The sequence below is a fragment of the Malus domestica genome, chromosome 09, assembly GCF_042453785.1.
Source record: "Malus domestica chromosome 09, GDT2T_hap1".
NCBI lineage: Eukaryota > Viridiplantae > Streptophyta > Magnoliopsida > Rosales > Rosaceae > Malus > Malus domestica.
This window is the reverse complement of record NC_091669.1, coordinates 3,162,085-3,301,973: the sequence shown is the minus strand read 5'-3', so window position 1 is coordinate 3,301,973 and position 139,889 is coordinate 3,162,085. Positions and strand designations below refer to the sequence as shown.

Sequence of the window (139,889 nt, the reverse complement as noted above, 5' to 3'; positions counted from 1 at the left end):
CAACATTGGCAGTTTGAGAGCAGAAGGTGATAATGAATGGGACAGAACGTCCCTCGGGAAATCATTAGGTTTTTCAGATCATCGTTTCTTGTCTCAGCCTATAATTTCAGAGTCTAACTAGTAAATCCCATGAAGTTTGAAGAAGTTGTAAACAGTAAATCCCACAAAGAGTAATTACATGATGTGAATAGGTAAATCCCACGAAGGGTAGAATAACTTTTTAACGGTAAATCCCACGAAGAGTAAATCCATGAAGGGTAATCTTACATAGATGTTGATTTTCAGATGTTGAAATTGTGAAGGCCAATGCCATTGTTAAGAGTAGTTGTTTTTTGGTAAAATCCACAAAAGGCGATCCCGTGGTACTATAGTTAAGGCCAATGCCACACTATAGTTTGTTAATTTTCTATTTTAAAGGCTGATGCCAATGTTAAATGAAGTTGTTGACGGTAAATCCCACGAAGGGTAATCCCGTAAGAAATTGTTATAACCGGCATGATGGTGTGTTACAACTTTATAAGAGGTTGTTCTTTGATTAAAGCTCCTGCACAATGCAGAGGAAAATTAGACTTTTGGATGTGCTTCCTACTGAGCTTGCAAATTGAGTTTGGGGCAGATTGAGTTTGTTGCAGTGAGTCAGTGAATATATTTGGGGCAGATTGATGTTCACTACTGCTCTGCAGCTTGTATCTATCATAAAAGGTTCTTGTTGATATAACACTTATGCCTTTGCTCTGCAGCTATAACAAATTCTTTATTCAAAAAAGGTTTGAGATAATTTCCATTTTTGCAGAATCAAGGTTGTAGTTGGTTCAAGCTGTTCTGTTTTTCTGGTTTCATAGCAGTGATTGCAAATGTTCTTCCAATCTTAAACTGGGTTTCCCCAGTTGAGATTGAGGGGGAGTATTAAGGGTACAAATGTAATACAGTTAGTGATATAGTTAGTAAGGTTGTTAGGATTTCTCTTATAAAAAAAAAGTATGTAATCTTCATTTAGTCAGTTAATACAAATCTTATTTTCCTCTCTAAACTCTCTCTTTCTCTAGAATCTCTTTTGTTTCTCTCTATCATCTTCCTCTTCCTCTGTGCCAATTCTTCATCTTTTACAATGTAGTAAACAACTAGCATATGGGCACACACAAAGTGTGTGAGAAAATTTTTTATTTTTGTTTTTGAAATAGAAGGAGAGAGGAAGAGAGTGAAAGAGAAGGTGGGAGTGGGAAGTTTTTTTTTATTTTTTATTTATTTATTAATTAGAGATATGTTAGGAACTTAGAATTACATGTAGGTGAGGCTTTGAAAAAAAAAACAAAAAAATTTGGTTGTGTGAAATTACATTTCTACCCCATATTTCTTATTTATGTTCTGTTTTAATTAGAGGGTTAAACTGATAATTTCATAGGGTTTTGGTTAACAATGAGTGTTTTATTAATTAGTAGAGATTAAGTTGGTATTACTTTATTGTGGCTTATCGAGGTTTCCAGGGATCCTCACTGCCTGTTCGGTGGTCCCTACCAACCCCGCCCTACTACTGGACCACTTTCTAAGGCTCCCTTACCAAGACCCAGAGTGGGTGGAATATGTTAGAATCGTCTAGATGAACACACCCCCGGGTGAGATAGCATCGAAAATCCAATCTTTTATTAACCTCGAGTCAGCAAATCCTCAAATTTTGCCCCTATTTCTAATTCATTGGTGCAAATGTATTAGCCTCTATTTGTTCATAGTTTTGTAGTATGATTTATTTGATACATGCAGATGACTAAATGATCTTTGATTTGAATGACTTTTTGTAGGAACGATTTCGAAATAAATATTGAACAGTTCCGATTATGAAAATTCTACCATAGAGATACGTTATTCATAAATGGGAAAATGAGCTTATCCCTCCAAGGAGTAATTTAAAGGTAGTTCATTCTTGAGTAAACTTAGGTTATCATATTTTTGACAGGTAAAAGGCCAAGATTTTTTGTCGTACCGGCGCCAATAATGACATAAAAAGGGGCTAGGGATGAGTATTCCACAAAATGTATATCTTATCTGTAAATTGTACTGAACTATTGCTTATATGAGTATACGATAATACGAATACATATTTCAACTTTAAGAAAGTATTACTTAAAGTACTTAATTGCCCTAACCGTCATCACAAAGATTTTGCAACTGAGATCAGTTTGACTATATATTCATGATCAAAAGGGAAGAGAATATATAATGTCTTGTAATACTCTTTCTTTAGCTTGCCACTTCTCTCTTTGGTACTTGACTTGATCCAGCTAGCTACAAGAAATCATGAGACCTAGAGAGAGATATGCCTAGATAAATATTTTGTAGATTGATGGGGGCTTTTTATTTAAAATAAATAAATAAATAAATATATATATATATATATATATATATATATATATATATATATATATATATATATATGATTGTGCTTCGAGAAGTTGACGAAAAAAGAAGCCTTTTGCCTCTCACCAACCCAACCCAAATTTTTGATGCCCATAGGAAAAGCCCTAGTGTGATTGTGCCTTTTGGGTCCTTAGGATAAAAGCATCTTAGGCACCTAAGTAATCACGTATGTCCTTTTTATCACAGTATAACGTACTCACGTCAAGGGTGACAACAGCTCACTAATCAAGTTGATCAATAATACAAACTAAAATGGAAATTTTTAAACAAAAGTTGGTGTTGATTGATGCAAACTTGACCTAAAGTTCTTTCCCTCTGCAACTAAGTTTTGGTTCACAGCTGCTGGTATATGATGCACTTGTCAATTAACCTCCTCCATCCCAACGAAATTTCCATTTCAAAAGAGGAAGATGCCTCGTGAGCTTGGACCACAGAATACGTAGAGTTTTTGTCTATATTAACCAAATGTGATTTATTTGAATCTTTTACAGTTGTAATTTTTGAGTCACAAGTCTTTTACAGTTTTAGTGATTCCCTTTCTTTTCCCACTGAGCTCTACTTAGTCAATCTTAGGTTAATTTTTTTCTGTCTAATTCATTTGAGGATTCAGCATACCCTTTTTGGTTGAATTCAGGCATGCCTAAAGTATAAAAGTCTACCAAATGAAAAACTAGTTAGTATATATGGTAATAATCTCAACGTTTCCGATGAGCTAATATCGCCTAGTTCATGTCCTACATCATCCTACTCCGATGAGTTAATATCGCCTAATTCTTATTAATTTAGTATATCCTACATGGAATATGCATGCAATGTGCTGATGGCCTTAATCACTCAAGTAAGATTTGGGTGGTGCAAATATCTGACTCAGTGTCGTTGAAAGAAAGGGAAGTAATAGCTGGAATATATCGAATAGCAAGAACACGAATCTTTAATTATCTAAGGACCAGTACCTAATCTTTCATCTATATATATTTGGTCAGAAAAATTTATAATTAGGAATAGAACTTAGGGGCATGTCAAAATAGAAAATGTGGCCACTGAAACGACAATGAATTATAGATCCTATAACTTTCTTGTCAATTGTCATGATGGAAAATGATATTAAGTGGGAATCATTAAGTTGATGTGAAAATTTTTCTGCTTTTTTTGTTCATATATGAAAGAGAAAAATCGGGCTTATATATAATATTATGTACCCAAAAACAATCTCAATTCTAAATAAACCAATGTAGTCATTTCCCCCCAATTCTTGTTGTTTGCAATTGTCAAAAATCCATGGACAAATGCTATAGGAAATTGTTATTAATCCATGTACATATATTATTTCTTTATTCTTCCCTAGTAAATTTTCATGTATTTTAGGAAGTTTTAACGAAAAGTCCACGGTACTGTTCACTTTAACGAAAAACCACATTTTTACACTAAAAAGTCAAACCTGGTACTATTCATTTTACCCTTTATTTTGTCCTTATCATTAAAACTCAAAGTTTTCAAACCATTTTCATTAGTTTTCTTTTTATTTTATCGTTCCTGATTTGAAATTTGGACACTTAATTGTTGATGAACGCTCGAATAAAACACTTAGTATGTAGAAGAAAGTTGCAGGGAGTAACTTTTATAACTGGGCAGACCGTAAAATTTGGGAAGAAAAGCTGGAAAACTAGCAGCTATTGAGGACTTTAGGTTAAATAGAATAGAAAGTATGATTATGGGTAAACTATTAGAAAAAATAGAAGCTTCTTAGTAGGGAGTGGAGAGGAAAGACCTATTTTCTAGGGTAAACTGAGTACCCCATATTTTGCCTTTTAATGTGCTACAGACATTCGTTAAAAAAAAAATTAAAAAAAAAGTGCTATAGACATTCTGTTTCATTTTTTGCAACACTTCTCAAATTAGAGACCCTTGAGCTTGCAATCGATCACCCCCGCGTTTGGCCGGTGGTTTATCTTAAGTAGATGCATGTGAGTCTCATACTGAACATGAATTTATTTTTACAGATAAACATTTAGGTTTTACCTATTACTTTGTATCAATTCATTTGATACAGAATTAGTTGGTGCAGCCATTAGGTGTTTGATTAAGTTTCTGTTGTGCATATTGATCAGGGTTTTGATCATACTTTTTGTTAGTTTGTTTGGTTGTTACAAAATAACATAGGCCAATTTAGGGTACCCATTTCTCACACAATCTATGTTTAATAAGCAAACCTAAATCCAAAAGAACAAGCAAATTTAGAACTTATTACCTCTAAAGGCAATTTACAAAACCCAAAAAAAATCTCCTAATTTAATTAATTTTCAACATCACCTACGCGCTTGGGTAGTATTGGATAGGCTCACAAAAATCTACGGTCACAAACAAACAATTACGTTTCATCTATTACTTTGCAACAACTGACAAATTATATTGCTTCACAAAAATTATATAGCCATCAATCATGTCTTAGTGAAAACGATATGTCCTTAAGAGCCTTCGATTTCCCTTCCTTCGAGCCAGCATTTTCTAAGTACATAAACATAAAAAAACTACAAGTGCAATGTATTCTTGAGCATGCATGTGAAATTGTGGATGTCTCGTTTGAGTATCAAAACCCTACGACACTCTCATGTGGTAGCATTAAAGAGACAGCAAAAATAGCTTCCTGCGATCTGACTCTTGATAGCGCCTCGTGGCTGTGACTGTTTGCAACTTCTTAATTCGTCAATAATCTCTGAAATTTATTTCTTTATATTTCTTTTTTTTTTCCAGATTTTAATCACCCTTCTAGAAAACTCAGCGGCATATATTGGTTCCGTTTTTTCTTGGTGATTGACCAAAATTATCAATGAAGATTGTGGGACACAAACTCCATACATAAGTACTACTGATTTGCTGTATATATTCAATTTTCATGGCAGATAGCGACCAAGTCAATAGAACCTTAATAGGAAGTCACCTCATTAGCCGGTGATCATTTTCCATATACAACAGTACTTCACGGCACATAATAAGGAACTGCATGCATGCGTTTAGACGACTTTTCATAGAAACCATTAAATTGCTGAGATTTTTGGTCGCAAACATAATTTTTAGGGATTTCGCTAGAATCAATCACACACATAGATGTATCTTGTTGTTGATCTTTTGTGTGCCTGTTAGGATCTGGCGCATGAGTAACTAACCTTAACACCGTCCTAAACCTAGCACAATCTAATGTATATATACATATGCAGACATATACTCAGAACACATACACAAACACATGCAACAGTAAGTCATGTCTGAGAGGAGCACATGTTTCTGTGATGGAGCAGGTTAATTTTTCAAAGTGGGAAAGACTTGCAAAAAGCCAACCAATTAGGAATGGAGGGTCCAATATGTTTTATATGTATACAGAAAGAAATAGTATTATGATCAAATTAAAACTGCTTTAAGCTAGCTATGTGCCAGTTAGCTAGCTATAGCTAGAGACCGTTGCCAGATGGAAAATCCTTACAATAGTAGCCGTGGGGTAACCCTGGGGGCATAATGTCACAATTTAATTGGATGTGATGACATCAAATTAAAAATTGGGATCATATACTTGCTAGCTTAACTAGTACATGTTGCCTCTCATGATAGTGTCTTGAAAAATTTGGTCTTCCTTTCCCTATATTTTTGAGTTTGGGTGGACCATCTCACCGTCCGGCCACACTAACAAAAAATCATAACATCTTACATGTACTTATATATGTTGATTTCTTTCAAATATATGAGAGTCCCTACTTTATGAGTTTGGCCGGACGGATAAACATCTCCAGACTCGAGCATTTATCCACCTAAGCCCTACAAATCCATCACTTCATCACACCATGCTATTGCACGAAATTAAAGACGTCTAAGGGGGGCGTTATCAACTTTGGCTTTCATGTATTTGGTAGGCTAATAGTGTTACTTAAATCAGCTGTCCACTAGCATATCTGATAAATCAAATTAAGAAGCTAGAGAGGGCACGTATTTAGTAACTTCACTATCCAACTTGGACAGCTTGGTACGTTTTGTGTACGTATTTTGAATAGTGTTCATTAGGGACCAATTACCTGTGATTCTTACCCCAATCATCCCATAATTCCCATTTTACATGCATGCCTTTTTATTATGGGGTTGTTTTGCCTTTACAGTCTGGATTACTTACTTGGCCAGGGTTCAAAAAGTCTGGATATTCGCTTGCTTGGCCAGGGTTCAAAAACAACATGTAAAGACACGTAGTAGTGATGAACAACTAAGCTTTCACATGTTTTATATAGTTTTCTTGGCCGGCCATCAAACGCTTCACATGTTCGTTTTAAGGCCAATTTGCCCACTTCCAATGCAAGTTCGTCTACCTATTTGGTTGACAAAGTTTTCTGTATGATCGGTCACACAGTCGCAAATGATAATAGTTCACCTATTATAATAAGAATGGATGACGTGATTGATATTTATTTTTTGTTTAAATTTTACCCAATTAGTTTGTTATAATTGGTACAAAATATTGAAATAGCTTTAGCTTAAAACGCATGATTAAAGTTTCTTCCTAATGGTTGTTTTTGGACTGCAATGTTTAAGTAGACTAGTAATGCTAGGAGAAATTTTATGTAAAGCATTCAAATTTCCACAGGATGTAGCTAGACATAAAAACCCTCACTGATGATTCCACCTACTTCAATTATATTTTTTAATTAAGCAAGCTGCAAGATTGTTGACTTTACTTCGGTGTTTTAACATTCAATTTTGCTATCTGCATGGTTGACTTGGTTTCCATTGGCATACATAAATCTGTCATATCGTTTGTGGAGCCAAAAATATTCACAAGGCGACACGTGGATTTTGGGAATAAGAAGACAAAAATACCCTTGAGGTATAACGAGGATCCTACATGCGAGTAGCAAGCAATCATCCTCAACCAAGTCAAAAATGCTCCAGAAAAGGTAACCAATTCCAAATTATCTCATCCATCCACATTTTAGGTAGTTATTTCATAACCTACCAATTATCCTACATAAATTGAGATAATTGACAAATTAATGGGATTATTACTCATTAATTTGTCAATTAAATTAGCCATGACACCAAAAAAACACCGTAAAGGCCGGTTATCTCTCTCCCAAAAGAGGGGCCGGCCATCTCCTTTATTTTCCCACTTTGACTTACCTTTTTCACATCTGATTAGCTAATCTTTTTTATTGATTAGTTGATCATGCCATAAAAATCATATATTCATTCCTTTTTGTAATGTTAATTAACCAATTAATATATTTACCTAAATAATATATTAATTGTTAATTGAAAGTCATCCATTTAACCCCAAAACTCCCAAATGGCCGGCCATCCTACATATTTGCCCATTTCATCCCTCTAATTAGCTAATTAATTTGGCAATAATTCTATTTAGCCAAATTAATTAGTCAATTAACTACATAACTCCTAAAATTACAATCAATCGTGAACAAAACCCAAAAAACCCTAGCCACCTCCTATCCCTATAAATATACTCTCATTCTCACCAAAAAAGCCAATTCCAACACTTTGGCAAAAATCCCAAAATTCTCTAAACACTCTTTCTCTCTAAATTTTAACTTTGGCATCGGAGGTTCTTCGGCCAAAGCCCCCCCCCCCCAATTCATCGTGGGCGCATGAGGCTCTTGGCCTTAACCTAAGGTGTTAATTGTTTTGTAGGTGCAAAATTGTCCAAGATCAAGGAGGAAGAAATTTGCATCCACAAATTGGTGCTTTCATTGAGAGTTGAAATTCATACTCGTAGAAGACTCTCGCACAAAAAGGTTTTTTTTCTTTATTTTCTAGTCCATTTGAATATTTTTCATACGTTCTTATTATTAGAATTTTTTACTTGCAAAGGTTCTTTGATAAAACGTATAAGCAAAATATAATGGCTAGAAATTTAGAAAATTCCACAAGTGAAAATTATAATGTTCAAGAAATGGGATTGTGGAGATCCGTGAGGCTAAATGCGACAATAAGTGGAGCAGCACCACCACCATGAGTTTCCACCATGGGAACCACCACAGTGGCTACCTCGGTAGCCACCCGTGGCGAGGTCCTGGTGCCTTCACCACGGCTCGAGTCGTGTCATCCAAGGTTCATGGCACCAAGGCCACGGCCCAAGTCGTGTCCTCCAAGTTTGCACGGGCCCGGGCCCAAGCCTCGCATTCGCATGCATCACATACTAAGTAGCCTGCTCCCGCCAAGCAGCCCACTCCCGTGGCCCAGCATGCTCCTGCCAAGCAGCCTGCTCTCGTGACCCAGCCTGCTCCCGACGAGCAGCCCACTCTTGTCACCCAGCCTGCTCCCGACGAATAGCCCACTCCCGTGGCCCAGCCTGCTCCCGACGAGCAGCCCACTCCCGTGGTCCAGCCTGCTTCCGTCGAGCAGCCCACTCTCGTGGCCCAGCATGCTCCTGCCAAGCAGCCTGCTCTCATGACCCAGCCTGCTCCCGACAAGCAGCCCACTCCCGTGGCCCAGCCTACTTTCGTTGAGCAGTCCACTCCTGTGGCCCAACCTGCTCCTGCCGAGCAGCCTGCTTTCGTGACCCAGCCTGCTCCCGACGAGCAGTCCACTCCCATGGCCTAGCCAGCTCCAGTCGAGCAGCCCACTCTTACGGCCCATCCTGCTCTAGTGGCTTTCCAAGCAGCCCAAGTCGGCCCAAGACTATCTCAACCAATCGGACCTACCATCGAGCCGGGGGCATTCTCACCATATTTTTTCACGGATTTGACATTTCCCAACTCAAATCTCGCGCCCGGAGTTTACCACCCTTTCACTGCCCAAGGAGGCGCATTCCTTCTAAGCTCTTCCAATCCAAATGGTGAACAACACTTGTCTCGACAAGTCATAGAGTTGACGAGCACCCTTACACAACAGACAACCTTGGTGAATCAACTTTTGCAACGCATCGGGATCCAACGTGCCCCGGACGAGGTATCCCGAAGTATGACAAGGGCAGACGGACCTTTCCAGCAGCGTCCCGGCAAGCAGCCACTCGACCAGCCACGAGCCGAACGTTTGGGCAGTGTACATTCCCGTCTTAGCGCGCGGAGGAGCATGCACTCTCGACTAGGCCCACGGATGAACATACATTCATGGATGGGGTCATACTTCGATAGTCAACATGAGTAACCTTCCGGACAAATTGTCTATTCGCGACTAAGCCCACATGAGCATCATCCACCTCACATCAGAGTAGGCAACACGACGGACGGAGAGAAGCAGTCACTCAATCCAGCTCAAGTTCAACCAGCAGTCTGCGAAGAACTCGTTCGCCTGCTAGGAACGCACCACATGCACTGCATCCGCGGCATAGACGAGCCAAACACATGGAAGAGCAGCCTAGACCAGCAAGTTATGGCTAGGGGCAACCGAGAGCTCCACTACCCCAACAAAGGCAAATTCAGGAAGAAGTAGATAGACTCTTGACCAAGCGATTGCATGATTTCCAACGCAACGAGGTCACCGACGAGGCACTATGACGGAACATGACCAGCATAAGCAGATCACCCTTCACGGATGAGATCAGCATGTCATATTTCACATCTTTCAAAGGGGATGAAGACCCGGAGAGACACTTAAAGCGATACCAAAACGCAATGATCCTTTATCGAAACAACGATGATCTCATGTGCAAGATATTCGCCACCACTCTACAAGGCGAGGCGCAAGATTGGTTCTACACCCTGCCGCCATAATCCATCCGGAATTTCTACGAACTTTCTTTGGTTTTCACCAAAGAATATTCATCCTATCGCTCGATTAAAAAGAAGTCTGACCATTTGTTCGACGTCAAGAAGAACCCAAATGAGTCACTTCGTGACTATGTGAAGAGGTTCAAAGTAGAGAAGGTAAAAATAGTCGGATGCAACGACTCGATAGCTAGAGCAGCCTTCCAAAAAGAACTTCCAGCAGACCACCCGCTATTCGGAAAATTGATCATGAAAGAAGATCTAACTCTGGCAGACTCTTTTGCTTTGGCAAAGAAGCATGCACTTTGGGATGAGGCTCGCCAATGCACATTCAAGGACTTGAAAAAGTACCCGACATCACCTCCCTAGAAGCAGCGGAAGACTTATTCGCATGTTTGACGGTATCTAAAGTAACAATAAACTCTACCATCATGTGAGAAGAGCTAGGGGCCCGACTACCTGTATTCTACAGTTCAAAAACTCTCCTCAATGCTATTAAAAATTCAAAAGCTAACTTTGGCGATAATTGTTGTAACCTAAAAGCTTAAGTTTTACCTTCAAGCGCACGCAGTCATCATCATGACGCACTATTCCGCCGAATCCAAACCGGCGACAATAAAGGCGTAGACCCTGGCAGATGCAAAGTTTTCTGACGAACGCAACAACTCGGCCCAACGACGCCCCGAAGGCAACTGAACACACTTTAGCCACACCTGCTCCTTCAATGGAGATTTCTGGCGTTTGCATGTCGACGACGCATCCAACTACGAAGGCTCGTGAGCGCTGTGGTTCTTGCCACCCCAGACGTTTCAATGCTCAAGCAGGCGACCACTCTAAGCTTCAAAGCATCTAACAATGAAGCAAAGTACAAAACCCCAATAGCAGGCCTTCAAATGACAAAAGACTTGGTGGTAAAAAAGCTTTCAATTCATTCCGAAGTCCTAGCTAATCACCAGCCAGGCTACTAGGGGCAAAGGCATGATAATCGTAGCAACCGACTACTTCACCAATAAGAAAAGAAAATGGCCAGACGAACTCCAAGGATGTCTATGGGCATATCGCACAACCAAAAGACGAGCAACCGAAAGGAGATGGCCACAAGCTTAGATCTGGCAGAAGAGAGGCGCAAACAAACTATCACTCACATCGCAGCCTACCAGCATCAGCTCTTCTCCAGCTACAATAAAAGGGCCAAGAGCCGGCAGTTCCAGCCTGGAGAACTGGTCATAAGAAAAACCTTTATCACTGCCAGTAGAAAAGGCTTCAAAAATATGGATCCCATCTGGGAAAGTCCATACAAGATCAGCAGAGTATGTAGCAAGAACAATTACACCCTCGCCACCATAAAACGACAAAAAGATCGAAAAATAGTGGAACGCCTACAATCTGAAGAAGTACCATGTGTGACCTCTCGCTACATCAAAGTCCGAAGACTCAAGCAGCTCGACGGGCACTACCTCACCAGCCGAGGATTATCCAGTTGTTATGCAGTTCTTACCTTACATCTAAGTTCTCGTTTGTTTAACTCGTTTTTCAATGAGAAATTCAGAAGTAATCACGACTTGGCTTGGCTGTATGCTTACAACAACTGATCACTCCTGCACTTCAAAAGAAGACCGCGCCCTTCTTAGGGACTTACCGCAGGAATTGCGCCCCACGAGGGACCAACCATGCTCTCCAGTGCGAGAGGGTAAACTAATTGCTCTCCAATGCGAGAGGGTAAACCAATTCCCCGACACCCACATGGGTCAGCTCTCCAAGAACGAGAGGATAAACTTTACACTCCGAATATCCAGACGTGGATGAGCCGGGCTGCCCTAGTATAACTAGATGCATGATGGCTTGTGCCGAGATTCCTAGAAGTAGTCGCAATGGTCTTTTTCAAGGCTTAGCTAACTGAAGGATTTTGGGTCTCTTGGCCTAATCCGTGGGGAACTGGGTCCTAGAGATGGAGAGGGCACATTACGCAGTACATCCGATGGACGGCTGCCCTGGAATCCTAAAGCTGCTACCGAGTGCACTAAGGTAGCCTACGGATTCCGGAAGACTGCCTACGGCTTGCCCTTCGAGCAGTAAAGCCGCACTAGACTTTTACAACCACACATTCTTGTGAAAGGTTAAACAAGCTAGCACGCATATACGAAGTTTTATCCACTGCCGACATGCTACATAGTCGATAAGCTTCACATCTGCCAAGCGCGGAACAACCTACACCAAGTCCTAAAGTGTTGTGATACTTGCTAAGCAACCTATGGAATTGGAGAAACTCAAGGTTAACAGCCTAGTGGTTACGCAGACTTGTCTGCTTCTAAAAGTAAGGCATCCGGCTGCCAACCCAATGACTAACAACTTTGCAAAAGTTCTATACCAACACCTACGGCTGCATAGGCTATGCGAGCTTGTCTGCTTATAAAAAAGTAGCATGCTTACCACTGGTCTATCAAGTCTAAAGGTTAGGGCATGAACAAAAGAAGCAAAAATGAAGAAAAGCTAAGGAAAACATGTTTATAAACAACTAGCAAAGGCCGAAGGAGTTCAAGCAAAACAAGAGCTACAAGGAAAAAACAAAGAAAATCTTAAAGGCTACCTAGATGACTACACTTTAGCAGCCTGGACATCCCACGACTATTCAGTCGCCACACCTTCAGCAGCCGCGAAGCTCTTAGCAGCGGCATAATCCCCGACTGCTCCAGCCTGGGCACCAACTTCTCCAACTACTTCACCAATACCAACATGGACGCACTGCAGCTCATCCACTTCTTTCTTCAAACTTTCGTTGATCTTCAGTACACCTTGAAGTTCCAACACTTGGGGCTCAAGCTTATCGACGATTCTCTTGAAGTTGATCACTTGATTATAAACAGCAATCAACTTTTCATCCTTTGCATAAGCAGCGAAAGAAGTCTTTGGTTTTTTTCTCAGCCAGCATCTCTTGAGCAGACAAGGAAGATCCTTTTTTCCACCTTCACTTGCAGCAGGATCCACAACGGTGATTGGACGAGCCAATGCATCCGCCTTGATCCTATTCACCTCTTATTTTGTGAGCAGCCCACGTTTCTCCTGACGAAGAGAGTTAAAGTAGCCAACGTCATTCGTGGTACCCAGCAGGGGAGTTCAACCCAACATTCCAGCAGCTCATGAGGCCCGCAACCTCTTCATTTCTCTCAATCACCTACCTAGCTCGCGCCATGTCCAAAAGCTCAAAAAGATATGAGCCATGTGACTCGCCTAGCACTGCGCCACAGTGCCCGTGGCCTCAGCCATACAAGCTGCCCTTGGTTCTAGCCAAGTCGAGCAGCTTAAAGCAGTGGTCCCTGCCACAATACATCATCAGCCCATGCCGAGCCGACTCCTGGCCCATGCCAGCCAACGTGCCGCACCACCCCGACGGCTGCCCCGAGGTAGCACCATCCAAGAAGAAGACAAGGAAAATTAATTTTTTCTTACCTCAGTGCGGCACGGAGAAGAAGAAGAAATCAACGAAAGACGGTCCTTTGCACGGGCAAGATGTAGAAGATTGCTAGAGGAGGGGGAACAAATATCCTCTAACTTTCTCTCTCTTGTTGGGTAGAATAAATCGCTCTCCCAAGTTGATTTAATAACCCACTTAAGGTGGACTTAAATAGGCTTTGAGAGAAATTTATTTCCCTTTCTTAGAAGGATCTAATTTCCATTTAAAGAGAGAATTAACATCAAAATAGGAAGCAGTCTTAAGTTTCCTAAAGCAAGAAGATCTCTACACCTGCTGCCCTTTTCTGCGAACAGCCCAATAGGTGTGGGGGCATTTGTGGAGCCAAAAATATTCACAAGGCGACATGTGGATTTTGGGAAAAAGAAGACAAAAATACCCTTGAGGTATAACGAGGATCCTACATGCGAGTAGCAAGCAATCATCCTCAACCAAGTCAAAAATGCTCCAGAAAAGGTAACCAATTCCAAATTATCTCATCCATCCACATTTTAGGTAGTTATTTCATAACCTACCAATTATCCTACATAAATTGAGATAATTGACAAATTAATGGGATTATTACTCATTAATTTGTCAATTAAATTAGCCATAACACCAAAAAAACACCCTAAAGGCCGGTTATCTCTCTCCCAAAAGAGGGGCCGGCCATCTCCTTTATTTTCCCACTTTGACTTACCTTTTTCACATCTGATTAGCTAATCTTTTTGATTGATTAGTTGATCATGCCATAAAAATCATATATTCATTCCTTTTTGTAATGTTAATTAGCCAATTAATATATTTACCTAAATAATATATTAATTGTTAATTGAAAGTCATCCATTTAACCCCAAAACTCCCAAATGGCCGGCCATCCTAGTGGATCTCCCCATATTTGCCCATTTCATCCCACTAATTAGCTAATTAATTTGGCAATAATTCTATTTAGCCAAATTAATTAGTCAATTAACTACATAACTCCTAAAATTACCATCAATCATGAACAAAACCCAAAAAACCCTAGCCACCTCCTATCCCTATAAATATACTCTCATTCTCACCAAAAAAGCCAATTCCAACACTTTGGCAAAAATCCCAAAATTCTCTAAACACTCTTTCTCTCTAAATTCTAACTTTGGCATCGGAGGTTCTTCGGCCAAAGCCCCCCCCCATTCATCGTGGGCACATGAGGCTCTTGGCCTTAACCTAAGGTGTTAATTATTTTGTAGGTGCAAAATTGTCCAAGATCAAGGAGGAAGAAATTTGCATCCACATCGTTTACATTGCCACGAATAAGTGAAAGCCATCTGTGCACAATGAGTACCATTAATTGATGCTAATCTATTGAATGAAATGATGGTTACAAAGCACGAACGATCAGAATCAGCTTAAGCGCAAAGTGATTTTAGCACTCATCATTTATTGAAATGTTGATTCGGTCATATTTTAGGTGAAGCGAATGCAAATGTCCAAGAAACATTGAATCTGTATTTTGATTCAATTTATACAAGTATTTTAAAGTTTGAAGAAACAAGAACAAGAGCTAGCATGAAAGAACTCTTTATAATTACACAAGATAACAAGAATATAATATACATGTAGTGATCATGAAAAGAAACTAGGCAACAAAATGGTGTATGATAATTCAATTCAGAACAACATTCCAAGATCTTATAGAACAAAATCTTAAGCATGAAATGGGAAATATAATTATTATCTTCTGAGACATTTGACATAATAATAATATAAAATTTTTACACTTCCTTTTCTAGCAGTGAGGGGTTCTAACAATTTCCCCTTGCTAATCAAGGCACCGTGAAATTAATCAGTCCCAATAATACCTAGAACCAAATTAGAGTAAGCAAAAGACTAACAATTAATTAAGATATTACAATCTTTCCGGAAAAAACAAGCAAACTCCTCAGAAAAAGTTAGCATTTCCATGATCTGGTAGCATATCACTAAAGAAGTGGTCCTTCCCTAGAGCAGCAGGAGAAGCACTTTCATCAAACAGCCACTTCTCAAGAAAAGACAGCGGCAACTTATCGCTGATAAGATCCGGCTTGCTTTCGCCTTGGAATAAGCTGGCCTCCGGTGACATAGACGGAGACAAATAGGAATTTGAGGACTCAAAACCGAACAGAGACTCAAATGTATCAGATAGTTCAACATTGCCACTATTGGCAGTATTTGCCACAGATGTGGTTCCCTCACTAGATGAGTAATGCTGATAATCTGTTTTATTATTAGCCAAGTTGGTGAAGCTAGCTGATTTCTTTGGTGGGTTTTTCATCCAACCCTTCAACAATCTTGAAATGTTCTCAGTGCTTGAAGCATAAGTGGAACTGCTTGATTGATCTAGGGATGGTTTCTTCGGGCTCGAAATCGAAAACCCATCTGTGGGATTCAAATCTGAACTCAAAGTCAGTGGCTTTTCTGGGGAAAGGGCATCTCTGAGAGCTTGCCTGGCCATGTGGATGTCTGTTTGAAGCCTCCTCTCCCATTGTCCTCTGGATATTGGCTGTGAGGAAGAATTGCTGTTTAGTCCTTGATCTTTTGAGTGAAGGCCTTCAGTGCCTCCTCCTGCAGCTTGGAGCTTGCTCAGCTTCTTCCTCAAGTGTGTGTTCCAATAGTTTTTAATGTCATTGTCAGTTCTCTGTGGGAGGTATGAAGCTATTGCAGCCCATCTGTAATCACACATTCAATGGTGCCATTGATTAGATTTGCAGAAACCAAACCTACCCAAATTTATTAAAGACTGAATTCTTTTTCAGATTGAAAAAAAAAAAAAAAAAGGTTCTTTTACGATTTAGATGTAATGTAACACACATAGAAAATCTACAAATTTATATGGTGGATTTTATATTTAATATAATTACCTATTGCCCAATAGAGCTTGAAGGTGGATGATCATCTTCTCCTCTTGGTCAGTAAAGTTACCGCGTTTGATCCCTGGCCTGAGGTAATTAGTCCATCTAAGCCTGCAACTTTTACTGCATCTATGCAGCCCTGGATTTACCACAATAGAACAAAATACATATTAGTTGGATTCCCAAAGAAAAAAAATGTAACAAATTAAAGGTAAAATATCACAAATTAACATCCACTCTAATTAATCTCAAAATTAAACAAAACCCATGTTGCCATTCCAAGCAAAATCCAATATTTCACTCCAAAAACTGAAGAAAAAACAGAAGATAGAAAAGAAAGAAATTTTACCAGTATTGGTAGGAACGGCTCTCCAATTTCCAGGTCCACGTTCTTGAATGTAAGAGACTAAAATGATGTCTTCTTCAGGAGTCCAAGGTCCTTTCTTGACCCCTTCTTTGTCACAGCAAGGAGGCCTCCCCATAATATTTCACCTTCCTTTTCTCTGTTCTTTAATCAAATCACCACCACAGAATGTCTCCCAAGTTTCTTGCTATCCTCTCACTCACTTGAAACTATATGTTACCTTATTTCTTTCTTTCTTTCTTTCTTTCTTCGATACTAAAAAATGGAGGGTTTGGTCTCCATAAATAGACAAATGAAGCCTAGAGAGAGAGAGAGAGAGAGAGAGAGAGGGGTGGGAGGGTCTTAAGAGATAGGGGAAGACGCTGACCTAAAAGATATCAACAACAGAGCGGCAAGGGTAGCAAAAGAGTCAAATGGTGACAGCAAGAGCATTTACTCCAATGGCAGCAAGGCATTGCCAAAGTCAGCTATAGTGGCATCTCTCTCTCTCTCCCCCCTCGTCCTCCTCCTCTTCTTCTTCTTCTTTTTCTCCTGCCTCGCAAAACCGCGTGGCATTCAATGTGGCTCAACTGGGGAAAACCCCGCCTTTTAATGTGGTCTTAAACCCACCAGTTCATCTCTCATGAATTATGTGTTTCGCTTTCAGCAGACTCGGCACTAGTCCTAGTGAAAAGTAAAAAGTCAAAAACCCTACAAGCCCCCTTAGTAATTACTTGGAACCAAAGTCTTTAATGCTAGCTCTCTTATAAAAAATTTGTCTCCATACTCTCCTTTGGATTGGAAGTGCTTCACGAGGAAAGCACTAAATGTTTGTTCTATAATTCTGAAGTAATTTTAACTTTTGTTATCATGAAGTGCTTTTAGGTCTTCTTGTAGTTCCAAACATGTCCTTAAGTATACCATCCTCTTTCTTGTGCCATACATGTTTACGTTACCTTACTAATATGATAAAGATGTGACCATAACATGAATGATTTGGTAATATAACATATTATAATACGAATAGTTTAGTAACATTATGTGGCATACTACAATTATATATACTAAAACAACTCTCAAGGTGAAAGACGTTGGACTTATCTTGAATCATAACTAGTGTTTGTATATCGGGGTGTTGGATTTGTCTCATGTATAGACTTCGATTTTACTTGACATCATACTGAATTAAGAAAAATAAAATATGACCAATTTGATCACTGTTGAGTAGTCAAAATCCAAGAGGGTGACACATGGTGATTGATGAGTTTTGTTTTGTCGTGCATCATGCATGTCGGCTAATCGGTCTGGATAGCGAGATAGTGATCAAAGTCAATCATGTTAGCTACTCATGGAAATCACTTGTTATATGTATATTACAGGCTCGGTTAAAGGTGATTTTAAAATAATTGAAAGTGGTTTTGATGAAAATGTTTTTGAAATCATCAATAAAAATTAAAGTGGATCCTGAAAAAATATTTTAAACGCTTCGTGCAATCATCAAATATGATAATCACATTTATGTGACTAAATTATACCATGTTTGAAATGTATGTTTTCGTTTCATATATATAGTCCATCATTTATGTCACATCACAGATCGGCTCCGCCGTAACACAATATTGTCTGCTTTGGGCTCCGACTACGCCCTCACGGTTTTGTTTCTGGTAACTCACACGAGAACTTCCCAATGGATCACTTATCCTGGGAATGCTCTCGCCCGAACTCGCTTAACTTCGGAGTTCCGATAGAATCCGAAGCCAGTGAGCTTCCAAAATTTGCACGAAGCGTTTAAAATGTTTTTTCAAGATCCACTATTGCTTGCATATTTTAAACATTTTAAGGCTGTATATTTGATTTTTCTTCTCCAAAATTGCTTGTATCAAAGAAAAAATAAAATCAGTTCTCTTTCACCTTTTGGGTTCCGTATATATTTTCTAGACATTACATTAAATAATTCTTTAAAGAATTAACAGACACAATTAAACAGCAGAGTGTAAAAATCATTTTCCAAGCAAAAACCCTACAAATTTAATAATATAAATGAATTAGATGATTCTTACCTCATTTAGTAATTACCATTGCTATCTTGTGTAATTTCGATTCATGTGTTATTCTTACCCTTGGAAAGTGAATTGATTTAAGAGATGGTGGGAGTCTGGGACCTTGGGAGGCAGCCGCTTGTGGTGGACTCTTTAATTAGGCCTAATTATAATTATCTAAGCTTGGACCCATCATTTACATATCATCCTAAATTTACATATTCAAAAAATAAATGAGATCCTAAATTTACATCTTTCTTATTAGTGGAAACTTAAAAAGCCTGGCTTTGCACTAATTCAACCGGAAAATTAGTGGTCCTGCTGGTCCCTATTACCTTTAATTTAATACTAATTTTGAAAGAACGAAGGTATAATTAAGCTTGGTCGGGAGTCAAATTATCTCCATTAATATGAATAGATTTGAACATAATAATAAACTTTTATCTAAAACAAGGGCTGATTTGGACACCAAAAGCCAACCCTAGCTGTCTAGCAAATGAAGAAGGCATGCGTATGTTTAATTGTTCGTGAAAAAACATATAATATAAGATTTGGCACTTTTTCCCTAACAGAGTGACTACAATGGGTTTAAGCCGTACATCTTGCGGTGATGTCTTCACCAATTCAGCCGCGTACTCGGCTGGTGGCGATCTGTTTAGGATTTTTAGGTTTTTTTGTGTGGTCAATTTTGGACCTCTACAATTGGGCCTTAGTTTTTGGGCTCTTATGTAATTTTTTGCTTTAGGTATAGATAGGAACCTTTACTCATACATTATGTGCATATATGGCGTCTTGCCTGTACCGATCCTTTTTTTTTTTAGTTGTTTTATTTCTCACTTTTAGCTGCGAAATCTTTGTAATTTGTCATTTTGGACTTTGTTATAAAAATTCCCTTTGACCAAAAAAAATTTTAAAATGTCAATTTTAAATTGTGTCACCGATTCTGTCACACTGCAACTTCCATGTGGCCTTTAATATATGCAGAAGCAAAATTCCTTCTTCTTTCTCCTCCTGATTTGGCTCTATGCTAGCTATTTCTGATAATATATATATTCAGGTGATGAAATTGGAGAGCATGAATGTTTGTAATTTGTTTATGATACAATCAGTCAGGATCTTGAAGATCATTGTAGTTAAGAATTTATGTCCAATTTTTAATGGTTAGGTTACTTGCAATTTGAATTTACGTTTAAAAAATGTACATATGAAGTTTAAAGTGAACCAACCGAATGGCAGTTTTCCTTGGAACCAAAGGTCTGTTGAGATTTGCTATAGATCGAAGAACCGGGTTTACTTTTTTGTTCTTTAGTTTAGATTGATTATCCTCAATTTGACTTTATTTTAAAGACGAAAATAATCTTATTTAGTTTTTAATAAAATACAAGCGTGATAGCCTCCCACTAGACACTAAGTTCCAATCATCAAATATGATAATCACATTTATGTGACTAAATTATACCATGTTTGAAATGTATGTTTTCGTTTCATATATATAGTCCATCATTTATGTCACATCCCAGATCGGCTCCGCCGTAGCACAATATTGTCTGCTTTGGGCCCCGACCATGCCCTCACGGTTTTGTTTCTGGGAACTCACACAAAAACTTTCCAGTGGGTCATCTATCTTGGGAATGCACTCGCCCGAACTCGCTTAACTTCGGAGTTCCAATAGAACCCGAAGCCAGTGAGCTCCCAAAAGGCCTCGTGTTATATGGAGGTGAGCATGTACATATAAGGCACATCACCCCTCTCTGTTGGTCGATGTGTGATGTTACAATCCACCCTCCTTAGGGGCCCGACGTCCTCATCAGCACACTCGCACCACACGACAGAGTGGCTCTGATACCATTCTGTCACATCCCAGACCGTCTATGCCGTAGCACAATATTGTTCATTTTAGGACCCAACCATGTCCTCACGGTTTTGTTTCTGGGAACTCACAAGAGAATTTCCCAGTGGGTTACCCATCCTGAGAATGCTCTCGCCCGAACTCGCTTAACTTCGGAGTTCCAATGGAATCCGAAGTCAGTGAACTCCCAAAAAGCCTCGTGCTATATGGAGGTGGGCATGTACATATAAGGCATATCACCCCCTCTCTGTTGATTGATGTAGGATGTTACAATTTAAAAACTGGAACTCCTATAAATAAAAAATAATATAAACCTAGGTCAAGCACGAAAAAAATTATACAAGCCAAACTTAAAGAGAGTAATATTTGATTTGACGTGCCTCATTTACTACACTAGCTAGTGTGTTTCCCTTCTTCATTTGAATTTCATTTTCTCGTAATTTAGATCAAATATATTAGAGTATCGCTGGAATAAAACAAGAACAAATCGATTTTTTAGGCCCATATATATATATAGTGCATGCCCATCTCCCTTATTTTCGCTTGTTTTTTACCTGTATATTTATCTTTCTTCCGGCGGGCTACATATCCATACCAAAACAAATACATGGCCCTTATATGAAGGTGGTTTCTAGTAGTATACGTTGACTGAAACAAATACATGTCCATACTTTCTACTTTCTTTGATATAATGCCCATACTCTCCATGCTGATTCAAGTGTCCAAGTAGTGAGTACTGAGAAAAACCATGTGCATTATAGTTCCCCATAATTTACAAGCCACTTTAGTGGTGTATAACAAATGCAAAATTAATACATGTGAATTATTCTCACACGTACGCTGGTATTTAAAGATAAAGATGAGTATATATGATCTTTAATATCTTTATATATATGTGTGTGTGTGTGTGTGTGTGTGTGTGTGGATATATGTGAGAACTAAATCCAACCTTCAAGATGTGCATTGAACTTGTTATATTGTGGCCTCATCAACGTATTTCGTCGGTTTCATTGGACATGCATATTCATATGATCAGATCGAGTAGATAATTCCGTCGACTGAACGCTTTCCAATTCCAAAATATGGGAGTACTCCTGGTGGAGTAGTAATTTGCAAATTGATTAAAGTTTATGTACATGATCAACAATATTAATCGGAAAAGAGAACACGGTATCACCATTCAGAAGAGTAGCAATTCTCGAAGATGAAGACCTACCACATGCATAAGCATGGAAAAAAAAGAACATTATGATCACCTTCAGTAAGCCATTTGACTCAAACTCGGTCTTGCCAAAAAGCTTATTGCATACGTAGAGCATTAAGAACAGTCGTGTTAGCTACCAAAAATGTGAGAATTCCAATTTCAAAGACAACGATTAAGCACCTTAAACTTGTGCAACATAACAAACGTGCCCTTAGTTAGCAAAGGAATGAACCAAGAAGAAAAAAAAAACATCCATCATCGTGATCCCAATTGTAGGGTAGTGTTTCCTTAGGCCAAGAAATTAGTTTCAGTTACAATAACAAATAAATAAATAAATAAATCCCAATTGGATCCATCATCGTGATCCCAATCTAAACTGAGGTGAAATGAAAAAGGTTGGGCCTTAATGTTATTCTTAAAAATTTGTTGATTTTGGGCTGATAAAACCCAAGTCAGTAGGCTTCAAATATAACGAAGAAGAGATGTACAAAAGAAATATAACAAAGACCGTGCGGTTGGGTGATTTAGGGTTTAAGGTTTGTTTCTCATCTCTTCTTTTCTTCACGATGCAAAGATTGTAAAAGTTCTCCCTCACACACGATTTTTCACGAGTGAACTACTAGAATTTAATTAAATCGCATTTGCGTCCTTTGATCCGCGGGAGAACAAAACTTGCAACGGTTGATTCATACGGAATATCAAATGAGCATAGTCATCATGGGAAATGATTTTTGCAGATTCTTTTTTTTCACGTGTATTTCTCTCTTCATTTTAGACGTTGAATTGAACAAAAGAGAGTCTGTGAACGAAAGAAAAAAAGAGACTGTAGAAGGAAAAAAAATAAGTGTTTGAAAAATTATTTTTCATATGCATGTATAGTGATGCCATATTTGGTAACAATTACACCGTGTTAAATTTTGTATTTGGTTAGTTTCTAGTAGATTTTTCAAACGAATATTAAACTCTTACCCTCTTGTTAAGTTCAAACTTCTTAATTTGGGATTGGAAAAATGATTCTTTTCCATATATAGTTTGATCACAGATATGACAATCTTTTAATGGCATTCACTCATATTTGCCCATAAGGCTGGTAGAGCCACCTTGCGTAGCCACTGTTCTTCCAGTATTTGAGTTGTTCTTGAAACACAAAGGCAATGTGTTTGATGAAATATGTCGTAGAATTTTTCTTCTTGGAAACTTGCCTCTTTACGTGCCCCTTGGTACAACACATTCCTATCTCCGTCACTGTATATCCACGAATACGCATACAACACTAGATCTAGCGGTGTTGTGCCGTATATATTGTTCTGTGAGAAATCGATCTAGAAGAAGGATTATTTTGACTAAGGGGTGGCTTAATTGTTTTTTCTCACCGAGCGTAGTTAGGGTCGTTGTCCTCTTCTCTTCTAGAAAACGTCCCTCAACATCTTCTTATGTGTCTCCATCATCTCATGCTGCTGATGACTGACGAAGATGAGGAATTAAAAAGAATTTTCTGCAATCGGCAGGTAAGAAAATATGACCCTTAGGAAAACTATAATATTGGGTATATATATCGAAGTGGATCCGTGATACCATTTTTTAACACATGTTTTTGTGGAGCATACTCCGTAATGTATTTTAATGATCCAATTCCAAACCGTCTATCTTTTAGAACATCATTCATAGATCATCATTGTAAAAAATTAAACAAATCCAAAACCATTAAGTTGTATTGGAGAATATGAACATATATGATTCTACAAAGAAACTTTTAATCCTTAATCCAATGGTCATATGGTTGTAAAGATAAGTGATTTTTGGCCGGCATGATCTTCCAGAAAAGATCTAAAAGATACATAATTCTAATTGTTAAAATACATTACAAAATAAGTTTCATAAAATCGTGTCAAGCAAAATATATAAACAAATGCTGCCACGGATCCGTCTCATACTTGTATAAGTTAAATTCGTTATTTGACTTGTGTATGCATGTCCCTATATAATAACATTCATACTATGTGAAGACTCAATATTGTAGTGCGTGTGACACGAATTCCACTGGGCATGCATAGGTTATGCATATATAGCCCCACACGTTATTAGGCAAATATTGTCTTCATTTGTACCTATCGAGGTCGGCATAAAAAGATAAGCAAACATTCTAATTTCAACTTCGACCACCAGTGGAAGCATATCTGAATTTGTCTCTTACTTGATTTACACATATTATATTTATAAAATAAAGATAATCGGTTCTCCGTACACATAATGATGGAAAATAGAGAAATTAATCACACGATTTAGAATGTAGCAATGTACATTTATAAGCTGTGGCTTGCTGACACGAAGTTAGAGATAATCAAGGGCATAATTATCGAAGGTAAGTTATTTTTCAAGATAAATATGAAGCATTGATATTGTAATAATAAAATTTTGTAAAGTACTATAGATTTTGAAATGATTAAATTGATATCCATATAATCGCAAGAATTATGTGAAGAATACTCTGTTATCGATTTTTGAGTAATTATAATTTATTAAGAATTTTATTTACTCTTATTTGAATTTGTTTAAGTTTCATAATTTATGGAATATTGAATTCATAAATGCAAGAGTTACAATGATGCTAAGAACTTTGATTAAAATATTTAAACAAACACGATTTTAGCCTAACAATATGAGCTGACCAGGAATCGAAACCAAAATGATTCTTAATTCACCTTTACAATTAAGAACAAAAGAGAAAATGCACAGAAATAAAACGGGGTTTGAAAAGACCAAAATGCCCTTTAATTCATTTGAGATTAAGGATAAGAAAAAAAAAATCCATAAGAAGTTAAAAACTTAAGCTTTCAATCTCAAGCAGTTCCTCCTCTTTTTTCTGATTTCTCTCTCCCAAAGTTCTTAGCAAAAAAACAGAGACCCCTCAACCGATCGATGTTATGTATAAATCTTCTTGCAAAAAAAACAGTCCATCAGTAAACCAATAACATAACGGTCACCTCAGAACTCCGAGGCTCTCTCTAAGCAACCCCCCATAAGATTAGTTCAACTTCAACCCCAAGTCGCTGACATGTTCTTTTCTCACCTCCCCTAAACTTTTGCTTCCAAATCCCCCTTAAATCTCAGCAGTTAGGTCAGATTTCCACCTTCGGGAATCCCGTTTCATTAAACCCCTTCGAGCACTTGCATGAATCTTCCTGCTCTCTTCAGGTGGGAAGTCCATTCCTCCCTGAAAAATTCAACGTGGTAATCAGAGCCTGCGTGAAACTCCTCTGTATTTTTGCTTCAAACTGAGATAAAGCGATTGATTTATGGGTTTCTTCACTGATGGGTGCCTTAATCATTTCTTTGCTAAATACCCACTTTGATTGGGAGAATATGGGTGCTTCTGGTGGGGAGTTTTACTCAAAGATGGCTCTTTTTCCTAGACTTTTCACCCTCTCCGTCTCTTCCCTTTTGCTTGCTTTGTTAAGATTTTTCAGCAAGTTCTTCCTCAAAGTCAGGTATTCAAATTCCCACTTGGGTTTTGTAATTCTGATGTTTTAAGATGAATTCTCAGCTGGGTTTTGTAATTCAGATACTTTTTTTATTGATTCAGTAACTTATTTTTGTGTTTCTTTTTGTTGCAGTTTTGGTAATGGCGAGCGTTCTGGGATGAACAATTCTTGTCGTTCTCCTAACCCTCTTTCTGAAGAAACCAACCAAATGGTATTGAATAATAATCTTGTTGAGACAGAAGCTCTACCCGGAAAAGTGGATTGTTGTTCTGCTAGCCTTGTTTCTGAAGAAACCAATCAAATGGTATCGAATAATCCGGTTGAGCCAGAAGCTCTGCCGGAGAGAGCTGATTCCGAGATTTCGAAGAGCGACGGAGATTCGGAGCTGGGTGATGCTGATGGTGCGGAGGCCTCGAAGCCAAGTTTCGTGTTTAAATTCGAGTACCAGACTAGAGAAATATTAAGCAGAAGCAATAAAGAGTATGAGTTTCTGGCTGACAAGTTGAACCTATTCAAAGAAGAAGGACCAGAATTCACAAGCAGCAGCAGCAGCAGAAAATACGAATTCAAAGCCGAAGAGAATGTTAGTTGCTTCGTGGAAGAAGCTAAAGTTGCAACCTTTACTGTCGAAGAAGGAGGTGATCATGAAGAAATTGCTCATGAATTTTCAGGCGGGGAATGCGAGGAAGATGAAGAGTCTGATAAGAAATCGGCGATGGAAGATGCTCGTTCGGACGAAGAGCTAATGGGGAGCCTCGAAAGCGATTCTGATTGTGAGGAAGTTGATTCTCATGAAGTTAATTTCTTGTCAGAGAAGGACTTTGGCTCCCCAAGTTTGGGGTTTTTGTCAGCAGAAGATTTTGGGGAAAGGGATGAACTTCCAAATTTCGATATGGGGTACGAGTCTGATTGTTTCGAGGAAGAAGATGACGATATAAACGAACAAATTCGAGAACTCCAAGAGTTGCCCAGCAGCTCGAATCCGGTAGGGTTGAGTAGAAAGGACGAAAAGCCAATTGAGGGTTCCGAAAATGCTGAAAAACCCGATGTTCGTAATTCGGTAACCAATGATTCTGAGGATTCAAACACATTGGAAACATTGTGGGAACACCAGGAATTGATGGAACAGTTGAAAATGGAGCTCAAGAAAGTCAGAGCTACCGGTTTGCCTACCATTCTCGAAGAATCCGAGTCTCCGAATATGGATGATTTGAAACCATGGAAGATTGATGAAAAAGCCCATCAAGGTGATAGAATGGGAGAGCTTCAGACGTTCCACAGAATTTACAGAGAGCGTATGCGAAAATTCGACATTTTAAATTACCAGAAGTTATATGCAATAGGTCAGTTTTTTCATCAAGTTCGATTAATTTCTTCTCAGTTTCAAATCATTTTGTTCGTTTTTTCTTCCCAAATTCTTTTCTTCTTAATCTCTATCTGTTCTAATCCATTCGATTCATCGGTATGATTAATTTAACCTAATTAGGACCCACTTACATCCCAACCATCAAGAGTGATTATTACATGACCTAATTAAATTAGAACACACACCTTTCCTGGTTCTCCACTGTGTAAGCACTTTTCAAAAAAAGCACTTTTGCATATGTAGGTATTTAAATATTGTCCAAAAGCTCATTACATACTCAGTGGCTGTGCAGATAGTACCTAGAGCCATCCCATTACCCTTAGTTTATGTTTATTAGCACCTTCTGAGCATGCTGATCTTTAAGCTCCACCAGTCTAATTATGGAAGTGCTTTTGTGCTCCACCATTTTGTTTGTTGGTTTCTCCTTTGCAGACAAGCTGCAGAAATTCATGTATATGAAAAGTTAATCTGTAATATTAAATTAAATTGACTTTAATTCACATGATCTCGTTTTCTTATGTGTTTTATGAAAATCCAAATGTGTAGGTTTCTTGCAGTCCAAGGATCCACTTCAGTCGTTTCCGAGCTCCTCCAAATCCTCAGCTCCGGCAATCCCATCCTTTCTCTCACAGAACTTTTGGAGATGCAAACCGAAAAACGATTCAGATTCCGACCCAATGGTGAAGTTTATTAGAGAATTGCATAGTGATTTAGAAGTGGTTTATGTGGGGCAGCTGTGCCTTTCTTGGGAGATCCTTCAATGGCAGTATGAGAAGGCCCTCAACCTATGGGATTCCGCTCCGTATGGAATGGGTTCGTACAATGTGGTTGCCGGCGAGTTCCAACAGTTTCAAGTTCACTTGGTTAGATTTGTAGAGAACGAATGTTTTCAAGGGCCTAGGGTTGAAAATTACGTCAAGAATCGATGCGTCATGCGCCATCTTCTTCAAGTTCCGGCGATTAGAGGTGAGAGAGAGTTTTAGGTTAAATGTTGTGGTTGCTTAGGGATGTTGAAGGTTTGATTTATAGAGACTAATACAAATGTATGGCATTGCAGGGGACAATTTAAAGGAGAGGAAGAAAGCAAGAAGAAAGGGCAAAGACGGTGGTGCAATTACAAGTGACATTCTAGTAGAGATACTCGAAGAATCAATACGGACAATTTGGCGATTCATTCGAGCTGATAAATATGCTAATTGTACGCTTGCACATCGAAGGAGAAGACAAGAAGAAGAGCTTGAAGAATCGGATCTAAAGCTTTTCACGGAGATCCAAACAGATCTTCACAAGGTAGGTTTCTTATCAGATAGTCTAACATACGAGTTTTCATGTTTCGGTTTGATCTAACGATCGAATTAACTTTTTTTTTCTTCCATGGAATGCAGAAAAACATGAAGCTAAAAGAGAGACTGAGGAGTGGGAACTGCATCCTAAAGAGATTCAAAAAGCATGAGGATGAAGGCACAGATCACCTCTACTTCTTCTCCCAAGTTGACATGAAATTGGTAGCTAGGGTTTTGAACATGTCGAATATAACAACAGAGCAACTAGTGTGGTGTCACAGCAAGTTGAGCAAGATAAATTTTGTGAACCGAAAGCTTCGTGTAGATCCTTCCATCTTGCTATTTCCATGCTAGCAACAGTAGCAGTCACATTTTTGTCTAACCAAAGTAAATATTAGGCTTCAAACTGCACATTATTGTTCATATTTTCTTGGCCAAGCGATATTCTAATTCACATTAATTTATGAGAAAAAGATGATGAACTTAATAACAAAGGTGGGAACAAATTGACCTGACTAACTGATTCATCTCATATCTTATTATTGTTCATATTTGATTGTTTGAAAAATATATGCCTAATTAGATTATTAGTCCTCGTGGTAATATGAAAGCTGGCCCTTGTGGTAAAGTCCTTTAGGATTTAGGTCCAAAACTAAAAATTTCATCAACTTTTGACCAAAAAAAAAAAAATTCATTCAACTCTTTGTTAATTGTTATCACGTGAACCATACATGCGATGCTAACTTTTATTTTTAATCTCACATGCTAACAATTAATTGAGAGTTCAAGTTTATTTCAAATACCCAAATTGACGGAACTTTCAAATTTGGATATAATTTCTAACAGACTTCATCACAACAATCCTTTTTTTTTTTTTTTTTTTTTTTGTAAGCTAGTTTTTTTTTTTTTTGTAAGCTAGATGCTATTTTCTGATTACGACGGTGGTAGTGTGAAGTCTGTGGGCAGCAGACTAAACATATATCTTGAGGCAAAAGATGAGGTCCCCACGCGTTTGCGTTCTTAAGGTGCAAGAATTATCATCTACTGGGTCAAATTTTCAATTTTCAACGATGCTATAATTAACTTAACCTATAAACTTTTATGGGGAAATTTGTAATGGTGGTTGTAAGGTGGATAGGTAGTTGAAATTTTGGTGAGTAATTAAGCAAGGTTTTAAGAATTTTAGATGGCGTTTTACTGCATTGATAGAAAGTAATAATGTTTGTGCACTCTAGTGCTGGTTCGATTCTTACTGATTTCTTTTTTTTAATATTTAACAATTTAACCCGTTAACACTATTGTTTAGGTAGCAGGAACTTTGTTTTATTTATTTTTATCATAGTGAGATTTTTTTTTTCAACTATACAAGGAGAAAATTTTTGATGTGCCGTAACACGGATCAGTACACCAAGTGTAATAATATAATTAGTTATTTTTTTTTTTAAATATTCAATAAATTGTGTTATTACACTTCATATTGAATCGTGTTTTCAACACAATGAAATTAAAGCATAGAGGGGGAGTTAAACTTGGTCTCTCTTCCAACATTATGGATAACAAATTCTACTAGACCGATACATAATTGATCAGCCACACAGAAACTCGAATTTAAGTCCAAAACTTATAATCGTACCTTTAAATGAGAGAGAAGGTAGATAAGGTAAAGAGATGAAGCACCCAATGGTGAGAGAAATTTTCAGTTGTAATGGGAATATGAATGGTAGATCACGTGTTTTTATGCAAATGGTGAAAAATTTTAATTTTTAAATTATTAAATTTTTAACACACATAACCCACAATTTATATAAAAACATATAATGTATCACCTCGTATAACGATCACACTGAAAAATCTTTCCAATGTGGAACCAAATTTTGAAAAGCATGATCGGTTTGGTTTGGTCCAAACTAAACAGACTCACTTGGTTTCGTATTCTACCGAAATTATAAATTAGTAATAAAACCGGACCGAGCGACAGAGGCCGGTCCAGTCCAGCCGGTTTGTTGAAATTTTTGTTGATTTTGCTAATTGCTAGGTTGAGGCCCGTCCCTTCCTAATTTGGACCCGGCCCATATTTAACTTAATCCTCACCGTCGAATACTAATAATCTCGCCTCAGCCGTTAGATCTAGGGTTTCTCACCCTTCGAAAACCATATTTAAAAACTCTCTCATCTTCAAAGTGCGGCCCTCTTGTTGCACTCCATCGCAGTTACAGAGAGAGAGGGGCAGCCGAGCTAAACCAGCACTCCAAAAATGGTGCAGCGGCTCACGTACCGGAAGCGACACAGCTACGCCACCAAGTCCAACCAGCACCGCATCGTCAAAACCCCCGGTAAGATATTTTTTTACCGATTGCATTCCCAATTCGCTTCTGAAACATGATCGAGTTTTCAATTAGGGTTTTGCTGGTTTTGTTTATGATGTCGTTTGATTGCTTTTGGCTGAGTTGATTTTGTGCGTTTTGAATGCTAGGTGGGAAATTGATCTATCAGACCACCAAGAAGAGAGCCAGCGGCCCCAAATGCCCTGTTACTGGCAAGAGAATCCAAGGGGTATGCATATTCTTTCTTTTGATTGTTTATTATCTGTATATGCGATTGTATATGTGTGTGTGTGTGTGTATTTGTTTGACTGAGCAATTAGGTTAGTATTATGATGTGAATGCAAGAATGTGTGTGATTGTAATTGGTTGATGAATGATTGGTTGGGGTTTATGAATTTGCGGCAGACTAGGCAGTAGTTTCCGAAATTCGAATATGAACTCTAAGGTCTAAATGCACGGTTTCATAGTAGGACTTATACCGGGTTCATAAACAAAACTTCACATCTTTTGAATCCAAGCATACTATTAGATTTGTGACGGGGGATTTGATCAGTCCCCAACTTGGAGCAGGTAACCGATGCTTGTATATTCCAAGTGTTATAACGTCGCATATAGACTTGTCAATGTTGATGGTCCTCCCAGCTCTTGTTGGGAGCTCCTCCGTTGACGGTGGTGTCATATCCTATCTTCCCGTGGAGCAGTGTCACTGCCATTACCACTTCGGAAGATAGCCATGCACTGACATTTTCAATTTCCAATATTTTGATTTTTGCTTTCTTTAAAGTTCCAACGCGTAACGAGAATCATTGGAGTTTTGACAAATTGATTGTATATTTGTTTGTTTGTTAGTTTGTATCAACCTACTTTATATGATATTTGGGAATTCTTATGTGCGTCCATGTGCAATTGAATTCCTTTATATTTGTCATTGTAATTATCTCTGATAATAATTTTGGTTTCCTTGCAGATTCCTCACTTGAGACCGGCTGAGTACAAGAGGTCTAGACTATCTAGGAACCGCAGGACTGTGAACCGTGCCTATGGTGGTGTATTGTCTGGAGGTGCTGTTAAGGAGAGGTAATTTAGTGCCAAACATTCTGATTTCAGAATGCGCTGGTTTTGTAGTATTTCTTTGGTAGTAGATTAGTAATTAAGGCATTGCGTTGAGTTTTTGTTGTTTGATATTATGCAGGATCATTCGAGCTTTCTTGGTGGAAGAGCAGAAAATTGTGAAGAAGGTTTTGAAGATCCAAAAGGCCAAGGAAAGGCAGGCGGAGAAAGGAGCTAGGAGCTAAACGAGGCGAGAATCGATAGTCTTTTGATCGAAGTACAAGAAATGGTTGAGCGAGATTTTGTCGTTAGGTTTTGTTGATCGATGAATTTGGATCGTAGATTGGAATGCTTTTATTGTTATGTGCTACTCGGTTACTCGGTTAATTTCGTTTCAATGACAAACCAGTTGCCTGTTTCGTATGTGATAATCTTGTTCGCTGATCGTCATCGTCTCTTGAAAGCTCCAGCTTTTCGATTTTGTTGTTTATTTTGCGCATGATAATTTTGTAAGTGTAATTAAAAGGATGGAAGCAATCACATGGAAAGATTCATAGAACCGAAGGGAAGGAAATGAGTGGCAAACAAGCAACTCTTCCCAATGTACAAATTGTGGTTCTTCGGTTGAAGTTTTAAAAGAAAAATGGTTTTGTAGAGATTGAATGGTGGCTAACTGATATAACTCACATATTTAACGGCTAATAGCTCATTCACGCTCATCTTCTTTCTACCAAGTTCAAATTTTAAACTCTTTATTTGTAAAAAGCTATTCATATTTTAATGAAGTCAATATATCATTTCACCGCGCAAAAAGTTATCCAAAATCGTTCATTTTATTTACATTTACATATTATTTCTAGAAAAATTTATCTAATTAAGAAATTATTCAACTATCTATACATGCCGAGTTAATTAGCGATTATGATAAATAAAATAAACAGTTTCAAATATGAATCAATTCATTTGATCCGACAGCAAAAAATTAAGAGGAATGTGCGAGAAGTTAAAATGGGTGTGTAAATAGCGGTGTCCTATATTTGGTAGTCTCTCCTTGGCCCTTACTGACTAGGATTCTCTCATCTCCTCATTTCATCCCTTTCATCCCCTCCTCTCACATTCTCTATTTTGTCTTTCTCAATCTATAAAAAATTAATATAAGATGTTGACGTGGATTAACCAACCGTTCAAATAGGAGGAGAAGAAAGGGGAGGAAAAAAAAAAAAAAAAAAGGGGAGAGAATGCTACTCACCTTTGGGATCGGAGGGTAGAATGGTAATCGTACCATGCAGTGGTGAACAGTGAGAAGAACTGAGAAGTGAGAAGAGAGGCCACAACCCAACCAACTCTACTCACCTTTGGAATAGGAGGAAAAAAAAAAAAAAAAAAAAAAAAAAAAAGGGAGAGAATGCTACTCACCTTTGGGATTGGAGGGTAGAATGGTAATCGTACCATGCAGTGGTGAACAGTGAGAAGAACTGAGAAGTGAGAAGAGAGGCCACAACCCAACCAACTCTTATCTCCCTCAGCCTCTCTCAAAACTACCATTTTTCAGAGACACGCAGAAAGCTTTCGTCTTTGTCATCTCTTTCCCCATTCATAAATCTATCTGCAGAATCCAAGTCATAACATTATCAACCAGTAAACCAATAAAATGCAAGCGTTAGCATGCAGTTCTTCTCCTCTGCAGTCCTACTCGTTGGGCTTGCGCACCTCCAAGAACCGCCTAATCAGCCGCCGGCAGCTCTGCTGCGACGGCATTTCCTCTGCCTGTTCTCACACTCAACCCAACCGCACTCACTCCCCGGACGACGCCGTTTCTCCCTTGTCCATTTCCACCCAAAGGTCCCCTTTCTTTCTGAGTAGCATTTTACTGACCTGAGCTTTTCTGTTCACTGCATTGTGGTAATTCTTGTGATTTGTGTTGATGGGTGTTCATAGAATTGAAAAAGTTTCGATTTTTACTCTGTATCATGTAATTTCAATTTCTGGGTTTTTGCTATTTGGGTGGAATTCTGATTTTTTTTGTTTGTTTGTTCTTTTGACCATTTAGGAGTGTTCAAAAACTGAGCAAGGATTTTGATCCGTTGGTAGACGAGGGTACGAATTTCACAACGAGGCGGGCGTTGTTTGCGAGTATTTTCATGTATTCGCTTTGTGATCCTTCAAGGTACTTGTCAGGTTCGCAAGTTTTCAGCTTTAGCCTTCGTTTTTTAATTTGGATGATATTGTTATGCCTGTCAAAAGTGCCCCGTGAGGTGTTTAGTTTGCAAAAAGTTTAAGAAGGTAGCTAATAATAGGAATTGTGGACTACGTATTATGCTTGTCAAGTTTCGCATTGGCAATGTAGGCGAAAGCTGTGTCCCGGAGGACTGTTATGAAACTCTGTCTAGTCCATAGATATGAGTAGTTCAAAAATAAATGTTAAACAACGTGGTACTCCTTTTGTTTCGTCTATAATGGCTCTATTTGATAGCTTATTTCAAAGAATTTGGTATGGTATTTTTTACAGCTTGTGTATTTGTTTCATGCCAACTACTCCATTCTGATGATGCAATTTACTTTGGATTTACAGCTCTAGCTTTAGGGGATTCCTCAGTAACAATTGAAGAAGTAACTCCTCCGGTTTTCACTTCCGGGCCTCTCTTCCCCACTGAGGTCCATATTTTTCTTTATTTTGTATACCTTTATAAGAGGAATCATTCTTTTATAAGTTTCATGCTCCATTCTTCTGAATTCTGATATTTTTGGCTGAATTGTTGATGTGTCTGATTGACAGGAAAGAATTGTCGAACTCTTTGAGAAGAACACATACTGTGTTGTTAACATTTTTGATGTGACATTGCGTCCTCAACTTAATATAACTGGTGTGGTTGAGGTGCGTGGCTATTATGCTTCATCTTTGATAACTCTTTAGCTTCTAAAAGTAGAATTTCCACTATGTTCACTCTTCCTTTGAATTTTTTTTTGGCTAATCGCATGTGGCATGCTCCCGAATATTCAGCAGGTCCCAGAAGGAAATGGTTCAGGAGTAGTTTGGGATGGGCAAGGTCACATTGTAACAAATTATCATGGTAGGATCTTGAAGAATTACCTGATAATAATCATAATATAAAAGAATATTGTTGTAGGTCTCAAAACGGTAAATGAATACATCATCCATGATTTTGCTTCTTACTGATGTTATTTATAGTGTTAACCAGAAGATATTGCTTATTACAATGAAGCCAAAATTTTCATTTCGAAAAATACTTCCAATTCATGGGCTTGAAATAACAAAAATGTCAAAAAGATGGAATGGATTGCTAGTAAAGTATACAAATGGAGGGACTTAAATTAAATTTAACAATTGTTTCTTTTATTTACAGTAATTGGTAATGCCCTCTCTAGAAATCCAGGTCTTGGGGAGGTCGTTGCACGAGTTAACATTCTAGCATTGGAAGGGTGAGATTTCAGCGCATTCCTAGATAAACTTTTAAACGGTAGCCTTAATGCTGAAATTCATATTTCTCATTTGGTTGAATTTTTTGTAAAAGGTTGCAAAAGAATTTTGAGGGTAAGCTAATTGGTGCTGACCGTGCAAAAGATCTTGCTGTCTTGAAGGTATTTTCTGTTTTTGCAAAGGATCATTTCATGGTCACTTTCAAATTGCAATGTCTTAGCACAAGTAGCTAGGTACTGATTTATCTAAATTTTAGGTAGAAGCATCCGAAGATCTGTTGAAGCCAATCTCTGTTGGGCAATCATCTTCTCTAAGAGTTGGGCAGCAGTGTTTAGCAATTGGAAATCCATTTGGTTTTGATCACACCCTCACTGTTGGAGTAATTAGCGGACTGAATCGAGACATTTTCAGTCAAGCTGGAGTCACAATTAGTGGCGGGATCCAAACAGATGCAGCAATCAATCCTGGGAACAGGTTGGTGATTTCATTTTAACATAAAAATCGTAGTTAAGAAGCTCTCAGTTTCCCAAAGTGTTACTGTGAAAATCGATCTTTTAATCAGTTAGAAATAATTTTATCTTTTGAACTTGTTCTGACCTGCTCCTTGTTCTTACTATGGCAGTGGAGGTCCCCTGTTAGATTCCAAAGGAAATTTAATTGGGATCAATACCGCAATATTTACTCAGACAGGTTAGTAATATCATTGTAAAGTCCACCACAGAACTCTAATATATTTTCAAAGTTGAAATTTGAGAAAATAAATACGGAAGTTGCATACTGATTGCCTCAAAATTTAAATGGTTTGGCAGGGACATCAGCCGGTGTTGGGTTTGCCATCCCATCTTCAACTGTACTCAAAATCGTGCCTCAGTTGATTCAATATGGAAAGGTAAGTATAGTCGCCAAGTATTTTTAAAGTTTGAACTGACTGGCACCAACCCCTCGGTTTTATTATATAATGTTCTTGGTGGTTCTTCACTGGTTCATCCATTGTAGGTTGTTCGAGCTGGTTTGAATGTCGAGATTGCTCCAGAGCTAGTTGCAAATCAACTCAATGTTCGATATGGAGCTCTCGTTCTACAGGTATACCTGTAGATTTTAGGTTGCATTGCATATCAGTTAATATCTCTGTCCGTCGTATTCACATCCATCCATGGACAGTTCATTTCCTGATTGTTCGATTCACCTTATAATGCTGCAGGTCCCTAAAAATAGTGTTGCAGCAAAGGCTGGCCTGCTTCCCACCACAAGGGGGTTTGCAGGGAATATAGTGCTTGGGGATATCATCGTTGCAGTTGACGACAAACCCGTGAGCTGTCCCTTACTCAAATCTTACCATCTTTCCTCTCCATGCATAACATGCTTCTGTTCAATTTACAAAATCAGTAAACTGTATCCAATGACTCCTCCTTGGACGTAATGCAAGAGCTTGCATCGACGCTGTTTTCTCTTGTTTTCCATTTCGTAAAGATTGAAAATTAAAAATAGACAACCATAGCTCGACAATCTAAGCCTTTATACTCGCGAGATCTACCGAAACTAATTTATTTATTGATGTTATGTTATGTTATGTTATGTTATAATAGGTTAAAAGCAAAGCAGAGTTCAACAGAGTATTTGATGAGTATAATGTGGGGGATCAAGTAATTTTAAAGATCCAGAGGAGCAGTGAAAAATTGGAGGTTCCTATAACATTAGAGGAAAAGAGTTCATGACTTGGTGTGCTGATAATTTTTACTTGCTAGTCAGCCAAGCATTTTCTTCAGTTGTAAAACGAAAGACGACCCCATGCCAATAAGGCTCCCGCTCTGCTAGGATGGGGGGAACGTCTGTTGTAAGCATTTTCTTCAGCTGTATCTTAGTAATATTAATTTTGCCCCATTATTTGATGTAAAATGAAGAATTACTGTATATAATTAATGTAACCACAGTAATTAGTAAGTTACTCATACAAGGGAAAATGGGCTTTTACTATGGCCCAAATATGCTGTTTTGTGTTGATCCAAGAAACCCACGAACCCTTTTTCGGTCAAGTCCAGTAGTCCATTTATGTGTGAATAGATGTGAAAACACAATTTTCGTTAATCCGACAAAATATAATTTAAATTAGTAACAATAATTTATTTTTTTGCTTAATATAATGCTAATAACTTGATATAATATGTCCCCAAAACCCATCAATATGAGAAGGACTTGCATAGTAGGAGTACATCGTTATTATGGTGTCTCGTGATAATAATACAATGACATGTGTAAGTTTCTTGTTGTTTGGTATTATATCATTGACGTTATACATTAAATTTGCAGTGTACTTGTATCAGGAAAATTGTTCTTCGTCAATATTACTTTTTTTTTATTAGTTCTACACGTCACCATACTAGGTTGTGATCTATCAACTTATTCCTGCACGCAATTTTAATTTAATTGATCTGAGACAAAATTAGTTAATTTAGTTGATGTTAAGATAAATCCCAAACATTATTTTTATCCCATGTATCAAATTTAGTATTAAGACTAGGTTTGTCATTGTGTTGTGTTTTTCCATTTTGCTTCCAATATTCTAACACCATGTCAGACTCTTACATATCCCAATCAAATTGACATCATCATTTTCCAATAATAAGTTCAAGTTTGTGTTTCTTTTATAGGATAAGTTATAACAAGTAAAATTATGCCGATTTTCTCACATCTTTATTGTGTATGACGTCTTTTCTTTAAAAATAAGACATTTTGAAAAAATTTACTTTTACTTAATCTTCTTCCACTTCAGCTTCAGATATTGACATGATTGATAAGGTTAACGTATAAACCATCAGTTAGAGCTTAGACTCTAGGTTATAGCCTCAATTTTTTTTTTAATACATCAATATTTTTACACTAAGGGAAGGGGGGTTCGGTTAAGCCACACAATGGACAACCTAATTTGATATCGAATTCGCCATCTACGAGATTCAAACCTAAGACATTTCACTTCCAAGTAAAAAGAAATACCACCAGACCGTAGTACTGAATCACAGGTTATAGCCTCGAATTGGTTAATCGGCTTTAATCTCATCAAATTTTGGACTCTAGAGGGCTTGTTAAATCTTAAATAATCAATGAGATCAAGTTGAAGAAAATTAAGTAAAAACGAAATTTCTGTAATCATTATTTTAAAAAAGAGAAAGACGTCATGCAAATACAACTTCAATCTAAAATCCTCGATCCAAGGAATGACTTTAAGAATTTGATAGAGTAATAATTTGATGGTGACTACTGCATGTAAGGAGCCCTTTTACAAGTCTCTCAAATTAATGATAAGGTCTGTACAGGAACTTAGCAACAAAACTGTATTCTTAGGTTATTTTATGTCATAAATATTGAAGGAATGATGCTTTCAAAGAGGTTTATCTTAATTAGGAGTTATTCTAAAACATATTAATTATAATGATTAAACTTATATGTGATTGAGAACGTTGATAATGACGGGATAAATCTTTAAGTTGCTGTTCTCATTTGTTCGTGTACAGTTGATATTATTGACTCCTATCCTAGAAAACCAATTGAAAAGTTAACCCTAGTTTTTATTGGGTAAGGATAGGAACAAGTTGAAAAGTAAGTAGTAGGAGTAAAATGCCGATCAAGCTCAAATATTTAGGAGTCATCAATTTTTTCAGCCCTTAAAAAACACAAAGATTTTCTTGTATTCAAGAAAATTGCTAGACTTGAGCTTTAGTGGTGGAGTCAGGATTTTAGTCTAGAGGGTGCCCAAAAGTCTCAATCCAAAACGTTGTCCTGATCTTACAAAAATTACTCTGTCATGTGTCGAGCAATCGACCACCGTCATTTGGGTCTGCTATCGTGTCATCATCATCGTCCAATGACCCTCAAGCCTCTCGGACTTTCTTCCTTTCTCTTCAAAGATGACAAGCAACATATTGTTTGGACTCCATAGGAGTCGCCAAACTTAAATCAAACCCGATGAACGAAATTAAAGTAAAAATGTCAGATTAAGAAACTGAACCTTGAAAATCAATAACATAACAATAAACTTTTCTGCGTGAAAAAAAATGTCAGGATGGGTCTAGGACCATATATCCTAGTTCCTTTATGACCCCGCCTGTGCTTGAGCTACTCAATCCCATAAGTCAATAAGATATCTATGCTCATTAGTGGGTTCAGTTGTTAAATATTAGGAGTGAAGGGATCAGTGGAGGTAGAATGCGCACTAGGATGCATAATCATTATTACTTTCAGCCACTGCGGTAAAGCACCATCTACATCTATGCTCCTTTTTATTGATGAGTAATTTGTACAAGCACGCATGGCTAAAATTTACATTACAACTTAACTTCTTTGTTCACAATGAGCTGTCGAATCATCTATTATTTTCTGTCTCAACCTTTCTTTTCTTAGACGCAGGATATTAATTATCACGGATATTTTTACAGCAGGGTCATTCACCTGTGAGCTATGCACTGTAATGAGTAAGTTATAAGTATCAAACTTATAAATACGCATTGTTAACCTTGCATTTATATCAGTCCAACCTGAGATGTCCTCAAATTAAGTGGAAATAACTACATGTGAACCAAACAAGGGTTTATATTTGGTGCCCTTGGTCAATATAGGTTTGCTTGAAAATTGAAAATGGTGTATGGGTTGAAGTGTTGCTTAAAAATTTTAGTATTTTACACAGAATGTAAAGCATTTTCCTAACATATAATATATATATATATATATATATATATATATATATATATATATATATAATGGACCATGGAATTTGAAGTGGTAAAGGAAAACTGTATTATAATTAGCTACAAAAACCATGCATTATAGTCAATAACATTGATCTAAGTTTTGTCTGATAGGGAACATAGTTGCATTAATTAGAGAGTTGATGTTTGCAAAGAAAGAGGTTAGTAAACTTGGATTGGAAGAGTTTGATCCAAATTTCAACTTAGGTTGCACGCATGGGTTCCAAATCCAAGGTCAAGCAACAGACAACAAGGGTTGCAAACGAGGATCTATATCTGGGGAATTTCACTATATTTGAGTCTCCAATTGCCACATATATACATAATTGACCTAAAAGGATCTTCACCAATTAATTAATTCATTAATGCTTCATGGCTTGCTATTTATGTAGCAGACATGGTTAGCAAACTTCAGCAACCGACAATTAGTTTAAATTTAACTCTGGTGATCTTAGCATCTCAATTTTAGCTTGATTACTTGTCCAGAGACAAGATTAATGCCAGTAGCTCTTGTTGAAAATATAGTGGTTGACATGTGAAGTTCACACCGTCATGCGTTGGTACTAATTGATGTTTTATGGTTCATCACCGATTTTGACTATAATTGGTGAATGACATGTACGTACGTGGATTGATAATACAACGTAGAATAGAAAGATCAAAACAAAGCCAAGCGATCTCAATTCTTTGGAAGAAATGCAGCTTCTCAAAACGAGTGTCTGGGAAGTACCAAAAGGATTTTTCTTTTTGGCCAGTGAGGTTACCAAAAAATTTGGAAATTAGGAAGTTTGGATTCCCATGTTCGTGAAATCAAGGGGATTGACCTATGCCTTCTCATTTCTTAATTAAGTAATGCATTGAGAAAACTCAGGCGGATTCATTGTTTCATAGTGTATGGATTTCAAACCAAACAGAAAAGTTCTCAATATTATGCTGTACATATATCCTTTTTATTTTTTAAAATTCAACAGTCAAAACATAATAAAGGAATTAAATAAAATTTACAGGCAGTTATACGTTTGGATGACATGTTAATATATTTTTATATTGACATGTTATCTACTATTAATGTTGATCCGACATTATATTGACAATCTGTTGTGTCCAAAAGAAGAATTGTTAATTTTGGATAACACGCTAGTACGTTTTCATATTGACATGTTATCTACTATTACCGTTGATACAACATTATATTGACAATCTGTTGTGCCCCTAGAAGCTGTAATTTAGCAACAAAGTAGTTTGATTCAAGAATCCACTTGATATTATTCAGGATCTTCTCATTCAAGATTTTATGCAACTTTCATTTGATGTCACTAATATATCACCTTTTTTTTTAAATAAAATAAAAGTATTATATTACTATACTTCATTAATTTTGGAAGACGAAAAATATCTGTGAATAGTTATTTATTTATGTAGAATCAATAGAAGAGCAGATAAACTCTCCGAATATGATTCCAATATTGAGCAGTACCTACCAGACATGATTTTTTCACCCGTTTGCTTTTTGTTTTGATTGTATTGTGTTTGCATCTTGCATGCATGTAACTTAAAAGGTCAGATGACATCACTGGTCAAACCCTAACCCTAGTAGTTGAACTGCCCTTTGTGGAACAGTTTGGTGAACAGTCTGAATTTACCCTAAATGGAGAACTGCCCCTTGCCTAATAACCTTGTCATCACCGCAGCACATCAGCTACAGTATTCTTGTAATTTCTGGATTTCCTGGTATTCCAGTAGAAGTATATCGTTTTACCAATTTACCATGCATCGTCTCAGTGTGTAATTAAAGATTAGTTCCGGTGTTTTATTTTGCATGGTGGCTTTTTCTTGAGCTAATCCATATTATTATACCTTAATCACTGGTTTTGGATATATCTTAAGACTAAATCATCAGATGACATGTCACGTTTTCATATTTGGTAGATGAGGGAATTGAAGAGATGACATTTTTGGATCTTGGGATGACAGGAAAAGAAATTTCTATATAATTGCATAGATCTGTCTTGGATTGACTATAATTTTGAGCTTTCTGGTATGGGAAGTTGGTCCATAATTTACATGCAACAACCAAGCTTTATCCCACTAAGTGAGGTCGGTTGTATGAATCCTAGAAAGCCACTGCATTCGATTTTGCACCAAATCTTCCGTTAGCTCCAAATACTCCTTATCTCAGTTTTGGTCCATAATTTACATGCTTAGCAAAAAAAAAAACAATTTCAGCAAAGATTATTTAAAAGGAGGTAGTAAGCCAAAAATAAAGATTATATTATTCAAATAAATTATAATATTATGACAAGGAACGTCTGTTTGTCATTTTGCCTATGGTGGTTTGAAGATAAAAAGGGTTGGTTTCTATAAACTGAGCCACGAGGATACGTGAAAGCAACTTGGAATTTAAAATTCCAAGAATTGGTTGAAAGTTGCAGACTCTTTGAGATCCTTAGTTTGGATTTAAATAACCCCTGTCCTCCTTATGCAGTTCAAGAAGCACACACCAACTTAAATAAAAAGCACTTATAATTCAATAATAATCTCATTCACTTGACTACTACTCAAGTTTTTCTTGGTAGCTGTTCTTATAAGAGTTGAAACCCTCAGCTTCAGCTATACCAAAATAGTGATTTTCGTGCAGACCTACTTCTCTCCATTTTAGTCACCCTGAAGGGGCGGCCGAAGCTCCGGATTCAGATTCCTCCTCTGGTAGCACATAATATATAGCTTTGGATGAAGTAAGTAGTGAGTTTTAAATCTCAAGTGCTTTCAAGAACTAGCTAGAAGTGCTTATCCAAAAAGTTTAAGCTGTTCCACTATTTTATAGAGATAATATTTCTTAAGACTTTGAGAAGGAGAAGTATGGAGGAGAAGAACGAGATGGAAAGGGTTGATGATGTGATATTACCTGGTTTTCGGTTTCATCCGACAGATGAGGAGCTTGTAGGGTTTTACCTTAAGAGAAAAATCCAACAGAGGCTTCTTCCTATTGAGCTGATTAAGCAAGTTGACATTTATAAATATGATCCGTGGGATCTTCCGAGTAAGTTAACTTGTCTCTAATTCATTCTTACAAAGTGCTTTTTTAGTTTGGATTTTTAAACCATTTGCCCTTTTCATGTACTGGATCTCTCATGTTTATGGCCAATTTAGAAAGGCTAAGTGTTCAACAAAAAAATGCTTCTAACTATGTTTAACAGAAAAACTCAAAATTTTATGACAGCGTTCTTTGTCAACCTAGCAGGTGTTTCATGAGGAAGCACTTAACTTTTCAAAATAAATTTCAACATATTTCTTAAATTCTTCTTGCTTTTTGCTTAACTTTTCAAGTGAGCTTATAGCAACTGTTTTAGTTCTTATGACTGAACTTATAAGTTGTATTTCATCTGTGTAAGCAGAGCTGGCAAGTACCGGGGAGAAAGAGTGGTACTTCTACTGCCCGAGGGACCGAAAATACCGGAACAGCGCTAGACCTAATCGAGTCACAGGAGCCGGGTTTTGGAAGGCTACCGGAACAGACCGGCCTATCTATTCTTCCGAAGGCACCAAGTGCATAGGGTTAAAGAAGTCCCTTGTGTTCTACAGAGGCAGAGCTGCTAAAGGGATCAAAACTGACTGGATGATGCACGAATTTCGGTTACCTTCTCTCTCAGATTCAGCTCCACCAAAAAAGCTCTTAGATAAAAGCCTCCCTCCAAATGTAAGTACTAGTTAAAATTTTGGACACCAAAATAAAATAATCCGACTATGAAACTATCGTCTATTTTTTATTAAAGAACTGACTGTCGATATGTCATAATTAATGGTTATATCTTTCTAGTCAATATAACGTGCCTAACATGTTATCGCTCAGCTGATTAAAATACTTCATGGTGTGCAGGATTCATGGGCAATTTGCAGGATTTTCAAGAAAACAAACTCCATGGCACAGAGAGCACTTTCTCACTCTTGGGCCTCTCAGTTTCCAGAGCCTACAGCGTCTAATTTATTCACTCAGCAGTTCAGCTCGGAGAACATGTCCTGCACAACTGACATGGGATCAACCATGCAGTTTTGGAACAACAATGACTTGCAACAACCATCTAACACAAGCTTCTCTGCCTTTGATACTCTTCCTTACAAACCAATCAACCCTACCGAGTCGAAACCCTCCATGTTTGATGGAGAGTTTCCCAATGGCTTCATGTTCTCACCGGTCGAAATGTCAGGACCTATGAATCCTGCATTAATCGGCGATTTGAGCAACCCCGCTGGGAGCATAGACTTTGATGGTTCACAGCAGCAGTTCACCGGCTTTTCGATCGGTTTGCAGCAGCAGGATCAGTTGCAAGGAAACATAGGGACATCAGAAAATGAAGGGGGGTTCAGGAAGAACGTGAGTAGTAGCAGTACAAGCCATTGGGGAACCAGCAGCATCAGATCAATTGGATTTCCATTCAGTTTGGCTTCAGATGATGAGGCTTGGAAGCCAACTCTGCCTTCTGATTCACCACCCTGTCCTAGTAGCTATTCTACAAACAAGTGCTACACTTGATTCGATTCATTTGCAGACGAGAAAATATTTGGTAGGGCTGCCTAATTAGGGCAACTTTCTAAGATAGAGAAATCTTATACTTTTATAAAAGGTGTTTGCACATGTCGTGAGCTGGGCACCCCTACCCAAGTTTTTCTCCTCTCGTGGTTTACCCGTTGTAATGATGCAGCTAGTATCAAAATCACACACCTAGTGTGTCATTGTACAGTTTCCTACATTCCAATCAGACAAGTTTAAGGCAAAATATGCGGAAATTCTTTCATGCTACGTATCATTAAACTCTACGACCATTGGATGACCTAGATTGATTTGGATTATTACTTTTATTGTGGTTCTATGAATCTACACCATCTAATACTCGTATCATTTAATGATACGTAACGTGGAAGTGGAACCCAAAGTATATTGTAATACACTTTTTAAGTATTTGAATGTCTAATTAATTAAATTGATGAGTTTTTTAGTCAATGTAGTGCAAATGCGACTTACGTATCAGCCAAGTTATGAGTTTCATGCTTCACAATGTCATCAATTTAACGAAAATTGAAATAATTCATAAGACAAAAAATTAATTGGTACAATTTTAAATGTGAAAAAATTAAAACTTCACGATGGATTTTGAAAATCACTTCAAAAATGAAAGGTGTAAAACGTAGTCAGCCCAATCTCATATATAAAAATTGATATGGACTATGGACCCTATATAGGGCGTATACCTATTATTAGGCCCAAATGAAACTCAAGCCCGTAACCTTAAAACGACCTAAAGTAAGAAAAGAAAGATTGAAAAATCAGCCTCACAAAGTCAAAACCCAAAAGCAGCTTCTGAGGTTTTAGCTGGGGAAAGGAAAAGGATCCTCGCCGGATCATTTCCTGGAGATCCTAGAGGTTCCGTGATCATGATCGTTCAAGTCAAAAATTATTTCAAAATTAAAAATTTAAAGTTAAATATAAATAGTAGCTAATGAAAACTAACCATAGAATCCTTAGGATCCCAAAAGAAAGATCTAGCAAAAACCCTCACCAGCAAAAAATAAGCTGATGTGGCAATAATCAAAGTAAAATTAAATATACTTAATACTTGCTCATAAAATTAGACTTATATCACGATAATTTGAATTTACCGCAATTGGCACATCCGAAAAGTAATATCGGGTGAAACTGAATCATAAACCAGATAAGCTCAGGGTAATTACTGTTGTATATGTCACACTTCGTAGAAGTAGCTACATTGCAAGACAAAATAAGGATTGTGAGGACTTTGATAGTTCCCTTCTGTATTCAGATTCTATCCTCCAAAATATCAACAAAACGAGTTATATATATATATATCAGTAGAATGCTTCTGCTATCATTTTCTTTCCTTCTTCTAAGTGATATAAGGCTACTGCTCTACGGCAAACTCTACGGCAAACTCTACGGTTTTGACCTGAGTCCAAAAGTATTTTCTAGTGTGGCGGGAAGGAACCGCTATGCCCAACCCGCCTTTAACCTCTTTACCTTTTCCAGGTGCATATTTACAGTTTACCTGCACCCTCATACTATGCGTCTTCAGCTGTCATCTGCCTTCCACTTGCAGCATTTCTCCCCTCTATGCACGGGGACCTCGAGTGCAAATGATTTCATCTGTTACCGGTCATCAGTGGAGATGTCTTCTGCACGAATGGACTACAAAGCGGGAGAAAGACAAAGCACTATTAGGAAAACAAGATAAAAAACAATCAAAGTGTTAGGCAAGTGGAATCATCTTTGATCTTACGTTCGGAAAAGACCAGGTGGCATAGGCAAGAACTCATCATTCCGCGGAAGTGAAATGAGTTTGTGTACTTGCGCATCACAAACCACGCATTTATGCACAGAACCACTAGATGCCAGTATGGCCTGCACTTTGCAGTCGCCGCACCACAGCAAGTGTTGGCAGGGGAAGTTGGCCCATGACATCTGGTTCTGGTTGCAGGCAAAACACTTTCCCTCCAAGATGCTTTCCTTGTAGTTCTGCGTCCATATGAACACTATATATGAACTCTTTAACAATGTATATAAAATCGTAACGTTTAGTTCACTGGCTACTGCTCTCACCTTGTAGAAATCAAATTCACGAAGGAAGAACCCCGAGGATTTGTTCCTATTTCTGGTAAGGGCCTCCAAAACCAAATGCCGCTGTGGATCGCTAGGCTTAGTGCTTCCTGTATTCTCTACAAGCTGTCCTCTTACTTCTTGCACATCATAATCTTTTCGACCATGGAATACAGGATCTGGCTTCAAGAATTGCAGGACCCTTGAATGCTCCCAATGGGATGTTGTATCCTTTCCTGAGGTTACTTCAGGGTTCCCAGAGGAGGGTCTCTCTTTAGGGTACCCAGAGTTTCCGGCACGATCATCAACCGAAAGCTCCAGAAGATGCTTTGAATCACCGCCATCATTAGTTGGAATGTCCCGAACACACTTTGGATCACCAACATCATCGGTTGGAATATCCTGAAGGCACTTTGAATCTCCAACATCATCCGTTGGGAGGTCTTGAAGACACTTTGAATCACCAACATCATCCATTGGGAGGTCTTGAAGACACTTTGAATCACCGCCAGCCTCAACTGAAATGTCATGAAGACATTTTGAATCCCCACCATCATCAGTTGGTGTAGAAAAAGGGGAACTGCAAGGCATTTTGAATGCATGACAAAGGTTGTGGTGACGCCTGGGATTTGGTAGGAGGACCATGTGACTGAGAGATCCGAGTTTTCCAATAGGGACATGCTTAATGGTACATAAGTTGGAGAAAGATTTGATGAAGTCACTGAGCTTAGAGAAGCCAATGTGCGAATGATCCAGTTCTAAGCCAACAGAAGCCCTGAAATCACTTTTCAGAGAGGAGAGAGCATATTCTCCAACCGTGGGCTTTGGCAGACGTTGTAAGAAGCGAGGAAACCACTTCTTGAAAGCCTTTAGCCATACAGGCACGCTTTTATCCTTGGGGCTGCTGGTATTATGTGCTTGAGGGGATGTGTTTGGTTGGCCGTAGACTACCTTATCAAGCCAAGAACCTTGTTTGGGTTTATTTGCTTCCATAATCATCTCGTTGGACAACACCTTTGCTGGAAGTGGAGATTGGCAATTGCAATTCTTTTGTTCTTGATGTCGAAGTGCCATTTTCACCGACTCAGCTGCCAATTTTGGTATTAGGCTTTTTATTTCAACCGGCTTGCCTGCCATGGTGATATAGTGTGCATGAACAGCTGCAGAAACAGATTTCTCCTCTTTAAATGTGACAAATCCAAAGCCTCGAGAGTGTGTCTTGTTTTCCATTTGAGCTAAAATGACTATGGCATCTTCCACCGGCCCAAATTCTTTTTCAAAAAACTTACCCAACGAATCTGATTCGCAAAGTAACATATGAAAATTATGTCATCCAGAGAAATAGAGTTGATTATATATATGTTAAACAAATCATTGATAAATGCTTGAGAGAGTATTCATAATTCATATGACTTAAAGCTTTTTGTATGAAAGTTTCTTAGAGTGGTGAGATTAACCAGAGTCCACTGAAGGAGGAAGTCCTCCTACGAAGATGCGCTTGAGGGCTAATGCTTTATCAACAGGAGAATGATTATGGGCTGCTTCATGCTTCACTTTCCGATGCTCCTCCACATCATGTGAAAAAAAGCACTTAGATCCTCTGACACATCCGCGAGAGGAGTCAAAGTATTTGCAAATCTCGGCTTTACTGCTGGAGTGAATAATTGTAGCATGCACAAACAAGTATGGAAACTTGAGAACAAGCTAACAGATTTAAGGACATACACATGCACAACCACTTACATGCTCACACACTCACACACAAGCACATAACTTGAATGTACCTTTCAGTGGCGGTGTCTTCATATTGCATGGTTAGAAGTGCTTCGCAGGTGCTTGAGAAAGCCTCATTGACTCGTGAACAAGCATGGCATTTATGTTGATTGGTGTCTGCAAAATTGAAAATCGATAGTAAGAAATGTGAAACAAATGTACAATTGATAGAGTTGCTTCATAATTTCCTCACATACACATTTTGAAAATCAACTTACTGAGGCTAACACTGGTCGGGTTCAGCAACATGAAACGCATATCTTGCGAGTTTGTCAGGTCAATAGGTCTTTGTCTACTGGTTATGTTAACAGTTTGCAGACATGGAGATAAATGTTAGCGTTTGAAGTTTGAATTCTGAGAGCCAGCTTCAAATTGGCAAATACAGAATAAACACTAACAACATTGAACTGGATGAGTTGGTTCAATTGTTTCTTACCGCAGATTGAGAATTTCACTATTTGCTCCCCAGCTCAAAAGAAGTTCAGCGCACTCCATGTTGTCATTTCTCACAGCAAAGAACAGTGGGGTTTCTTTAATTTCTGTCTTATACTGGACACCTTCTGGGTCTTCCAACAGAAGGACCTGCCAATTGGCTCAAAGACCATATAAGTGACTTCCATGAAAACTTAAAGTTGCCAACTAGTTTTGGCTGCCAAAAAGTTGATGCTTTAAGAAAATTGAAAACTATGCAGAAAAGAACATATGCAATACCTGAAGTGCCTCTGTGTTACCACTACCAGCAGCAATATGAAAGGAAGTTAATCCTAATTTGTTCCTCTGGCTCACTCGTGCCCCATGCTTAATGAGAAGCCATAAAATTCTGAAACAAGAAATCCATCAAAATTTATAAAGGCAATTAACTCTATGCATCTGTGTGTGTGTGTGTGTGTGTGTGTGTGTGTGTGTGTGTGAGAGAGAGAGAGAGAGAGACTTGATCTGCTGTGGATGCAACAATCTCGACAGTTTGAGGGTCCAATGAAGAGCAGAATTTCCTTCTGCATCATCAGCATCATTTACATCTATATTTGTCTTCAGAAGCAGACGAATGACTGCTTCATCTCCTACCTATCCAAATTCCAACAAGTTTCGAATCACATATCACAGTAAAACCCCAACAGCACACAGTGACACGTATATGAAGCATATCACAAATAAAGTGATGCCCTTCATTTAGCAACTTTTTTCCTTTTCATGCAAGATTGAGTAGCGATGCATTTCCTTCTGCATTGTATTTTAAGTTACCGTGCATGCAGAAAAACTAACTAGTTGGAAGATGATACCCTTCTCATGCAATGAACAGGAATGAATTTTACCAACAAATACCCTAAACCCTAAATTCAAAAGCGGGATTGTCCCTGATATAGACATATATACACACACACACATATACATACCTAATGCATTCTTACCTCACTTCTCTTTAGTGTAATAATATAGTCCTAACTAGTTCTATTGGGAAGCAAATTACTTCCCTTCAAAATATTTAGAGACAATTTGACTTCATTGAACGAGGCACGTGCTTCACAGGTTTTTCTGAAAGACAAACAATATTTAAACAAAAACAAAAGAAACAGAGAAAAGAAAAAGACTCCAAGGCCCACAACACAAGACCAAGCCATAAAAAGAAGCCTGAGGCAGGCAGACCCAAATGTAGGCACAAAAGGGACCATACACAGAGGCTAAAGGCCCAGACCCCAACCACTTATAACTACCACACCACATCAGCACCTGGAAGAGAAGAAAACAAGGATTGTTGTTTAGTGGGGTCGTCAATTCCAGCGTAATCCATTACAAATCCCAAAACGAATGTGTTCTTCGCATAGTCTCCATCAAGCATATCACCACAATCGAGGTTCAACTTTCCCTTTTTCACAAACAAAACTTCAAACTGGCCTCCGGATCACGTGTTCCGTCGCATAGTAAAGTTTTACACATCATAGTTCTCCAAATAAAATAAAATAAAGTTTTACACATCATATGGTACCCTTGTAGCACAAAAGTAGAGAACATTTCGCTCACTACTTTTTAAGTTTTAAGTTGAGGCGAGTATATTTAAAGTCTCACTCATATTAGCTACTATTATTATAATTTAGGGATATTATTTCCTTATAAATATGAGAATTTAAGTTAAAAACGTTACAAAGAGTTTCATACTAATTTATTCGTAACATATTATGCAGTCCAAAGACTAAATCTTCTAAATTCAAAATTAGTATGGCATCTTTATGACCTTATTAAATAATTGACACGTATTTATTATCTTAACTTATCTTAATTTTGTTATTATAAATTTAATATATGTTAAACATGTATTGAGACCACATAAAAACGACATCTATTTTGAGTACAGAATATTTAATCTCTGCTGTCCATCTGCAATCATTCCTCAAGGAAAATCACACTCATCATTACGAGGCTACCACTTAACAATAAAAATGCACTAACAAAAATATGGTATTTTTCCTTTCACTGTTTGATGGTTTGAGAACGTTTCTTTTGTATAATGAATCAACAAAAAGGACAAATTGGAGAACTGTTGGGCTTACCTGGGCTGCTCGGATGAGTGGTGACATCACCTTCTTATCCGTACCACTGCTGAGAGCAACAGCTCCGAAGAGCTGAAGCAGCTCTATCTCGTGAAGCAGAATCCTCCTTTTCTCGGCATCGTCGCTCTCCGTGGCGCTCGAGGTGCGTTTGGCCGCCCTCAACGGCGTATTTGAAGGGACCAGGGACAGAGCTTCCCGTATAACGCACTCGTATATTGTCACCTTCTCTTTGGAACCCGAATCGGCATCGCGCAACTCCAACACCGCTTCGTTCACCTTCTCCGCAGCTACTGTAAGCAGAGCCGCTAAAGCAACTATACGGCCTTCAACGGCGTTTGCATATGCCACGTCACCTAGTTCCTTCGTCTTCTCACTGAGAAGTCTCACAGTCGTCAAATCCTGAGACGGAAAAAATAAATTAAATTCACCAAATTGAAGTGAGGTTTTTTTTTTGTTAATATTTAAATTGCCAGCTTTTTCATTTTCTAGGAAGCCAAACAGGCCAAGAAAAATAAAAAAAATCACCAAAAAATTTTTAAAAAAAATAAAAACCTTTTCACCAAGAACAACAACCAAGTCCTCAATGGTGTAATCATCCGGAGTCCAAATCACATCGATCCTGAAAATCAAAATGCGAATTAGGGTTTATCATAATTCGGAAATTAATTATAAATTACTTTTAAGGACAAAGGGACAAGAAAGAAAAAGAACAAAAAATTAGAAAGAGGAACAGTTAATTAATAAAAATGTTGAAATAGGTCAAAAGAGGACTGAAAAGGAAAAAGCAGAATTTCCATAAGAAGCAACATGTGCAGTGGGGTTTATGGGGAAGGGATCACCTTTTACCTTTGAAGGCAATCAAATTCTAAAAACGACTGTGTTTTGGGACGTTGTAATTGGTTGTTACCTGCTGTTAGAGAGAGACAGGTCCAGAGCAAGCTGTGCGCGTCCGTCTCGTGTCCTCAGGCCCGTACGAGCGTGTTTCTTTAGCAAAACCTCCACGCACCTCGCCGCGTGAGCCAGAGCCGCCGTGTGCAGCGCCGATTTCCCGGAATCGTCGAGCTCGTTTATCAGCGGTGTCTCTCCGACCTCTCCGGCTAGCAATGCCGACGCGCACTCCGGTGAGTCGAAGTTGCAGCAGAGGTGGAGGAGCTTCGACACCGTGCTCCGGTCAATCGCCTCCCCAGACGCCTCCGCGAACCGCTTCGCGTGAGTCACGAGTTGTGCCTTGTTGTCTCGGAAAACCGAGTTGATCAGGAGCGATTCGGCTTCCACGAAGTCGAACCGTTCGCTCTTTGCACTCCGGAGATCGTCGCCGGCCTTGGACGCGACGTTTTCGTCGTGATTGTAAGAGAAATAGGTGCATTTTGGAAGCGAGTTGGTCAGGAGCTCCGTCGCTCCAAAATTTTGTATTTCCTGCGATTAAGTAGGACTTTCAGTACATTTTCTCAAGAAAATCAAGATTAAATCAAAGATAATCAGGATTAATCAAGATTAATCGAGATTAAGAGTTCGTGGCGCACCAGATTCATCAGAAAACCCTAATTTTTGAGCGCGGATCATAAACCTCTGGACCGCCGGAGCAATGCAGCAGGCATTTATCGGAGTAACTACACGGCGGTTCGTATGCAAGCTTTGAGGTGGTAGCGATGGCGAAACCCTAGATTTAGGTTTACAGTGAGAGGCGTTTGGACGCCGTGGAAATGTTTCAGTGTCTGGTCAGTCTGGTCTTTTCACTCTTGAGTCTGAGGAAGCAGCGGAGAAACGAAATGGGAGGGAAACGGAGGGCCAGTCTGTTCCTTATAGTGGCGGACTTCAGACGGTTAATTAAACTCGGTTTATGATCCAACGGAAATTAATAATTTATTTATTTTTCCATTTACTTATTTTTTTTATTTTTGTAATACAAATAATAATAGGTAGAAATTTAGACTGAACCACGTATTAATTTTTGTAATACAAACAATAATAGGTGGAGATTTAGACTGGACCACACTATAATTTGATATTAAATTCGTCATCCGTTAGAATTGCTCGCCACTCTCCAAGGTCAAGGATGGAATCGAACCGTCGTTCTAGGAGTTGCACTCCGATACATTTCTACTATGTTACCTAGCCAAACCGCCACCTCATGTGCTAAAGACTTGAAATCTTCAATTATAAGCGGAAAGGAATAATAGTAGATTATAATACTAAGTGACCATTTATCTTTTGTGTTTAGATCTACTGTAAGATAGATTTCTTAATTTAACACATGTTACGCGATATGATCAACCCACTTGTGCTATGACATAATGATTTATCACTAATGTATATTATAAGTCAATAATATTTTAACTTTATTGTTTGTTTATTGTACAACACGTAACAGTGTGAACAGATATCACATTGTAAACTTTTCCAAAATAGCACCTCAAACAAAAATGGATAAATACCTAGAAGTTGCCCAAAACTCAGCAAAGTTTTGTTTCACAGTATGCCAAATTTAAATTTAGTATGGATACTATAGTCTATAGTTTTTCAAACGCCATATTTGTCTCAGTTATTTATTTGGGCAGTTTTGAAATAATGCGTGATGTGCATTAAAAGAAATAAAAATTAAAAAAAAAAACCCAAAGAAAAACACAAGTTATTTGAAAAACGATAAAATAATTTATATTGGATTTTCTAAATTACGAGAAGAATTTGGAATGAAAGGGTTCGCTTTGACCGTTAATAGTAGATAATTGAAGAAAGTTTGAACTAGTGATACATCATGTTGAAAAAAATGCAATACCTCACCTTTGGTTTAGTTCTTTAAATCAGTCAACGAAAGCGTCATAGCTCATTGATCTGGCTCCATGGCACAGAAAATGTTTCATAGCTCAAGCGATTCACGGAATCGAAGTCCAATCTTACGAAATTGGGTGATTTTTGCACAAAAAAATTTTAATCTGAATCAATGGAGTCTAATTTGAAACTAGCTTGCCCGTTAATTGTCGCTCCTTTTTGTTGGTAATATTTGTAAACGCATGGCCCCATTGATTTTCAAAAGAAGCAAGTTTTTGTTCTTCCTAAACAAGTTAGGGCAGACGAAAGGGGGAAAGTAGTACAAAAACCGCACTCCCGCTAGGAAAACTCTCCAAACTATAAAAACTTAGGGCATAGAACCCAACCAAATGTTGCAAACCACACTACAATTCTTTGCGAATCTAAATCTGTTCCAGCTGAAGCTGCTCGTTCATATCTTCGTGCGAATTCCAGATTGATACCGTGGCGTTGCAAACAAGGAACACATTGCTTCGAGTTGTTGATCATATGACATTTGATCCGAGCAAGCGTAACCACCATGCTTCTCAACTTCTGCAGCATATGCTCCAATCTCAACGCCTCGCCTCCCTCAAACAACGTCGCAATTTAAGTCCAAGTGACCGGAACCTTTTCAATTCGAACTTTCCCACTTATTACAAACTAAATAGGCTTGATTGTGTTGGATCGATTCAAGGTTGGTTGATCATGGTCGATGTTGAATGTTGGAACGTAGGGAGTTTCGGTGCTTTCGCAAATCCTTGGTCGTTCCACTTGCTACCCGGTCAGCGTAATGGTACTCGTTTTTCTACTGTCAACTTCTTCTTCGATCCGATATCAGGAGATGGAGTTATGCTTCCTTCTCAATCCACGGTTCCATGTGAGGGCAGCGACGGGCCTTCCTTCTTCAAAAAAGTAGTAGCCTCTTCAGCGCCAACAAGCCCGCATTGTCTCGTGGCAGCCCTGTGTTGGCATGGCCGGCTAGCGTTCTGCAGACCGACCGATCAATCATGGACTTTCGTTGATCAAGGCAAGGCCAGAGGGGTCGAGTTTTGCGACATAGAAATAATTAACGGGAAACTACACGCTGCATTAAGGAATGCGCCCGAGTTTTTAGTAGAGTTCAACATTGAACTAGACGCCGCCCGCCCTCCTGCCTATTTCGCCGAAAGTTTGCATATGCTTGAACCTGTGCAAATTCCTTGCCATATTACTACAAGCGATCAAGGGCTGAAAGATTTGACGTCAAAGGAACTGTGTATGAAGAATGTTCTTCATCGGAGTTATAGCTTTGATCTCGAGGAGGATGAGGTAGTTCCCTGGACCGAGATCAGATTTGATGATGATTCCACTACTGCTCCACCTAAGAAGGTTGGATTTAGAGTAAGTCGGGGACCGGAAAACATCAGGAGAGTCTTCAGACAAAACTGGAAAACCACCAAGCGGATGCATCAAACGCAGTGTGGCCGAGATCAAGCTCCTGGCCTCCTTTGCTTAGTTAGATAGTCTCTGCACTCGGCTGCAGAATTTTTTTTTTCACATTAACAACAATAGATCCTTATCCCACTCGGTTGCATGAATCATAAAACATCATTGCGCTTAACATGTTAATTTTTTAAGTTTAGTACAAATTCATGAGCTTAATTACGTGGTGTCACCTTTAAAGTTTTGAACATCTAGGTATTAACAAATCTAGTAATTTATTAATTCCAATTGTTCAGTTGAATAATTTTTTTGTTATTGGTAAATTACAAATCGACATGCACGTTCCCGGTTTAAGCCCCTTTTTTTCACGTACACTTTGTTTCGGGTTTAAAAAATGAGTAATGCTAGGTAGACCAAATTTTTTAAACCAAATTTACAAACTAAATGATGTGGTTGTAGATGATTAGATTATTAATTAAGTGTCGATTAACATGTTTGTTTCTTATTGGTGACACGTCATTTGATTTGCAATTTGGATTAAAAAATTTGGCCTTCCTAACATTACTCTTAAAAAAATAGTATGCTAGCAACATTTTCTTTCCGAAAACATACAAAAGGAAGCAGAAAACGGGCTTAACCCGAGGACATGTTGATTCGAAATCAAGCAATTTGATTCATTTATTACACTTTATTGGCCGAAAATTTTGAATTGAAACAGGTAGTATTTGCATGGATTGATTTGGATAAGCATATGTCACAATCCATATTTTTAATGTTTCTTAATAAAAAAAACTTATAACAAAAACGTTTACGAGCAGAAGTGTTTTCCAAAAGTTATATTGCGGGAAAGATGAGAAAGGCTAAGTACTTGTGTACTAAAAGAACCGCAAGGGAAAGTTTACAGGGCTTGCAAATCTTGACAAGATTCCCATATTCCCACCAAATCCTATATCAACTAAGGACATGCAGGAGTTGGACAAACCCAATGCATGCAAGCCTGAAGCCACGCACACAGAAATTGCTCTTTCAATCTCTTAGAACCTTGCATGCTCATCGTATAAGATCTTTACTGAATTCCATATACAAACTGCATCATGGTTCTGGGAATGGATTCATTAATCCGGATTGGGAGGAGGATCTATAACTATAAGCATACAATTGGTAATCGGTCATCGGCTCGAGTTTCCGACGATGATCGGAGCAAGCGTTGCCATTCTCCTGCTCGTCAACTTCCCCGGCTTATGCTCCGCTCCACTAGTCGAAAACTCAACAATACACATCGTAAAGATCATTGTTTTCTCAGTCTAAGCGACGAAAAGATTTACAAACTATCGAGTCCCTCTTGTAATAACGACTGTGTTGGGTCGATCGAGGGTTGGTTAATCGTGGTTGATCATGAATTCGTCCAGCCGGCCGAGGGTTTCAGATCATTCCAGTCATTGAATAACGAGAGCCGTAGTTCTTTTGGTGCTATCTACTTCTTGAATCCGACATCACGCGAACGAGTTAGAGTTATGCTTCCATCGCAATTCAACTTTCCTTGCGGCAAGGGCAACCAACAGTCCTTCAAGTTCAAGAAAATAGTAGCCTCTTCAGCACCAACGAGCCCGCATTGTGTTGTGGCAGGACTTTGTTCGCAAGACTTTGACGACCAAAAAAAGGAAAAAAGACTTTGTTCACAAGGCCGTTTGGCAATTTGTAGGCCTACTGATATGTCATGGACTCTAATTGAAGGTTGGGATGTCCGAGGGCTCGACTTTTGCGACATAGAAATAATTGACGGGAAATTATACGCGGCAACAAGAGAGGCATCGGAGTTTATCATGGCGTTTGACATCGAAGATGCCATGAAAAACGTTGGTCATCCTAACTATGCTGTTGAAAATTTGGTTATGCGTAAGCCCGGGCCAATTCCTTTACAAATTACCACAAGGGACGATGGAGAAATCAGAGACGACGTTTACCTAGCAAAAGATGCTGCATCGAAGGAGCTGTTCATGATTTTCCGCGGTAATAGCTTTGTTCGTGAGAAGGATTCGATAATCTGTTGGTCGGACATCAAGGGTTGTGACAATTTCGTTATTCCGCCGGAGACTTTTGGATTTCAAGTGTTCAGGTTGGAGTGTGCTGGTAATGGTCATGAATGGGTGATAGTTTCGGACCTTGGCGATCGAATATTGTTTGTGAGCAAGGCTAGCAACATGTTCCTCTCTGCAACCGATACTGTTTGCGAGAAGACACTTGAGAGAAACTGCATTTGTTTTGCGTTCGATAATTTCTGCTCGAGTTCACCGTCGAGGGGGCGCGATATTGGGGTGTTTTCGTTGACAAACAAGAGCATCATGAACTTCAACTGCCTCAAGGATTTACGTGGAGAATTAGACGCTCCACCTATATGGTTCACATCAAATAATTGATGACTTAGTTAAATTGCTTTTAGTTAAATTTTCAACATACCCAGCTAGGTTAATTTGTCATCCATTTTAAATTTTAAGTGGTGTTCAAGACGAATGGATACTTTGAGTCTCTAAATAGATAGACTCAAGGAGGATAGAGACCCCATTGGTGATGCCATAGTATGTATGAACAACCTCTTATTCAAAAACCGAGATTAAATTATTATGTTCAAGCGTCATTTCTGAGCTGTTAGGGTTTTTGGTAATTTTATTTTTAGTTTGTTCAGTGTTTTTGTTTATTTTTTAAGATCAGAATTCATATGAAAGATTGTTATCAGTGAGCACAGTACAAATGAGTAAGATTCTCTATTTCCCAAATCTACTCCTCTCCCTCCCTTCCTCTTTCACGAACTAGGATTCTCTGCCCTCAAAATCTCCTACCCTTTTCTCTCCCCCTTCCACATTTTCTTCTTTGTTTTTCTCTCTCTATAAAAAATTCAACACACGATGTTGTTGTGGCTTAATCATGACCGTTCAAGTAGGAGGGAGAGAGAAATTTAAAGGGAATAGAATTCTACTCCCTCTCTCACTTTCCTCTTTACCATTTTCTCTCAATAAAAATGTCAAATACAAAATGTTGATGTAACTTAATCATGACCGTTCAACTAAAAAAGACTGAATTTTCTAGTAAACAGTCATCTGCCTTGGCTCTCTCTTCCACCAACTCTCCTCTCACTAATATTCTCAACTCTCAAAACTTGGGCATTACCCTTTTGTTGTTTCATGCATATCATATGAATCCCACGAGTGTCACCATAAACTTACCCAAACCAAAACTAATGGGCTTTTTAAGGCCCATTATTCAATTTCTTACGATGATCCATTATCTCCTCTGTCTAAAGCCCAAAAGGGGTTTGCTTCTTATGTGTTTTGCGTTTTGTGTCTTAGAACTGTTTATATTGAAGAAATTTCATTTCGTATTACATGAGGAGAAAGATGAAGTAAATTGTTCAGCCCCCTCAAATAATTGGAATTTTATGTCCGTTTTGCTTTTCTAATATTGTGGATGTGTTCATGATAAGTGCGAGTAAACATTTGAAAATTTAATTTCTAACATAATTTTGTACATATTGACTATAAATCTACACAAATTATGATATGTCTATCTAAATTTGTTCTCGGCACTTAATGTCAGAATATTAATATTAATAAGAGAATTATTATTAGCATTTTAAAATAATTATTTTGCATTCATCTCTACCAAAAAAAGGGAAAGCAAAATTTCTGCGAGAGAATGCCAACAATTACTTTGATGCCTAAAATTGCTTAAGAAAACAAGTGACACGGAACTACAGTGAGGATGTGAAAAGACTGTAAAGCCCTCACACACAGACGGTAATGACTAAAGAATCATTACAAAACCCTGGCGCTGGTTTTCCCTCGCTTTCCCGACATAAAATCAGGGTTTTGCTTTGCCTCCAGAGCTAGGGTTTTGCTTTCTCACGATGGTGGCGGACGCGGAGAAGAAGGCCAAGCTCACTGAGCGAGCTCCGGAGGACGACGCCTATCACTTGGACAAGGAGTTCGTGCTTTCCGTTGAGAAGTTGCAGGAGGTTCAGGACGAACTCGACAAGGTTCTGTAGCCTCTCTGTTCTCTCCCTCTCTTTCTCTTTATGCTGCGTGTGTGTGTGTGTGTGTGTGTGTGTGTGTGTATTGGCAATGTGTATGCATAAAAGTCTCTGTATGTCATATAGCTCATAAGCGTGGCTTTTAATTTCAATTTTTTTTGGGGATTTTAATCACCTCGCTGAGCTTTTCATTTTTAGTTTTTATAACATTTTTCCTTTTGTTTTTTGTGGTATGAGTGGTGTTGGTATCTGAATTTGAATTCGTATGTTCTTGGTATTTTAGAGAATGTGACCTGAGGCATCATCTTCTAGTGAAGATTTTGGAATTCGGGTTTTTGCAAGGTTTGGGAATCGAAACAGGAGAAATTTATGTTCGTGTGAGTGTCTGTTTAGGCTATTTTGCGTTACTTGTGAGTCTTGCAAGACCTTTTTCTTTCTTTTCGTCATTATAAAGGGAAAATCGTGCATAAGATTGAGTATTTTGTTTCTTTTTTCGTCAGCTTTGCAAGAATTTGTGGGGAATGTAGTTGGCAACGTTATTAGGTCATATCAAGACAGTGTTAATAAATGAATTTCCTATGAAACCTTCCTTTTGGACTTGTTGATTTGTGATAAGAAGGTTATATTAGAATGGTTTGGTTGGTTCATTGGATACAGCTTAAGATTTCATATTGGTATATAATGCTGATGAAGCTTGAAATTGCATTGGCACCCCACAGGTTGATGACGAAGAGAGTGACAAGATTTTGGAAATTGAGCAAGAGTGTAACGAGATACGCAGGCCCGTCTATGTGAAACGGAATGAGATAATAAAAACCATTCCTGACTTTTGGCTAACTTCTGTTAGTGATTCAATCTATTTCACTTCATCTTGTCCAGAATGTTTAATGGTTGATACAGAATTTGCGCATGTGTATAACTTGTGCATTATTGCTCCACGCAGCTCATGAGCCATCCTGTGCTTTGTGATATTTTGAGTGAAGAAGACCAGAAGGTCGGACAAATAGTTCGTTACTTTAGCTTAGATTTTCGTTTATCCTCCTATTGTCTTAATTCTTTCAGCTGACTGAATCTTAACAGTTATGTGTATTTACTATTTCTGTTATTTTCTTCTTGACACAGATATTCAAGTATTTAAATTCTATTGATGTGGTGGACTTCAAAGATGATAAGATGTTAGGATACTCCGTCACATTCGTAAGCTTCTTGTTTCCTTGTTGAGTTTATCTTGGTCACACACACATTCTATTCTCCGTTCGCTTTTCTTTTTTCTCTTTGTATTTTGCTCCAAATATATAATGCCCATTCTCTCCGATAGTTTTTGAATTAGTCTTTGCTAACGCCTCTTTCTAATTCCTCTATTTCAGAACTTTAATGGCAATCCTTATTTTCAAGATACAAAGCTGACTAAAACTTTTACATTCATTGATGGTGAGACAACAAAAATTACTGGTACTCCCATCAAATGGAAGGAGGGCACGGTATTCACCGCACTTGCCACTTTGGCCCTTGTCGTCTTCTTTTTTCTCCCTTCATAAAATTTACTGGAGTTGTATATTGTGTAGGGTCTTGCAAATGGAGTTACCGACGAGAAAAATGGAAGGAAACGACCACATGTTGATGAGAGGTTATATTCTTTTTATTCTACGTGTTCTTTAATAGTTAATACTGTTTTGTTAGGCTAGGGTTCAAGGGTTTATGAACTATTTGGTCCTCTTTTTTGCTTGGCATAAAATGTGAGTCCCCTGTTTTTTTGTACATCTGAACCAGAAAGTAAAACATTTAGTTAGATTCTGTTCAAATTTTTTTCTGCATAAGACTTAAATCCATCTGTTGCTGTAAACTCTTGTCGCTGAGCGATGTAGTTATCTTCTCTTTGATTTAACAGGCGTATCAGAGATTAGTATTTGCTAATCTATTTTAATTATTGCAGCTTCTTCAGTTTGTTTGACTCAGCTATTGAACATGACGAGGTAACGCCTGTTTTTGTTTATCTATATTCACGGAGTAACGCTTGTATGTATCTGTGCGTGCTAAATTTTCATATGTTAAATGCTTCATTTGAAAGCAAATTCATCTGATAAATATCACTCGGGAACCATCAAAATCGATGGTAGTTGTTTGCCATTGTGTAGTTTTTATAGTTTCATCCTTTTAAGATTTAACTGTAGCCGGTTCCTATGGGGTTTAAATTGAAGTTGAAGAAATCTACTTTTATTTTCCTTTTAATCCTTACTGATCTTTCGTTCACTGTGACATTGCAGATGGTTGAGATAATTAAGAACGATTTATGGCCCAATCCTCTAAAGTATTTTAATAATGTAATATTTTCTTCTCATGACTGTATATTTGTTATGATTTTGAGCTTTGAAGTTTCCCTTTTCAATCTAACCATGGCGGGCAGGGTAACTTTTTGAATTCGTTGTTTCAGGAGGCTGATGAAGAGGAGGTCGATGAAGAGGATTCTGAAGACGATGAAATGGTAACAAGGATGAAATTTCACTATCTATATCTTGCGTGCATCTTTACTCTTCTTTTCTAATGCGTGTTGTGGTTAGACCCGATGTTGTAAGGATTTGCGATGCGCACTTGAATTACATCTTCTGTAGTGTGTATAGGCAAGTCATGCGTGCGGTACATCCATAGTTCAGTTGACATTTTGATAGGTTCTCTTTGTTTCTTTGTTCGGTTCTGCTTTTGAAGTCATGGTTTTCCTTTTCATATTCATGGGCGGGTTCTGAGAGGCGGTCGATCGCTCACTTGTGTCCCACAAATCGGGATCCCCATCTCCTTGAGAGTCTTGTTGCATATGTATATTCATTCTAGTCAGAGTTCATCACCTTGGATATTATTATTGAATTGAATGATTTTCCTAACTTCTGGATGCACATGTGCAGGAGAATGGTGACGAAGAGGAAGACGATGACGAGGAAGATAGCTAGATTCTTCTGGGGCCGTCTTCATTTTTGTAGCTCCTTCATGAATAGCGGCGATAGAAACATCACCGGTTTTTTGTCTTGGTCAATCAGCGATATGAAGGGTTCTAGTAGGATATACGGGAAAAGAAGAAGCCTTGTTGCATATAAATTAGTCTCGGTTTATCGTTTAGGCCTTTTGGGTTTTTGTTTTTGTGTGGTCTACCGGCTATCAAAACCAAGCACAGTAGCATTTTAGAATTCATACAGGTAACGTCATTTAGTGGGATAAGATTTAATTGTTGTTGTAGTGTACCCGCTATATATAGTTCAATATTATAGCTAATGAATTGTATTCTGGTTTATTTACCTCCAAATATTGCCTGATTTTTTCCTAGAGGTTTAAACTCAAAATATCTTGGTTTTTTTGTCACGTTGGAGAGAATTGTCATGGGGCGGAAAGGGATCCTCTTCGGATTTCTTCCACCAAATCCATCAATCCGGGTCCTTGAAATTTGATCTAACGGCTAAAAACAGGGGCTCTTTTTAAAAGTTATAATAACTTTAACCGTTAAATCAAATTTCAAGAGTCCGGATTGGTGGATTTGGTTGAAGGGATCTGGAGAGGATCCCTTTAAGTCATGGGGCTTGTCCTAATTCTGACCCAACAACCCGCCCTCCCTCATCGCATTAGCTAGCCCGAAGGGCTTAAAGCTCTTTGATAATATAAAAAGGTAAGGCTAGTTGTGTGGACCGCCGTCGAGGCCTACGTCCACCGTACACATCACTGAGATTCCTCAAATGTATCCGGCCGATCGGCCAAAAAAACCGGCTTTTTGGAAAGCAGTACAAATCAAGTAGTAAAGATGTAGGAAGGTGTCCAAGAAGAGTGGCCCCAATGCTGAATGGATAGTGTAACTGAATTAAGGAAGTCATTTGGCAAGGGTATAGCTTTGTCGGGTAAGAGGAGCATTCACCCTCTGCACCCGACGTCTTTCGGAGTTTGAATTCTTCTAATATGAGCTATATGAATCCTAGAACGCCAATGAGCCGTCAGAATCTCACGAGGCTCCCCAAAAAAAATGCAACAAAGTTGGAACGCAGAGTAATTGTATTCCCAGCTGAAGTGTATACTAATATGAATCATTCATGGCTATTGTATTGTACAAATCACATCTTTACCTAAGAAGAAAATGGGGATTGAATCCCTCCCATACCGCACCCTCTCCCAATTTCGGAACCAGGTCGTCACCGTTGGAACCAACTGCATCCTCGTGCGATTTAACCACTAACAAATACAGGTTAGAGATCAAAGGGTTCCTAAGAAACGGATCGATAGCTTTACCGAGTTTGGCAACATCAGACTGTAGATGCTTGTTATCGCCAGTTTTCCCGTTGAATATGCAATTCGAGAGGGCGTAGAAGGCGAGCAAATTGGCATACAGGGGCAGAAATGCATCCTTGTGGTTGCCCGCTCCACCAACCCAATCCGCTCCACCTAGTTTCGCAATGCGGTCCTTGGCAAATGAGGTCAACTGGCAGGAAAATCTGAGCCTCCAATCATGTAGATAATCACTAAACTGTTGTTTGTTCCGAAAGTCAGCCGCCCAAGATTTTGAAATTCGAAGCTTGTCCAGTTGAGAACAACACAGTTGACAGATGAACAGCTTTTCCTCGTGATGATTGTCAATTTCCTTATCAAATACCTGTCTCACAAGATCTCCTTTCGGCACCTCACGATTTGAAGCATTCAGCACCCAGCGTAAAAGATAATCGAAATACCCAATCCAGTGGCCAAAGACGGAAGATAGATGCTCAAAACAAGATCCTATCACTTTCTCCACTTGCGTCGGGACTACTCCACCATGAGAGCTACCGGATCTTTTGCTCGTAAAACACCCTTGAATGCCCATGGCAAGCCTTTCTCTAATCTCATCATCTTCATCCTCCAGCAGCTGGATGCATGTGAACCATATATCTAGTATTTGATGTGCGTAGAAATTCACCGCTTCTTTTGGTTCAAAAGTAGAACATGGATTTTCAGAAGGGATTCGGTTATTGAACACAGTGTAACCGATAAGCTCAGCTTGCTCTAGCAAACCAGATGCTATGATAGACTCTGCTGCTGCCATGCGCATGTTTATTGGCTCAGACGAGGCACTATGTTTCATAATTACGTTGGTGAAAAAGGAAATTATGCCATAAAGTCGGGTCAACTTTTCTAACCGATCAGAGTCACTGTTATCCGAAAGAACAGAAGTTGTTAATAAACCTGCAAACCTCTTTATGCAGATTCCGAAGCAGCAGATGAGTGTTTGTTGAGCTTTTGCATGTCTCGTGAACTTGTACAACGAAATCAACTTATCCCAAAGCAGAAATACAGAATCGCATTCCATACTACCAATGTAAATTGTTTCCGTGCATTTTACATCCCCAAGCTTCTGAAACTGCAGTGTATTCCAAGTGAATAGAATCCTCAGAATGTAATACGAGCATCTGTGGTACTTCTCCATATCCAATAGATTAACCACTGTCGTTTGGAGGTTAGTTCTAAACCAGTGCTGAATAACCCTAATCTCACTGCTGTTATCATGGGACTCATGACCAGATTCTGTTGATGTTATGAATTTCAGCAGCCACTTCAATGTTGCAAGTCGAACTTCATATTCTGAATCCGACAAAGAGCGGACCAGCCTTTCCTGGAGTCCCGCAAAAGAGTTTTCCATTTCAGGTATCTCCATAAATCTTGAATTACTCTGAGAATACCTCTGAGGCGTCTGAAAAACCTCTTCAGCCATTTTATCAGATGCTTGAAACACGCAACTGAAATAGGAGACTGCTGCTTGTTGTCGGAGTTCTGCCATTGTTGGATCATAATACGAACGCCCATTAGAAGCTTTTACATCTAAGCATTCTGTAGATAACTCCAAAAGTAGGTTGCGGAGAGCATAAACGTTTTTGCTCGTATGGCACGTCCTTGCAATACTGAGCATGTGATCCAGCAAATTTAGGAAAGAGGCATTGAGGATTGGACAAGGGCACAATCTGGGTTTTCCGATCCATGAATGCGCTAAAAGAGCTTGAAACAAATCACCAAGAATCTGATCTTTCTTTGAGGAATCAGCCAGATTTCTACAGTTCGTATCCAAGAGAGAGCTCAACTGCAATAGAATTCCATGAGTCCAATTATAAGAACTCTGTTGTCTTCTTCTGGTTTTATCAAATAATAGGGACAACTCAGGAGTCCATGTAGCTTGGTCATCTCTTCTAGGCAACTCGGATACTATATTGAGGAGAACACTTGGCAACTTCTCGTTAGATACCAGACCCGCTAAAGCTCTAGATGCAAGAACACGGACTCTTAGATTGCTTTGTGTTGAGCACTTTCTAATGAAGGGCATTAACAGAAAAGGATCCACGTCATCTCCAGTATCGCTTGCGATTGTTGAGGGCTTCAGCCTGGATAACAGAATCAAGACAGGGCACAAGCTTGGGTGCACAGCATTTTCTAGGTTGGATTCAGATTGTCCAGATATCCCGTCCCCAAGCAACACTGTCGCAGCTTTCAGTTCCTTGATTAGAAATGGATGCAATAAGGGATACCTTCAAGGAAAAAGGATATTTTGATTAAAGTTACAGTTTACTCAGGAAACCAAATAAAAAATCAAAGCATTTAGCAAGAACCCATGATAGTACGAAATAACTAGTCAAGGAATCCATACCGATGAAAAAATTCCACCCCAGTTAGCGCACGCCTTGATGACTCTCGTTTTTGGACATTAAGGAATCCAATCATGCGACGTACCAAAGCAGTGTATGCCAGACAAGCACTATTCCGGACCTCCCAGTGGGGAGAAGAAAAGGAGCGAACTGAAACAATCATAGCCTCAGCAGAAAAACCTGAGGTATCAGCAGCCAGGTTTGTATCATTGAAGGCGGCCCTGAGGACATTGAATGCATGTACAGTAGGAATGACACCCTCATCACGGATCTTTGAAACCTTGTCACTAATATCTATATCTGACGAGACCGCAGACTCAAAAACTTTGTCCGACTTAATTGAGGGCAATTTACCCATGTCGCCATTAGAGTTGTTGGTTTCAACCAGACCCACAAAAGATGCATTAGCAACATCTATGAGCCACCGTAAAGCTCGTGGGAGAAGTTTCTTAGGTGCACCTTCTGGCTCTGAGAGGAACAGTGCTATAAACGCAGCAGGAATACCTGCACTTCTCCTTAACAAGTCATCCACTGTTTGACCCTTGGCCACGGTTCTGTCCATAAGCTGCTCCATCCAGGATTCTGTTAACTTGCAAAGTCTGAATGGTGATGGCATAATCCAACAAATAAAAGTCATGAGAGGCATGAAAACCTTATACTAAAGTTGTTGCCTTGACATAAATAATAACATAGTATATAATATTACAATGTACAAACTTGAAAAATAACTATAAAAAAAAAACCATAAACATACCGAGGATCATTTGAACAAAGTAACCGGTTGCAAAGAGCTGTAAATCCGGCCCTCGTTTTATCAATTGCACCGTTGTGCTTCATCTTCAAAAGGACTTCCAAGAAGTGATTCCCAATTCTTTCAAGTTGTTTCACATCAAGCATTGCATCCGAAGCCATCATAACTGAAGCACAAGAAGAGGTGGTTTCTGAATCTAATGATTCTGAGGAAGGGGTACTTGGTAAAGGAATCTTTCTTGTGATAGTTCCCAAAAGAAGACTCACCTGAAAATTTATGGCAAAATTAACATGGTCCACATTGACATAAATTTACAAAACCTTGGTCTTGACTGTACATTCTCCGTACTACAATATCATTTATCCTCGGCATTTGAGGGTTAAAGTATATAGATTCAACTATAAATCCATGTTCATAACTTCTTAAAGAAACTATCACATCAATGACATATTAACTGCATTCTAATGCAAAACCATAAGTTAACGACAATTTGATTACCTCTTTCATCGCAAGCCAACAGCCAACCATTACACTTTGTTCTGATCGCCTGTTATTCTGGACAAATTTGTAATTTTTGTCTTCATCCTCCAACAGAGATGTTTTCACCTCCACCTCATCTGGAACCTCTGATAGGAAAGAATCATCATCATCAACAACCACTTCATCCATGTCCTCAGGGAGATGCCAAGCATCTGCAGAGACGACCCAAAGTGCCAAAGAAGTTATTCGCATTACAAGCTCCAAGAGCTTCTCTAGTGAATGTCTCATCTCTGAGATACTAGACTGTGCTATGTCAGAGTTGAAGTCCAATTCCTCAAAAGCATATCGTAGAGTGAGTAATACCCCATGAACAAAGCTGTTCTGACATGCTTCAGAAAGATCCTTCTCCCCTTCCTCTATGGAAACATCCAACCATTCAATCAGTGACCTTATATATTCCATCACAGGATATCCAGAATTATAAGTTTGATTATCTCCGCTTTCCAAGCCAGAGAGACAAGCTACATTAACTGAAGCTCGGACTGTCCATCCTAGCTGTAAGACATACTTCCTGAAAATCAGCCTTAAAGTCAGAGCTCCAGCATCAGTTTCTCTCACTCGTGGACTGCAAACTAATTTCTTAGCCCATAAAATCACGTTCTGGACCATACCTTGATCTGAAATTCCAGGAAGTGGGGTCGGAAAATGTAACAATATGCGAAAAGAATTCTCTCTCAGCCTGTCCCAACTATCAATTATGGATCCCACTAACAACAAAGTTGAATCAGGTAAGGTCATTCCTCTATTATAAGGATAGAGACAGTCTTCCACACATAAAGAACCATTTTTCTCTTGAGTAGCAGGCACAATAGACCAAACATTGAGCATTATTAGAATGAGCTCCATTGCCATTATTTTTCTCTTATAAGGTGCAGAAGGATAGCAAGAGAAAAATAGAAATGAACTTAACCACCTCATGAAACAAAAAAGATCGCTTGCTCTGTTAGCTTCAGTATGTTCACTTCCAATTGAAAGATGCATTCCATTGCTGTTACTATGTTCCAGGGGTTCCCAGCGTCCCTGCTTAAATTGTCTCTCTAATGCTGTTCGGACCCGAGCAAAAAACTTTCTGAACAAGCTACTCCACTTCATTTGGAAAGCTGTAGAGCAACACCTCATGTTCAATGGCACTGCTTCCTTTAATAACATGAGTTCTAAATGGGAAGGTAAACTAGCTGTCTTGGGATTCAAGAAAAGTGTCTCTGCAGCATCCACGCGTAATGAATCATCAACATGGGTCAATGCCAGCACTAGCCACTCAACACGAACTTCAACCTTTATCCCCTTGATAGAAACAAGAGCATGTCGTTCGGGGAAATTTGTCTCCGGTCCACCAAAATTTTCACGTACTGCGTAATCAATGTCCCCTTCGAGCAATGCAAGTAAACGAGATACCTTCAGCAATGAAACTAAGATGGCCACCTTCTGTTGAACTCTCGGTTCCATGTTTCCACGACAGAGCTCAGGATATGACAGTTGACTTTCACCCTTGCTCGGACCAACTGAAATAAAAGCAAGCATAGCAAATATACTGTCCTCATCCACTTCAAGTAAAATTGGCAGAGCATAAGTGTTCAAATTAGAACGGAGCTTTGAAACCCCAGAAGCAAGTCCAAACAAAATTGGAGGCAGACAATGCCCCCTATAAAGTGCATAACCACCTTCAACACCATCACTGCTCCAACACTCGTTACGCAATTCCTCAAGTAAAATCTTCAAAAATGATGTGAGAGCACAGCACACGTCATCATCAATGTACGCACGTATAGTGTCAAATAGCAAGCCAGGACTCATATCCAACATAGTTTTTGCACCTAATCTCTTGGTCAGTGAACCCAAAGGAACATATCTTCCCTTGCAGCGAGGACCCAGACGAAGAAGATCTGAAGCAATGCTTTGCAAGAATGACCTAATTCTCTCACTACCTTCTGACCAGTGTAGAGTGGATCGAATGTCTAGGAAGAGATCAAAAATGAGATGAACTTGTTTGACTGTTTGACTCAAAGGATCTTCCAAATTATTCCATACGATCCTCAATATCCGGGTACCCATCTCCACCGGAATCGGATCATAATCCTCGGATGTGATGGTAAGATTAGCTAACATCGAGGTTTTTATTTGTTGCAAACAAATCTGCAACACAGTCAATGCATGAAAGTTAAAATGGCTATCGGTAGGGTTCTCGCAGTAGTTACATAACTCAGGCAAAATTCCATCATACAGTATAGTCTTAACACAGTTGCCACCATTGGTATGACTCTCGTAGCCATTCGAACTACCCTTTGACACATCGAAATGGGTATTAAGCACTGCTCTCGAAACCGCGGTAAGAATCCCCCGTAGCAAGCAAAGTCTACTCAAGTCCGATAAACTATGAATTTCAGTGTACATATCCCCTTTATAAGGAAGTTTGGCAATGGCATTCCTTTTCTCACTATCTGCATTAGCATCTAAACTACTACTACTACAATCAGTTGGGTGAAAAATACCTTCCATTATAAACAAGCCGAGCTCTTCTGGACTGAGACGCACTTGCAGGGCTGCACAAAAGCTCACTCCAGCAGCCACATAGCAGTCCCTCGAAAAAGCCACCGATTTCAGAACGCTCAAAATAACAGCCACACTCATCTCCAACACATTCGAACGACCAGCATTATCACAACCACCCCCAGAACCACCATTGAACTCCTCGAATTTCGAAGGGAAGCGCTGAAGCAGATAATACAAACAAGACAGAGCCTCCTGGCATTGCTCCATAACGATCGGAGAAGGCCGAGAGTACGCTTTCGTCTCCGAAATCAGAGCATCCAAGCTCGAAACAGTATCGCAAGCGATCAAAACGGCGCATTCTTCCACAATTTCAACCAAAAACCCCAACTTTGGCATACCCATTACCGATAAGGCCGACCGGGACACGCAGAACCGCTTCCCTCTACCGCCGCCGTAGTCTTCGCAGAGCTTCCGATAGCATCGCCTGATCAGAGCCTGAAAAGTCCGAGCCTTTGCCAAAACAGAGACGAGGGTCTTATGCAGAGGCAGCGAATTTTCCAGAAACAGAAGCTCCAAGTAAAACGCCGCCGCTTCGGAGACCAGAGCTTCGTCCCCACTGGCGAGTACGTCGCCGAAAGCGGCGGCGAGGCCCTTAGTGTGGTTGAGCTGGGCGTATGTGGAGTTCAGAGAGACTAGCTCTTTGAGCAGGGAGAAGAACTTTGAGGTGGCGATTTGCGGCGGGAGGGAGTTCAGAGAATCGGTGTAGGTGGCGGGGATGACGACGGTGTTGTAGGTGTAGCGGTGGCGGTGCTGGATTGCGCGCCATTTGGAGGACATGGTTGGAATTTTCAAGCTCTGCTTGGAGCCGGCAGCGTTGCCGGGGTTGCTGCTTGTTGGTTATTGATTACTGATCAGCCGTTGGAAACTTAGAACCAGCAGTTAGGGCATACGTCATACCGGACAGAACTATTTAGTTCAAATGTTTCGTCCAAGTGGCTCAAGATCTTGCAAAGTATTTGCTAATGAGTACGGAATTTGGTTTTATTGAACTTGCGTGCTGCTTTTCCTTTTGTTTAATAAGCACGTGTCGTGTTTAAAATTGACACAGAAACATTTAAAAAATTTATCAATTTCTAACGCGACACGTTTTATATTTTCAAATGTGCACAAACATAAGATTTAATGTGAACATTATTAGCACAGTTAAGAACACGACACTCTTTTTGCTTCGCTCTTTTATGAATAGTGTGAGTTATTATTTTGTTGTATTATTATTGTAATATCATATATGCGTTAAATCGATTTGTAAGTTGGCACAAACACGACTTGTAAATAAATGGGTATACAATAATCACTACCATTGCCACCAATTAATTTGAGAGCATGGTCTACAATTAGGCAATGAGAAGAAACTCCTTGCAACGAGATACAAATGTGACAGTTTTCCGAGTCAATCACATACGAACCTACATGAAAAAGTTAAATCAAATCATATTGCATGATTAGCTTAGAATAACACTACTGTTGCACCCCCAAGGTAAGTACCCTCAACTACATCAATGTCATCATCGTGGGTTTGTTTATGGGCTTCCTTTAGCTTCCCTTTGATGCAGCAAGCTGAATGAACTTGGGCCCGTATGTACGGTCGAGCCCAAAACTATTTATAACTTTGTTTATGGGGCCCATAATCCATTTTTGTCAGTATGCTAGACCTTGACTGTCGGTAGTAGCATGAAAATTTTGCTTCCATGAATTACCAAATGCATGAAGGAAAGATAGTCTTCATCTCTCGTTGAGATATGAGGAATGAGAATGCCTATAAATACTTGGTTGCTTGCTCTTCGGCTTCAATTGACATGAAAAGAAAGAGGATGTAGAATATTGTAGATGAGAGTTGAAGGAAACTGAACCTATTTTCGAAAAAACATGGTTCGGTTTCCCCCAACATCTCATCTACCATCGTCTCTCCATATCAATTCAACTTCTCATGCTGTTTTAAAAGCTGGATGTGAGAATTGGAGGGGACTAAACAAATTAAAATCGCAATGGAAAATTCCTAATTTGTTTAGTTTTCTCCAATATCTCATCTCCGACGTTTAAACTGAAAATTGCTCTTAACATCCCAATGTTATTTTAAAAGCCGTATGTGAGAGTTGGAGGGGGCCAAACAAATAGGAATTATTATATTAATGGCCACAGTTTATTTGGTTTCCTCCAACATCTCATCTCCGACTTATAAAGTTCACTCCCAGACACAAAGAAAGCTTTTGATAGTTGTGAAGTCTTCAACTTTGTTGTTCATTGGCGTTGCCGTCTACATCTAAGCGTGCGTTTACGTAAGCATAATGGGAATAAAAAAAAACGGAATTAAATTCTGATTACGGATTACTCCGGTGTTTACTAAATATTAGGGAATCAATAGTGTGGTGGGCCCCACCTGAAACAAGGAATTCAATTCCTGAAATTGGAGGAGTAAGATTCTCTGGATATATGACGTATTTGAATTTCAGGAGGGTGAGGGAATCAGGAATGCATTTTTTCTTCCTATTATGCCCTCATTCACTGACAACTCCATGCTCATTCATATTATGCATAACTCCATGCATATGAAGAGAAGAAACTACAATTTGAGCGAGAAAATTTAAATATTAAAGTAAATATTTAAATTTATAAAAAAAATAAATAAACAAAAGCATTTTAGTGTGTATGAAATTAAAAAAAAAACAATTTAATTTTTTCTTACTATTATATATCATATCAAATTTTATTAAAAAAAGTATATAAAATATTTAATTTGGGACAAGGCCATTTTAGTCATCATAATGGTTTATATTCCGATTCTGCTAAATTAGTAGACAACTTTATGGAATTAGTGTAATTTCTATTATAATTCCAGAACATTTAAGTAAACAATTTCAACAGGAATCCGATTCTGACTTCTCATTCCAACTCCTCAATTATGTTCTCCCTATTTTCATTACAGTTACGTAAACGCGCCATGAAACTCTTTAACAGATTCTGCTCAGTTGCTCAGATTCGTGCGAAATGGTATTCTCCGTCGAGGCGTCGAGGAGTATATCAATCGTTTCGCAAGCTATTAATGAACATCAGCATGTAATACCAGAAGCAATAGGAGTGATTGCTTCCAACACAGTTCCATCATCCCATTCAGAAAAGTAAAGTTGAATAAACATGAGGAAAGATTAAGCAACAAAGATGCATGAATTTAACTTCATCGGAACCCACCAACAGCCCGTAATGATCCAAGAACAATATTCCGGCTGACCAAACGTAGGATAAATTATACAGGCTTGTGCCGAACACCACAAATAAATAAGAAAAGAAACCAACCATAGTTTTTCTTTTCAAGCAAGGTACCTGTACAATTTTCGATCCGTTTTATCCCTCTCCAAAAACTCCCGCTCAATGAGGGACTCGATTCGTTTCTTTATTACAACAGGGTTGGGCAAGAATCGCGCCTGCAGCTGTTTCGTCACCTCCGCGACAATGTTATTGTGATCCAGGACCCGCCTTGACTTCATGATCCTCACAATTGCTGCTTCAATCTGGGGCTTCCTGTCCTCCTCTACTCTCTGTCGGGTTTCTTGATTTTCTGGTTCAGACTCCCTTTGTGCAACCACAGTACCTATCTTTACCTTGAAGTACTTGCTTGTGAACTTGTCATTAAAGAAGAAGACATCCTCCTCAACTATGTCCTTGCTCATTGGCTCCTTCCGAAGAACATTCTTCCCCTTAACACAGGCCAGAGATTGCAGGCACCTCTTCAAGTCAACGGCTGGTATCTCTGTAGCCTGCTCAATTTTCTTATACGTCAACCGGTCAGCGTCGTTGAATAGCATCAGTACACACATCTGATATGTGGAAACATTCAGCTCATGCTTCTGGCCCTTTCCAAAGGTTGATTTCAAATCAGCTGTGCCCATATTAGTTTGCCAGGACAATCTCCGACCAGTATGGGTCCCAAGATAGTAACTCTTGAACTTCTCACATACCCACACAATTTCTGCTGGAAGGTTGCAGCTGGCACTTGGTTGAGTAGGCCATGAACCTGTGGTGAGGACCTGGACAGTTAGCGTTGGGCTGTCGCCTAACAGAGCTCCGACAGTTGAGTAGAATCCATGCATTGTATCCTGAGAGGTCTTCATATCAGTGAACATACCCTCCAATTTAGAAGTAAACTGATATCCGCACTCTGTTTTGAGCTTAACAATCAGACTTCTTTCCGCATCATCAGAAACAGTCTTCCCAGAAAGAAGCCTCTTTGCCAAATGTTGCTTGTAATACTTTTCAAAGACATCTTTCTCATGAAGATAACGGAAAAGCATCATGACCTTGTCCAGTACAACCTCTACATCCTCCTCACTAACCCCTCTTAGTCCTTTCCGAAGCTTGTCATCCACAAACAGAGATATGAACTCTGGGGACCGGGCATTCAAATTAATGAAGTATTCAAAAGAGGAATTTAGAGCATTTTGGAATGTTTTGTCATTGTTAAACGCTGAGCTGATAACTTTGTCATATTTATCCTTCAAATCCAGGAGACGCTGCACAAAATCTACAGGATCCCTTAACCTTTCTGGGTCAGTAACTAGCTGCTTACCAGTATCCCGGATGTAAGCGGTCATGACATCTCGTACTATTACAAGTCCATTCTGAACCCTGCGAAACAAGCTATACATTCTTCCCAAGTCGTCATATTTGTCATCCACAAGCATATTAACTAAACCTGAGCTCTCCATATGAACTAGTCTGTTCATGTGACTTTCAATCATCTCCTTCTCCACCACATTAGTTATCTTAGCTTCACTTCTAGCATCCAAATACTGGGAGACTCTCTCCATTTCTTCCATTAAGCGTCTCTCAGCCTTCTTTAAATAGTTCCCACAATCACATGACTCTATGAACTCCTGAGACTCACAGCGGTAAAAATCAGCTGAAACCTCAAGAAAATGCTTCTCAAAGTCGTCTTGGTAAACAGTAGAACCTAAATCCATTAACATTTTTATAATATTCCTCATCAAGCCTCTGTTAATTACTTCACCACTCCTTTCTCTATGCACAAGCTCAAGAAGTGTATCCAACAGCCTTGACTGGGTTTTGGTAGCGTGGATAACAACATCCCTCCACAGGTTTAACCCAAGCTCATGAACAGGGGTTTTGTGGGTGCTCGGGATGAAAGTCCTGTCCATGTACATCAATATGTCTCGAATCATCTGCAACGCTTTGTTATGCTCTGCCCACTTCCGGTTCAGCTCTTCCAAAAACAACTCACCGTGCGCAGCTTCAATTGACTTAGATATTTCTTTTAGATGATAAGTCATGGTTGTCACCAGACCAGAGTAGAGTTTCTCTCCAAATTTGTGCAGCACCATATTGTAAGCATTCCTGAATTCATGCCATAATCTTAAGCATCAGAAGTATAAAGTTTCACGATGTGAAACAAACAGTAGCTATAACACAAGAATGAAATGCACTTCCAAGTTATATGGCAAAATGAAACATAACAAATTGAAAATGCTAGAGAGAGAGAGAGAGAGAGTCAAGTCAAGGCACAAAATTATAATCTTAAAAAATGGGGTGGAAAATAAGATTCAAATTTTTCCATAGAGCCAAATCAAGTCAAGGCACAAAACTATATGCTTTAAAAAATGTGGTGGAAAATAAGATTCAATTTTTTCCTAACCGATACACAGTTTAGGATCATTCCAATATTTTGAACTACAAAACCGTTTGAAACAAGGAGAAGAAAAAGGATAAACAGAAAATGATGGGAATTCACCCAAGTCCCAGGTCAATAACGGAATGAGCATTAAAGTGCTGTGAACATAAAATCTGTGGGAGATCACCATGAAATGCACTACATACAAGGGGATGTTCTAACACTCTCTAGCATAAATCAGCACAAATGCTCAAGTAGAACGGATATAAGGAGCATAGATAAGACTTAAGAGATTATACAATGATATCATAGAACCTCATGATCAACTGAAAATATATCCTAGAACCATCGTGACAATTAACTTCGGAACCAAATATGCCTAAACTCCCTAAGATATTCCACTTCTTAATATAGCCACTAGCCACATATAAGCAACATAGATAAGAAATAATACAATGATATCCTATAACCTCATGATGAACTGCTAATACATCCTAGAACCATCATGACACTTAACTTCAGAACCAGATATGCCAACACCCCCTAAGATATTCCAACTCTTTCGATATCTTAGAATCACTCATTTTCCAACCATAACTACCCACGGTAAGCTCTCACCCACATGCAAACAATTCAAAATAATAATAGGGAAGTATCCGCTTTATTAGGTGGAATGCCCTCCGCTGTGGGTTATCAACCCAGTATTTAGAATTTTAGACCTAAAGCAAAGAAAATAGATCACGAAAAATAACAAAAGGGAAAAAGCAGCCATACACCCGAAAGCAACTAAAGAGTAAGATGATCAAACTGAAAGCTGAATCTCACAAATTAATCAAACCTCAACTAATAGTGTTCAGAAATGAAGTTACCCAACCAAATCCAGCATACCCAAAACAAATGATCACCTCCTAACAAAGCATCAATATTTTCATCACCCAAAACCTAGATCATAATTCAAACATATTTTTACTTATCCACTTGCGTTAATCGTAAAAACAAGTAGCAAACCTGTAGAGCTCCTCGAAGCTAAGCCCGCTAGCGTTGTGATTGTAAATTTCATGAATCGCATGCTCCAGGATCTTCCACGTCTTCTCAGCGTACTTGGGATCAACCACGACCCGATGCTTGAAGGCCTCAATTTGGAAGTTCCTCTTCTTCTGAGCACTCATCTTCTCGAACTCAACTCAGCTTAAAACCCTAAAACCTCCGATTCCGGACCCTAGAAACCCGATTGAGATTAGACGGTTCGGGTACTGCGAGAAAACCCTAGCTGTTGACCCGAATTGGGGAGAAGGGAAAACGAATCAGAGCATGAGATAAATGGATTTTGGAGTCGAAGGGGTTTCGAGATGGTTGAAGAAATTAGGGTTTCGGATTGGAAAAGGGGAGATGAATCAGAGCAAATAACGGGGAAATTTGGGGATAATGGTAACGGAGACGAGGGACAGAGAGAAATGCCCACCGCTTTATTTATTTATCTGTTCAAAAAAAAAATTATTTATTTATTTATAAATAAATGAAACTTTAACTAAAAGTTTATAGTACAGTTTACTTTAACGAAAAATCATATTTTTATACTAAAAAATCAATCATAGTACTATTTATTATACCTTTTATTTTGTACTTATGATTAAAATTTAAAATTTTCAAATCATTTTCATTGGTTTTCGTTTAAATAAATTGGTGCTCTTGAATTTTTTATTTGGACAATTCAAGACAATTTATTTAAAAAGACCATCAACCCCCACCTACCCTTCGGTCTGGTACTGCAAATGGATGAGTAATTTTGAGAATCCAACTTTTGTCAGTTGTAACGTATCTATCTATATATATATATAAAGTAAGAACCTCAATTTGGTGAAGTATTTTATACCCCTAAAATGCCCTCATTTCAGAATAAAAAAAGAACCAAATTATCCTAATAGAATACGATATAATTGTAATATACGCAAATATGATAGGTCTAAATCGTAATACACAATTTGTAGATATTTGGCTGTGGACAATGTATGTGTACATGCATATGAAGAACGAAAGTTTACAACCGTTAGATAAATAGGACCTACACTTTCTAAACAATTGTGACCCTTCGATTATTTATAATACAATTTACATTCTTTCTTTCCACAAAAAAAATAAATAAAGAAGCACGATTGAAATTACCCTAGACCTCGTTCCAGAGTTTGCACAATGGAAACTACCCATCGAACTCTAGCGGTTGCAGAGTTTGCACGATGGAAACTGCAGCCTACCACCACACGTTCAGAGGACTTCAACCGGTTACTCAGTCCCACTGTTGATACAAAAGGGATAAAATCTCAACCGCACAGACCGCTCTCTCAAATCATTGATAAACTCCCTCTAACATCGTCTTATTTGGTCTCTTGATAAACTCCTATTATTTGGGTTTTACAGTGCAGATCAGCTGCAGCCGCTGGGAAGTGCTTACATTGACACGATTTGGAGCGAGGAAAATGGAGAAGAGTGTGATTGCATTGGCGTCGTTCGAGCAGGTGGCGGATCATCTGTTCAATGGCTGCGTGAATGGGAGAGTTGATGCGGTTAGAGGAGTGAGTACATAATTATGGGTGTGTGCCATTTCGGGTTGGGACTAAGATGTTCAACATTAGAGTATGGGCCAGGCTAGATAGTTCCAGTTGCTTGAGTTGAAGAAAGATTGATGAGATTATGATTTTGCTGAGCATCTCATTTCTGATTTTGCAGAGCATCTCATTTCTGTTTTATATATATAAATATATCAAATCATAATACATTTCACGTTCATGAACAAAGTAAAAATCTGTATGAGAAAGAAAACAACTAATACAATACACCTTTAGTGCGTGCAGAGATGCTAGTGTATGGGTAAAGTGTACAACTCATCTCAGATTTATTTTTTGAAGAAGCTGTTTTGTAATCGACGTAAAACTCTGTAATTCGGGTCTTTTTATTTGCAATGGAATGAATCTATCGAGTATTATTCAAAAAAAGAAAAAAGAAAAAAAAAATCTGTGTCGACCGTGAGCATGGTTAGGTGCGGACAAGAATTGGGTAGAACCGTCCAAAGTGACCAAACAAAACCAATTCGACCAATTTTGGTTCGTTTTAGGTTGGTATAGTTTGTTAATACAATAAACCCACACATTCAATAGTGACTGGATTGCTAGTTTGTTACTACAATAAAATTTGATTGTTTTGCATTTAACAATTTAGAAAATAGAATTTGGATCCAATGTGCGTTCATATGTTTTTAAATAATTATTAAGAGTGTTAGCTTAGCGATTTTAGTAAGTCGCATGAAGTAATAAAATTTTTGTTTTCGCTTGTACTTTTTAATATACAATTATTTCCTTTCATTTCATACGACTACAAGATTTTAAAGGTGCGTACACACAAGATATAGAAAATATACACACAAGATACAGAAAATAAAAACTACTGCGTTTGATAACCAATTTGTTTTAAAATTTTAATTAAAACGAAATGATTTTTAGATTTCAGACTGTAACCAACACCCACTAAATCCCTAAGATACCGTTTGGTACATGGGACAGGACAGAACGGAGTGGGACGAGGCGTTCCGTCCCACGTTTGGTGTGCCTAAAACGGGTGGAACACGCTATTCCACGGGACGAATTTTGGACGAATTTTGGATGAATTTTCGTCCCACGCTATTCCCTGGAACGACTCATTTCACATCAGAGGACATCTTTGCTCCCTCTCCATTCCGTCCCGTCCTATCTCATTCTGTTTCGTCTCGTCCCGTCTGCATACCAAACGATACCTAAATAACGAACTTCAGTTGGACCAGTTGGACTGTAGGCAGCCCAAAATTGGCTGCTCATGCCCGAAAAGGGCAAAGTCCAATCCAAAGGTAAAGGGCTTTTTACGCAGAAGCCCATCACCAACACAGTGGCAAACATGTCATTACGCTTGTGCCGTTAGGGTTTAGCCAATTTAGGGTTTGCCTATAAAGCGAAACAACGTGCCATTTGCGTCGTCCTCTTATATCTCAGAACTCGGCCGCGCGAGCCTCCCTCTCTCCCTCGCTCTCCTTTCTTGATCTGACCTAGGGCTACCCAGCCATGGTGCACGTCGTCCATTACCGCAACTGTAAGCCTCTCATCTCCCTCTCTATCTTATTTCTATGCAGCTGTTAGGGTTTCGATCGACCCTTTTTATCTGTGTTTGTTAATTTTGATTGCTTTCTGTTCTAATTTTTATAATTGATTAGTTTTTCTGTGTTTATCATGTATTCCCTTAAAGTTTGATCAGTTTTTTGAGTTACCCATTTGTGCTAATCAGCATTTGACTTTGATTTCGTTGATTAGCTACTTTTTACTGAATCGGTTGCACCCAAATGTGTCTTTAATCTGTTTTTATTCAGTTTTATTTTTTTGGCCTTTTGATGTTAGGGGATTCTCATAGGATAATCATGCTGCCTTTGTTTATGCTGGGTGTAGCACAATCTTGTTTTGTTTGAAGAATTTGTATTGAGAAATCTTGTTGTAAACTATTTCTGCTGAAGCCGTTTTTCGATTAGAAAGAAAGAAGCCCCAAAAGAGTTGGAGTTTAGTAAAAATTCGTAGGTGGGTGCTTAAAGATTACGTTTTTATCGTTGTTATTAATCCATGAATTACGAAGCTGTTTACTATTGAGTAATGAAATGCAAGGGGTCGAATTATGATTTTGTTCTTGCCAATTTGATATTGGTGAATGAAAACTTGTATTGAAATGTGTATGCATTTTGATGTGTGATGTCAGATGGGAAGACTTTCAAGAAGCCACGTCGTCCTTATGAGAAAGAACGTTTGGATGCTGAGCTGAAGCTGGTTGGGGAATATGGACTCCGCGCAAAGAGGGAACTGTGGAGGGTTCAGTATTCTCTGAGCCGTATCCGTAATGCTGCCAGGGAACTCCTTACCCTGGATGAGAAAAATCCTCGCCGTATCTTTGAGGGTGAGGCTCTTCTTCGCAGGATGAACAGATATGGGCTTCTGGATGAGAGCCAGAACAAGCTCGATTATGTGTTGGCTCTGACTGTGGAGAACTTTTTGGAGCGTCGTCTTCAAACCCTTGTGTTCAAAAGTGGTATGGCCAAGTCCATCCACCACGCCAGAGTTCTCATCAGGCAAAGGCACATCAGGTATAAACATTGTTGCTCAAAACATGTTGTTTGTGTTATCTGTTTGTTACATATCTATACTTGGCAGGTGAATTTAATAAGGTAACAATTTCTGTACTGTCATGGTTGATCTTCTTGTTTCTTAATTTAGTTTCAAGTTGTTTTGATTTGCTAAGGATTGTCCCGTCTTTTGTTAATTAACCTTCACATATCCTAACCACTCTCTTGGTTATTCCTTCTTGTCTGGTCATTTGTGCGGGTTTATGAGGTTAATTTTCGTGAATAAGTGGGTTAACTGCTTGTGTCTACTGTTTTTCTGATGTTATTGTGAACGCACATCATTCATACCACGCTTTTGTTATTGGTATGGTTGGTATCTTCGGATTAAGCATAGTGAAACGAACATTCTTTATCTATCTACTTTTTGGGATGCAGAGTTGGAGGGTGGGACTTGTGGGATTTTTTTATTTTATCTGCTTTAACCATCTTGGTTTTACAGTGCTATGTTATCATGGAACCTGCTTAAGAAATGCCTTGTATGTGGTGTTATAAGTTTGATGTCAAAGCTTGTAGTGTTTAATGTACAATATCCTTGTTTCATTGTCAGGGTGGGAAGGCAGTTGGTCAACATCCCATCTTTCATGGTGAGGGTCGACTCCCAGAAGCACATTGACTTCTCTCTCACCAGTCCCCTCGGAGGTGGGCGCCCTGGAAGAGTGAAGAGAAGGAACCAGAAGGCCGCTGCCAAGAAGGCTGCTGGTGGTGATGGCGACGAAGAGGAAGAAGAATGAAGTGGAGGCCTCTCAATTTAGAACCGTTTTGATATCATGAGCCGTAATTTTATCGTTAGTTTCTTTTGCCGACTTTACAGTCCGTATTGTAGTGGATGTTACTAAGCGTTTCTTGCTTTGTTGCGACTAGAACTCAAATTTTTTGCTTTAAATACTCTTTTAAGTAATGAATTTTGCGTTACCTTGCGGAAGCTTTGGGCACTTTCTTTTGAGTCTTTTTACGTTTTATTTTTGTCTCTTGATTCTTTTTAGTTTCGTTCTATTCAAGGGTCATAAATTTACTTGGATAAACGGGTGTGTAAACGGGTCTCGATCATTCTTAGTAGGAAAAGGTTTTGTTGTGTTGTGTTGTTGTAGAAAAGGATAAACGGGTGTGTAAATTATTTCCCTCGTTCGAATTCTTGAGTTTCAGTCGTTTACTATATCATCGGGGATCCGATCAATTAGAACCAGTAATACGTTTACTAACACATGAAATCAAAATATACAATCTAAATCTAACCACGTTATTGATGTCGATCAATATGGTGAGAGATGGCGTTTGTAGGTATGGAGTCGGGTTTCCATCTCTCTCGTGCATGTATTCAGAATCCAAAGGTATCACGGTTTGCATTTGAGATATCAAATTCACTACGTGTCCCATGTTCAGTATGGTCGTAATCTTATTGCAATTACACACTTGACCACGTTTCTATTTTAATCGTCTTGGGTGGCCATGCTTTGAGTGCCTGTTTGGTGGGCTGGACGGATTGGGTCTTTGGGATAAGATTGAATTGGTAGGGATATGTTGATCACAACTCATCACGTCTAGTTCTATCCATCTCATATTTTGACACAATAAACAAGAGACTGGACTCAAATATATTTTAATTGATCATAATCTATTCCAACTAATTTACCAAATAAGCTCTTAAAGTTTTCAATTTGAATCAATAACACCCTTCAAATCCCATGCATGCCACTTGTCCCATTAAATCCCCCTAGTTAAATACTTGGCTATTAATCCACTGCCATGTCCACACCACTTAATCCTAATGTTGACTCTTAGTGTGATTAATTATCCTATAAAATCTTCTGTGTGGGTGTTGTGTGGCACTGTTCTAAATCAAACACGTGTCATGTTGCAATGATATGTACTACGAGTCTAGAAGGTGTAAGTTTGTTTTTCGTTATTGCGGCTATGCAATAACAAGATTTCTTTGTAAGTTTTTCTGGTCCACAGAATGATGAATAGTCGTGGCATGTCACCATATAACAAGCTTCCTCAATGTCATGATACATCAATGTGAGACATAATCAACCAAACTACTAGATAATTTATGTGCGAACAAGAAAAAAAGATAGAACTAAGCAACCTAACTAATCTAGTCAAATTCTTCTCGCTCTAAAAAATAAAGACATTAAAGTAAAATTACAAGTTAATTGTCATGTTCGAACCTTCTCTTTGATTTAAAAAACCGTCACAATGGGATTTGGATAAGTGTAAACCAAATCACCAAGTGATTTCCTCACAAAACGGGGAACGGCCTCGTCCTCCTAATCCACATGACTGCAGCTGAAAAAACCGTTAGAGCGGCTTCCGAGTCGGGGAGTTTATAACAACCACAAGTCCCATCAGTCCACCACGTGGACACCATCGTTTCTCTCTCATCATTCTCCACGTGTCGCGCTCCCATAAGTTTCCACCCGCAATGAAGGCTATAAAAACGCAGATCCCGAGCCAGAGCTCTCGCCACTGCGCAATCCGAGCCGTTTCAACCAACATGATGACACTGCGTTACAAGCCGGAGGAGGAGAACCGGAACCAGAGCGAGATTCCGGAGGAGGTCCGGCGGAGCATGCTGTCCGTATCGTCGAAGGAGAAGAAGGCGTGTACGGAGGACCGGGATGAGGACAGCGCGGGATCGTCGGAAGAGATGGAGTCGCCGAGGTCGGTGGGGCGATGGCGGAGGGGGAAGACGAAGAAGACGGGGTGCGTGCTGCACAGCCAGATCTTGAGGATCAGAGAGGAGGACTCGCATCTCGGCGAGAGTACGGCTCTGATCGGTGCTGCCGCTGCATCTGGAAAAGATTATCACGGCATTGACGTCGTTCTATTCGCCCGGCCAATCTTGCCTTCCTCGCCTCTCAAGAACACAATCAACGGTTAATCTGCACTAATAACTTTGCTAATGATGTTCAGGTTTGTTAATTCTTTCCTCTATTTTTCTGAAATTGATTGATTAATTTGTTGCGTTAGTTTCTTTGATTTCGTTAGTAAGAGAGAATTGGAGACCATGAATTCTGACCGATTTCTGGAATCGCTGGCGATCTTGATTGTTTTCAAATCTTGATTTGCAATTATTGGATGTGGCTTTGATTGTTTGTTTGAACTTTTGAGGTTTTGACCATTCCTGTTATTTGGATGCTCGGAAAATTTAGCTGCTGTTTGGATGCTCGGAAAATTCGTGGACCTCAAACGGGATTGTTTTTTTAACTTTCTCAGAAATGTGGATTTTCATTTCAGAAGTAAATAATTATTTTTCGAAATCCTCTAATCTGATCAAAGAAAGTTCTGAATTTCTGTTAAGATCAATATTAGTTGTTGTGAGATTAAGAAATTTTCTCGGCATCCAAACGGCGGTTTCAAACTTTTTCCTTTTCTTTCATTTTCTTCGACTATTGCGCTTTCCCTCCATTTATCACTCGTATTCGCGCGAAAATGTCTTCATAACGTAACTTTTCAGGCTTTCAGCTCCGTGCCTGTTATTGGGCCTGGCCCATATTCTTTATTTGGATCTTAATGGGCTTTTTCATTGTTTTTATTTAGGAAGAAGAACAGGTAGCTTTCATTGTTCAAAAAAAACAAAAAAAAGAACAGGTAGCTTTCAGGTCAAGAGCAGCAATGAAAAATTCCGGGAAGACAAATGAAGCGTTAGAATTAATTTCCATCTTTGTATTTTTTGTTTTCTTCTAGGATAAAATTGTAATCGATTGATCTGCAAACGTTGCTGTACAGTTAAACAAAAATCACATCTCCGCTTTCCCGGGAGCTGCTTATGAAGGGCCAAAAGCGATTTCAGACAATTAAAAGTGATTCCGACTATAGTTGTATTGTAGAGGAAACACTTTGAAAAGCATTTGGACTTTAATTAGATCTTCAGATTTTCTGTTAAGAACACTTGTAGCAAAAGTGCTTCAGGATTTGGACTTTAAAGTAAGCCGAATATCATCACCACGAGACCAAGTTGTGACAAAAGAAGGCATCCATTAATACTACTAAACTTCAACAAGAGAAACAATAAACCAATGAGTCCATTGGCAGGAACCCATTAACAGCTATTTAGCCTAAACCAACAACAAACTAATACTCATCATCTTCACCATCATCACCTTCAGCAGACTCAAGCCCAACTTCCTCATAGTCCTTCTCTAGCGCCGCCAAGTCCTCCCGAGCCTCAGAAAACTCTCCTTCCTCCATGCCCTCGCCAACATACCAATGCACGAAAGCACGCTTGGCGTACATGAGATCAAACTTGTGATCAATCCTCGAAAACACTTCGGCAACACTAGTAGAGTTGGAAATCATGCACACAGCCCTCTGAACTTTGGCCAAGTCGCCACCAGGAACAACAGTAGGAGGCTGGTAGTTGATGCCGCACTTGAACCCAGTCGGGCACCAATCCACAAATTGAATAGTCCTCTTGGTCTTGATGGTGGCCACGGCAGCATTGACATCTTTCGGAACCACATCTCCTCTGTACATCAAACAGCAGGCCATGTACTTCCCGTGCCTTGGGTCACATTTAGCCATCATAGACGCCGGCTCAAAGGCGCTGTTGGTGATTTCTGCCACGGAGAGCTGCTCATGGTAGGCCTTCTCAGCGGAGATCACAGGTGCATAAGACGAAAGCATGAAGTGGATTCTTGGGTAGGGGACCAAATTGGTCTGGAACTCCGTCACGTCCACATTGAGCGCCCCGTCAAAACGCAGAGAAGCAGTGAGTGAGGAAATAACCTGCACAGAACACACAATTTCTCATCCACATTAGCAAGAAATCCACAGGAAACAAACTGTCAATCAGTAAGAGTGCACACAGGCAAATTATCAAACACCTTCAGTGCACAACGAGAGTTTCAATCAGTTTTACCTGAGAGACCAGCCGGTTGAGGTTGGTGTAAGTGGGTCTTTCGATGTCAAGAGACCTGCGGCAGATGTCGTAGATGGCTTCATTGTCGAGGAGAACCGACACATCAGTGTGCTCCAAGAGGGAGTGAGTGGACAGCACACTGTTGTACGGCTCAACGACAGAGGTTGAGACCTGAGGAGACGGGTAGACTGTGAACCCCAGCTTAGATTTCTTTCCGTAATCGACAGAGAGCCTCTCCAGGAGCAGAGAGCCGAGGCCAGAGCCAGTCCCACCTCCTACAGCGTGGAACACCAGGAACCCTTGAAGACCAGTGCAGTTGTCGGCAAGCTTTCGGATTCGATCAAGGCAGAGATCCACAATCTCCTTCCCAACTGTTCAAATACGAACACAATAAATCAAACGGGAATCAACGGAAAGATGATTACGTATTTTGGTATTTGAAATTTGAAATTGGGGTAGTGAGAAAGTTTCTTACTTGTGTAGTGGCCTCTGGCGAAGTTATTAGCGGCGTCTTCCTTGCCGCTGATGAGCTGCTCCGGGTGGAATAGCTGGCGGTAAGTGCCGGTCCTGACCTCATCGATGACGGTAGGCTCAAGATCCAAGAACACAGCACGGGGAACGTGCTTTCCGGCTCCGGTTTCGCTGAAGAAAGTGTTGAAGGCGTCGTCTCCGCCACCGACGGTCTTGTCACTCGGCATTTGGCCATCAGGCTGCAACAAAAAAATTCCCAAATCAAATTTACGACAGAGATAAACAAAACCCTGGAAACGAAATTGGGGAAGAAATCGTAAGGGAACAGACCTGGATGCCGTGTTCGAGGCAGTAGAGCTCCCAGCAGGCGTTTCCGACTTGGATTCCGGCCTGGCCGATGTGGATGGAGATGCACTCTCTCATTTTTCAGTTGATTTCTTTGGGATCTTTGTTTGCGTGAGAGGAGAGGGCGAGATCTGCAGAGAAAGAGAGGGAGTTCGAAATTTGAGGATTTGAATTTGTGAGAAGGGTGAGATTTGGGAATTTATAACGGCATTGATGCCGAGAATTTCGGGTGGGTTCAAATTTTGAAGAGAGGTTTTGGTGGGATCCAGCTATTCATGACCGTTAGTTCTATATTTTGGGGGGTGTGGATTTGAAATTTGAATTGTGAAGCGCGAGAATCGAATAGTTATATTGGGCTGGGCTCACCTTTGTACAGGTTTTAGTTTGAGTTTCAGTTATCCAGCTACAAATGGGCCTATCATGCTCATGGGCTATTTGGGTTTCGGCTCCTGTGCCCATTTATGTCGAACCATTCAATAATCGAAATGCCTAATCTTAGACAGAAGGTTAGTTAATCATGGCAGTGTGTCCGCTTCCTTAAATTCGAGTTCAAATTTCTCGTACAATCCAGATTGCTATGACACAAACTAGGCTTAGGTCGAACCTTTGGCAATTAGGAAATGTCATAACAACAGTCACCCAAAAGTTCATTTCCATTCGGTTCCCACACCACCATGGAAAGGGCATTTGCCATGACGCTAGTGAATTTTGGTTACAAGGACAACTCTCGAAGTTTGATCCTTCGCTGGCTATGTCAATCTTGATTTAATTGTTTCATGAATTGTTCTATTCTATGTAGTGTACACCAACTTCAGGGTTACTCGAGAATGCATAATGAGAAAAGTGGATTCATCATTGATATAACTTTATATTTGTGAATTCCTCCTAGCCTAGCTATTTCTTGGATTCTCCTAAAAACCAAAAGCCGGTATGGAGTTCAACTGAGATACACATGCCAGAGACCATCATTTGAAGAAGATGGGCATTTCCTTTTGTAAATGTAACGCCATCCCAACCTCAGCTTGTTCTTCACTTTGCGGCCAAATGAGCATCCTCCCACAACTAACAATGATTAACACCTTGTTTAAAAGTCCTTAAGTAAAATTATTAGATTCCAATTTCCATTTGACACATCTCTTATCTTTCTGCTATTTCATACACATGCAATGTTTAATCCTAAACAGTTTCGTATCTACTTTACAGACATGCGTTGGCATAAACCATGCTCTTGAACTTTACAGAAAGTTTGCAACTTTGAGAGCCCATGCTTGTCTTTCTTTTGAGAAAAATACTTGGATGCTCAAAGAATTAACGAAAATGAGTTTTTACTCAAAATTGTTCGTTGTTGCCGATTGATAGAACTTCGTGTTTATGATAAAAACTGTTCATATTATAAAGACCGACTCTAAAAAAAAATCAATTACAAGTACAGTCGTTTAGTCATAGAACTGTATAAAAGCAGATGAATGGAATTGGTAAAAGTATTACAAACCGTCTATGTATTTGCTACAATATATTGGTTAAACGATATTAGTTTTAATCAAGTTTTGTAGAGATGATTTTTGCAATGTGATTCATAATATGAACGGTTCTGATCATAAACACAAAACTAAGTGATTCGATAACAAAAAGTTTCGAGTAGGAGTTTCTACTCATTCTTGAGTATCCCAAGCATTTATCTTCTTTTAGTAACTATGAGTCTATATGTACCTATTGCATCTTTTTGAACATAGGAGTGGAAAATATGTAGGGTTTGGCATGATTATATACATCTATTTGTGCGGAGGTATGCGCACTGAATGACTCAGTTGCTCCATGTATCTCCCTCGACTTTGAGTTTCTTACTCTACTAATTAAAAGATACAAGGTATGTAACGTTAGCTGACCTAATTCCGTTGTCGGATTCAAAAATTTCTCAATTGTAAAGTATGAATATATAAAAATAAATAAATTAAAGGTATAATAACTCAGATTGCGACAATTTGAGGGTCCCCAAAGTGTGGTGTGGTGCCGATGAGATTTCAATTCATTTTTCCATGATTTTCAGGTATTCATTTTGATATTGAACATAAAGGTGCCTTCAAATCACATTTCACTGGCTCATATAAATAGAGCCCAACAACAACAATCAAGTTTTATCTCATTAAATATGATAGGTTCTATAATTTTAGAACGTCAGTGTGCACAATTTTGTGACAAGTCTTTCATTAGCTCCAAGCCTCAAAATATTCCATATTTTTATTTATTAAAAAGTCTATTTCCAAGTTCTCTTAGGTCTTCTTCTGTCCGTTTTTCTCTTAACCTTATTTTCATTGTTGAATCTTTTAACCGGAGCATCTATATATATATATATATATATTTTTTTTTTTTTTTGGAGAACTAATACTTCAATATCAGGGCAAAGATGCCAATAGGATACAGAGAAAGCCTGCAAGGAGGCAATCAACCAAATTAAAGCAAAAAACACCGGACAAGGATTGTCTGCCCTCCTTGTTCCCGTGCCATCCCTTGCCCTCCTGTTTTGTGTGGTCACGGTTAAGCTACGCCAACATTTTATATTTTTTTTTATAGAGATAATAAGACGAAAATAAATAGTAACATAAAATGTTGACGTGACTTAATCGTGACCACACAAATAGAAAGACATGAGAGAGCACGGGAACAAGGAGGACAAACAATCCTTATCCAAAAACACCAAGTAGTGACAGATCAAATCAAATACTTAATTATTCTTAATTAATTTCTGCGCCGCTGAACTAGCACAGACTCCAAAAATGTGGTCCAAGCATACAGATTATACACTCTTGCCTCCAAGTTGTGGTCCTAATTTTCCAGGCAGCTTCTACTTTCGCTTGCTGGCCAGAAAATTAAATTATAAAAAATGTTTAATGATGTTTAAAGTTTAATTAGCACTATAAAATATGAATAAAGCCCTAATTTGAGAAGCATGTCACATGCTTAGGGTTAGCAAAACATAAACTAGGACAAGGGTAGTTCACCAAAACGGATCTAGTGTCCCCAAAAGGACATACATTGCGGCCAAAGCCACTTCAACTTATAGGGCTTAAGAACACTTAGGGGCTATGTCTTTAGTTTTATATAGCTTCTTCCAACATCTTAACCAAAGTTTTCTAGACCCATTGGGGTAGGCTTAAAGGGGGGGGACGAATTACATTATTTGCCTGTCACATGAAATGACTAATCTTATTAACTTTTTAGAGTCAATTCAGTCGAATACTGATTAGCTCCTTACAATTTATCTTGTCAAACACAAGTTGACATGCATTTATAAGTAACTTATTGTAAACCTAGGAGAAAAAGTTTTTTTATATGTATCAAACTATAACTTTTGATGTAATAATATAGGGCTCTTAATGCGGTCCTGTAGTTTATTATGGTGGATTTGAAGAATTGTCTCTGACGACTTCGACAAATGAGATTTATGTGTAAACATAGTTATAGAGAAAGAAATCGGTCGCATATGATTTACCTTTTTTTTGGGGGGGGGGGGATAGTTATGATTATTACTGGTGGTCTAGGGTTCCAGATTTTGTAGCCTCTATCCATGCCCATGACATTTTGTTTTGTCCTTATTTGGTGTTTTCGTTGTTCGTTTTTGTCTTTGCGGGTCTTGACATAGTCCCTCTACTTGTATCTTTTTTGTTTATTTATATTTATTATCAATAAGTTTGGTCAAGGAGGGACGGGCGGTGGATTATTGGGTGTAATGGTCCTTATTCCTTTGAGGGAGGGTAGGTGCCTCACATTCGACCATTGTCGAAAAGCTAATCTCGTCTAATCCTTCTTTATTTGAAGAAAAAAATGATTGTGATCAAATATTGATTAAAAAGCAACATTCCAATTTTGAGATTTAGTGAAACACTCATGGGTTAGGTCTTTTGAAGGATGACAGATCATTAGTTCCTAAATAACATCAAGATTATGAAGAAAGTTTGATGTTTTATATGCGACAACATTGATTAGTTGTAACTTTTCATTGAACTGTGTTTATGAAAAGTTTTGCCAACAGCTTTCCAAGAAGATGCTAGTTTTTTAGTGTAATGGTCATCAACCCTTCGGGGGAGGATATATGACTCGCACGTGACTATTGCAAAAAAACTAATCTCGCTTAATTTTTCTTCGCTTACAAAAAAAAAAAAAAAAAAAAAAAACACATACCCAGCGAGAACTTTTTGGTTGAGCCCATTTTTTTCAGGGTGTGTCAAGTGGTTGAGCCCTTATTTTGTTGACCCAAATGCAAACCCTTTTTATAGCAAGAAAATGTTGGTGAGCCCAAATTATAGGCAGATTTTTGGGTGGATGTCTTTTCGTGTTAGGGTAGGGATACAAAAGTACTCTATCAAATGTAACTTACCATAACTACAAAAATGTGACATTTGACATAACATTTGATACTAATTGAGGTAATGGACAATGGAGATGTGTTAAAGAAGATATAGATAGTTCATGGAAACTAAAGTTTCACACTTTTATTTGATCACTTTGTTGGAGTCTTGGATTTGCCAACTCACCCATTCCTAACATGGAAACTATCCAATTGTACGGATTGAGATTCTCTTCGGATTTCTGTGTCTTCTAAGCTAACAAAACAGAAATTCAAACCATTCAATTTAAATCATGTAGCTTCTATTAGTTAATCTCATTGACAACTTCAAACCCTTTAACGGTCCGAATCTTTCTTTCTTTTTTGAATGGTCAAGATTTATAAATCTGTCGACTCAGGACACAGAGATCTGACTAGGATGTCAACTCCAATTGTACCACCTTACTGCAGCAGACAAAAGATTTTAGTTTTTTTATTTTTAAGACCACCAACTTAATCATGATTTCCAAGGCCAAATGCATGATAATGGAGGGCACAAGAAAATGGGTCCATGTAATACCCTGTAAATGTAATCCTTATCTTAATAAATAATACTTTATGCACTATAGCCTTTTTTTTATGGGGTCGCCTAATGCAGAAAAAAAACTTACTTGTTACATCGATTGTTGTCAAACTCAATTTATATCTATATGTTTGCGTGATTTACAATTCACACTAAGAGAGATAAATAGAAATTGATCTGGGTGGTATATTACGTGAGTGGAAAGTCTTTGTCCACATAACAATAACATGCATTTCAAGGGCATGTTCATGATGAGGGTTTCCTTCCAAACACATAAGATTTTGATGTAAACTCTTTAGCTTATGCAATGGGATGGCTACCCAATACGATAGCCGTTTTTTATCTGGTCCTCGCAAAACAGAGAGTTTTGTTGGTTTGGGATCGCCTTATTTGTCAAGTTAAATTAGACTTTCCTACACAAATTCTAGCATCCCATAAAATCTCGTCAACTCGTCACTTTAGCAAGGAAAAAAAATGTGGGAAGTGATAGGGATTTATATGAACAAGAAGGGAGTAAAAGGACGGCAAAACACATGCAATGTCAAGTTAGATTAGTTTTTCCTAAACAAATTCTAGCATCTCATAAAGTCTCATCAACTCATCACTTTAGCAAGGAAAAAAAAATGTGTGAAGTGAAAGGGATTTATATGAACAAGAAGGGAGAAAAAGGACGGCAAAACACATGCAATGTCAAGTCAAAAGGGATGCTTCCACGATTATGGTATAAATTTATTTATGAGCCTAAAGTGTTATTTTTCACACACCAGTTAACAAACATATAGAGAAATTCATGAATTCTACTATGGCACCAACGTTCGTTTTTATTTTAAAGAATGGATTATCGTTATGTTCATGATTGAACCAACTCATGTTTATCATGCTTCCTATTTTCTTTTGAAAGTTTATTTTAGAGATTATAAAGATTAGAAAATATGCATAAATGAAAAAACAAATAAAAGACCTAGAACGATAACCAGACACATTCTCAAGCTGTTTTTTTACTTAAAATGGTCTTTAAGATTGGTATAACTTTTTATTTTGATTCATGAGATTTAAAATCAATAGAAGTCGTTCATAAGATTGTCTACCATCAATCATTTTGTAAAAAATCTTCGTTAAACTAAGAAAACCACATGTTCAAACATTGAGATTAATTTGATAAAAATACTCTTAATTTAACGAAAATTGTTCACAAAATGATTAACGGTAAATAATCTCAAATTATTTTTATCGATTTTAAATATCAAACACAACTTTGAAAAGGAGTCAGATTGTCTGCCCTCTTTTTCCCATACCTTTCTCATTCATTCCTATTTGTACGATCATAGTTAAAAAATTAATATAAAATATTAACGTATTTTAACCGTGACCGCATAAATAAAAATGAATGGAAATACATGGTAAATGGGGGCAGACAATCTGCCTCCCTCTAAAAATTGTACCGAGCAGAGCAGAACAGGACACACAGTGTAATACTGTTAACCAGATTCCTCAATTGCAGTAATTTTCACTACCGCAGCAGTTAAAGCTCCCTACCACCTCTGTATACTAAATACTATATAACTCCACCACCACCCACTCCCCTCTCTCTCTACATCCCTCGTTTTCTCCCACCATCCTCCTTTGACCACTGGTCCAACCTCTCTCACACACTCTTTCTCTCTCTCTCTCTCTCTTCATTTTCTTTCCGTCAAACGATACTGTGTTGGGCTGATCACCCAGAACAAATCGACATTGACAGTTCTTGAAACAAAACTGACAGAAAAAAAAAGATGGGTTCTTTAGATCTCTCACTCTAAAGCTTGTTTCTTTTTTACTGGGTTTATTCTGCTGTGCGTTTTTATCAACAAGCTGAGCTGCTGCAATGGCGGAGCCAGCGGCAGAGGCGAAGACATTGCCGGAGGCGGAGAAGAAGAAGGAGCAGAGCCTGCCCTTTTTCCAGCTCTTCTCCTTCGCAGATAAGTACGATTGGCTCCTCATGATCTTCGGAAGCTTGGGCGCCGTCGTGCACGGCTCCTCCATGCCGGTGTTCTTCCTCATGTTCGGGGAAATGGTTAACGGGTTCGGCGAAAACCAAATGAATTTGCAGAAAATGACCGCAGAAGTAGCAAAGGTTCGCAACCCCATTTGTTCATTTCTCATATTTTTAAGGAAAAACGATTTCCGCACACCAACTTTCTCCTCCCAAATGCGCAAAATAAATAAACTGCATAGGAGAAAAATGAGTGTACGGAAATCACTTCCCTTCCTTGAGATTTCGTTGCGATTTCTTGGATCCCAGATCTGATTGTTTGTTGTTGATTGCAGTATGCTCTGTACTTTGTGTATCTCGGTCTCATAGTATGCGTAACATCCTACGCAGGTAAAAAAACCTTCAAAATCCAACCTTTTTAATTATATTTTTGTTAAATTTTAGTCCTTGCTGGTCTTCGGATCACACTTGTTGGACTTCTGTCCAGTCCAATCCAGTCCCACATGACTCCTGCATCACTTCACGTGCACTGTTCCCTCCCCTATTTTCTCATTAATTAAACGTTAATCCGTTGATTAATGAGGTTAAAGGTGATTAATTTATGTGAGTATTATTTACAGAGATTGCATGCTGGATGTACACCGGCGAGAGGCAGGTGAGCAGGCTGAGGAAGAAGTATCTGGAGGCCGTGCTGAAACAGGACGTCGGCTTCTTCGACACCGACGCTAGAACTGGAGACATTGTCTTTAGTATCTCAACGGACACTCTTCTGGTCCAAGATGCCATCAGTGAGAAGGTATCCTTCTTTGGCAATTTGCATTTTGCTCCCTCTCTCTCTCTCTCCTCTTTCTCTCTCTAAACTTTTTATTTCCTTTGTCATTTTATCGTCGAGAAGTGATTTCCGCGCATCATTTTAAGTTTTAACGATAAAGACAAAATAAAAAATAATACAAATAGTAACATGATTAATTTTTAATGTAAAAATATAATTTTTTATTAAAATATACCGATAACTTTTTATTAAAATTCTCAAATAAATATCGTGCAGAAGAAAATCATCTCCCATACACGCGGCAAAATCTAGTCTTTGGGAGTGTTGAATTTGTAAATGGGCTTATCCGCGGTGGGGTAGTTGGGCATGCATCAATGCGGGGCACACTGCCTAATCATTGCGCACGTTAGCAAGGGCTGGCTTAACGTGCGCGGTGAGGCCCCCTTGGCTTTTTTTGGCGATTTTGTTTTTTCCCTAAATGTTTGATTTTGAAAGGTGGACGTTCAGTTGATTCCATACTGTTTTATTTATTTTATTTAATTTATGGGATTTTTTTTTTTTTTTTTTTTTTTTTTTGTTTTGAATTAGGTGGGGAACTTCATACACTATCTGTCAACGTTTCTGGCGGGGCTGGTGGTAGGGTTTGTGTCAGCATGGAGGCTGGCGCTGCTGAGTATTGCGGTGATTCCCGGAATCGCTTTTGCCGGCGGCTTATATGCCTACACACTCACCGGCCTGACGTCCAAAAGTCGCCAGTCGTATGCCAATGCAGGGATAATGGCTGATCAGGTGAAATTTTAGAACTCCATACAAACGTACGTGTGACTGTTTGCGTAAGAAACTTCTCATGGCCTAATTTTGTAAGGTTTTCTTTGTGCACAGGCCATTGCGCAAGTTCGGACAGTTTATTCATACGTTGGTGAAAGCAAGGCCCTCAATTCGTATTCGGATGCAATACAGAACACCTTGCAGCTTGGTTACAAGGCCGGAATGGCCAAAGGTCTCGGCCTAGGGTGTACCTACGGCATTGCTTGTATGTCATGGGCACTCGTTTTCTGGTACGCTGGTGTGTTTATCCGAAACGGGCAGACTGATGGTGGGAAGGCGTTCACCGCCATTTTCTCCGCCATTGTTGGTGGCATGTAAGATTTTAAGCTGAATACTTTCATTTTTCTTCTACTTACCTTTTCGGATGAATAAGCCTTGTTATGTTAATACAACACTTGAATGTTACAGGAGCTTGGGCCAGTCATTTTCGAACCTCGGTGCCTTTAGCAAAGGTAAATCAGCCGGATACAAGTTGATGGAGATAATTAAGCAAAAGCCAACCATAGTTCAAGACCCCTTGGACGGAAAGTGCTTATCGGATGTTAGTGGCAATATCGAATTCAAGGAAGTAACCTTCAGCTACCCTTCGAGACCGGATGTTATTATCTTCCGAGATTTTTCGATCTTCTTTCCAGCCGGAAAGACGGTTGCCGTTGTTGGTGGCAGTGGTTCAGGGAAGAGCACTGTTGTCTCTCTAATCGAAAGGTTCTACGATCCTAACCAGGGTAAGTTTGAGGCTTTTCGTGATTGGAGATGTTGGTTTTGAAAGTCTATGATGCCTGATGAAGGCAAGTATCTAACATGTCTTGTTCGGTAAGCAGGGCAGGTTTTGATTGATAGCGTGGACATAAAAACGCTGCAATTGAAATGGTTGCGCGATCAGATTGGGCTGGTAAACCAGGAACCGGCACTCTTTGCAACTACGATACTCGAGAACATTCTCTATGGAAAGCCTGACGCAACAATGGAAGACGTTGAAGTTGCGGCTTCCTCAGCGAACGCTCACAGTTTCATCACCTTGCTTCCAAGCGGATATAACACTCAGGTTGGTATCGATTATTCGCTGAATGTATGGCTCTGTACAAACGCAATGCATATAACATTTTTAACTTGTGTGAATTCAGGTAGGAGAGCGAGGAGTTCAACTCTCTGGTGGTCAAAAGCAGAGGATTGCAATTGCCAGAGCAATGTTGAAAAACCCGAAGATCCTCCTACTTGACGAAGCAACCAGCGCCCTTGATGCAAGCTCGGAGAGCATTGTTCAAGAAGCTCTAGACCGTCTCATGGTCGGAAGAACAACCGTTGTTGTGGCGCATCGCCTTTCCACCATTAGAAATGTTGATAGCATTGCTGTTATACAACAAGGCCAAGTTGTCGAGACAGGAACACATGAAGAACTGATTGCTAAAGCAGGGGCCTACGCTTCTCTAATTCGATTCCAAGAAATGGTTGGGAACAGAGACTTCAGGAACCCATCTACTCGCTGCTCGCGCTCATCACGTCTAAGCCACTCATTGTCAACGAAGTCTTTAAGCCTTCGGTCTGGCAGCTTAAGGAACCTGAGCTATTCGTACAGTACGGGTGCTGATGGGCGGATAGAGATGATTTCAAATGCTGAAACTGACAGGAAAACTCGAGCTCCTAAGAACTATTTCTTCCGGCTTCTGAAGCTAAACGCTCCCGAATGGCCCTATTCAATCATGGCCGCTATAGGATCAGTACTCTCCGGGTTCATCGGTCCAACATTTGCTATTCTAATGGGCAACATGATTGAGGTTTTCTACTATAAAAACCCCGCCTCAATGGAAAGGAAGACGAAGGAATACGTTTTCATGTACATTGGAGTCGGGCTATACGCTGTGGTTGCGTATTTGATACAGCATTACTTCTTCAGCATCATGGGAGAGAACCTCACTACTAGAGTGAGAAGGATGATGCTTGCAGGTATATACAACTAGTCTTTATATCCGCTCGTTAAATCACTGTGAATTCTTTACCGCACATTCAACTGTTTCGTTCTAAAGTTTACGTCTTTTGATTCGCGCAATGTACTTGTTTTTCTTCAGCAATCTTGAGGAACGAAGTTGGATGGTTCGATGAGGAGGAGCACAACTCCAACCTTCTAACAACTAAATTGGCAACGGATGCTGCTGATGTGAAATCAGCTATTTCTGAGAGGATATCTGTGATATTGCAGAACATGACTTCACTCCTCACTTCATTCATTGTTGCCTTCATAGTGGAATGGAGAGTCTCCCTCCTCATTTTAGCTACCTTCCCACTTCTTGTGCTTTCCAACTATGCTCAGGTACACTTCACACTCTCAACTACCTAAACCTATATGTCATGGCGACGGTATCACAAGCCAACCGTGCACTGAAAGTTGCTAGCTTTATGCACCCAAAGAGAAAAAAGCAAACTTTTTGCTTTGGTGGGTTGGAGAAATTTTTAGTTATGACGGGAACACGGATGGTACATTACGTGTTTTTATATAAGTGGTGAAAAATTTTATTTTTTAAGTTATTAACTTTTTAACACACATATCTCACTATTTATATAACAATACATGAGGTACTATCCCGTATGTCGATATCTGGGGTTGACCCAAAGTCCTGCAGAAGCATATGGGTGTGGTCTACATAATACTTTTATCTGTGTGTCAGATATTTCATCAACTTGCACATCTATGGAATCTTAGACTTCACCCCAATCCTAGCATGAAACGACAACAGAATACTGCTACGTGTCACCAGACCCCTGCACTGCACGTGCCTCCTTCCGAGCCTTGTGCACATTAGGTCTTGGAAACTGTTCACAGAAAATTATAATAATATAGAATACCAACGAGTCCTTGGAAGCATCCTTTCTTCCAAGCTGCTAATTAGCATTAGCAGTTATATTCGATTTCTATGCATATTACTAAATTAACAGCGTTATTTCAAACTAATCATTTAATATTATGTATTTGAATACATGACAGTATGTGATAAATTTTATAACACCGTTACTTTGACGTCTTGGTTCTCTAATTTCCTATAAATAGTAACCCACGAGCTGCTGCACATCACATAGCTACAGCATATACTGTCTGAATTTATAGGCCCGAAAATTTGTCACAATGCTTTATACTTCTTCCTTTTTTCTTACAATAATTCACTGAAGACTCCCATGTGATGAGAGTTACAAGAGAGACTTCAGTCCCGTGAGCACATTGTATATTATATGATAGATATGGATACTTTTATTTTTTTCCAGAGCTTTTTCTGCAGAAAGGGAAGAAGGTAACTTGGCCCCTGTGCGCATTGTGCACACCCCGTTTGATTTGCCAATCTTGTCGTTTTGGAGTGCATGAGAGGGTTTCAATCTTTGGGGTGGCTTTTAGGGGTTCGCTTTCACACCGTAGTCGTACAGAGAGAGGCGCCTGTGTTCGTTTTTTTTGTCTTGTGTGGGAACAGTGTTCTAAATTCGCGCATGATACATGCACAGTGAGAAAATGACCCGTCTGATTAAATAAGAACGTACCTTGTCTGATAGATTTATGTCATTGTCCTTTGTTTTGTTGTTTTCTTAGGGTCCGCTTGGAGTAAGTACCGAGCGTGTTAAAAGAGAAAAACTTACTTGCACTTGAGATATGACATGGTTTTGCGGTGTGTTTCCTTTGTTTTGTTGTTTTTGGGGTTTTGTACAAGTAATGAACCGGTCGAAGGAGAGAAACTTTCCAACGCCGTAAGAGTTGTCATGTATTTTAACTTTTCGTTTGAAGGCCACCAAATTGTATCAAGAAATAACTGTCAACCACCAATCCAACAGATAACATAACAAACTCTTAACTAAAGCACCTTATTAGTTCTTAATCATTTACTTAATGCAGTTTACTGACTGTTTAATTCTGCAATTCTGCATTATGCAGCAACTTTCTTTGAAGGGCTTTGCTGGAGACACAGCCAAAGCTCATGCAAAGACGAGCATGATTGCAGGGGAGGGAGTGAGCAATATTCGGACAGTCGCCGCGTTCAATGCCCAAAACAAGATCCTCTCTCTCTTCTGCCACGAGCTCCGTCTCCCACAGCTGGGAAGCCTCCGCCGCAGCCAAACTGCTGGCGTCCTATTCGGCCTCTCTCAGTTTGCTCTCCATGCATCTGAAGCTCTCATTTTGTGGTATGGTGCCCACCTCGTTAGCAAAGGTGTCTCGACCTTCTCGAAAGTTATTAAGGTTTTCGTTGTCCTTGTTGTAACGGCCAATTCAGTTGCTGAAACCGTTAGCCTTGCCCCGGAGATTATTAGGGGCGGTGAAGCTGTTGGTTCGGTTTTTTCAATCCTCGATCGTCAAACAAAGATTGATCCGGATGATCCTGAGGCTGAGGTGGTTGAATCAGTTCGCGGAGAAATTGAACTTAGGCATGTTGATTTTGCGTACCCATCGCGACCTGATGTCATGGTGTTCAAAGATTTTAGTCTCAGAATCCGCACTGGCCAAAGCCAAGCACTTGTTGGAGCTAGTGGTTCAGGAAAGAGTTCCGTGATTGCATTGATCGAGCGGTTTTATGATCCGATGGTTGGTAAAGTAATGATCGATGGCAAAGACATTCGCCGACTGAACTTGAAGTCACTTAGGTTGAAGATTGGATTGGTGCAACAAGAACCAGCCCTGTTTGCATCAAGCATTTTCGAAAACATTGCCTACGGCAAAGAAGGCGCGACCGAAGCAGAAGTAATTGAAGCTGCACGTACTGCCAACGTGCATGGTTTTGTTAGCGGGTTGCCAGACGGATACAAAACCCCGGTGGGGGAGAGAGGAGTTCAGCTCTCCGGTGGACAGAAACAAAGAATTGCAATTGCACGGGCGGTGCTCAAGGACCCGAGAATACTATTGCTAGATGAGGCTACAAGTGCACTTGATGCCGAGTCAGAATGTGTGCTGCAAGAAGCACTCGAGAGGCTAATGAGGGGCCGCACCACCGTGCTTGTTGCCCACCGTTTGTCTACAATTAGAGGGGTGGACAGCATCGGCGTGGTGCAAGACGGGCGCATTGTTGAGCACGGCAGCCATTCGGAGCTAGCGAGCCGCCCCGACGGAGCTTATACAAGGCTGTTGCAGCTGCAAAATCATCACATATGAGAAGAGTTTTGGTCAAAAACATGCATGCATGGCCTTCTTGGGTGTTAATTATGTGTATCCCCTATTAATCTTTATGCATCCACCATTTTTCTTCTAGTTGTAGATATTGGCAAATCTCTCTCAACAATTTCTCTAATCTTTAATCGAGTAGCAAGTATTATATTATCAATCAATATCATATCCTTCCTATCTCCTTTTTAGACAAGCTTTCCTCACTCGTGCTTTTCCCATCGCATGTGTTTCCGAAGGGTGATAATTTCATACGCGACATGTTATATAATTCAGAATTCACAAGTTAAAAGACATGCTAAAATATTTGAAACGTAACTCGCAGGATTATAAGATCCTCGATGTGCACACAATTAACAGGGTTAAGCAAATACAAATCGATAAACGTGAACGCAACCCATTAACGCCGCTACTTTAGTAGGTATTAAAGGTTGAGGCCTACAAAAAAGCAAAGGCTCACTTTATAATAAAATGGAGACACATTCATTTGTAGCAGACGGTGTGAATGTGAAGCCTAAGAATGTGCAGCAGATGGCAATAATGAAACCACTCGTTTTGCAAACCAAAGTAGAAAAAAGGGTCCATATTTTTAATTGTTTACTCTTTTTTCACCTTCCATAGTGAAGTTCTGAGGGCCCAACATTTTACAATTCATTGAGTGCCCCAAAGTTATTGTATATATTTCAGGGCTCCCTTTTTCTGAATGTGCAGTAAATTAGTGGGTTTCCAGAAATGTCCTGCCCATCTTCGAACATTTGAAGTTAGTCAGTCCAGCTTCTTCTGTATATTCTCAGATGAAATAGTAAATTCATAATTTTATGGATCTGTCACTGCAAAAAATAAAAAATAAAAAAAAGGAAAACAAAGCTTTAAAAGGAAGGTCTTTTGATAAACTTCACAGTTTGAATATATTTCGAGTTGGCAGTCAGACATTGGAGAAAGTAAAAAAGAAGGGGCAAGGCATGGCAAGAACAAAGATGATATGCAATTATGCATCATGTCTTTCTCAGTGGAAAGTCACAATTATAATCCTGCAATCTCTTGGTATGTACGAGTAATAATACCATTAGAATATTTTTTTCTTTTCGTAGAGTTGAAATTTAGTAAACTTAAAACATACGATAAAATAGTGGGAGGCCTAATTTCACATCGACAAAGGCTTAAAAATTGGAAACACACGACATATGGAATGAAAAAAAACCAATCTGTGTTAGGAAGGAGCAGCCTGCCGCCGCCGAACTCCCACCAGCAACCACCGGAGTGGCAACCATGTAGGAACTAAAGTGAAGAAGGATCGGCAAAGAGTTACGCATAGCCAAAATAACATAAAAATGAGAGAAAGTCTATAGCAAAGATTAGATCTGAGAGCACCGCAACCAACCAAGCCATCTTGATACATTTGAATTAACTAGGTTTTTTCTTCTTCAGGTCTCGTAGTTATTACACTTTCTAGATACATACTCTATTGAATCTTTGACAAGTTTTAACCTGTTTTGGATTGTTGTAAAATGTTGGTAGCTCAGATAGTTAAGAGCATTCACTTATGTATTTAATGTTTCGAGTTTGATTCTCTCCCCCTTCCCTCCACTATATCGAGTGTAAAAAAGACACTAATTTGGATTGCTTTCTTAGAACAACGAAAATTGTTTTAAAACAAACTAAAAGCGACTTGTTTCCAAAGAAGCACCTACAAGGTATTTTCTGTAGAAGTTTATAAATAAAAAATATACTTGGATGTAATGAGACTATGAATAGAAAAGGAAAAGTGATCCTGTCATACTCCTGCTTCGGTAAGAGAAAGAGAGAGGTGTAATTGGAATTTTCTTAGCTGTTTTGGAGTATTTGCTACTTCAAACATTTTTCGTTAAATTATTGTTTAAAAAAAGGGGTAAGTGGAGTTTAATCCTTGGCATAAATCAACTTTTCATAAAAAACCTGACGCAAGATAAAAAATTTAAATTAGTCCCTTGACTGGATGTTCACCTCAGAGTTAACATTAAAACTCATATTTCATTGGATTTAATGTCTTTATGTGTATTTTAGTTCCTAAAATACCCCCACAATTAATATTTGATTTGAGGGCTTCATTTCCTCCTATAAAATAAGAAATTCAGTTACATACCAAATAAGAAAACGAAATTATTGATTAGAATTCAAAAAATTTCATAGCACAATGTAACAAAACTCTAGAAATCAAATTTTAATGAATACATCATACCAAATAAGTAAATAATGTACCTAAACCATGGTACCTATACCACAATATCTATAGCATGGTACCTATATCATGGTACCTAATACAAAGTACCTGCAAATTAAAAAAACATTATTAGAATTTTAATGTACCTCAATCATGGTACCTATGTTGGATTGAGGAAATTGTACAAATGGTCCCTCAACTTTAATCAAATTGGAGCAATGGTCCCTCAACTAAAAATCCATTACCTTTGGTCCCTCAACTTATCAAAACGTGCAACTATGGTCCCTCAACTAAAAATCCATTACCATTGATCCCTGAACTTTAATTCAAGTGGAGAAATTGTCCTTTAACTTTAACTCAATTGTAGCAATGGTCCTTCCAATATAACTCGTTTTGACAATTTTTTTGACATAGTTGACGAAAAGAACCATAATTATACACTTTGATGAGTTAAGGGACCCTAATTATATAAATGGTCATTCCAACATAGCTTATTTTGACAAAATTTTGACAAAATTGATGAAAAGGACTATAGTTACACATTTTGATAAGTTGAGGGACCAATGGTAATGGATTTTTAGTTGAGGGACCATTGCTCCAATTTGATTAAAGTTGAGGGACCATTTGTACAATTTACTCATGTTGAATTAGTGTACCTCATTTCTAATTGAACTAATATATCAAGTATCCACAAACAAACAACAAATCCTAACAAAAACTCATGTACACAATTTTAGTGAAAATGCACAACACCATAGAAGAGGACGATGAAAGATTCATACAATTGAACTTTTGTGTTTAAAATGGACAAAAATTGAAAATATATTAAGTAATAATTGCACACTCATAACTCAGCATTTAAAATTTGTTATTGTCCATAATCACGTATGGGCAATGTTGGAAAAATAGAATCAATAAGACCACCAAAAAAAATAAAAGCTGACATATTGACATGGATGTATAGTCAAAGGACTATAATCAATATTTAATCTTGCATAAGACATTTTTCTAACTATAATCTTAAGCAAGGATTAAAATCACATTTACCATTAAAAATATCCGAATTATCGGTGTATCCAAAATTTTTCGGAGTTACTGTTTGTACCTGTGCATGGCGGCAAGGGGCACATGCTTTTGTTTGTTTAGGCCAAATCGATCTCATAGGCAATAATTTCAATCACAAGATTTTGTGATGAATGAAGCAATGCATGTCCTTGTTAATTAGTGAGTCACTTGGATATGGACCCGGTTTAATTGAATGGTTCTCATCAACCCTAATGATTTGGGACCCTTTTTATGAGTGGTTTTGATGTACAACACTTGTCAGATAAATTCATGAATCTTAACATTTTGAGTTTTAAGTTTGAGAAATTGTTCGGAGTAAGGATTTTACGAATCTCAATTGTCAAACTCAAACTGATCAAAAATCAAATAACGATATTATCTATTAAATATTAACGACATTGTTGATTAAATATTGACTACATAACAAAACAATTTTAAAAAAAAATGATTTTTTTTTTTATAACTCAATCGTACGTAAAATAACGCTTAGCTTCTTGTTATATTCACACTTTTGAGGATGTGAAAGTCTTAGTTATTTCCGACTCTATAGCTCTTCTGTTGATTTACGCAACGCAAAAAACAAACATACACAAACAGATATACCACCGGTGGAAAACAAAACCCACTGTCTAGTGCCAATATCTTGCCAAGCAAACTAAGAAAGAGAACATCAAAGAGGAATTGAATTTAAACAACTTTCAATAATTGAGATAATATCATTAAAGAAGATTGATCAAGTGGGCAGGGCAAGGCAATCCATAACTTTATAAAATCTGCAGAAAAAGAAGAAGAAAATTATTGACATGGATGATCTGTCACCTGTCTGCGCATGCACTGCGATTTAGATCAAAGCTTGATAAAGATAAGCACTAAACATAAATATTTTTTTTTTTAAGATTCATTCAAAAATAATACACAGCTGCTCTTGCTAGCTTATGTTTTAATCAATTAATTGCTCTTTCAGCTTTTTTATGGATAATATTTTCGACTGCTTCGATTTGTCCTGATCCTCAGCTGCACAGTCCAAAGATAATGTGTGTTCCCCATTTGCTACTGGGATACATATGAATTATTACAAAGGTGTTCCACAACTCTTCTCGTACTCCAACAAGCTCAATTTCTATGTTTCAGAACGCCAAGAGTGAGTGAGCCTTTAAACAAAGTTGTTGAAAACGGTTTCGAATATGTGTAATTCCTCGCTGTAAAATATGTATGTAGTTTAAAAAAATAAAATAATAGATAGTATTAGACTCTGCGGCACAAATGAGTTAAAAAACATATAAGGTACGAAATATCCCAAATCATTCCACAGAAATCTATGTATATCATTTACTAAGCGATTGGTTGTTTTTGAAGTAGGGCTGGCCCATCTCTATATTATGCTTACATTCAAAACCAGCCCTTCAAGAATTTGGGTCTGCATGAAACGTGAGCCTGAAACTTTTTTTTTTCCTTGGGCTTACCTCAGTTATTCACTTGTGAACCCAGTGTACCATGTTCATAATTTTTTGGGTTACCTTCTTTATGGCTTATGGTTCAAAACCCTAAGTTAGTTCAAGTTTTCAATATTCATGTCATGCAGATATTCTTACGTCCGTCCACCACACAAACGGCCAGCAGTGTGACAACAAACACATGCAAGGTGGCCAACTTGTTTGAGTTTGTCGTTGAACAGGCGACAAGGTCTAGCGGGCGGACAGTAGAATTTCTTCATGTCAGGCTTGTGTGCCTTTTTCAACTTTCAGTTGTATAGTTAACGATTTCCACACTCTTCCTTTCTCGTATGCACTTCTCCTATTGTTTCTCTATTGATTTAACTTTGATTTGTGCAGATGGAGAAAGGGAGATTGTAGAAATCATTCCCATGTCTGTAAACAGTGCCAAAAATACAAAAGGGAAGGAAGTAGCCAATAATCTGTGGCATAAATCCAGGGCCTAGTTTGAAAATGCAGCAATCTGATTTTAAAAACTATCATCATTGATGTTGAAGGTCTAAGTGCATGCGCGTTCGAGGTCGGTGCACTCCATGCATCTTATCAAGTTTATCACAATATAACATTAACCGCGATTTGACTCCACAGATCGTGGATCTTACCTTCGCAGAAAATTAAGATGATCTAATTACAATATCGTACTTTTTCGATGGGACTGTAATACCGTCACTTGGTGTCATGACTTATTCATACTATGATATTAAAATATAAACCTATCATCAGTGCTCTTGCCAACTCCTCTTCCGTTATTGAACATTGCCTACTACGTACCTCACTTAATCTATCGTCCACTTCTACTATAATTTGTGACTTGTTGAAATACGGAATCACGTGGCAATGTTACAATCATATCAATCACTTATTTTCGGAACATGAAATCAGTACAGTACATTAGTCATAAAAGTCACTCTCAAGAAAGTAGTCGGCAAGGAATGCATTATCTATATTGTCTTTTTGTACGTGAAATGTACTGAACGATTTACCCGCATGCAGTGACCATCCAATATTTTACTTGAACAAGCATGCATGCACAATGCATTAGATGATCGAGCAATGAGTAGTAAACTGCATTAACTCGTGATGAAGAAATAAAAGTAGGTGGTGGTGCATATAAACTAATTAGACATCATTAACGATTTGTCGGGGCAGATTCAAACTTAATTACTTTGTGCTAAAGGCAAAAGAGAACGGTGTGGACTTGTCGAGATATGCAAATTGGGTATATTTTTGCTCACCACGTACCTTTAAGTAATGATAATATTCATTACTATTTTTATTACCGTTGAATGAGTTTAAATTTTGCAGATTTATGTCCATCTACTACATAAATTTCAAAATTTTGGTGAGCATCACCATCACTTGAAAGTGATGAGCAAAAATATTTTATATGCAAATTAAGCAGTTAATTTGACCGTTGAGAACTATACCAATTACCTACCAAAAGCTATGGATTAATTAGTGGAGACGAGTAAAAATGAGTAAATCAAGGGATTAATTTGTCGGAGACTCATGATCCTCTCCAACAAACAAATTGACTTAATCAAGTGGGATACTTGATATAAAAAGTTTTATGGAATCTGAACCATAGTGTTTCGGCAAAGAGAAATGTTAAGGGGATTCTTTTAAAAGTGGGACTTTCTAAGAATTCTGCCATCTCATATTTTTGACACAATATTTTATAATGTTGGCATCATAATTAACGTTAAATTGTGTGGTGACAGATAGTCTTACTTTTAAAAGAGCCTCTTTTGCATTTCTCTTTGGCTAAACAATGTTTTTAGATGGGACTTGTTGGAACCAGAATGGTTGTTTAATATTTTGACGACCGATGTTTAAAGTAACCAAGAGTTTGTACAACGATATATTTAATACTAAGGGGAGGGAAGAGTTATGTTAAACCACACAATTAACGATCTAATTTGATATTGAATTCGTCGTCTACATCGCACATATGTATAACAGATTTTTGTAGCTTGCAACACACATAACTTTCAAGAAGATTCATGACGTGTAGTAGGCTATCATTGAACTTTTGGTTTAAACATAATGTCCTTTCCACATAAAAAAAAAACCCAATAAATATAATACAAAACTTTCAGAAATATAGAGGAACAACAAAGGCCACCAGCGGACCCCAAAAATTGGCAACACCTCTTTGAATTAATAATAGGGGGACATGGATCGAGTAAGAGCAATACGGCTCACAATCAAAGAGCATTGCAAAGCAATTTTTCAATATATTCGGAACACAATCATGTGATGCTAAAATTATTATCTAAATTATAACGTTCTGGTTGGTTTTTATTTTTATTAATATACATTATAAGTAAGATATATCAGATATATCGTCCACTATTTTGATAACATGTGTAATAATACACCACATGACTTGTGTTTTTTTTTTTTAAGTTCAAGTATTAGATACAATGGTTGATCCAAGATTTGAACATTCAAGATTCTAATGTTAAAGGTTTAAGTTTTTCAGTAGAAACAGAGCGCGAAGTGTGCAAATTTTTTTCAGTTTATTCACTGAAACATTTTGTTGAATACCTAGTGGGTTTATTGTCATCAGCCAAACTATGTTGTGCATATGTCAGCATATATCGACATATGTTGAAGCAATCTAATGAGTGCTATCGAGAGAATCATGTAAAGTGATGCAGAGATATGCCTAACAAATACTATATCAAACACTTGGTGTAGGCACAAAAGGAATCCACACCAAAAATTAAAAGGCACCACAGAAAACCTTCACATGTATATTCTCTTAACTACGGATAATCTTGAGACCACCTTGGTCCTAATATACATCCACCGTTGGTTAGATATGTATAATAATTAATCAAAACAAGAATGAGATAGATAAAGCTAATAAAGTAGCTGATGTTTTGCCTCAAATGAATCCTGTATCGCTCCATCAAGTTAACTGGGTCCGGTACTAGTCACTAGACCCTTATTTTTACAGCAACATCACATGCATGTATAAGGACAAATACATTACGATCAATGAGATAAGATTTGATTTGTATATATACGGTGGTCAATTTTTCTTCCTGATTAAGGTTCATGCAGTAAACCATGTGAGCCTATCGATTTGCTATAACGCATGCAGGGCCGGTCTTAAGGGTAGCCCAAGTTGTCCGCTTAGGACCCCCACTTCAAACGGGTCCCAAAAAAATTTTACATTCTGTAATTAACATATAAATACGAAAAAAAGTAAGAAATATTATAATTCATTTGTTAGTGCAGTGGAAATGTTGGCTTCATTTTTCTTTGGGTGTTGAGTTTGAAACACGAAGTTGCCTTTCAGTTACTAGATTTTTCTTGTTTTTCAAATGTATTGCCAATCCATCTGTCAAACTCTCAATCCATCTGTCCAAATGCATATAAAGTTATAAAACTCAAGTCTCTTTGCAATCTTTTTTCTTTCAACTTCTCATTCTCCCAATTTCTATCGAATGTTTAAACCAACTTCCTATTCTCTCAATTTCTATTGAATGTTTAAACCAACTATCATATGGTCTTAAAGATTGTACTTTAAGGTAATCAAAACTTTGAATTTTATATTTTTCTTTTCAATAACTTTTTATTCAATGGATTATTTTAATATTCAATTTGTTAGTGTGATGTTGATTTTAGAAGAAGAAAAAAACACAAGAAAAACAATTGGCGTTGAATTTATTATACTCATCAATCAAGTTTTATTGTTATTTACTCTCTTGATCATCAAGTTTTATTGTTCTTCACTATCAATCTTAAACTCTTGACTGCAAACATTTAGTACATTTGTGTCTAAAAACGTGAATCGTGTAATGTTTAAATAATGTTTGTATATTTATCTTCTTTTGATATTAATTTTTAATGATATTTGATGTGAAAATAGAACTTTTTATGTATTTAGCAAATTCTTTTTTATACAAATCAATGTACAAAGGACCAGAGATCAAAGAATTTTAGGGCCCCACTTCGAGGCTCGCCTAGGGCCTCTAAATTCTTAGGGTCGGCTCTAAACGCATGCATATAGAGACTGCATGTATGTGCTCAGTAAGGATGGCAACAGGATGGATTGGGTTCGGATGTGCCATCCCCAAACCCGAACCCGTTTATTTTCCCCAAACCCAAACCCGTAGAATCCCCGAACGGGTTTTCCCCATAACCAAACCCGTCGGGTGATGGATTTATTATCGGGGAACGGTTTTCCCCATTATGATATTTATATATATATTTATATTATTAACTAAATGAAGAATATTAAAAAAAAAAGATATTAAATAAATTGCTATTATTAATACAATTGATACACAATGCATCTAATAAGTAATATTAAAACTTTATATTACTAAGAAAACATTTACACTCTTAAAAATTATAAGCATATAATTCCTATTATTAATGATATAAAAGTAAATAATTAATTTCATATTTAATAATGCATGATTATTAACAACCCATTTTCATATAATAAATATTTATATTTTTTTTATTTATAGATGAAATGGTTCGGTTTCGGGTATGGGTTTGGGGCGGATACCCCAATAACCATAACCGAACCCAAAACCGAAAAATTTACCCGACAATTACCCATACCCGTAAAATACCTGAAATTTTATACCCGAAACCGAACCATTCGGATCGCTTACTTGCAGGGATCGGATTTGATGGGTTAAATTGCCATCCCTAGTGCGCGGCTTTGCTCCTTTACCATTTTCAGTGGATTATGTGGGTTTGAAGAGAATATGAAAGTTAATTACCTCTTGATCTATTTGTAAATCTTTAGGGTACATATAATACATGTACCATTTCGTCTGGAAAGGGAGATTTTTTTTTTTTTTTTTGTAGTGACATAAAGGCTCATGTAAAAGATTAGAATATTGTCGTTGTTACAAAATAATAAATCTTTTTACTAGACCCTAATTGTAGATCATAATCCAATGTATCTACGTCCATTAGTAAACCCTAGTTATATGTTCTTTAGTATGTGTGGCTACGTTTATGAACTTTTTCATAACTTAGTTGACAACATATATAACATATCCGATTGTCTTGATAAAACAACCTATCTTTATAAATTGAATATATATATTAGATGGGGATTAGAGTCTAGAAACATGAAAGATACATACCCACACAACATATTTATCCCAACGTCATTTCGTTTTATCTTTAGGGTTGGAATTATATTATTTTGTTGGTGGGTGCCCAAAACGATCGTAGTTAAAGATCTTGCTGGTTGTTGGCTAAAATAAAATTTGCAACAAAATGCACACACATGCAGCACATAGGCACACAACACACAAGAGGCTCGCTGAGAGAGAGAGAGAGAGAGAGAGAGAGAGAGAGAGAGAGAGAGAGAGAGAGAGAGGAGGGGTCCTTGCAGACAAATAGGGGGTCGTTTAATTTTATAGTCGCATGTGACAGTGCTTGACAAAAGCCTGGAAATTTCACATCCACGCCTGTTCTAGAAAACACCTCCCACCTCTGTACCTCTTGTTGTATGTACTCAGGTTTATGGCGTGCCACTTGGCGTGTCGTGTGTGCCAGGAAATTGGCATGTGACCCTGAAGCTTGTGCTACGCAGTGCTCACGTAGTTGTGTCCCAAACAAGAAGGGAAAACAAATATAAACTCATAGCCAGAGACGCAGTAGAGATTTGCTTGGTTAAAACGAATTGAATATTTCATTTACAATTTGATTAATGCATATACATAAGAAGATGTGATATGATTTCCGAGGGATAATATGAAAGAAATATTTCAAATATACAGTTCGAAAACTAACTCCATTGAAGTTGAAGAATCTGACTAGTTAATTTTTTACCAAGCATGACACATTGATTTTTTTATTAGACACCCTGACCACCCACAACATCCGAAGAATGCTTATGTATATAAAAAAGACATAAGATTATATTTACGTTCGACTTAGTCTCCCTCGGTGTGAAAACTGACCGGAGAAGTTTATCTATTGTCAAGTAGAGGCCCCAATGTATGTAACTAATCCAGCCTTGTGTTCAAAACCAACCGTAGAATACCAAGTCAGAATAATGGAGTAGAAAGAAATACCTGCATCTGGAGATGACTGCCCTGAAACATAGGAGCCATTGCTGAAAATTCAAAGGGGGCGCAAACATGGCAGTGGCTGATTGGTGAATAAAATTCAGTAACCCTAGTTGTGGAAGCTGAGAGGATCAGTATCCTATGATCACATGGTGTTGCGTATGGAGACATGTACATGAAGGCCCCACTTTGTTAGCTGAAAATCAAACACCTTTGTTGAAGCCCACTTGAAATCAAACCCCAACTCGGGAACACACACAACATCTAACTCTCTCTCCCAATCTTTTATGTACATAGAACATGTTCACGGGACGTTATATGTAATACTAAAATTTTAATACGAAAATTCATTTTTTTGTTAATACCTTAAACGTAGATGTATATCAACCACATCGTCCATTTGTATTATAACACGTGAATAATACACCTAACTTATGCTTAGAATACCCATAAAAAATTTCGTCGCTCTTATTTCGCTCTCTCACACTTGCCTTGAAATACCAGGTCTAGTAGACTGCTTTCTCCAATGCGCGGTTGTCTTCTTCACATCCAACATCGTTGTCTATGTTGTACTCCCTCTCTCTCTCTGCTATTTTCCCTAGTGGTCCTTCTTCTCTTTATATATCTCTTATCATTGTCTGGGGCTAAGCTCTTCATATACCTTATTTCTAGGATAGCTAGTACCACTTCTTCTGTTACCAGATAGGCAGATACTCTTTTTCCTCTTCTTCTTCTTCTCCTTCTCCTTGTTCTTTCATCTACTTCTCCTTCCTTTTCCGCTTTTCCAGTGCTTCTGTTACTAGCTAGCCTCTTTTAGGTTAATATTCTCGTTCTTAAACCTTATATATGATATATAAAGCTCCATAGGCAGGCTGATCATACATACGAACATATATATATGTTCTGAGAACGATATATAAAACTAGAGCTACTTGTCTAGCTAGCTAGCTAGGTGAAGGGGATCATGTCTAGCAGAAGGTCGAGGCAGTCAGGTACTCCAGCGATCAAAGATGACCAAATCATCGAACTGGTGTCCAAATTACGTCAACTGGTTCCTGAGATTCGAGATAGGCGCTCCAACAAGGTAAACTCTTCCTCTCTGCTCTCAAAGAACATACACCTAAAATAAAGTCATTGATTTTGCACTTATTTTCTTAGGTAAATTAGTGAGTGAGCTGTTAAAAGCGCATAAAATCTGTAATATAAGACTTTGTTTATAAGTGTCGATAACAATTCTTTGTCATGATACATATGCATCTGGATTTGAAGAATTCTAAACAACCCAAGTGCAGGTAGATAAACATGGAGCAAAGAGAAAATGCACTTTAGGACCGCATGTAAAGTATAATATTGTAGTCTATTTGGACTTTTCGAGTAACCTAAACTTGACCCGGACATCAAGGGATTGATACATTTCCATAGGAACTAGATATATGGGTTGATAATTAATAATATGGGTTTCCCATTGACCCATATATTACTAAACACTGTCTTGTTGGAGTTGGACCATCTAGTAGTAAACCTTATCATGTGTCATGTGTTATGTGACATGTGATATGTTTAGAACTTGAAGAATTTATACGTTATACATATATAATATGTATGCATATAGAGAGATTATTCTGTGTACGCAAATTGAATATTGTATAGTAGTTTTGTTAATCACCGTCACACTGAAAAAAAAATTATTTCCTTAAAATGTGTTGTGAAAATATTAGAAAGCCAGTAGTTATGGCGCTAATTGGGATGGCTTTTACTTTGGTGTATGGTGCAGGCACCAGCATCTAAGGTCCTACAAGAGACTTGCAGCTACATCAGAAACTTACACAGAGAGGTTGACGACCTAAGCGAGCGACTCTCCCAACTGCTCTCTACAATTGATGCTGATAGTCCGGAGGCCGCTATAATTAGGAGCTTGATTATGCAGTAGATGGATCATCAAATCACGAGCAACCCTAATTATATATATTGGCGTTTTAATTATATAGTTAATTGTCCTTTTATTTGTTTCCAGGTTATAGTACTTCGTATTGTATGTATTTAGAGATGTCGTGTGTGGTTAATTAGAGTGTTTAATAAATTGAAGGATTTGCACTGCTACTAGCAAGTCCTATTATAAAGAAACCCTATTTACTTTCTCCAATTTGTATGCAAAAGTGATTTCTGCACTCTTTTTTCTACACAATCTCGCAACTTTACTTAATTTTTGCTTTTGAATAAACCTAAAGAGAATTAGGGGATCGACAAACAAACAAAAACGTGCAGAAACTAGCTAGGCTTTATCGAAACTGAAACCGGCTAGAAAATTATATCTGCGCACTGCATTTACAAACGTGCAGAAACTAGCTAGGCTTCATCGAAACTGAAACTAACTAGAAATAAATTTATATCTGCGCACTGCATTTACGTGGAAGCTTACTGTTCTTCGTTTATCCTTTTCAGGCAGTGTGGTTTTTGGTTCTGGACTTAAACTTAGAATATAGAAGACCAACTCAATCAGTCTTATCTCACTTAACCATTAGAGATAAATTCCAACAGACCATCGTGCATGGAAGATTATCAATTAACTTGCCTGTTTAATTTAATAATATAACAGATAGTGGCACAGTTACACCAATAAGTCGCAAGATTAGCAAAACAGCCACCAAACACTCAGTGAAAATAATTTGATCATGATTATCGTTTGTTCATTTTCACAAACTAGGGTCCTAGGCATGAGCTGAGTTTAGGAGTCCGCAGCGGAGTAAAATGTTGCATAAGTGTTCCTATGATTTTGACCATTGTCGATAATTGAATTTTGAATTGAATGCTCACATTCTAACTCACAACTCAATAGTAAACTGTAAGAATATTCTTCGTTAATTAACGTACAACTTGTGAAATGGTTATCCGGATCTCTAACTATTATCTGTATTGCTTAAATGATAATCAGTTGAATTTAGACTGGATCAGAGAGTAAGCCATCGGCATCATGATGAAAAATTAGTCATATTCCGTAAGCTTTCCGTACTCTGCAATTGCATCAAGGTATTTCTAGCTCATAGGGTTTGCCGAGTTGTGTGCGAAGAAAACAACTTTATCAGGTACAGGTACATACATATATATTAAACTACCGATTTTCCTCCTGAACTTTCACTTGACTTTCTATTTCCTCCCTAAACTTTTCAATTGGAAAATTAAGGACTTAAACTAATTTTTTTGGCCGATTTCCCCCTGTTGTTAGTTTTTTCATTCATTTCATCTAAAGTTCTGTTAATTAAAGCATGTGCACAACATTTGTGGGTAGTTTGATCGCTTTGTTCTTTAAAATAATTGAAAACCCTAGATATCTAGAATGTCAACTTTTGCAAATCTGTGTGATTCTATAACTTTTGTATCTGAAGAACTAGCAAAGTAACACTTTTGTCCTCAAATGAGAGTCACGTAGTGTGCACGTGATAAGTGTTAACGTTAATTTGGATGAAATTTATGGAAAACTAATGGTAGGGGAAATTGGCAAAAAAAAATTAGTTTAAGTCCTTGATTTTCCAAATAAAAAATTTAGGGGAGAAATCGAAAGCTAAGTGAAGGTCAAGAGGAAAATCGACAGTTTTCTCATATATATATAAAAATTAGGTTTCCATCCCTCTTTTTGCAATTCCCTTGATTAAAACCTTATTCCTTTTCAATTTGTGATCAAGGTCCCTAGGTATTAATAAACGTCATTAATTATTTCACTAATAAAATATTTTTTATTTCTAAATATATTCATTTAGTGTTAGAAATGTTGCATTTGGTAATAACAATTGATATATTTATATTTATGGCTAAATTTTTTTATCATATATTTGTTACAGTCATATTTAGAATAGGAATGTGATTGTGTAAATCCTAAGGAATCTAGGAATGTATCTTATATTCCTATTAAGATTAGATTACCTATTAAATGTTGTAATCCTAAAAGGAAATGTTTTATCCTTCCTACTACTCTAAATAAAGGCACAATGGGGTGAATCAAACACATCTCACAATTAAATCAATCTCTCTTCCTCTAATAGTGGCCGGCCCCCCTCTCTCTAAACCCTAGATCGTTCAATAAAATAGGCCTACAACACGTTATCAGTATGCTCTTGCCAGAAGCTAAGGAATTGATGTATCGTTGGAGGAGGCTATCATCCACCAAATTCAAAAGCTTATTCGTTTTCTACTAATCAGGTACGGTTAAAATAAAAGAAGATATTTGAAACGTCCACGAAGCATGAAAACATTCCCCATAATGCATGAACCCCTCTTTCTTTATATTTTCCTTTCGATATATATATATTGTATATGTTCATATATTTGTCAATATATATATTTGTTTCATGCATCGCATAATTAAATTGTTATGTGGAATTTGTGAGTCAAATTATACAAAATAAATTAGAAGCATATTTAGGGTTTTTCCTAAACCCTAAGGGATTTGAAAAAGAAAAAAGAAAAAGGGGAAACTAAGGCATGGTGCTGCACAACACTGCACCTTCTCTGTGCAAATTGATACTAGGTCTCAGCCTGAGACCCAAATGGATGGGCCTGCAGCCCTTCACCCTTGCACCAAGGCCCGTAGCCTTCACACAACCTAGCTCCGGGTTGGGGTCCTATTCCCTGCATGCTGCAACCTTTAAGGTTGTTGGGTTGCCATGCCCATAACCTGCACCTTGGCCCGTGTCATAGCATGCATCACCTGCAGCCAGCCCATGCGTTGGCCTTAGTTTTTCCAACGCAAACCCACAGGCCAGCTTGCGCTGAACCTGTCCGTGCACTCCCTTGCGGCCCAAAACACAACCCACCTACGGCTGGGGCTTCTGATGTCCATCCCGTGGCCTACAGCCACCATCCAAGGATCTTTGGGCCTTGCCTTATGCTTAAGGCACCCAAACCCGTGACCTATAACTCACAGCACCAAGCCCAAATTATTTTGGGGCTATATTTTTTATCCAATAATATTCTTTTAATATTATTTAGCTTCTACAATCGATCCCGTATGGCCCGATTTATTGAATTAATTAAAATTGACCTGCAGTCCATTAATCTGATAATGAATCCAAAATTATTGACCTGAAGATCACTTTTGGACATTAGCGATTCAATAATTTATTTTTATACTTTGAACCATCACATACTTTCGTAGTAACGAAGCTCTCACACATGAGTTCCCGAAGAATCTCAAATCCATTACACTTAGTTAGTATATTGCATTCTGTGTTTCTTGCAGGAACCTTTCATTATGAACTAATTGTTCATAAAACTAAATTGAACCTGTAGTTTCAAATTTAGTGCCTTTGAAACCCGAAGTTTTCATTCAAAACATACCACATGAAACCCGTAGTTTTCATGCATAAATTAAACCGCTACATGTCTATAGAACCTGTATGTTTTACGATATATGTCTACTGCTTACCATATGACTAATTACATTTTCTCCCTCCGTTTTAGGGACATGTCGAACTTGAACAAGCTCGATTTCTCCGCTCTAGAAGTCTCTGGAAGAAACTATCTGAAGTGGGTTCAAGACGTGAAACTCCATCTTACTGCAAAGGGTATTAGAGCCACCATTGAGGCACCTATCGCCGACAAACCTGTTGACGAAGCTCAGAAGGCTACTGCAATGATCTTCATCCAAAGACACATTCATGATGCACTGCAGACTGAGTATCTTGATGAGGAAGACCCACGCACCTTCTAGCTTGCTCTAGCCGACCGTTTTGATCACCAGAAAGACATATACTTGCCTGAAGCAAGACACGACTGGCAACATCTTCGCTTCCAAGACTTTAAGTCCGTGAATGAATACAATTCTGAAGTTTGTAGAATCCGTTCTCTGTTGAAATTTTGCAAAATGGAATTAACCGAATCGGATCTCTTGGAGAAGACTTATTCGACCTTCCATGCCACCAATATTGTCCTGTATCAACAATATAGGGCACAAAAATTCACCAAGTTTTTAGATTTGATCTTTGTTTTACTTCTCGCTGAAAAGCAGAATCAGCTTTTGATGAAGAATCATCAAGCTTGACCCACTGGCTCGAACGCTGCGCCTGAAGCACATGTAACATATTCTAGCATCCATAAACGACGAAAGAACCGTTGTGGCTGTGGTAATAAGTGGCAAGCCCAACCACGGGCCCAAGGTCAACTGAGTGCAACACCTAAGGGAAGAAATGTAACCCAACAACGTCTACCACTCGCCTCTAGGGTACCGTTTAGTAAGTGGGACGGGACGGGACAGAACGGGACGAGCCGTTCGGTCCCAAGTTTGGTGCGCCTAAAAACTGTGGAACGGGTTGTCCCATGGGACGAAATTTGGCTGATTTTTCGTTCCACCTCTTCCCCCTGGAACGACCAGTTCCACATCCGTGGAACACAAATTTATAACATTTTATGACAAAATTTCTCCTTATCTTTTTCAATATTTACATCATCCGTTCCGTCCTGTTCCGTCCCGTCTCGTTCCGTCCCGTCTGCGTACCAAACAATACCCTAAGGATCTAAACTTCAAGAACAAGGGCAAAGTTCTCGTTCAAGCTGCTTTTACTGAACTGGACATGTGTTATCGCTATGGATCAAGGGATCATTGGTCACGCGTATGCCGAGCTTCCCCTGAGGCTATTGCCAAATATCATTCTCGTCGTGAGTCTAACTTTGCACATGTAGATCATCTGGAAGATGCAACTACATCAATGGAGATATCGGATTTCCAGGAGGCATCAGCACCTATGGATGATAAATTAGACATGATTGTAGGGTGTTTACCACTAGGAGTGGCCGAGTTAAATTTCTTAAATAATGTTAAGGATCTCGATCAAACTATTTAAACAAATAAGATTTTAGTTTAACAATTAAGTTGATTAAGGACCGAAATCAAAATGACCCATATATATGTCTTTGTGTGTGTCCGTGTGTATATATCTGTCCGTGTGTATATATCATTTGTTACAAGTGCTAGATATTTAATATGTATATATGTGGGATATTTTAGTTCGGTCTCTGGTTGACCAATATCATATACTTAAACGTTAGTAGATCCTTTCTAAAATTATCCAAAGATTAATACCAAGTAGCAACTTTTTCTTCATATTTGAATTGTGTGAAAATATAATCAAATTTATTATTACTATATATATACTTGTTTACATCTCACATCTACGAATGTTTTTTATTTATTATTATTATTACAAACAATATTTTAGACTAATTTAAACTAAATTAAGGAATGATCAGTATTTGAACTTGGAACATCATGAGTTAGAAAGTCCCTAACCACTAGGGCAATATCCACTATATGCACATCTATGAGTATTTTTGACAAACCAATTCACATGTGACATATTCGTTAATGCATGCATATGGACAACAGTTATGGCGGACGGGTAACCGCGGTTATTTATAATAGAAATTGAGTAGTTACAGATCGGAAACGGATGTCGTTGGACTATCGATCACAATATGGTGTGAAGGATATGAACAGAGTGAATATAGAATTGAATGTGTTTCTGACATAAAGGGATTTACAAATATATAGATATGCAAGTAACATTTCTGGAGAAGTTGTGTTCTTCATGAGAAGTTATAATTCTCAGGTTGGAATATAACTGTTCATATCCTTTAATTAATTAATTAATTAATTATATTATATTATTTTCTTTATTAATTAATTAACTTATTTCACTACAATCATATGTATATTAGTACACCAATGTTATGGTGTACCTTCACACATGATTACACATATTGTGAAAACCATGTTATCATAATCATATTCCAACATCTCCCACTTGATTATGATGACATAAATGGTTTCCTATTTTGGTTTTTTTTTTTTTTCTCAAGAGTATTACTCATAAACAAATTGAATGTAACATCAGATATGTGGCTTCTTTACCTGGTGCGCACCATTCCACTTAATCCGATGACATTTTACTCTATAGTAAAATGGCATCATATCCAAGTAACTAGGGAAAAACAATCCATATCTGGTTACAAATGATGACTTAGCCCCGCACTATACGCCACAGTGTTTTATAAATGATTTCTTGAAGCTTATTATGGATTTTACTTTCAAGACGATTTATTATAACCTGGTTACCTCGCTAGTGCCCTCTATCTTTAACCAACCAAGTACTAAAGAACCAGATAGAGTCGCATCTACTTGTCCATGTTTTAGGCGTCCCTAAAACCATATAACGATGCCCGCCGCACATCTCACACTACAACACATCTAGATGTTTTGCAAACCCATTGTAGTCACATGCTCTCTGAATTTTTTCAGAGACAACCCCTTGGTCATCGGATCGGTCACCATCTCTTCGGAGGGTATGTAGTCAACCTCTACCTCTCCTTTCTCCACTATATCTTATACATAGTGATATTTAACATCAATGTGTTTTCCTTTGGAACTATTTGCTCCACTCTTTATCAGAAAAATGGCGGACTTATTATTACAAAACACATTGACGTGCTCCTTAGGTATACCTATATTTAAATTATCGATAAATTGTTTAGCTCATACTGCAGTACTAACCACTGTGCTACAAGATATATATTCTGCTTCCATGGTAGACTTTGCAACACAGCTTTGTTTCTTACTTAACCAATAAACAGCCGTTCCTCCAAACAAGACAATGTTACCACTTGTTGACTTTCTGTCATCCAAGTCGCCTGCGAAATCTGCATCGCAATAACAAACTAAATCTAGATCATTTAATCCGAAACATAGTTTCATACCTTGGATGCCTTTTAGATATCTAATAATTCTCTTTACTGCCGTCCAATGTTGCTTTTCGAGGTTGGATTGATATCTACTTACCAATCCAACTACATGACATATGTCAGGTCTTGTGCTAATCATAGCATACATCAAACTTCCAACTGCTTGGGCATATGGAATATTTTGCATATCATTGATGTCTTGCTTATGTACCGGACACATATTTTTGGAAAGCATCATTCCTTTACAAACAGGTGTACTAACTGGCTTGCAATCTTGCATATTAAATCTTTTAAATATTTTATCCAGATAATTTTGTTGATCCAAATAGAGTGTTTTGGCATCTCTATCCCTAGTAATTTTAATTCCTAGAACATAAGATGCTTCTCCCATATCTTTCATTTCAAATTTGGATCCCAGATATGACTTAGTCTTTTCAATCATATTCATAGAGTTACCTGCAAGTAAGATGTCATCTACATACAGTGACAACATACAAAAATTATCTTGGCACTTCCAAGAGTAAACACAATGATCCAATGGATTTATTTTGTAGCCCATTTCTATAATGGCCTGGTGGAACTTTAAGTACCATTGTCTTGATGATTGTTTAAGACCGTACAACGACTTTCTTAATTTATAGACTTTGTTTTCATGTCCTTTAACATGATATCCTTCGGGTTGAATCATATAGATGTCTTCCTTCAAATCTCCATTCAAGAATGCTGTTTTGACATCTAACTGATGAAGTTCTAAATCCATTCTAGCAACAATTGTCATAAGAATACGAATGGATGTAAACTTCGCAACTGGAGAGTAAGTGTCCATAAAATCTATATTGGGTTTCTGTGTATAACCCTTAGCTACAAGTCGAGCCTTAAACTTATCCAGAGTACCATCTGATTTGTACTTCTTACGAAGTACCCATTTACAACCGATGGGCTTTCTTCCATTAGGTAGATCAACCAATTCCCAAACTTCATTTTTCTTTATGGAATCTAGTTCTTCATTCATTGCTTGTTGTCATTGTTTAGACTCAAAACTATCCATTGCTTCTTTATAATTCCTTGGGTCTGGATCTTCCACTGAATGATCTACCTCCTCAAGATTGAAAACAAAGTGATCTTTCAATCTTCTAAATGGTTCCCTTTTTCTTTTACTCCCACTGATTTGATCATTTCTCCCACTATTTATATCTTCCATAATAATATCATGATCATCATCCATGTGTGTGTCATTGTCAACATTGTTATGATCACTTATATTTACGTCTCCCACTTGATCATTGTCAATGTCATGGTCATGAGACAAGTCTAAATCAAGATGGAAATCTTGATCATCCGTATGAGAATTTTCTTCTCCCAAAGATTCCAATTCTTGTATTGGATTAATCAAATCAGTAGTTTCAATAAAAGTAGCATCTCTACTTTTGATCAATCCTTTCTCAGGATGATAAAATCTATATCCGTTACTATTATCAGGATATCCGATGAATTTACAGGCCAAAATTTTTTCTTGTAATTTATTTCTTAATGGCTTTGGAATGAGGACATGCGTTTTACAACCCCAAACTTTTAAGTTTGATAAATCGGGTTTTCGCCCATGCCATAATTCATATGGAGTCAGTGGCTTAGCCTTGGTATGAACTTTATTCAATATATAAGTTGCAGTAGCCAAAGCTTCACCCAAAAAATGTAGAGATAAGTCAGCATAAGACATCATAGATCGCATCATGTCCATTAGAGTTCGATTTCTTCTTTCTGCGATACCATTTTGTTGCGGTGTATAAGGCATAGTATAATTATGCCTTGTACCATTCTCTTTGCAGAAATCATCAAAGGCTTCAAATTCTCTACCTTTATCACTATTAAGGGTCTTTATGGATCTTCCTAATTGGTTCTCTACTTCTGCTTTAAACTCTTTAAATTTGTCTAAGGCGTCATTTTTATGTTGTAAGAAGTAGACATGTCCATAACGGGAATAATCATCGATGAAATTCACAAAATATTTCATTCCTCTATGGGTTTTAGTTCTCATTGGTCCACATAAATTTGTATGCACTATCTCAAGTAAATTTGTAGAAGTCCAATTATGAGAAAAAGATTTTCTAGTCATTTTTCCTTTAATACATGATTCACATGTATCAAAATCATTTGCATTTACTTGAGGCAACATCCCATTTTTACTCATGCGTATCATTTTATTTTCATTTATGTGACCTAAACGTAAATGCCATAAATATGACAAATTTTGAACAGTACAGACAAAGGCAGACTCGAAAGAAATACTTTTATTAATACAAATTGAGTACATATTATCGACTCTTATTCCCCTTACATAAATATAACGCTTTTTTCCAATAGTGACAACACCATTCATGAACCTTGTCTCAAAACCTTTCTTTTCTAAGATAGAGACTGAGACAAGATTCCTCCTTATATTTGGTGCAAACAGAATGTTTTTAAGTACAATGGTGGATTTACTATTGTTGATCTTGCAATCTCTTTCACCCAAAACATCGACATAAGTATTGTTGCCCATGTAGAGGCGATGTTCTCCTAATGATTTTTCCTTGAAAGTGATGAAGCAACTTTTGTCCTTGCATACATGACGAGTTACTCCTGAGTCGATCCACCATTGTCCTTGATCTTCAGCAATGAGTGCTTCGGAGACAGTCAAAATTAGTTCTTTAGGATTTTTGTTGTTCTTGCATCGTTTTGGGCACTTATACCTATAATGACCAGTCTCTCCACAATTGTAACATGCAATCTCCTTTCTTTTAAACTTGTTCTGCTTGTGGTGTCCAACCTTTTTGAAGTTCGGGCACTTGTTACTATTATGTGGCTTGTGCATGTGTTGCTTGTTTTTCTGAGAATCTTTCGATATGAGGAGGTTAGCTCTGCCTTGTCCAGTTTCCTTTTTCCTATAATTTTTACGAACTTCTTCAATAGCCAACATTGCAGGCAATGTATCCATCGTTAAATCAACTTGACCATAAGTCATGGAAGTAACTACATTTTCCCAAGAATTTGGGAGGCTACCAAGAAGAACACTAACTTGCATTTTATTAGAAACTGGATGGCCAGCATTGGCTAAGTCTTTTGCCATTACTTCCATTTTAGTAATATGATCGACCATAGAATCAGTTTCCTCCATTTTTGTCCCATTGTATTTCTCAAGTAATAACTAAATGTAAGTTTGAAATTTAGGGCCATACTTCTTTTCAAGTACATCCATAATTTCTTTGGCCGAATCATATTCTTCATAGAGAGGTATTAATTTATCTTCCATGTAATTGAGAATTGTGGCCTTAGCCAACTCATTATCTTCCACCCATTTATTATAAGCTCGAGAGGGCCCAAGGGGTCTCTCATCCTTGATAGTGTACAAAGTTTTGTCATGGGTTAAAAGATAAGTGATCATTCTCTTCCATATTCGATAATTAACGTTATTCAACCTCTCTATTTTAAAAACTTCGGATTTGGAAGATTTAGTTGCCATAACTCAGAAATTACAAAACAAACACAATACTTGATACAAACTTAAATACAAATACAAATACTACTAGTGTACTTTTAATTATTACAAGCCACAAATACTAATTGTTCTTAATAAATTAAAGACTAAAACAAAATAAAATAATAGAGAGAGACTTATTTATTTTTAGTAGCAGATACTGCACGCATTCACAGAGGCTTTGTCCAATCAGTGAAAGACGAGTACTTGTTCAGGCGATCACGTCGATAGAAGACTTGTGGATTTCTTACTTGTCTACTTGGCCAGGTGTGTTCAATTCTTCCACTATTTTTGTACACAAAAGCATTCTCTTCTCGACTACTGGATTCTCTTTCAATTCTCAGTGGTCTTGGCCCCTTTAAATTTCTTGCAGTCGAAATTTCTCTTTGTGCCAAATCAGGATATATAAAACCGTAACGGGTATTATGTTGATCCAAATAATTAAGAACTTTGACTCTAGAATTCCGAAAATTAAACCCTTGCTTCCACTTTTGATATTTGTGACTATTATTCAAAGTATTCCACAAATTAACTTTATGAGTGAAATTATTAGGGTAAAAAGGAATTAATAAAACCTGAATTTGGTGCGATCGTAACACCCAAACGAGTAGGAAATGACTCCAATTGCAGCTGTCCCGAATTTTGCCAAGAGGAGGAGCCCACTTCAAAAACACTGTTAACTTGACTTTTTGATAGACACCTATCACTATTACTGCACTTTTCAGAACCCAAAAATCTGCTAGCTTTAGTTTGTTCCCCACGTGAAACCTCACCAAAAGCAAGATCTCCTTTAAATGCACTGTCAAATTGCTCTGAACTACAAAATCCCTTATATTTTATTTGTTTCCGACTTAAAGGTGAGCCTACCTCAAAAGACTTACAAATTTGACTTTCTGAGAATGGAAGGCTTTCTTCACGTACACTATGACAATGCTTATAACCATAAGAAAGTTCTTAATTTTCCAGACCCAAGGAATCTTGAAAATCGATGGACTCTCTTCCTTGATTTTGTCTTTGTAAATCACGCCTCTTTTTCTGGAAAAAAATACGATCGTTCCCCTTTCTGGAGAAAATTGATCCCGCAACCCGGTGGGAGATCACGAACAGCAGATACAATTTTTCTTCGAGGAAATAGGTGCCGTCGGTGTTGTGTATTACCACGAGAGGACAAGACCGCGGCTGAAGGATGTGACCACGGTGGGAGAACACGACCACGTCGGCGAGTCCACGGTGGAAGGCGAGACCATGGTGGAGGTAGAGGACGACTTCGAATCAGACTTAAAGGTGCAGGTAAATCCCTTGGACTTGGTGACCAAAATGTAGGAAAGGGATCTGCACTTGTAGTTTCAAATTCTTGTGTAGATTCGGTTTTTGTAGCCAAAAATCCCGATTGAAATGGATTGTCTGAGGGCCTAATGGGACTGTAAAACCTTTCTGAATTCTGATAATTGTCGGATGAATTTGTATGATGAAATGGTTCAATTTCAGAAAGAATTTTGTTCTCTGTCGAAAGAAATGGTGTAGGGGAATAAAGTTCAAATTGTTGGGTTAATTCAGGCCTAGGTTCAAACAAGTTGTAGGATGGGATTTCGAATGAGTGGGTATTTTTGTGAGTTTTGGATTCTACAGGAAAATTCTTAGATGACGATTTCGAACTTTCGATCAAAATCGGTTCAATATTCTCCTTGGTCACCAACGCCCTCTTCCCTGATTTCTTCTCAAGTTGAAACTTAGAAAGAACGTTGTTGGATTCGTGACTTGACGAAGAGGAAGTCTCAGATTCAGTTCGAGACATCCTCGGATGAAAACTGGGCAAATTGTTTTGATTCATGAAACCTGGCTCTGATACCAATGATAGAAATTGAGTAGTTATAGGATCGGAAACGGATGTCGTTGGACTATCGATCACAATATGGTGTGAAAAATATGAACAGAGTGAATATAGAATTGAATGTGTTTCTGACAGAAAGGGATTTACAAATATATAGATATGCAAGTAACCTTTCTGGAGAAGTTGTGTTCTTCAGGAGAAGTTATAAGGTTGGAATATAACTGTTCATATCTTTTAATTAATTATATTATATTATTTTCTTTATTAATTAATTAACTTATTTCACTACAATCATATGTATATTAGTACACCAATGTTATGGTGTACCTTCACACATGATTACACATATTGTGAAAACCATGTTATCATAATCATATTCCAACAATTTACCCATAACCGTTTATGCTCATACCCGCATAATTGTTTACCCGTTGGGTAATTGCCTAAACAATTATATTCATACTCATAACCGTTTATAAACGGTTATTCATACTCATAACCGTTTATAAACGGTTATCCATACTCATAACCACTTACCCATTTAACCGTAACCGTTTAATACCCGTTTACCCATTTACCCTTTTTAACCTTTTTTTTTACCATTACTCATTTTTCACATGTCTACATGTTTTTTAACAACTTGAAAATTAAAAAAAAAGTTGTCATAAATTTTTTTTTTGACAATTAAACGTCGTTATAGGTACATTCATCATACATTTCCGTATTTTAATTTTTAAGTCTTTATACCATTCCAATAATTGAAATAATAGTTTACGAACTATATTTTTAAATGTTACCAATTAAGGTAATATAATATTTGACACATCCTGACCGAGATCAAGGCATGCTGGCTGTCACGTGAGAGTGACGTAGCCATGTGCACAATGCGGAAGCAATAAAAATAAGAAATATACGAATAATTAAAAACCAAATTACTAGAGTGCACTACAAAACAAGAAGGAATAGGAGTTAGTTACAACAGTAAACACTCATAATCAGAGCATAATAAGTCTAGGTGTAGTCCAGTAGGACAAGTACTAGTTATACAGTACCAGAAATGTCCTACTATTATTTAGATAGGTCAGAACTGCCGATGTCCTCAAGCCACCAACAACAAGCTTACTTAAAACATGGAGGGGCGCAAAACAGAAAACGTAAGTGGGCAAAAACAAATGTTTTACAAAACCATTTCATTTATCAACATAACTAACCCCTCGTTGTAAAACATGTATAATTTTCCCTAGAATCAATAAATAAGCATATACATAAATATATATGAAATCATATCAATTCAATTCATGTTTCACATAATCATATTCATATGTATGCCATGCCAAGATATAACAGAGTAAGCAATTCAGGTAAGGTTAATTTCATAGAAATATAATATGTGAGCCGGAACCCCTATGGTAGTCCGTATGGCTGAATTCATAGCTCAAAAGTCACTCTAGTCGGAGTCACTATGATGACCTATACGGCAATATGCTATATAAGAGTCGGAACCAAACAAAAATGTCTATACGACAATAATGGGTGTAATACAATCATGCTCAATACTACTCTCACATAATAGCTGGGCGATAAATCGCTAGTCACCTACGAGTCGGAACCATAAATAAGGTCTGTACGACAAGACTGTGCACCTAAATTGGATCCAATATGAGCATATGGTGCAGGAGGTGACATAATAAACAGGCCTGTGCCATATCTATGGCTAAATCACAATCACCCTAAGTGCAGTTTTATGAGCTCACATTATTCAATCACATATCGCATCATCGATGATTCACATAACCAAACACAACTTACCTGAGCTTACCTGAGCGTCCACAGCACCACATTTATATATATAAAGCATCACATACCAAATCATTTATGAATTATAAACTTATAATGCATAGCATTTATGGCATACTATTATTTAAACACATTTTTCTGGGAAAATGTCAAGTATATAATATATACTGAAAACCAAAAGCCCATTCATTGGTAAGTCGAAGGGTCGTAGCCCCCGAGTCACCTTTGGATACACTCGTCCTCGGGATAAGTCTCACATATATGCGAATTAACTATAAAAACGTTATTTTAAAGCACATAAACAAAACTAGTTAATAACTTCTCATATATAGCTCAAATTAGGTATATGAATATACCACAGTGACCTACACAACCTCAGGATCATCCCCAAATTTTTAGATTAATTTTTGGACCATTCACGCACCGGCAAGTGCACGGCAAGACGTGCAGCCATGCGCAGGGAATCCTGACGGATTCTCTAACTGCCGTTAGGAATATTCCGTTAAAACCCAACTGTCACCGTTAATCCTAACCGACGGCGTCAGGACGGAATATTCTGTCGTCTTCTTCCTAAATCCCCGACGATCGTCGCCATTGCCGGAAACTGGGGATTTCGAAAAACTTTATTTTCTCACTCATTTCTTCATCATTTTCTGAGAAATTTGCACCAATGGAAAGCTAGAGATGAGTAGAACAACGTTATACTATTTGAAGCTTCAAATCTCACAAAATCAAGTCGGAGAAGCTTCAAAATTCCGACCAAACCTGCAACTTTTCGTTTCTCGCGATCCCGACGTCCAAATTATTCAAACGAACTACCTCAAGCCTCCTTGGGACCTCCTAAAGCTTCCTACAAGCTTGAAATCCCCTAAAAATTGAAGAATAAAAGTTGCATGAACAGTGCATGGAAATCGAGCTTTGTGGTTCTACGTGAAATCGAAGGTAATCTTACCTATATTTGGTACCTTTGAACTCGCGAGGACTTTAAGAACACAATGGTACCATTTTCTTCCTCGATCTATCACGTTACAGTGGGTTTTGGGTGTCGTCCGTACAAGAGAGAAGAGAGAGAGAGTTTGCGAGAGAGAGAGAGAGAGCACGGGGAGGAAGAGAGAGGGAGTGAGTGTGGTGTGTGTGTGGTCCACGTGGGTCACCAAGCCAAAACCACACAATAACCTCTAAGTCTCAATATGTCACACATACACACTACAATTTCCCCGTCCAAGGATAAAACTGCCATTTTACATCACCGATAAATGAATTTCGGGACGGGCTGTGACAATATTTGCAAAGTATTCTTGGGTTACAAAAACTGTTTAGAAGATAGTATTCTTAGGTTATTTAACCCATAATGTAAAGTATTAACATAATATATATAATGAGCTACATTATATTATAATTAGCTATGTGAACCATGCACTATAGTCAATAGCATTGATCTAAGTTTTGTCCGATAGAGAATATAGTTTGTGTTAATTTTACATATATAAAATAAATGGCTAAACGGTTACCCGTTTATAACCGCAGTTAATACTCATAACCACCCATTTAAATTTCACGGGTAAACATAACCGTTTATTTATCTAAACGGTTACCCATAACCATAACTGTGAAGTTTAAATGGACGGGTAACCGCGCGTAATTTGCCCATCCCTAAATGCAACCATATAATGTCATGCTTAAATTGAAGCATGAGCAAACAGTTCAAGCTGCCAATCAATCACATATAATTAAGATTTGACCTTTCATCGGAGGGTCATCTACAAACTGTTAACTTGTAGCTAGATGATTAGGAGAGGATTTATAGGAAATTTCTTGGATTAAGAAACACGAAGAGACTAATTATATGCAGATGGAGGTTGTCAACTTTGGAAGAAACATAAATTAATCCATCGAGGAGATTGCCTTATAAGTACGCAACATTTAAATTATTTAATCAAATAATTAGCAGCATAAACCAAGGAATACGCAAACTTTAATTTTGCCCAAACTTTTGTTTGATTGCTAACAAACAAAGGAAGAAAGAGATATAAGTACTTCGTTTAGTTATCATATAATTAAAAGGAAAACTAATGAAAAATACTTCAAATCTTTATATTTTAATCAAAAACCATATATTAATTTTATTTAATAATAAGGATAAAATAATAATTAAAAAAAAAAACAACTGAGAGTCGCCGGCACGAACCGAGTTATCGACAATTTTTAGAAACTCCAGGTCTACAGCTTTCTGGGAATATTGGCCTTGTCCTGAATCTCTTTTGCACACAGAAAATGGGACTTGTCCTGAATCTCTTTCTTTTCCAGTGGCATATTTTGTCTCTTTTCTTCCAACTCCCCCTCTTCTCCTCAGGAGTCTTGGAACATTCTGGGGCCATAATTCTGCGCTTTCCACTCTGTGAAAACCCCTCGTCTTGTAGCCTGCGTTTCGACCCGATTTTCTTCATTCTGTATCGTGTGAGAGAGAGAGGGGCACGCGATCGATTTGAGCAAAATTAGTCACGTAACATCCCCTTCCCTTCCACACTCCACTTTTTTATCTCACATTTTTCTCCTACTGTCAGCTAGATTAATAAATTATTATTTTTTTACTTAGAAAAAGAAAAATACTTCTAATTGAATTATTTTTATGATGTTGTTTTTCAATAGTAGTTATGATGACGAAAAACTTTTCAATGTGCCCGGAACACGGTGGTATACCATCGTGAGCATAAGTTTTCATAAACAGTGTCGTAAGTTTCATAAATAATATCGTCAGTTTTCACAAACAGTGTAGTAAGTTTCATAAACAATGTCCTAAATTTCATAAATAGTGTAGAAAGTTTTATAAACAGTGTACCATAAGTCCGGCGTCAGATTTTTTGTCATTTTTATTAAAATTATGTCTTTTTCATTAAAATTTAAGTTTTTTTGTCCTTTTATTAAAATTTAAGGGGTTTTCATTAAAATTTAAGTCTTTTTAATTAAATAAAGTTATTGCATAATTTTTTATTAAAATAAACTTAACGCAAGACCTTTTCATAAAAGTTCTCATAATTAAATTGATGTATAAGAAAATATAAGAAAACAGAGTCATATAAAACTATTGATATATGATAAGTAAACGAGATGCTAATTAATCCAATCCTCCAAGGCTTTAGCTGCCGGTTGGAAGGAGTTATTAGTTGTGACTTAATTAAGTATTTTGGAGCACCTAGATGCATATATGATCATAGTTTGCAAGTCATGAATCCATATGACTTCGGTGTGTTGATGTTTGCTTGACGTGGTATAAGATCTTCTAGCCAACACAAGAAAAAGGCGTTCACCCAAAAAAAAAAAATATCAGAAAAAGGCATAAAGGTAGCGTATGGGAGAGTTAAGACCATCTCTAACCGAAGGGTCCAGAGGGCCAGAGGGCTGAAAATAGCCCTAAAACCGTCTCCAACCGAGGGCTAGGCCAGAGGGCTCGGGAATCTGGGAGGGCCCCACGGAATTTCAAAGGGCCAAAGGGCCAAAGGGCTGGCTGGCTATTTTTTTTTTATAGTTTTGTTATTCCTGTCGGTTATACATGCTATTATTTAATATACTAAATAATGGTGTATTCCTGTCGGTTATAACCAAGGTATTAAATATCGGTAATATCGGAAATATTGGTAGTCCGAAAACACGGAAATATCGATGGAAATATCGGTAAAATATCGATATCGATAAAAATTACATGGAAACCACGGAAATTGTAAGAAAAACTTGGAAATTTTAATTGAAACTTTGCAAGATGTTTATTTAGTCAATTATCTATTAGTTTATCACAAAAAATTGGAAGGAAATGCATTGCATGATGGATTTAACTGATTTAAATTGATTATATAGCGAGCTGGCAAACATTGTGAGTTTAAAAAATATGTAGTAATTAATGAAAAAAGTTTAAAGACACCACAATCATTATATACAATGAATTAGTACAATATTTTACACTTTATATATTGCATTTTTTTTCTCTCAGATAACACACACAGACTGACACATAGCCTGGATATTTTGAAAGCAGGTTTGGAGTTTTTTTTTCTTCTCTCGGATAACACACACACACCCCACTTCTACACACACACACTTCAAAGTGCACCCCACTTCTACACACACACACACAGACACACTGTAACAACCCAACCCCAAATTTTTATATATTTTCGTGGTTCCCCAAATAATTATGAAATTATCGTTTTAGTCCCCTATCTTAACCAAATCTGGACCATTCATCTTGATTTCCAAATTCTCTCAAGCTACCACATGGCAGCACCCTAGCACCCTCACGTATCTCTCTCTCTCCCCACCCCGTGACCTCTTTCTCTTTCTTTCTTCTCTGCACTCACTCTCCCTCTCTCGAAGACCCTCACTCTTTCACCCTTTGACCCACACCCGAGAGCACCCACGCACACCCTTCGTGGTACTCCGTTGACGGCATCGTCATCACCTTCTACACGCCGTCGTCTCTCTCTCTCTCTTTCTCTCTCTCCCGTCGCTGCGCAACTCGACGAAACCCCAAGAACCTCCGGCGAGTTCTTCATGGGTTATGGTTAGGTAAGCCTCGAACCTCTCTTTCCGTGTTGGTTTGTTGCTTGGATGTGATTATTGAGGTTATTCTGTCCTTTTTACCAAGGATTTAGCACGGAATCAGCCCGGGAATAGGCGCACCCATCTCCGGTGAGACCGTGGGTGTCGAGAGGTTTTCCGACCACCACGGGTCGTTTCACGGCAAATGGAAGGTATAAACGCACTCCTCTCGTCTCGTGCTTTTGTTTGATACCTAGATCGGGGTCTAGAACCCTTGTTTGTGGTCGGCCGGAGCTGTAGAAGCTCCGGCGTTCTTCTCCGAGTAGCACGGTTAAAAAAATATCGCGATATTTCCAAAATATCGCGATATTATACCGAAAACCATTTGGATACCTATTTAAATATCCATTACCTGAAAAACCGATAATATCGGCGATATTTCGCCGATATTATCGATATTTTCTTCCATGGTTATAACCGACATGATTGTTTTAAAAAAAAATTCAAATGAAACGGCTACTAGCCGTTGCATTTGATTTGATTTTTTTTTTTACATTATTATTATTTTTTTTAAATTCCATTTTTTTTCTATAACTTCTATTTCACAAAATTTATTTCATATTTTTTTTAAATTCCATTTTTTTCCTATAACTTCTATTTCACAAAATTTGTTTCATATTTTTTTTAAATTCCATTTTTTTCCTAGAACTTCTATTTGACAAAATTTGTTTCATATTTTTTTTAAATTCTATTTTTTTTTCCTATAACTTCCTAAGCCATTATACAACATTAAATTAAATTAAGTAACATGAAACAACATTAAACAATATGAAACAACATTAAACAACATTTTAGTTGTAGTTTTTAAATAATAAATTATGTTTGGCCCTCGGTTGGAGACGGTTTTTTATGACAGGGCTAAAACGAGCCCTCTGGCCCTTTGGCCCTCGGTTGGAGACGGAGGCAAATATGACCCTGTACTGTTCATTAAAATATTAATATCTTGGAGAATCTTGGAGGGCCAGAGGGCTAAAACGAGCCCTCTGGCCAGTCCTCGGTTAGAGATGGCCTAAGGCTATTGCCCCTATTCGTGTGTTTTGCTATTTACGATGTTTCGAATTTTATATAGAAGATTTTTTTTATGAGAAATGTTAAGGATATTTAAATTTTAAAGTAAACTAAATGATGTGATGATTGATGATTTGATTAACGTGTATTTTTTATTGATGCCACGTCATTTACTTTACAATTTAGTTTAAAATTTTGATTTTCCTAACATTATCTTTTATTTGAGAGGGCCAAGTTGTCTTTGTGAGATATTTTTTAGTGCGTCGGAAATGCGGCATGGCATACCAAGTATATTAATACAATTGGTTGGAAACTTTAAAAAAATATCTAACCAAATATATTATGACTCTTGATGTACTGAATCATGTTCCCAGTATACTAAAAAAAAGGATAGTGAACAATGCGCATGAAGGGGAAAATTGGTGTGGGGTTTGGCTCTTGCCTCCCAACAAGAAAATTTATACATCCGCCACTCCACTTACTTTCTCCTCGCACTCCATATTTGTATCTCTTTCATCTCCTTAACTTAAAAAAAAAAAAAAAAAAAAGTTTAGGGGGAGGGGAGGCTACTCCATCCCAAGACCAAGGCATACCACAAGTCTTTTTTAAGACTTACAGGGTCTTAGCCCTTCTTTTGATTTTTACAGATCGCCCACCAAGAGGAATTGTCGGCAATGGAACTCAAACTTAGGCCTTGATCTAGCGAAGAGTATAGTATATGATTTATTTATTTATTTATTTATTAGCTAAGTGGATGTAGATAAATATATACCTTAGAGGTGCATATACATATTGCTCATGACAAGCTTTCTACAATTACAATGTCCACAACTTGCCACTTAATACTACGATCTAGTAGTATTCATCTTCACTTGTAAGTGAGAGGTCTTAGGTTCGATTTTTGCCAAGGGCAAATTTGAACCACCTTATGCTAGCCTATTATGAGGCTAATAGCCCACTCCTCCCGTTTAGTGTAAATAATATTGTTTGTTAAAAAAAAAAGATGTAAATTGATAATTTTTGCTGCTTTTATCCGTATTTTCATTTCAATTTTTTCTAAATCAAACATTATTTTCACATTTTAGATGATAAAAAAATTATGAATTTGAATCACTTTGATAGAGACAAATCTTGAATGAGAACTTTGCTGGAAAAAATTAGGGTTTAATTGTTATATTAAATCACATAAAAAATCAAGAAATAATTCATGCAATTATATATCAAAGTAATGCACATGAGTAACCAATGTTAAATGAACATAACATAATGGATTAGAAAAACCTTCAATATGGTCGAGGCAAGTGTTGGACACTTTGTCCTTTAAGACAAGTTTATACCCCAATACGGTGCTTATGGTTGAACGACGCTTGTCTTCTAAGATACAACGACCATATCCTTATAATAGTAGCACTCCAAATCATAAGACTCCAATAAACCACGATTGTGTTGAATATTATCTCATATGAACTGAATATGACACTACAAAACTCTCTAACAGTAGTGCACTAAGTGTATGAATATGTGAATGTAAAAGATGTTAAATAATTATAGGGGGCTTCCCTATTTATAGAATTTGAGATACCTCTTTGAAAAACATGTGACCATTCATGAAGAGTCAAAAGTTGCAACTCTTCAAGATAAACATATCTTTCCACCTAAAGGCATCACTTTCAATTTCCATTCAATTATTTAATTTAATATAATAATAATAATATTAAAATTTCCAACAAACCTAAATTATAGACGTTTTCCATTCGTTGAAATGCATTATGAAGTAACCTTAAGAATTAAAAATTGAAAATTTTATTTAGACCCATTTATCCTTTTTTTACACCCAGCTTATTTTTTTTTTGTCTTGAAATTCCAAAAGTGCCCAACAATTCTCCTTTTACACTCATAATGAAAAAGAACAAAAAAATAAAAAATAAAATTATAACACTAAGAAATTTCAGCCACCCCATCTCTCCAAACCCCTACCACCCCCAATTTCTACCCGTCCCTAACCCCCCACCACCACCTCTCCTACCACCCACAATGAAAACCCCAAAGATCTCATTCATCACTCACTCTAACTTGTCGTTCAAGGATTGGATAGTTAGATTACTCGGGAACTTTATCACTCGCTCTAATTTGTCGGAAATGAAGAACTTTGAGGGACTTGAAACTAGGAGTGTGTCTACAAGAGTGTAGACTTGAATTGTCAAAACTCATCAAGTTCTCCCATGCATAATGCAAAAACTGCTCCAACATAAACCCTTTATTTGCACTGATACTAATACATAATAGCTTGCGAGCAAATGCATATCGTTGGAAACAAAACCGTCAGCGAAAAACTCCAACTCAAGTGTTTGAACTCTCTTTTCTAATGCAAATTGAATCCGGCTATCAATGGAACTTTTGCATTGTAAAAACCTAGAAAGAAGCAAGCCTTGAGTTGTTCTACGTTCGGGTCTTTATGTTTCGCCAACACATGATTCACCCATTTGAAGTATCTAAAGTTTAGATGGGATCGAAGTTGAGAGTTATGGTAAACGCCGAGAGATACCACCATCAACTAGAAAAATTACTTTTAGTTGCTGCATGCTTGAGTGGCAAGAGAGCCAATATACTAAGAAAGATTGGAAGGGGGTAGTGATGGTTAGATATTTTGGGTTTTCATTGTGGACGGTAGGGAATGTGGCACTTGCCGGGGGGGGGGAGGTTAGGGAAAGGTAGAAATTGAGAGTGGTTGGGATTTGGAAAGATAGGGTGGCCAGAGTTTTCTAGTGCTTGAATTTTATTTTTATTTTTTTACATTTTGGGTGTAAAGAGAGAATTATTGGACACATTCGGAATTTCAAAATAAAAAATAACAAGTTTAAGTGCAGAAAAAAGATAAATGAATCTAAATAAAATTTCTCATTAAAAATTCTATACCTTTTTCTTACTTTTGGAATCGAAATCCCAAAGACTCTCAGGGCTCGTTTGGTATTGTTGTGCTTTGAAAAAAAACTGATTCTGCTGTGCTGTGAGAATAAACAGCTGTGAAATAAAGCAGCAGAGTGTTTGGTAAACTTTTTTGTAAAAGTGCTTTTGAAAAAAAAAGTATTATAGTGCTTGGTAAACTTTTATGTAACAGATGTGAAAAAAAACCGTTTTTTCAAAGCTGGGTTTTGCAGCTTTGTGTTTTTTGGCTTTTTTCACTCAAAACTGTGAAAAAAAGTTGAAGCTGAATGTTTACCAAATACAAAAAAGCTCTTAGCTTTTTTTGATACCCACTTTTTTCAGAAGCCCCTCAGTACCAAACCAGGCTTCAATCTTGTAGAAAATCTAACATTAATTACGATAAATTGGAAAACCAAATAGTATCCCATGGACTTTGCTTTCAAACGAATAACAATCTTTAGACATTTAATAAAAAAAGAACGATCTTTGGACATTAAAGCAATACGCCACCGTTTTCGTGAATCATTTCATTTGGTCAACACTTTTTACCTATTTCTTTTTGTTAATTTTACGAAAAAAGAACCTTTTTGGCTTTATGATTATTCTACCCAACAGAAAACTAGATCATTCCCCGCCAATCGGATCGTAAAGGTCTCCGACGGCGGCACAAAGGGATTAGCCCACGCTCCTCCAACGGCAATCGAACGCCACGCTCCTCTTCTTCTTCGTTGGAGCCTCTCACAGTGCTCCCGATTCAAGAACTGGTATGTAAACTGCACCAATTATCAAATTTATGAACTTTTCTATCTGGGGTTTTCGGTTCATTGATTTTCCCAATTGTCATTACAAGAATCATCTTTCGAATTAGATTCTCATAGTATAAGATTAAGGTAGTGTTTGAACTCAATATTACACCATCGGCCTCGTGGAATTAAGACCGTTGAATGAACAAAGTTCTAAGCCGTTGGATGGAAGAACTGTTAAGGTAACTTTTTATGTGGATATTATTATGATTTCTTTTATAATCATAGTAAAGGGATAATCATCGAATTTGCTATGTAGTCTTGGTGTAATCAACGAATGGGATGATTTGGTCCATACATGTGTTTATTCACGTGTGGTTTATGTTAATTAGTGATGCAATTCCATCAAATTTGCTATGTAGTCTTGTTTGCCAGCATGCAGTGCATTGGATTGGATTGATAGGCTTGTAAAGGGATAATCATCATCACCAATGAATGGTCATGCTGTAACCACCAAATCCATATGATTATTTGTGAGATAAATCATTGATCTAAATAATGATTAGACGAAGATGGGATGATGATTAGCATGTGGTGGTGGTTAGGTAATGCTCTGCACGTACTATGTCGTGGAGATGTGATAAGGATTAACGCTTTGCAGAAGCTTGATCAGTGATAGAGTTCTAATAGTATGATCGAATTCGAATTGGTTATGGAACTTATCAACCAAGGCATGCATGTCCTTAAAAATAGAAGTGGTTAGGACCTTCAACTCAACGTACAAACAAACGCTCTACGCGAAACCTTCTCATACCCTAAGAAAAACACTAACTGCTTCACTAATCCTACACACATTCAATCATCATTGGGTTGATAAACTGGCAACATATTCAGTTCGGGTGAACATCACTGAAGCCGTAGAGAGTTGATCTAGGAGTACCTTCAATTTGGTTAAACAACACTACTTTTAGTTCAGGTGGTTAACTCCAAGTCTCATCCGGCAAAGAGTCTACGATTCTTTCGCCGTACAAGGTCATTTCACCAACAAAGTGAGGTGTTCTATGATTGTTTACTGATAAGGGCATTTTAGAGTTCGGCGTTCAAACGGCCGAACCACTATTACCTTAAACACACTCATCTCCTTTGAGTATCTTTGTTCCTACAGCCTGATACTGATTTGGCGCACCTATATTTGCACGAATATAGTTGAAGCAATCAAATATAGTGCCTTTATAGCACAAGGCATAACCTTGTCTTCAGGTTTTAGAACCCAAAGCCGAGAGTGTTCCTTCCTTGGCTGAAGTGGCTCGGTGTAGAAGTCAGCAATACATTTCATCACCACATTATCACATCCATCTCTTTCGCCCGACCGAGCTTAGTAGCGAGTAGTTAGCATAATTAGCTCAGTAGTTACTCAGCCATAGGTTTTGTAATTTCTACGGTCAACAGGCAGCTTTGACTTTATTAGTCACGGCAATTAATCATAGCTCAAGTTTATCACTTTCCCACTAATGATTCTTTGACGTTCTTTGATTCTATAATGCGAGTTGACATTGGTTTCTTAGGAATTTGACATTCTTTGGTGGTTCTGAGGATTGCCCTCTTTCTTTATTTCTTTCAGAATTATAATCAGTAATTATGCTTGCATTTTCAGAGTAACTGTTACACCGCCACATGAATTAGTAGCACCACATGGCGTTGACGGATTTAAGTTTTAACTTTAATTTTTGAGTAATCAAGGTCTCATTGTAAAACTCATGGCTTTCACTTGATGTTAGAAGCATTCAATTTTTTCTTGTTCTTCCTGTTAAATTATGTTCGTCAGTATCGACCACTTAGAGGGAAGGATGATCATCACATGACATATGGATTGAAACATGACAATGCCTTCTATCTGTTTCTGATAATATTCTTATCCCTTTCGTTTGTTCCTCCATTGAGGAATTCTATGCAATGACAGTTGAAGCCTTGCTGTGAAATGCTGTTGTGAGTCCAAGTTATTTTTGTTGTATAAGCTGGTTTTTATTGTTCTTTCATTTTCCCAGGTTCTCTCAATCCGGTTTTTTCGGGAAAATGTATCCGGGTGGTTACACCGCTGAAGTTACAAGTTTGTCCCCTAAAGCTACAGAGGAGGATGTTTACAATTTTTTCGGTCATTGTGGTGCAGTTGAGCATGTTGAAATCATCAGGTACCGTATAATTCATTTTCCCCTGCTTCTAATTATTGAGAATGCTTCCGGGTTTTTGTACTGAATTCAGAAAATGGTTGTTTGGTCATGTTTATATATGGGGTTTATCCACCTTAAACTGCTTGAATCAGTCAGAAGCAGTTTGTTTTTGGAAATTGGTCAAAAGGAACAACGCCGTTCGTGAAGGCTCTTCAATTTCTTTATCTTAGTTGTTAAAGAAATTGAAGTTAGCAGCCTAAACAATGGTACCAATGGTATGATGTGAGATTTCCATAAGTTCAGAAGTGATTGTTTTGGCTTTTAGTTGTGTTCGTTGTTGTGATTTTCACCGAACCAAATTTTTGTGTTCATAACACTCATCCATAGTAACAAAATCTGTAAACATTTGTATACATGAAGAACTATTTTCAGTACTTCAGCAGAAACTTCGCATTTGATAACTAACTGCTCTCACTCAAAGAAAGCTTGCTTTGCGAGAAAATATAAGAGCATCTGTCATGAGATACATGAAGTCATATGTTTGCACGAGTTCTAGTTTCCAAATGTTAATCGAGTTAAGTCCTCTAAATTTTCTTAATGAATGTATTATCTGATTGGGAGAATGCTTTTGTTATTGATAACAGATCCGGTGAATATGCCTCTACTGCATATGTGACATTCAGAGATGCTTTTGCTCTGCAAACTGCGATATTACTCAGCGTAAGTTGCCAGTCACTGAACCCAAAAGTTGCTTTTCATGCTTAATTCGGTCAATCAAGTTGGTAGTTTGCGTTCTCTGTTAGAGATTCATTGTCTCTAGATCCATAATAAGTCAGTCCGAACTTGGAATTGCATAATGCTCGGTTTGATGATGGAATTGCACAATTTGTCGAGATAGTAAATGGCGAAGAACCCACATATTTGTTGAAATTTGCCTGCATGGAATCTAGATCAGGAATACCGGATGTCAGTCTAACAAAGACGATTACATTTTCATATGGATGAATTTTAGCGTCACAATGCCTCAGGTATTTGATATTGGTTGCTTACTGAGTTTTCCTTTCTTCCTTGTTTTTAAATTTCAGGGAGCTAGGATCGTAGATCAATGTGTATGCATAACAAGTTGGGGAAGTTATATCGATGAATCCGATGCTTGGAACGGTTCTACTTATCCCGAAGGCAATACTAGCTCAACGGTAGGTGTAAATTAACAACTTGGACTGTTTTGGTTGAAGATTTATCACAGCACAAGCTTAGCACAACAGTCTTTCATGTAAACTTAATTATTTCTTAAATCTTGTACAATGTTATCAGACTTATCACTCGAGTCAGTTCGTCTCTACCCCCGGAGAAGCAGTAACGGTAGTCAAAACACTGGCATCCAAGGGATATGTTTTGGGAAAAGACGCATTAACCAAGGCCAAAGCTTTCGACGAGTCCCATCAACTCTCAGCAACTGCAGCAGCCAAGGTTTGTGAGCTCAGCGACAGAATCGGCCTCACTGAAAAAATTCACGCAGGCAGGGAAGTTGTCAAAACCGTGGACGAGAAGTTCCATGTTTCGGATATCACCAAATCAGCTGCAACCGTTACTGGAACGGCGGTGGTGGTGGCAGCTACGTATACTGGGGAAGCAGCTGTGGCAGCAGGAAGCGCTGTGGTCAACAGCAGCTACTTTGCTAAGGGAGCTCTTTGGTTTTCAGATGTATTGACTCGTGCAAGCAAAGCTGCAGCTGATTTGGGTAGTCATGGCGGTAACTAATCTCCAACATTTGTCTAGAACGTTTTGTGTCTACCGATTTCTCTCCAAATAAATCAACTTTTGTTACATGCCAACCTAGGTTAGAAATTGTTGTGAAGAAAAACTTCGATTTTCCTTCTTTACGAGGTACTGAGGTATTGTTGGTGTTTAAAGTCGTACTGTACTCACATGCAAGTGTTTAGTGTTGAAAGTGACGTGTAATGTACCACTCCGATATGTAAAAAGCGTTGTACTTGATACTTATTAAGAACACATACTGAAGAAAAACCGGAAAATTTTAGCTATCTCGTGCCGGACCAATACAGAATGAGGCCTAAGCCCAAAGTTACAAATGGGCCGTTTTTATTCATAATTTTTATGATTTTATTTTGTGTTAAATAATACCAAGCCAAGCTTTATCCAGTGCACATTTAAGTTACATATTTAAACAAGTCATTACTCACAAATGATCTTATTAGGTTAAATGATCTAACTGCTCTTATCTACAAATGACACTAACCATCGGCCATAATTTGCTTTGCTGACAAAAAAAAGTTTGCTTTCTCTGAGTATATTGACACGTATGGATTTTAAAAAAAATCGTGCGTTCCACGTTGAAGTCTGTAATAAAAAAACTTAACCTCAGTAGTTAGTTCAATCATCCTCTTAGTTGATCTCACGCCCATTCTTTCTTTCACTTTCTCGATTCGTAACTTCCAATTTTTCATCTCTCGCCTCACCCGATAATTTCAAC

The 139,889-nt window shown here is 38.1% G+C and overlaps 16 protein-coding genes across 21 annotated transcripts; 11 read left to right on the top strand and 5 right to left on the bottom strand.

The window, feature by feature from the left end:
• Positions 1–15,246: 15,246 nt before the first annotated feature.
• Positions 15,247–17,038, bottom strand: MYB30 (myb-related protein 306). The gene is made up of 3 exons (NM_001294037.1): positions 16,780–17,038; positions 16,440–16,569; positions 15,247–16,247 (listed from the first exon to the last, which is right to left on the bottom strand). The coding sequence occupies exons 1-3, from the start codon at positions 16,910–16,912 to the stop codon at positions 15,482–15,484; spliced, it is 1,029 nt and encodes a 342-aa protein (NP_001280966.1). The 5' UTR covers positions 16,913–17,038; the 3' UTR covers positions 15,247–15,481.
• Positions 17,039–24,677: 7,639 nt separating this feature from the next.
• LOC103442349 (uncharacterized) lies at positions 24,678–28,515 on the top strand. Its single transcript, XM_008381128.4, has 5 exons — positions 24,678–25,353; positions 25,480–26,690; positions 27,260–27,679; positions 27,771–28,003; positions 28,099–28,515. Exons 1-5 carry the CDS (start codon positions 25,178–25,180, stop codon positions 28,348–28,350), a joined length of 2,292 nt encoding a protein of 763 aa, XP_008379350.2. The 5' UTR covers positions 24,678–25,177; the 3' UTR covers positions 28,351–28,515.
• A 1,561-nt stretch (positions 28,516–30,076) lies between these two features.
• On the top strand, positions 30,077–31,793 carry LOC103442348 (large ribosomal subunit protein eL34). Its single transcript, XM_008381126.4, has 4 exons — positions 30,077–30,329; positions 30,470–30,549; positions 31,288–31,397; positions 31,513–31,793. Exons 1-4 carry the CDS (start codon positions 30,251–30,253, stop codon positions 31,613–31,615), a joined length of 372 nt encoding a protein of 123 aa, XP_008379348.2. The 5' UTR covers positions 30,077–30,250; the 3' UTR covers positions 31,616–31,793.
• A 1,033-nt stretch (positions 31,794–32,826) lies between these two features.
• Positions 32,827–36,794, top strand: LOC103421499 (protease Do-like 8, chloroplastic). Of its 2 annotated transcripts, none has more exons than XM_008359540.4 (13): positions 32,827–33,212; positions 33,421–33,548; positions 33,943–34,025; positions 34,147–34,245; positions 34,375–34,441; positions 34,736–34,811; positions 34,904–34,970; positions 35,066–35,283; positions 35,432–35,499; positions 35,619–35,698; positions 35,806–35,892; positions 36,011–36,118; positions 36,396–36,794. In XM_008359540.4, the coding sequence occupies exons 1-13, from the start codon at positions 33,022–33,024 to the stop codon at positions 36,522–36,524; spliced, it is 1,401 nt and encodes a 466-aa protein (XP_008357762.2). In that variant the 5' UTR covers positions 32,827–33,021; the 3' UTR covers positions 36,525–36,794. The 2 variants fall into 2 exon arrangements, with proteins under 2 accessions (XP_008357762.2, XP_070661123.1); XM_070805022.1 differs by having other exon boundaries at positions 33,148–33,272.
• A 5,403-nt stretch (positions 36,795–42,197) lies between these two features.
• LOC103411366 (protein FEZ-like) lies at positions 42,198–44,286 on the top strand. Its single transcript, XM_029107506.2, has 3 exons — positions 42,198–42,588; positions 42,944–43,245; positions 43,426–44,286. Exons 1-3 carry the CDS (start codon positions 42,408–42,410, stop codon positions 44,077–44,079), a joined length of 1,137 nt encoding a protein of 378 aa, XP_028963339.1. The 5' UTR covers positions 42,198–42,407; the 3' UTR covers positions 44,080–44,286.
• A 976-nt stretch (positions 44,287–45,262) lies between these two features.
• Positions 45,263–52,245, bottom strand: LOC103442803 (uncharacterized). The gene is made up of 13 exons (XM_017334210.3): positions 51,998–52,245; positions 51,382–51,890; positions 51,027–51,093; positions 50,475–50,873; positions 48,860–48,993; positions 48,640–48,748; positions 48,365–48,510; positions 48,147–48,223; positions 47,940–48,045; positions 47,613–47,806; positions 46,159–47,453; positions 45,839–46,074; positions 45,263–45,747 (listed from the first exon to the last, which is right to left on the bottom strand). Exons 1-13 carry the CDS (start codon positions 52,004–52,006, stop codon positions 45,702–45,704), a joined length of 3,327 nt encoding a protein of 1,108 aa, XP_017189699.2. The 5' UTR covers positions 52,007–52,245; the 3' UTR covers positions 45,263–45,701.
• Positions 52,246–55,780: 3,535 nt separating this feature from the next.
• On the top strand, positions 55,781–57,103 carry LOC103442805 (uncharacterized). Its single transcript, XM_008381607.2, has one exon. It carries the CDS (start codon positions 55,781–55,783, stop codon positions 57,101–57,103), a length of 1,323 nt encoding a protein of 440 aa, XP_008379829.2.
• Positions 57,104–58,491: 1,388 nt separating this feature from the next.
• LOC103411195 (NAP1-related protein 2-like) lies at positions 58,492–62,002 on the top strand. Of its 2 annotated transcripts, none has more exons than XM_070805020.1 (10): positions 58,492–58,716; positions 59,430–59,552; positions 59,654–59,704; positions 59,833–59,907; positions 60,078–60,191; positions 60,276–60,337; positions 60,644–60,683; positions 60,975–61,031; positions 61,157–61,192; positions 61,608–62,002. In XM_070805020.1, the coding sequence occupies exons 1-10, from the start codon at positions 58,588–58,590 to the stop codon at positions 61,650–61,652; spliced, it is 732 nt and encodes a 243-aa protein (XP_070661121.1). In that variant the 5' UTR covers positions 58,492–58,587; the 3' UTR covers positions 61,653–62,002. The 2 variants fall into 2 exon arrangements, with proteins under 2 accessions (XP_070661121.1, XP_008348071.2); XM_008349849.4 differs by having other exon boundaries at positions 61,142–61,192.
• Positions 62,003–62,718: 716 nt separating this feature from the next.
• On the bottom strand, positions 62,719–70,140 carry LOC103411194 (uncharacterized). Of its 2 annotated transcripts, XM_008349848.3 has the most exons (5): positions 69,126–70,100; positions 66,595–68,769; positions 66,100–66,362; positions 65,348–65,944; positions 62,719–65,228 (listed from the first exon to the last, which is right to left on the bottom strand). In XM_008349848.3, the coding sequence occupies exons 2-5, from the start codon at positions 68,740–68,742 to the stop codon at positions 62,804–62,806; spliced, it is 5,433 nt and encodes a 1,810-aa protein (XP_008348070.2). In that variant the 5' UTR covers positions 68,743–68,769; positions 69,126–70,100; the 3' UTR covers positions 62,719–62,803. The 2 variants fall into 2 exon arrangements, with proteins under 2 accessions (XP_008348070.2, XP_008348069.2); XM_008349847.4 differs by having other exon boundaries at positions 66,595–70,140.
• A 2,189-nt stretch (positions 70,141–72,329) lies between these two features.
• On the bottom strand, positions 72,330–76,286 carry LOC103411193 (cullin-3A-like). Its single transcript, XM_008349845.4, has 2 exons — positions 75,815–76,286; positions 72,330–74,532 (listed from the first exon to the last, which is right to left on the bottom strand). Exons 1-2 carry the CDS (start codon positions 75,973–75,975, stop codon positions 72,492–72,494), a joined length of 2,202 nt encoding a protein of 733 aa, XP_008348067.2. The 5' UTR covers positions 75,976–76,286; the 3' UTR covers positions 72,330–72,491.
• Positions 76,287–78,746: 2,460 nt separating this feature from the next.
• LOC103442340 (small ribosomal subunit protein uS4y) lies at positions 78,747–80,913 on the top strand. The gene is made up of 3 exons (XM_008381121.4): positions 78,747–78,919; positions 79,571–79,952; positions 80,539–80,913. The coding sequence occupies exons 1-3, from the start codon at positions 78,892–78,894 to the stop codon at positions 80,720–80,722; spliced, it is 594 nt and encodes a 197-aa protein (XP_008379343.1). The 5' UTR covers positions 78,747–78,891; the 3' UTR covers positions 80,723–80,913.
• A 1,485-nt stretch (positions 80,914–82,398) lies between these two features.
• Positions 82,399–83,856, top strand: LOC103442342 (uncharacterized). Its single transcript, XM_029107809.1, has 2 exons — positions 82,399–82,904; positions 83,532–83,856. The coding sequence occupies exon 1, from the start codon at positions 82,414–82,416 to the stop codon at positions 82,870–82,872; it is 459 nt and encodes a 152-aa protein (XP_028963642.1). The 5' UTR covers positions 82,399–82,413; the 3' UTR covers positions 82,873–82,904; positions 83,532–83,856.
• Positions 83,857–83,949: 93 nt separating this feature from the next.
• On the bottom strand, positions 83,950–85,987 carry LOC103442341 (tubulin alpha-2 chain). The gene is made up of 4 exons (XM_008381122.4): positions 85,654–85,987; positions 85,328–85,562; positions 84,853–85,223; positions 83,950–84,719 (listed from the first exon to the last, which is right to left on the bottom strand). The coding sequence occupies exons 1-4, from the start codon at positions 85,744–85,746 to the stop codon at positions 84,066–84,068; spliced, it is 1,353 nt and encodes a 450-aa protein (XP_008379344.1). The 5' UTR covers positions 85,747–85,987; the 3' UTR covers positions 83,950–84,065.
• A 6,142-nt stretch (positions 85,988–92,129) lies between these two features.
• LOC103442343 (ABC transporter B family member 19) lies at positions 92,130–99,439 on the top strand. 2 transcript variants are annotated; one of them, XM_070805019.1, is made up of 10 exons: positions 92,130–92,688; positions 92,883–92,937; positions 93,168–93,343; positions 93,908–94,108; positions 94,202–94,461; positions 94,556–94,872; positions 94,969–95,196; positions 95,276–96,091; positions 96,214–96,455; positions 98,058–99,439. In XM_070805019.1, exons 1-10 carry the CDS (start codon positions 92,440–92,442, stop codon positions 99,264–99,266), a joined length of 3,753 nt encoding a protein of 1,250 aa, XP_070661120.1. In that variant the 5' UTR covers positions 92,130–92,439; the 3' UTR covers positions 99,267–99,439. The 2 variants fall into 2 exon arrangements, with proteins under 2 accessions (XP_070661120.1, XP_008379345.3); XM_008381123.4 differs by having other exon boundaries at positions 92,163–92,688; positions 94,969–95,192; positions 95,272–96,091.
• Positions 99,440–110,620: 11,181 nt separating this feature from the next.
• Positions 110,621–112,232, top strand: LOC103442344 (transcription factor PRE1). The gene is made up of 2 exons (XM_008381124.4): positions 110,621–111,173; positions 111,864–112,232. Exons 1-2 carry the CDS (start codon positions 111,054–111,056, stop codon positions 112,017–112,019), a joined length of 276 nt encoding a protein of 91 aa, XP_008379346.1. The 5' UTR covers positions 110,621–111,053; the 3' UTR covers positions 112,020–112,232.
• Positions 112,233–134,949: 22,717 nt separating this feature from the next.
• On the top strand, positions 134,950–139,440 carry LOC103442337 (binding partner of ACD11 1-like). Of its 2 annotated transcripts, none has more exons than XM_029107808.2 (5): positions 134,950–135,248; positions 137,273–137,416; positions 138,040–138,115; positions 138,481–138,591; positions 138,710–139,440. In XM_029107808.2, the coding sequence occupies exons 2-5, from the start codon at positions 137,301–137,303 to the stop codon at positions 139,154–139,156; spliced, it is 750 nt and encodes a 249-aa protein (XP_028963641.1). In that variant the 5' UTR covers positions 134,950–135,248; positions 137,273–137,300; the 3' UTR covers positions 139,157–139,440. The 2 variants fall into 2 exon arrangements, with proteins under 2 accessions (XP_028963641.1, XP_028963640.2); XM_029107807.2 differs by lacking the exon at positions 134,950–135,248 and adding an exon at positions 135,384–135,469.
• Positions 139,441–139,889: the final 449 nt, after the last annotated feature.

What these genes read in the sequence shown, in the direction of transcription:
- MYB30 (NM_001294037.1), bottom strand. Translation starts at nt 16,912, where the DNA reads ATGGGGAGGCCTCCTTGCTGTGACAAAGAAGGGGTCAAGAAAGGACCT. An exon ending in AGCCGTTCCTACCAATACTG is followed by an intron (nt 16,570 to 16,779) that starts GTAAAATTTCTT and finishes TGGTAAATCCAG; the next exon opens with GGCTGCATAGATGCAGTAAA. An exon ending in CAAGCTCTATTGGGCAATAG is followed by an intron (nt 16,248 to 16,439) that starts GTAATTATATTA and finishes GTGTGATTACAG; the next exon opens with ATGGGCTGCAATAGCTTCAT.
- LOC103442349 (XM_008381128.4), top strand. Translation starts at nt 25,178, where the DNA reads ATGGGTGCCTTAATCATTTCTTTGCTAAATACCCACTTTGATTGGGAG. An exon ending in AAGTTCTTCCTCAAAGTCAG is followed by an intron (nt 25,354 to 25,479) that starts GTATTCAAATTC and finishes TTTTTGTTGCAG; the next exon opens with TTTTGGTAATGGCGAGCGTT. An exon ending in TCAAGTTCCGGCGATTAGAG is followed by an intron (nt 27,680 to 27,770) that starts GTGAGAGAGAGT and finishes ATGGCATTGCAG; the next exon opens with GGGACAATTTAAAGGAGAGG.
- LOC103442348 (XM_008381126.4), top strand. Translation starts at nt 30,251, where the DNA reads ATGGTGCAGCGGCTCACGTACCGGAAGCGACACAGCTACGCCACCAAG. An exon ending in CCGCATCGTCAAAACCCCCG is followed by an intron (nt 30,330 to 30,469) that starts GTAAGATATTTT and finishes TTTGAATGCTAG; the next exon opens with GTGGGAAATTGATCTATCAG. An exon ending in GGAGGTGCTGTTAAGGAGAG is followed by an intron (nt 31,398 to 31,512) that starts GTAATTTAGTGC and finishes GATATTATGCAG; the next exon opens with GATCATTCGAGCTTTCTTGG.
- LOC103421499 (XM_008359540.4), top strand. Translation starts at nt 33,022, where the DNA reads ATGCAAGCGTTAGCATGCAGTTCTTCTCCTCTGCAGTCCTACTCGTTG. An exon ending in CATTGTAACAAATTATCATG is followed by an intron (nt 34,442 to 34,735) that starts GTAGGATCTTGA and finishes TTTTATTTACAG; the next exon opens with TAATTGGTAATGCCCTCTCT. An exon ending in TTGCAGTTGACGACAAACCC is followed by an intron (nt 36,119 to 36,395) that starts GTGAGCTGTCCC and finishes ATGTTATAATAG; the next exon opens with GTTAAAAGCAAAGCAGAGTT.
- LOC103411366 (XM_029107506.2), top strand. Translation starts at nt 42,408, where the DNA reads ATGGAGGAGAAGAACGAGATGGAAAGGGTTGATGATGTGATATTACCT. An exon ending in TGATCCGTGGGATCTTCCGA is followed by an intron (nt 42,589 to 42,943) that starts GTAAGTTAACTT and finishes CTGTGTAAGCAG; the next exon opens with AGCTGGCAAGTACCGGGGAG. An exon ending in ATAAAAGCCTCCCTCCAAAT is followed by an intron (nt 43,246 to 43,425) that starts GTAAGTACTAGT and finishes CATGGTGTGCAG; the next exon opens with GATTCATGGGCAATTTGCAG.
- LOC103442803 (XM_017334210.3), bottom strand. An exon ending in CACTCATCCGAGCAGCCCAG is followed by an intron (nt 48,994 to 50,474) that starts GTAAGCCCAACA and finishes GAATTTGGATAG; the next exon opens with GTAGGAGATGAAGCAGTCAT. An exon ending in TCCTCCTTCAGTGGACTCTG is followed by an intron (nt 47,454 to 47,612) that starts GTTAATCTCACC and finishes TTTGCGAATCAG; the next exon opens with ATTCGTTGGGTAAGTTTTTT.
- LOC103442805 (XM_008381607.2), top strand. Translation starts at nt 55,781, where the DNA reads ATGGTTCTGGGAATGGATTCATTAATCCGGATTGGGAGGAGGATCTAT.
- LOC103411195 (XM_008349849.4), top strand. Translation starts at nt 58,588, where the DNA reads ATGGTGGCGGACGCGGAGAAGAAGGCCAAGCTCACTGAGCGAGCTCCG. An exon ending in CTGACTTTTGGCTAACTTCT is followed by an intron (nt 59,553 to 59,653) that starts GTTAGTGATTCA and finishes TGCTCCACGCAG; the next exon opens with CTCATGAGCCATCCTGTGCT. An exon ending in CGACCACATGTTGATGAGAG is followed by an intron (nt 60,338 to 60,643) that starts GTTATATTCTTT and finishes TAATTATTGCAG; the next exon opens with CTTCTTCAGTTTGTTTGACT.
- LOC103411194 (XM_008349847.4), bottom strand. Translation starts at nt 69,963, where the DNA reads ATGTCCTCCAAATGGCGCGCAATCCAGCACCGCCACCGCTACACCTAC. An exon ending in GTTGGCTTGCGATGAAAGAG is followed by an intron (nt 66,363 to 66,594) that starts GTAATCAAATTG and finishes ATAAATTTTCAG; the next exon opens with GTGAGTCTTCTTTTGGGAAC. An exon ending in CTTTGTTCAAATGATCCTCG is followed by an intron (nt 65,945 to 66,099) that starts GTATGTTTATGG and finishes ATCACCATTCAG; the next exon opens with ACTTTGCAAGTTAACAGAAT.
- LOC103411193 (XM_008349845.4), bottom strand. Translation starts at nt 75,975, where the DNA reads ATGAGTGCTCAGAAGAAGAGGAACTTCCAAATTGAGGCCTTCAAGCAT. An exon ending in AGCTTCGAGGAGCTCTACAG is followed by an intron (nt 74,533 to 75,814) that starts GTTTGCTACTTG and finishes GCATGAATTCAG; the next exon opens with GAATGCTTACAATATGGTGC.
- LOC103442340 (XM_008381121.4), top strand. Translation starts at nt 78,892, where the DNA reads ATGGTGCACGTCGTCCATTACCGCAACT. An exon ending in CGTCGTCCATTACCGCAACT is followed by an intron (nt 78,920 to 79,570) that starts GTAAGCCTCTCA and finishes GTGTGATGTCAG; the next exon opens with ATGGGAAGACTTTCAAGAAG. An exon ending in ATCAGGCAAAGGCACATCAG is followed by an intron (nt 79,953 to 80,538) that starts GTATAAACATTG and finishes TTTCATTGTCAG; the next exon opens with GGTGGGAAGGCAGTTGGTCA.
- LOC103442342 (XM_029107809.1), top strand. Translation starts at nt 82,414, where the DNA reads ATGAAGGCTATAAAAACGCAGATCCCGAGCCAGAGCTCTCGCCACTGC.
- LOC103442341 (XM_008381122.4), bottom strand. Translation starts at nt 85,746, where the DNA reads ATGAGAGAGTGCATCTCCATCCACATCGGCCAGGCCGGAATCCAAGTC. An exon ending in GCCTCGAACACGGCATCCAG is followed by an intron (nt 85,563 to 85,653) that starts GTCTGTTCCCTT and finishes TTTTTGTTGCAG; the next exon opens with CCTGATGGCCAAATGCCGAG. An exon ending in TCAACCGGCTGGTCTCTCAG is followed by an intron (nt 84,720 to 84,852) that starts GTAAAACTGATT and finishes TGTTCTGTGCAG; the next exon opens with GTTATTTCCTCACTCACTGC.
- LOC103442343 (XM_070805019.1), top strand. Translation starts at nt 92,440, where the DNA reads ATGGCGGAGCCAGCGGCAGAGGCGAAGACATTGCCGGAGGCGGAGAAG. An exon ending in GTTCTACGATCCTAACCAGG is followed by an intron (nt 94,873 to 94,968) that starts GTAAGTTTGAGG and finishes TTCGGTAAGCAG; the next exon opens with GGCAGGTTTTGATTGATAGC. An exon ending in CGGATATAACACTCAGGTTG is followed by an intron (nt 95,197 to 95,275) that starts GTATCGATTATT and finishes GAATTCAGGTAG; the next exon opens with GAGAGCGAGGAGTTCAACTC.
- LOC103442344 (XM_008381124.4), top strand. Translation starts at nt 111,054, where the DNA reads ATGTCTAGCAGAAGGTCGAGGCAGTCAGGTACTCCAGCGATCAAAGAT. An exon ending in GAGATAGGCGCTCCAACAAG is followed by an intron (nt 111,174 to 111,863) that starts GTAAACTCTTCC and finishes TGTATGGTGCAG; the next exon opens with GCACCAGCATCTAAGGTCCT.
- LOC103442337 (XM_029107807.2), top strand. Translation starts at nt 135,429, where the DNA reads ATGAACAAAGTTCTAAGCCGTTGGATGGAAGAACTGTTAAG. An exon ending in GAGCATGTTGAAATCATCAG is followed by an intron (nt 137,417 to 138,039) that starts GTACCGTATAAT and finishes TATTGATAACAG; the next exon opens with ATCCGGTGAATATGCCTCTA. An exon ending in AAACTGCGATATTACTCAGC is followed by an intron (nt 138,116 to 138,480) that starts GTAAGTTGCCAG and finishes TTTAAATTTCAG; the next exon opens with GGAGCTAGGATCGTAGATCA.